Source organism: Leucopleurus acutus (genome assembly GCF_964270905.1).
Source record: "Leucopleurus acutus genome assembly, chromosome: 15".
Lineage (NCBI taxonomy): Eukaryota > Metazoa > Chordata > Mammalia > Artiodactyla > Delphinidae > Leucopleurus > Leucopleurus acutus.
Genome location: NC_139157.1, coordinates 14,825,960 through 14,970,138, shown reverse-complemented (window position 1 = coordinate 14,970,138; position 144,179 = coordinate 14,825,960). Strand labels below are relative to the sequence as shown.

The 144,179-nt window shown below is 43.6% G+C and overlaps 1 protein-coding gene across 1 annotated transcript; it reads left to right on the top strand.

Annotated features, from left to right (window-relative positions):
- The first annotated feature begins 28,328 nt into the window (after positions 1-28,328).
- Positions 28,329-129,695, top strand: AKAP12 (A-kinase anchoring protein 12). The gene is made up of 4 exons (XM_082855823.1): positions 28,329-28,850; positions 85,369-85,471; positions 122,718-127,704; positions 128,686-129,695. The coding sequence occupies exons 1-3, from the start codon at positions 28,683-28,685 to the stop codon at positions 127,694-127,696; spliced, it is 5,250 nt and encodes a 1,749-aa protein (XP_082711949.1). The 5' UTR covers positions 28,329-28,682; the 3' UTR covers positions 127,697-127,704; positions 128,686-129,695.
- The last annotated feature ends 14,484 nt before the right edge of the window (positions 129,696-144,179 follow it).

The window sequence follows — 144,179 nt, the reverse complement described above, 5'->3', positions numbered from 1 at the left end:
GTTTTTGGTTTTTTTCATCCATTCTGTCAATATTTGCCTCTTGAGTGTTTAATCCATTTATGTTTAATGTAATTACTGACAAAGTAGGATTTATGCCTGTAATTTTTGTCCTTTATTTTCTATGTCTTACGTCTTATTGTTTCTCTATTCCTCCATACTGCCATCCTGTGTGTTAAATAATAATAATTAATAAAGTTCTTTTCTAGTGTACCATTTCAATTCCCTAGTTGTTTCTTTTACTAACTTTTTTTTTAGCTGTTTTCTTAGTGGTTGCCCTGGGGATTTAAATTAACATCCTAATTGATAACAACCTAGCTTAGATGAACAACAACTTAATTTCAATCATATACACAATCATATATAGACCTGTTCCTTCCCCCTCGTTTGTGCTGTTATTGTCATACAAGTTACACTTTTATACGATGTATACACACGCCTTGTGTGCCCATCCACACAGATTTACAATTATTGGTGCATGAAGTTCTCCTTTAAATCAGATAGGAGAAGAAAATGTGACAAACAAAAAATAAATTTGTACTGCATTTTATATTTACCTATGTAGGTACCTTCACCAGTGCCCTTTATTTCTCCATGTGAATTCAAGTTACTGTCTAGTGCCTTTTCATTTCAACCTGGCTTTAGAGTTTTTTAAAGGACTCTCTTTAGGATTACCCTAGGGAGTTGAAATTGTACACTAGAACACAGACCAGTTTTCTTATTACTTTTATGGAGAAGAGAATTTTCAGAGGTCCTTTCTCTGCCATTTTGGCTGACATCCTTTTTTCTTACATTTGGAACCTGGGTGAGAGATTTGTTCCCTCTGTATTCAATGCTGTCCACACGGCCTGGGGCAATCCAGAAAACAGTGCTCAGGACAGTGCTTGTAAGGCACACAATGCAGTGCTACTATCAGCTATACAAATCCAAAAGGGTTTACCTAAAGGAAATGGGTGAAGGTTTTCCTTGGCCTTTATGCTGGAGGCAGTACCATGAGGCTTGTCCCATGTGAGGCCCTCAGCTCCTCTTTTCTCCTTTCTCTCTTCTTCCATCCAGTCTCTAAGATAAGACAGGATTGGTGCCCACCCATGTTGAATTAGTCATCACCTAGTCTGAACCAACTCAAGACCATGTTTCCTGCCAATATGGTGGCAAGAGCATCAATTTTAGGGTAAAAATAACTTGGTCTAAACCCAGCCATGCCACTCACTACATGTGTCCCAGGAAAGTCCCCTTAACATCATTGAGCTTCAGTTTACTTTTCTATAAAATGTGGGTAATAATATTTATTTTGGGAGTTCCTAAAAAGATTAAATGAAGCAATGAATGTATTTGGAGTGCCCAGTATTCTGCCATGCATATAGCTTGTGCTGGAGAATAATAATTATGCCTCAATATTATCTGGGAAAATGACCTACTTTACAGCAAAGGGAACTATACTCAATATCTTGTACTAACCTATGATGGAAAAGAATCTAAAATATAAAAATATACACACACGCATATCTGAATCACTTTGCTGTACTAACACAACATTGTAAATAAACTATATTTCAATAAAAACAAACAAAAATTATCCAGAAGCGTGACTTATATAGCTCTGTGTATAATCTTTTCCTTTATTAAAACCCATCTTACTCCTGAAAAGTTTTTATTTATATCTAACAAAATTCCAGACTAGGGCTTCCCTGGTGGCACAGTGGTTGAGAATCTGCCTGCTAATGCAGGGGACACGGGTTCGAGCCCTGGTCTGGAAGGATCCCACATGCCGTGGAGCAACTGGGCCCGTGAGCCACAACTACTGAGCCTGCGCATCTGGAGCCTGTGCTCCGCAACAAGAGAGGCCGCGATAGTGAGAGGCCCGCGCACCGCGATGAAGAGTGGCCCCTGCTTGCCACAACTAGAGAAAGCCCTCGCACAGAAATGAAGACCCAACACAGCAAAAATAAATTAATAAACTCCTACCCCCAACATCTTCTTTAAAAAAAAAAAAAAATTCCAGGCTATATTTAACTCTTTTATTTTGGCCTAGATTGGGAAAAAAAAAAAAAAAAGTAGCTGTGAGCTCTCGTTACCATGACGCTTCACAGTCTGTGTTAAAGCCATATCTTGGCCATGTTGTCATTAATCCAGATGTCTTTGGTCAGCTTGCTTGCCTTTTAGTCCCTTTATTCCTCTTTTGATGATCCTTTGCCTGCTTTTTTCCTTCTCTGTCTTCCATCTCTTCCTACGTATATTAATTGATGTGTTTTGTAGGTCAATGTGTTATTAAGGTCAAGGTCTGTGTCTCTGGGACTTGGATTCAGCTGTCAGCCCTCAGCATCGAAGACAATTCGAGACCAAGTTGAAGCTGCACCCAGAGGCTGAGAGGATGCAAGAGCAACAAAGGCTGGATTTGATGGACAATTAGGACAGCTGGAGAGAACAGAAACAGTTTCTTTAGACCTATTTTCCTGAGGTCAAAAAACCCGGGAAGTGGGGTAGGGTAAGGAGTGTTCAGGAATAACTATAATCACCAACTTTGCACACACATAAAACATGGGTCAGGACATGCTGGGCCTATTTCATTATTTTTCACAAAAGGTTCCCTCAGACTTTTCAGTCTCTTTTGTTAACAGATGCTTGTCCTAAATTCTATTCATTCGCTCTTCCTTCGTTTGTTTCGTTTTCATTATCTCCTCTACCCGATTGATTATGCACTTAATTACCATATTCCTTTTTCTTACTGGTTCCTTCAGCATTTTTCTGACTGGTTACTCTTGTCCTCATTACAGATCTTTCAAGGTCATTTATTTGTTATAACAGAAAGAAGAGATTTGGAATCTGATGGTTCAGCCCCTGGGAGATGCACAAACTTGAACGAGTAATGATGGGCCTATTTCACAATTCTCTCCCCAAGTTGTCAGAAAGATGAGAAACTTTTATGCATATGCAAAAATTGAGACATAGTAAGAACTCAAAAACGTATAGCTATTATTGCTGTTTTATAAAACTCATGCATTTAACTTGCCTATGATCTTTTATTGGGTGCCCCAGGGTTATTTGGCTATAAATAAGGACAACTAACCCCTAGTCAGTGAAGCCTGTTCTTGGAGCTGGTTTTTCAAGAACAAGGATGGGCTGGACTGAATCGTTCACACACTCTATTGCCTCATGACAAATGGCCGGCATTTGTGAGGATGGAGGTTTAGACTGTGTCTGTGGCAAAGATCAGTGTGGGTAGCTTTTAGTATCCCCGGGCTGTGCTGCCAAACTCTCCAGATACTCTAGGGTCTTAACCAACTTGACATTAAGAATCATCTGCAGAGTCATTTTCTGTTTTGGGGGTTTTTTTGTTTTGTTTTGTTTTTCTGCGGTACGCGGGCCTCTCACTGTTGTGGCCTCTCCCGTTGCGGAGCACAGGCTCCGGACGCACAGGCTCAGAGGCCACGGCTCACGGGCCCAGCCGCTACGCATGTGGGATCTTCCCAGACCGGGGCACAAACCCATGTCCCCTGCATCGGCAGGCGGACTCTCAACCACTGCGCCACCAGGGCAGCCCCATTTTCTGTTTTTTTGTTTGTTTGTTTTGTTTTTTAATACCTCATGCCCAGAGAGCCTATGATTTTAGTCTGTGACAAGGCTCAGTTACCTGAATTTTTAAAAGTTCCTGATTGGTTCTAGTTGCTTAGTCAGCTTTCCCAAATTAGGTAACTCAACAACCCCTACTCCCAAATGCTAGGTTTTCATCCCAACCTCCACTCAAACTTCTCCCGCATCCTTTGCTTTAGATGAACTGGTTATCTACTGCAGACTAGCGTGCTCCTGATGCCGAAGAGTTAAACTGTCGTCCCTCCCCGTCGATATTTGCAAAGTAAGTGGTTCCATCTGGAGGAGAGTGTTTTTCTCAAAGGAAAGATTTTGCATCAAGCTTTCAACCACTTCCTCCTCCAGGAAGCCATCCCTGATAGCCCAGGCTCAGCTCAGGGCCCTTCCTGCATACTTTGGAAATCTCCAGTACACATCTCCAGTTTAGCACTTGTCACAGTTATATTAAAATGACCCACTTACAGATCTGACTCTTTAACATCAGTGACTGTGTTATTTTCACCTTTGTGCCTGTAGCACTAGCCCAGTGCCTGGGACGTGGGAGGCTCCCAGTTATCTGCCCTTTATTGAGCCTCTGCTATGTGCCATGTGCACATATTTTCATCCTTCCACGAAGGACTTTCACAGCGAGTTCAAACCTGGGCCTCTGACATGATTTGCTTCACGCTCCTCTTTCTGAGTTCTCTAGTTTATAATCCCAATTATCTTCCAAACCGGAAAGCTGGGCTTCATCTGGGACTTGTCTTCCTCACTCCAGTTCATATCCAATTAGTCATTCATGCCCTGTCCATTCTCCCTCCCAGAAATCTCTCTACCTGTCCCCTTTTATTCTGGCTTCGTGGCCACTGTCTTAGTTTCCTGAAATTGTTCCCTCCGCCTAGTCAAGTCTTCTTCCCATCTCTCCTGAGAGCTAAAAAACTCTTCAGTGAAATGTCCTTCTCCGAGGGATGGATAAAAAAACTTCTATGTGCAGACAGTGGAACACTACCCGTGGTAAACAGGAAAAAGTACTGATACGTAGAACAGCTTGGAGGAATCTCAAATACATTGGGATGAATAAAAGAAGCCAGTCTCACAAGTTTATACACTACAAGATGCCATCTGTATGGCATTCTCAAAAAGACAGAACTATAGTGATGGAGAACAGATCGATAGTTGCAAGTGGTCGGGGTGTGGGGGAAGGGTATGACTACAAAGAGGTAACAGAAGGGATTTCGGGGTGTGTGTAATAGAACCGTTCTGCATTTTGATTGTGGTGATGATTACAAGAAACTCCACGTGCATTCAAATGCATAACACTATATGCCCCCCAAAAGGTCCATTTTGGATGTGATAATTTGAAAAAATAAAATTAAACAATTATAATGAAAATCCTATTTGTTACCCAATAAATGAATGGAATATACGCATTAATAATTTTTACAGATGCAGAAAAACACAAAACAAAAACTCTTCAATGACTCCCTAAAGGCCATCTGAAAATATCCTAACCTTTATAAGATCCTTTATGATCTGACCCTGGCTTGCCTCCGGGGCCACCCCTCTAACACCATATTCAGTCCTTACCCACAGATACCCCCAGAATGTACACTGTGTGCTCCAGTCCTGGCAATCCGCCCAAAGCTCCTGGATGCAACAAGCTTTCTCTCGTTCACCCGTGCCTCTGTCCATGCTCGTCCCTCTGTGGATGCCTTTCATAGTCTATTCCCCTTCGTGTCCATGTGGCTGTCACTGACTTACACTTCACCCCATCACCCTTCCGGATTCAGCCTGCAACCTGCCCAAGCCCGCCTTCCCTGACCCATCCTCCCCGGCCCTTCCTCAGGAGCCAGTTGGATCCCAGGCCCATCTCCATCTATTTGAATTGTAATCCTCTGCAGTCTTCCCACAGATCGTAAACTCCCAGTGGGCAGAAACTGTAGCTTATCGTGCTATTTCCAGTGTTTAACCCAAGGCCTGGGAGTAGTAGACTGTTATAGTTTGAGGAATGAATGAATGAATGAATAAATGATGTTGTAACCTCACGGATATGACCAAAACACATTAGAAGGGAACTTGAAAATGGTGTTTTCTATTATTCCGTGGCCAGTCCTTCTATCGGGCTCCAAATACAATGGCTACCTATTCCAGATGAATCTAAACAATTAGTGGGCAGAATTCCATCTAATTCTGAGTCCACGAGGGGGTCAGGGGTGGAAAGGAGGCACCAGGACCAAGTTGACCATATGCTATGTGTCAGGCACTCGTCACGTACACTATTCTATCCTTTCATTCTCACAGTCACCCCAGAAGCAGGTATTAATAGCTGCATTTTACACATGAGGAACCAAGTTTCCTCAGCCTTGCCCAACCTTCCAGAGTCAGTAAGTATTGAAGCTGGTAATGGAACAGTAACAGTAACAAATCTTTATCTATTGGGCTTAAAAGCCTTGCATCTTATCTCATGGAATCCTTTTAACAGTCTTGTATGAGTTGGGTTTTCTTTTTTTTCTTTCTTTTTTTTTTTTTTGCGGTACGCGGACCTCTCACTGTTGTGGCCTCTCCCGTTGCAGAGCACAGGCTCCGGACGCGCAGGCTCAGCGGCCATGGCTCACGGGCCCAGCTGCTCCACGGCATGTGGGATCTTCCCGGACCGGGGCACGAACCCGTGTCCCCTGCATCGGCAGGTGGACTCTCAACCACTGCGCCACCAGGGAAGCCCTGAGTTGGGTTTTATATCCCCACTTCACACAAGAGAAAACAGAAGACGATGACTAAGAGACAAGAAGCAGCTCCTCCAAGGTCGCAGCAGCAGAGCTGGGTCTGTCTGACAGCGAAGGCTGTGTTCTGGGCCCCGGTGTGACACCTCCTTCTCTCTCCACCCCCAGTCTCCACTTGTTGTGCGTACATGCTGCCCCCAAGACTCAGGTGCTGCCCCTCACACTGCAATTCCTCTCTCTGCCCTCCAACTGACTAGTGAGACGCTCCCAACCCGGGAAAATCCCAAATAATCTCACGAATTCACATTGCTGCTTTTATAACAACACAACCCAGCCAGTGTTACTCAGGGAGAAAGAATCCCTTCCGAAATAAAATCACAAACAAAGTTGTTGGAGCCATAGTTAATTTATTACCTACGGGTAAACATTCCTGTTGGTTTCCGAACATTTTGATTAAGAAATTACACTAAGGGCTTCCCTGGCGGCGCAGTGGTTGAGAGTCTACCTGCTGATGCAGGGGACATGGGTTCGTGCCCCGGTCCAGGAAGATCCCACGTGCCGCGGAGCGGCTGGGCCCGTGAGCCATGGCCGCTGAGCCTGCGCGTCCGGAGCCTGTGCTCCACAACGGGAGAGGCCACAACAGTGAGAGGCCCGCGTACAGAAAAAAAAAAAAAAAAGAAATTACACTAAATTTAAAGGAAGTATTTACAATCATTGAAACTACACAGTGAGGCCTTGTACGTATTAGTAGACGTGAGTCCCAGTTATTCTATACATTTGAAAAAAAAAAAGTTTTACCCAGTTTAAATTCAAGAGGCCTAAAAAACAAACGAACAAACCAACCCTCACAGCTACCTAGGATAATCGGTAAGAAAAGGAGTTCGGACTTTCTAAAACAAAGAAAACCAGTTTTGACCTCTATTTACCCTCAGCTAGTCATCTTATTAATGGCAATGCTTTGCTAGCTCCCCACAAGCTTTTGCTTACATGAATTATCCATATTTTATTATGTCCAGAACACACACTAATAAAGACTACAGAGCAAAGGGTAAAAATCAAGAAATAAAAGGGGAAGGGACAGCCGTTTATTACAGGTAGAGAAGTCTTTAAACTTCTACTCCAGGTGGGGCTGGGAAAAACCAGGACTAAGAAAAGCGACGCAGCGCGGGCTTGGTCAGGAGAGCCTGCAGGCGTTGCCAGATGAGGTGGCCGCCTTCTGCTTTAAGTTGCTCTCCGGTGGCTGACACTTACCTGTAACAGAGACTGAGTTCAGGCTTGGTTTTTGCTCGTTTTCTGCATCCTGCCCTGGTTCTCAATGCACTTCTCCCCTGCCTGGTATCCCCGCCACGCTCCTTTCCCAAGGAGCCCAGCTCGCCCTGCAACCTGATTACGCTCCGGCAGGGCCTCTGCTAGGTGCCTCTGTGTCACGGGCAAATCAGCTTGCAGGCCACAGGTGGTGTTTCTGGAGGATCAGGTGGGGATGCCTTGACTTGGCACGGCTGGGGGGCGCTCATCGGATTAGACCCCTCTTGTTCTCATGTGCAGCTGGACGGCAAAAAGTCCCTTGGCTTCTCATTGGAAATCAGCTTCAAACACAAGTCCCGTACGAATATTAGTACTGACTTCATCAAGATTCTATTCTTGATCTTTCTACTGTTATTAAATTAAAACCCCAAAATGTTGCTTACTCACATTTCCAGTTCTCTTTTTCTTTCTTTTAAAGGATACTCCAAACTCATGTAGATTTTGGTAAAAGTTGAGGTTGTCTTTTCTTTTAATGTTAATGTCTTACACAAATGCTTTTGAGCAATTGAAAGCTTTTTAAAAAAATTAATTTATTTTTGGCTGCGTTGGGTCTTCGTGGCTGCACGTGGGCTTTCTTTTTTTAGTTGCGGTGAGCGGGGGCTCATTGCCATGCGCGGGCCTCTCATTGCGGTGGCCTCTCTCCTCGCGGAGCACCGGCTCCAGAGCGCAGGCTGAGCAGTTGTGGCACACGGGCCTAGCTGCTCTGCAGCATGTGGGATCTTCCCAGACCAGGGCTTGAACCCATGTCCCCTGCATTGGCAGGCGGATTCCTAACCACTACGCCACCAGGGAAGCCCTCCAGTTTTATCTAAGCTCCTAAGAAGAGCCTCAGGTTGGAGTGTAAGTGAATGGAGACTCTAGAATGAAATGCTTGTCCAGAACTTACCCAAAGAGATACCATATGAACGTTAGCTTTCGTGTGTTGGTCCAGCTTAACGTGTCCCTGGCAAACAATCCTTATAGTTTACGCTCTTAACTTTCCTTTCGTTTTGAGGTTATATATGCCCCTCTTGAAGAAATTATTAACAATTTATTTGTACTTTCAAAATCCTTTTGCCCAGCTCTGGAAGGGACAGAATGTCATCCCCCTCCCCACGGCGGTTCTTCTAGTATAGGTGGGCTGGCTTCAGCCCAGGAAAGGGTGACCCTGAAGACCTGGTCGCCTGGTCAAGACGCAGCTGGTTACAAAAGAGCTTTCAGACTCACTCCCAGGACGCAAGAACAGACTGCTTAATTGCTTCTCGGGGCGGGGGGAAAGGGAGCCAGAATACCAGACCAGTTAAAGGATGAAGGTGGCTCTCTCTCTCCCCCCAGGGTCTCTCTCTCTCTCTCCAAGGCTGAGCAGTGGTCTCTGTTTCTCCCTGTTGTGCCTACTTCATTCTTTTTTTTAATAAATTTTTTTTTTTTTTTTTTTAAATTTTTGACCGTGTTGGGTCTTCGTGGCTGTGTGCAGGCTTTCTCTAGTTGCGGCAAGCAGGGGCTACTCTTCGTTGGAGTGCGCGGGCTTCTCATTGTTGTGGCTTCTCTTCTTGCAGAGCACGGGCTCTAGGCATGTGGGCTCAGTAGCTGTGGCGCACAGGCTTAGTTGCTCTGCGGCATGTGGGATCTTCCCAGACCGGGGCACGAACCCGTGTCCCCTGCATCGGCAGGCGGACTCTCAACCACTGCACCACCAGGGAAGCCCAAAGTGAGATCATTTTGAACTACAGGCATACCTTGTTTCACGGCACTTCTCAGAGATTTCGTTTTGTACAAAATGAAGGTTTGGGGCAACCCTGTGTCCAGCAAGTCTATCGGCGTCATTTTTCCAACAGCATTTGCTTACTTTGTGTCTCTGGGTCACATTTTGGTAATTCTCGAAATATTGCAAAATTTTCATTTTATCATATTTGTTACAATGATCTGTGAATGGTGATCTTAGATGTTATTATTGCAAAAAGATTATGACTCGCTCAGGTGATGGCTAGCATCTTTAGCAATAAGATATTTTTGGGTTTTGTTTTTTATTTTTTGGCTGTGCCGCACAGCACGCAGGATCTTAGTTCCCTGACCAGGGATCGAGCCCATGCCCCCTGCAGTGGAAGCACGGAGTCTTAACCACTGGACCAAAGGTATTTTTAATTAAAGTATGTACATTGTTTTTTTAAAGACATAATGCTATTGTGCACTCCATAGAGAGTATAGTATAAACATAACTTTTATAGGCACTGGGAAGCTAAAAAATTCATGTGACTCGCTTTATTGTGATGTTTGCTTAATCGCTGTCATCTGGAACCGAACCTTGGAAATCTCTGAGGTCTGCCTGTACTTGTTGATGTACCAAACACAGTTGGATAATCTGTCCTGGTTACAGAAAGGGCCTGGGCTGAGGGGCACATTTGGACATGAAGTGGCTACTGAAGCTGTGAATGGGCTGAGCCACTCAGGACAGACATGGAGTGTGAGACAAGGTGAGAAAAGAACAGGAGAGGGCCTGGGGCAAGGCGGGTGGAGCAGCCACATAGAAAGACAGTCGAAAGTACGTCTGCAGGGGATCAACATGCAGTGGCCTGAAAAAGTTAGAGCTGGGAGGCCGCCGAAGAAATTTCCCAGGAGGAGCGGTCCACAGTGTCAAGTTGCACAGTGGGAACAAAGATAGGGGCTGGGGCCTGTTCTCTGCTGCAGGCGACCAGGACAAGAGAGCACAGCCCACTGCCACGGTGCGGACAGATGCCAGATGGCAGAGAGTTGAGGAATGAAAGAGGGTAAGGTGAAGATCAATGCTGTAGAGACTGTGCTTCCAAGAAACTGGATTGTGAAAGAAAAGCAATCTCTAAGGGCATTGAGCAAAGCTCAGTGACTGTTTATTTTTAAATCTCAAATAGATTTAAGCACTTGCATAAAAGAAAATTCAACAGAGGAAGAGAATTCAGACATGCTGGGTGCGGGGGAGGGGTACTATGTGTGGAGCCCATAGAGTGGCAGTAGCCCAGTGTTTAAATAGGGGCCTCTGTCATCCATCTGCTAGGATACTAGGAGAAGTTGCTTAAACAGCTAAGTTGGAGAATTAATGGGATCTCGGTGACAAGGAAGGACAGGAGATGCTGTTTTGGGGGGGAAAAAAAATTAGAAAACTCTGATTCATTTGCAATACATTAACAGTCTCCACCTGGGGAGATGGTACTGGACACACACAGAGACACACACCTCCTATGGTAGATGGGGGACCAGGGTGGTCCACTAGCAGCACATAGAGGGCAGCAGGGACCACGGCCTCCTTATCACAGCTATCTACCGTGGAGGATGCAATAATGCAACATGGAACAAAAGTACAAGGCCTAATGTCTACAAATTAAAATAACAGTGTCACATAAGAGTTCTACTGTTTAATTTTGCTATGAGAATCCAAAAGTGGGCCACCTGTTATTAAAGATCACAGTGCCCAGGAAGGTCATATCCTAGAATCATTGTCTTTGTTAAATTAGAACTGAATATGATTGAAATCTTGCATTTAGAGAATTTCCTGGAAGTCCAGTGGTTAGGACTCTGCGCGTCCATTGCAGGGGGCAGGGGTTCCATCCCTGGTCGGGAACTGAGATCCCCCAAGCCACGCGGGGGCTGGGGTTGGGGGGGAGAAAGAAAAAAGAAATCTCACATTTAAAAGCCAGAGATGTTTAAAATCACTCCTTTCGATGAAAAGATGGGACCCTACAAATTTCCACCTAGACCTGAGAGACCTACTTGAATCATCTTCAAGCCAACCTGTCGTGTCCTTTACAAATATTGATTTCAGTTGCTGCCTTTATACTCCTTTGCAGTTTCATCCGTATGGGGTAAACGTTCGACTTGTGCTTGGCCTCATTGGCAATATCACCCCTTCCACGGTGGCCTCTTTACCTTTCCTGGTTGCTACTCCAGATACTTCCTGCCCCTCCAGGGAAACTCTCCCAGATCCTAAGCCTATTCCACATTAAAATTGGTTATTTATTTATTTTAATTTTTAAATTAAGGTATAGTTGATTTACAACATGATATTACAACATAGTGATTCGATATTTTCTATAGATTATATTCCATTTAAAGTTATTACAATTAGGAGGTTGGGATTACATATACACACCACTCTATATAAAATAGATAACCAACAAGGACCTACTGTATAGCACAGGGAACTGTACTCAATATTTTGTAATAACCTATAAGGGAAAAATACATATATATGTACCCCTAACTGAATCACTTTGCTGTGCACCTGAAACTAACACAGCATTGTAGATCAACCATACTTTAATAAAAAATTAATTAATTAAAAAAGTATTATAAAATATTGGCTATGTTCCTTGTGTTGTACACTATATCTTTGTAGCTTATTTATTTTATATGTAGTAGTTTGTACCTCTTAATCCTCTACCCCTACCTTGCCCCTTTGGTATTTAAATTTACATATATTTCCCCTCCACTATGAGGTCTGAAAATAGGTATTGTTTTAGTGTCATCATATAAAATTCTGAAGCCTCTCAAACAGCCCCCAGGTATAAGAAAAAGGCCATTATACCTACAGTCCTATATTTAAACTGGTTTGAACTGAGCACCTCCTGGGTTTTTATTTGCACATGGGATTATCACAGCCCATCCTGCCTCTGCCTCTGTGGTCATTGCACAGGCCCACTCTGTAGCAACATCTTTGTTGTGAAATTGTTCTGTGGCTCTGCCTGCCATTTAATGAGCTCATTTCCTGGTCGTACATCTGCCTCTGAGAGCTTGATCTAGATCTTGTTCGGAAAGTAAATGGTGTGGCAGCCTTGCAGGGTATGGCTGTCACCAAACTGTGACACAAAAAATACCGAGCCCTCGACTCAGATAGGTCAAGTGACCACTAGGAATAAACATTGGCTAAAAATCACAAGAATCTACCATCTGCTTCTTTTATAAGCATCTAAAAATTCTTGGGCTTGCCAATTCAAATGTAGTTTATTTGGGGACTTCCCTGGCAGTCCAGTGATTAAGACTTCGCCTTCCACTGCCGGGGGCGCCGGTTCCATCCCTGGTTAGGGAACTAAGATCCCACAGGAAGCACGATGTGGCAAAAAAAAATGTAGTTTATTTGTCCTTTAAACACAAAGCATTTTTTTTTAACACCTTAAAGCAATAGACATTTATGATTTCACACTGTCTCGGGAAGCTGGAAATGGCTTAGCTGTGTGATTCTGGCTCGGGGTCTCTCGTGAGGTTGCCTTCGGGCTGTCGGTCAGGGTTGTTGTCATCCCCAAGCTCATAGGGAGCTGAAGGATCCACTTCCAGCTCACTGTCTTGGTAACTGGTTAGCATCATCAGTTCTTAGCTGGCTGCTGGCACAAGGCTTCAGTCTCTCGTTTCATGGACCCCTCCACTGGGCTGCTCACAAGATGGCAGCCTGCCTTCCTCAAAGTGACAGATGAGAGAATGATCAAGAGAGTGGGAGCCAGTGGGCGTCCAAGGTGGAAGCAGAGGTCTCTCATATCCTAATCTCAGAAGTGATACCATCACTTCTGCCATATTCTACCAGGCATGCAGTCCAATCCTGATAAAACTTCACATAACATTTTGCCTTGTAGTACTGGTGTTCCAAGGGGTTAATTAATGGAAAGAATATATTATAGATAAGAATATTTAAATAAATAATGTAGACATATATTGAAGCTAAATGCTTTTTTTTTTTTTTCTTTTTTTTAATTGATGGAGCATATAGTCAAAAAGGCTGGAGACCACTGCCCCAGAAAACAAGAAATCCTGCTTTGGAAATATTTTCTAGGTGCCAGGCACTGTTTTTAGCCCTTTATATGCATCCTCACAATTACTCTTCATGACCTTATAAGGCAGGCATTAATATTATTCTTATTGTAGAGTTGAGCAAACCAAAGCACAGAGAGGTTAAACAACTTGCCTGAAGTCACACAGCTACCAAGTGGCTGACCAAGACTCAAATCCAAGTAAACTAACTTAAGAACAGTTCCTCTCCATTCCTCTCAACCTCCTTTCACAATCCAGTTTACCCTTCATTAACAATTCTCTTACACTCTCAAGGACGATACTAGGTCATGGGGAAATAAAAAGTTATGAAATGTGGTCCCATCCTTGGGGGGCTGTGTGATGTGTCACAGTCAGCGGCTAATACCAGTTATGAATTTCTGGTTATAAAGCACAAGTCACTTTCTATGGGCTTGATTGAAGAAGACTGATTTTCTTTGCCTTTAGCAAAGTGGTCTCCAGCCTTTTTAAGGCTTTTCATTCTCTCATCTGTCACTTTGAGGAAAGCAGGCTGCCATCTTGTGAGCAGCCCAGTGGAGGGGCCCATGAAATGAGAGACTGAAGCCTTGTGCCAGCAGCCAGCTAAGAACTGATGATGCTAACCAGTTACCAAGACAGTGAGCTGGAAGTGGATTCTTCAGCTCCCTATGAGCTCGGGGATGACGACAACCCTGACCGACAGCCCGAAGGCAACCTCATGAGAGACCCCGAGCCAGAATCACACAGCTAGGCCATTTCCAGCTTCCCGAGACAGTGTGAAATCATAAATGTCAACTTTTTTAAACTTGAGCATTCAGATCCAATATACATATTTGTACTTATTTATAAATATTATACTTATATTGCTATAGCACTAATATGTTAGGTATATCATATCATATACTCCAATTAGTAATTTAGATAGGATGAGGTTAAATACATGTAAAGAGAGGTTTTCCTGTTTTCTTGCTGTACTTCATGAGTCCTCTGAGAACTGGCCTGTTAGGGGCAGCCCCCCAAGATGCACGTTTGTGCCACTCAGAAAGGTTGCTCTTGGAAAATTCTTGGAGAATCTCAGTCTCAGAATTCTCAAGTTAGTGGGAGATTTTGACGCTAGGGTTCGCCTGGAAGAGAGAATCTGAATGAAAGTGCTGTAGGGATCATATCCAAATGATTCTTTTCAAAGTAAGCAGTGCTCCTCATTTTCTTGGCCTTAAGGACAGTTTAATTTCTATTGTTTCCGCCAATGCTCCCTCTAGAAAAAAAGTCCTCCAGGTGGTGAAGCCTGTAATATAATTTATCTCACCTCTTATTTGTGTGTTATTGCTCCACAGACAAAATCCTCACTTAACAGCTGGTCAAGATATCCTTTATGGACCCCACAGTGGTTGGTGAAATAAATCACTTTTAAGTTTTCCTATTTCATGGTCAAAAAGAAAAAAACAAAAGCAAACAAGAAAAAAAGCCAGATGTGTCAGGTTTATCAAGAGTGCCGTTTCATGCAAGTCAAAATTACAATGAGGTATCATCTCACACCGTCAGAATGGCCATCATCAAAAAGTCTACAAACAGTAAATGCTGGAGAGGGTGTGGAGAAAAGGGAACCCTCTAGCACTGTTGGTGGGAATGTAAATTGATACAGCCACTACAGAGAACAGTATGGAGGTTCCTTAAAAAACTAAAATAGAACTACCATACGACCCAGCAATCCCACTACTGGGCATATACCCTGAGAAAACCATAATTCAAAAAGAGTCATGTACCAAAATGTTCATTGCAGCACTATTTACAATAGCCAGGAGATGGAAGCAACCTAAGTGTCCATCGACAGATGAATGGATAAAGAAAGATGTGGCACATATATACAATCGAATATTACTCAGCCATAAAAAGAAACGAAATTGAGTTATTTGTAGTGAGGTGGATGGACCTAGAGTCTGTCATACAGGGTGACGTAAGTCAGAAAGAGAAAAACAAATACCGTATGCTAACACATATATATGGAATCTAAGAAAAAGAAAAAAAAAGGTCATGAAGCACTTAGGGGCGAGATGGGAATAAAGACACAGACCTACTAGAGAATGGACTTGAGGATGTGGGGAGGGGGAAGGGTAAGCTGTGACAAAGTGAGAGAGAGGCACGGACATATATACACTACCAAACGTAAGGTAGATAGCTAGTGGGAAGCAGCCGCATAGCACAGGGAGATCAGCTCCGTGCTTTGTGACCACCTAGAGGGGTGGGATAGGGAGGGTGGGAGGGAGGGAGACGCAAGAGGGAGGAGATATAGGGACATATGTGTATGTATAACTGATTCACTTTGTTATAAAGCAGAAACTAACACACCATTGTAAAGCAATCATACTCCAATAAAGATGTTAAAAAATAATTTAAAATAAATAAATGGTATGTCAGGAGGGAATACCAGAAAACAATAAATTCCATATGTTTAAAAAAAAAAAAAGAAAGAAAAGAGTGCCATTTCATTGTCCTTGGGCCCTGCCCCGGTTGGGCCCCTCCTCCTCTCTAAGCCCCCCACCTCCACCCCCTCCGAAGAGATGCACCATTACGCTTGCTCCTCCAGGAGTCTAGGGGTTCCAGGACCCTTGGCTTAGGCCGTTAGAGGTCCCAGGAAGAGCGAGGGAGTCCCAGATGAGTTTCCCCCACAGCAAAGTCCCTCCCTCATCCTTAGAGTCCCAGGGCTGGCAAAGGAATTCAGGAGAACCCAAGAGCGGGCCGCTGAAAGTGGTGGGGTCGGATGGGAACAGATAAGGGACTTCAAATCAGAACAGCAGTTTCCACAGCGAATTATGAACCAAAACCAAATAAATTTATAAAGACGGAGTGACAGGACACAAACTGGAACTTTGCAGTTTTAGGAAAGAAAAACCCAAGTGAGGGTCAAGGCCAAACATTTTTACCAGCTCCACACACTTTTCTGAATCCTGACTGTGGCTTGGGTGGGAAGGAAGAGACTCCTGTTTAGTTAGCCACTTGGCTTTGAGTTTTGGACGATAATGCATTTAAAAGGAGCTGCTCTTGCAACTTACGCTGAGAAAAATCAGTAAGAGAAAGATTATCTAATAATAAAAGCAACCATTCTTCACCTCAGCTGCTAATTTGTTCAGACCAAACCCACCTCCTGGATATCAAAGAAACCTGGGAGCCAGAGACAAACGGGAAATTAGTGCCTTGAGCAGTTTCTTTTCAGGAATGGGGAAAGTTCAGTGTCTTCCTGCCCAGACTGGCAGGCAAAAGAGCTATTTACACTGTTGAGATCTTTAAAAATCCTCTGACCTCTTCTCTCGGCCCCCAAAGTCAGGCATAGCATTATTTTGAAGAGAGGCTAAGATGGGATTTTTCTCTGCAAATCTCCAAACTATCCAGAAACCATTTTACTTGAATACAGTGAAACGTGGGAAGTAAAAACTCTCATGTGGACATTTCTGGGTAAGTCTAGCTCCACTGCCCGGGTTGGAGTCTTACTCTGCTAAAATATCAGCTTCAAATATTGGTGGCTGCTAAGTGCTGACTGAGAGCTTTACCGTTACTGGAGTTTTTAAACAACATGGTTATAGGGCTTCCCTGGTGGCGCAGTGGTTGAGAGTCCGCCTGCCGATGCGGGGGACAAGGGTTCGTGCCCCGGTCCGGGAAGATCCCACATGCCACGGAGCAGCTGGGCCCGTGAGCCATGGCCGCTGAGCCTGTGCGTCCGGAGCCTGTGCTCCGCAACGGGAGGGGCCGCAGTGGTGAGAGGCCCGCGTACCGCAAAACAAAACAACAAAAAAACATGATTATAAAGTTATAAGTTTCTTAATCTTGGGGAATGCTTTGCTGCATTACCTTGCATGTTGCAGATGTTTATTAAAAAAGCAAATATATAATAGTCGTTATTAAATATAGGCCAAAGAAGGATGTGCATTTTTTAAAATCCAGAAAATATAAGCCATATAAAATCCAATTTTGTTCCAGTTAAATTTACCCTAGAAATTAGCATTTTAAACCCTAAGTGCCCCCTCCTGTTCTTTCTTTAACTGACCTTTTTTATCTTTCTTTATCTTATAGCTGATATAATATTGCTGGATTTCTGTGTATTTTGCTAACTAAAGCCATGCTAAATGCTGGTGATGAGAGAAGCAGAAAAGGGAGGGACCTTTGCAGAAACTGTTCTTGAGTCTAAGATGTTCCTTGCTTCATTTCTTGTTTGATCTGGTTCCTTTGAGGCCCTTCACAAGCAGGAGAATTTGGAAATGATATTGGCCAGGATAATTATAGGTGGGTCCACAAGTACATTGGCAGATGGAGCTAAGGAGTTAAAAGAGTGTATTTACACAGCAGGGCAGAGTCAGGAAATCTATTGTTTCTGTATTTTATCAAGTCTGATTGTTTCAGAGTTAACAAGCTTAGAAGCAAAACAAAATACTAACACTGAGTTGACATCTAATTTGGCTTAGTTTTCATTTTAAAGGGCATTTCAAGGATGCTGGAAAGTTGAGGAGACTGTAAATTGAATAAAAACAGGTATCTTAGACCTTTATTTTAGCCCATCCAAGAATATATATTTTATTGTTCTTTTTTTAAAAAAATTGAATCTTTTTTTTTTTTTCTTTGCGGTATGCGGGCCTGTCACCGTTGTGGCCTCTCCAGGACTGGGGCACGAACCCGTGTCCCCTGCATAGGCAGGCAGACTCTCAACCACTGCGCCACCAGGGAAGCCCCAATTTTTTTTTTTTTAAGTTAATTGTAGACACAGCAGTTGTAAGAAATAGTACAGGAGAGAGCCCATATACCTTTCACCCAGTTTCCCCCATGGTAACATCTTGCAAAACTGTAGTCTATATCACTCGGGATATTGACATTGATACAGTCAAAGTACAGAACATTCCCAACCCACAAGCACCCCTCTTGTTGCAGTTTTATGGCCATACCCACTCTCTCCTCCCTCACCCCTCCCTAACCCTTGGCTACCGCCAAGCTCTTCTCCATTTCTACAGTTTTGCATTTCAAGACTGTTATGTAAATGGAGTCATACAGTATATAACTTTTGGGGATTGCTGGTTTTCTTTCAGTATAATTCTCTGGAGATTTGTCCAGATTGCTGCACATATGGGGAGTTTATTTCTTTATACTGTTGGGCAGCATTTCATGGTGTAGACATACCACAGTTTATTTAACCATTGAATGTGTTAAAGGATGTCTGGGTTGTTTTTCCTTTGGGGCTATTACAAGTAAAGCTGCTATAAACACTCGTGTACAGGTTTTGGTGTTAACATAAATCTGTAAAGGTCCAAGGTGCAGTTGCTGCACCATGTGGTAGTTGCCTATTTCTTTTTTTTTTTTTTTAATTTATTTTTGGCTGTGTTGGGTCTTTGTTGCTGCGCGCAGGCTTTCTCTATTTGTGGTGAGCGGGGGCTACTCCTCATTGCAGTGCGCAGGCTTCTCAATGCGGTGGCTTCTCTTGTTGCGGAGCACCAGCTCTAGGCACGCAGGCTTCAGTGGTTGTGGCGCGTGGGCTCAGTAGTTGTGTCTTGCAGGGTCTAGAGCGCAGGCTCAGTAGTTGTGGTGCACGGGCTTATTTGCTCCGCAACATGTGGGATCTTCACGGACCAGGGCTCCAACCCGTGTCCCCTGCACTGGCAGGCGGATTCTTAACCACTGCACCACCAGGGAAGCCTGCAAGTTGCACACTTTTTAATGTATTTATTTGCCATCTTTATATCCTCTTTGGTGAAGTCTCTTCAATTCTTTTGCCCATTTTCTAATTGGATTGTTTGTTTTTTTGTGTGTTGGGTTTTGAGAATTCCTTATACAGGTCTTCCTCAACTCACAATAAACTTATATCCCAATAAACCCATGGTAACTTGAAAATATCATTGGTCAAAAGTGCATTTAGGGCTTCCCTGGTGGCGCAATAGTTGAGAGTCCGCCTGCCGATGCAGGAGACACGGGTTCGTGCCCCGGTCTGGGAAGATCCCACATGCCGCGGAGCGGCTGGGCCCGCGAGCCATGGCCACTGAGCCCGAGCTCCCGGAGCCTGTGCTCCGCAACGGGAGAGGCCACAACAGTGAGAGGCCCGCGTACAGCAAAAAAAAAAAAAAAAAAAAAAGTGCATTTAATACACTTTACCTACAGAATATCATAGTTTACTTCTAGTCTAGTCAGTGCAGCTTCCTGCCACCACCCAGCATCACAAGAGAGGCAGGTACTACGTATTGCTAGCCTGGGAAAATATTAAAATTCAAAATTTGAAGTACAATTTCTACTGAATGCATGTCACTTTCGCACTATCATAGAGTCCAAAGATTGTAAGTCGAACCATCATAAGTTGGTGACATCTGTACATCCATATACTAGTTCTTTATTGGATATGTGGTTTGCAAATATTTTCCCCCAGTCTGTAGCTTATCTTTTCATTCTCTAACTGGGTTTTATGCAGAGCAAAATTTTTAATTTTGAAGAAGCATAAATTTATCAGTTTTTCTTCTCATGGATCATGCTTTTTGCGGAAGCCTATGTCCCTAAGATTTTCTCCTATTTTTTTTCTAAAAGTATTACAGTGTTATGTTTTACATTTAAGTCCCTGATCCATTTTGAGTTAATTTTTTTAAATAAGATATGAGCTTTAGGTCAAGGTTAATATTTTTACCTGTGAATGTCCAATTGTTCCAGCATCATTTGTTGAAAAGGGTATTTTCCCTTCACTGAATTGCTTTTGGACCTTTGTAAAAAATCGGTTGTTCATATTTGGATGGGTTTACTGAAATTGTTACAAAATTATTTTACATTTATTTTAAAAGCATATTATAGCAAGTCAACTTAAAAGAATACAAAAGAAATGTTAGATGAACTTAGCTGCCTTTCTTCAATTTATTCCTAGTTAAGATGTTTATCAGTTCACACTCTGATTATTTTCATGACTAAAGGCATGTGGGTTTTGGCTGACCAAATATTTTTCTATAGTGATTAAATTCTATATTTAAGAGAAAATATTCAACATTTCATAACCTAATGGTTTTCTCCCTAGGAATATGATAAGTAGTATATAATTGAATATAGATAATTTTATATTTATCTGTAACTATATACTGGAATAACCATCTTCTTTGGCATGATTTTAAAAAATACAGTCTCACTATAAGATATTCCCACTGTAAAACAAAATTCATTATGCCGTGAAACCCTACGTTGAACCCGTTCCAGGTGGATTGATTTTCTTGGAAGGATTAGATTGAATATATGTAATTATGATGATTCCAGAGCATAGACCTTCGCCTCCCGTAATGTCATTTAAAAACTGTGCTAAAAGGAAATTGCTTTTCTCCCACATCCTTGCTTATTACAGTTGACTATTAATTCCCATCAGGAAGCCAGGTGGCATCAAGAAAATCGGTTCAATTTCAAGGCCCTGGAGCAGTGGTTCTCAACCTCTGGCTACACATTAGCATCACCTGGGGAGATTTTTACAATCCCAATACCCATGCTGCAGCCTGGACCAATTAAATCAGAATCTCTGGGGTTAGGATGCAGGTATTAGTATTTGTTAAAGCTCCCAGGTTATTCCCGTATGCAGCCAAGTTTGAGAATACTGCTCAATTGTTAGGTCTCTTCTTTTGTTTATTTCTTTATGAAACTTTATATTACTATAATTTATCACTCAATACTGTGAATATAGTGTACTGGGTTGTCATAATATACTATGTGAACTTATATCTTTCAGGTTTCACTCTTCCTTGGATAATTTAAAAATTTCTAACATTCTTTTTATTCTGTTGGCAAGAGTAATACATATTCAATGAAGAAAATTTGGGGAAAAAACAGGCAAGCATAATGAAGGGGAAAAAAAATCATTTTAAATTCTATCATCCAGAAAGAATTATTGTAACATTCTAGTTTTTTTTATTAGGCATATACACATACATTAACATATATATATATATATATATATATATATATATATATATATACACACACATTCACCTTTTATTCTTTCAACGTTGAGATGATATTGAAAATATAGCTTTATATGTTATTTTAGAAATCTCATAAATAAATGCAAAAATTAGTATCAATAGCAGAAAGTGTGAAATCAGTATTGCTTTGCAACTGTCATAATTTTTACACTTTCACACACCTTGATCTGGGTCATGGATATAAGCAGGTAAGTCATACCCTTTAATAAGCATTTTACATTGCTACAAAACAACATTTAAGGCGTATGACTATACTTCCCATAATATTTTCCCCCTAAGTTGACAAAGTACTGCTATCATATGTAGTTTTGGAATTATGCCAAAAATGCATCATTACCAGCCAAACTGATGACTATTGTGTAAAGATAATAAAGTTAATTTTTTTTCTAAATCCTTCAACTACTCAGACTAGAATAAGAATATGAACCAGGAAAAGCATATAAAGTGAATATGTTTACTAAATGTGACTTATTAAATACAGAATGGAATTGCGTTCCTCTAACTCAGACTCAAATGCCAGTTGAATTTTTATTCTCTAGATTTCAATGGGAGGAGATATGTATGCATATATCATGAGCATATGCCTAAATCTTTGCATTACAAGGGAAAAAACTGATACATATTCACTATTAAATATTTAGGAAAGTCATAAACAACAAAAAATTTTTTTTTTCTTTTTGGCCGCACTGCATGGCATGTGGGATCTTAGTTCCTCGATCAGGGATGGAACCCGTGGAAACGAGTTCCACACTTCCCCCTGCAGTGGAAGCGCGGAGTCTTAACCACTGGACTGCCAGGGAAGTAACCCCCTCAACATTTTTTAAAAATAAAAATCGCCTGTAACTTCTGTTAGATGCAACAACTCTATATAATTATGAATGCATCTCAGTATAATTATGCTGAGTAACAGAAGTCAGACAAGGAAGAGCATATAGTAGATTATTCCATTTCTATGAATTCCTATAAAATTGTGGAAAATGCAAATTATTCTATAGTGACGGAAAGCAAGTAAACGGCTGCCTGGGAAGGCAAGATGGGGAATGGGAGGGGCTGAACAGAGGGATTACAAGGACGCACAGAGATGTTTTTGGGTGAATGGTTATACCTATTAACTTGATTGTGGTGACGATTTCAAGGATGTAAACATTTGTCCTAAAACCCATCAAATTGTACACTTTAAATGTGTGCAGTTCCTTCTATGGCAATTATACCTCCATAAAGCTGTCAAAACAATAAAGGACTGTTGGCAACTTCCAGTCATGGAATTTGTTCTGTAAAGTTTTGCTTGAAATCCTGGATATTGCAGTCACTTACTGGATATTATTTTCACTAACCCATCATTTTTACTCAGGAAAGCACCCCATAATTTCACACTCTGAAATAATGAGTGTTTCAAGTTCTCCAACAGAAAGGAAAATTCAAATATTTTACTCATGATTTCTTCCATAGAATTGTCAAAGAGCATAATAACATTCAAAACAACATATCAAGTGATTGTTTCACTTTTCAAAGTTACCATTGACTCTACTACCTCTCCTATAAATACTGCATTTGTAGGAGTGACAGAAGTCATTAAAAAACAAACAAACAAAAAGCAGCTGATAGACTTGAGATCAATCCCAATACAACTGAGATCAATTCAAATACAGAATCTCAGGACAACATCTGAGATTTGGATGGGAGCTCTATAACATGGGATAAGATAGTCAACCTCTCTTCTATACAATTTTAGTAATTCTTTAGATCAAGCATTGGTCTTTTCATTGGGTTCTTAATCACACGCAAAAAATAACTGAAGTATTTTTTAATGTCAGAGACAACATATAACAGATCTAAGATTAAAAATTCATAAAGGTATTCAAGTTAATAGGGGAACATAAAAATCTCTCAATGATTTAAAATGTATGTCTCTATAATGTCTATTTTTCCAGTAAGCAATGTTGACTTATGAAACCAGTTTCCAGCTTTGAAAACCCCCAAGCATTTTTCCTGGCACTCAACTCAATAAAAGTTTGTCGAATTAATAAGTCAAAATATTTTTTTAAATGTTGGATATTTACAGGACCCTTTGAAGAATTTGTGAAGGGATTTGAAGTTGTTGGATTATGGTAACTTGATCTGCCCTGGAGTGCAGAAACCTTCCAGATAACTTCAGGCACCCTCCATAAATGTATCCTGAGAAACTCTCCCTCCATATTGAGCACATCATTTACTGTATCTGCGTTCTAGTCACTCCATAATAGGTGGAGAGCAGCCCAACTCTAGAAAAATGAGAAGCCAAAGCTCTATGGGCTTACTGGGGACTACATTTCAATAGTATTCATTTATTTGTTTACATTTAGACACATTTTGAACAAAGTGGTGGGAGCTATGTTAAATCAGTTTTCTGTAAATAATTGCTTCTGGAAAGCCTTCCACAGTGGCTGGAGGGGGAACAAAGGTATATGTATATATAAATGACATGAATGAAAGAACTAACTGTCCCCTTCCAACACCCCACCTCCGCAACCCTCAACTCGGCTCCCTCGCTTTGTTACCTTAGAGTAATCTTAGATTTGAGTCAGGAGCCAATTTTAAACCTTGGTAAATGAAATAGATATATGAATAGCAGGCTTTATACTTAAACCCAAAGCAATACATTCCTTAAAGTTAGAAGAATAATGGACTTCCCAGGTGGCGCAGTGGTTGAGAGTCTGCTCGCTGGTGCAGGGGATGCGGGTTCGTGCCCCGGTCTGGGAGGATCCCACGTGCCGCTGAGCGGCTGGGCCGTGAGCCATGGCGGCTTGAGCCTGCGCGTCCGGAGCCTGTGCTCCGGAACAGGAGAGGCCACAGCAGTGAGAGGCCCGCGTACGACAAAAAAAAAAAAAAAAAAAAAGTTAGAAGAATAATATTTGCCTATATACATAATGTATATTTACCGGAAGATGACCTTTGAACTTAATCTGTATGTTGAACTTTTTCTGTAGTTTCTATACAAATATTGGATTATTAGCTACTCATGAATTGAATAAAGTTGTTAATTTTTCTGGTGTTCTAGTTAATAATCAGCAAATACAGGAGAGGAGAGTAAGAGTTGGGCTCTTAGATAACTTGATGTAAGTAATTGCTTCAGAAAAAAAGTAGACTTTTTATTTAGGGAAAACAAGTGATAAGTGGTAGTTTCAAGGGTGAAGAGTTGCCAGTTTTTTTTTGTTTTTTTTGTTTTTTTTTTTTTCTGCGGTACGCGGGCCTCTCACTGTTGTGGCCTCTCCCGTTGCGGAGCACAGGCTCCGGACACGCAGGCTCAGCAGCCATGGCTCATGGGCCCAGCCACTCCGTGGCATGTGGGATCTTCCCGGACCGGGGCACGAACCCGCGTCCCCTGCATCTGCAGGCGGACCCTCAACCACTGCGCCACCAGGGAAGCCCAAGAGTTGCCAGTTTTAAGTGAAATTGTCTGAAGGCAATCGGGAGAATGAATCCATGGGAGAGTGTTGGTTTTAGATTCTGTTTTAATCACTATAGTTATTATTGTGCTTTCAAGGGGTTGTATTAACATACGTGAATTATTTTCAAACATATTTGAAAATGCTTTGTATGCACAAGATGCCCAGCTATGATTCTAAATTTTATTGGCAAATCTCACGTGACCTGCCTTTCTGGAGAAGTAAGCATTAGACATACAAGTTCAGCCTGCTATATGGGCAACGTGTATGTGTTTCTGAGAAATCTCTGTTTTTATGGGAGCATTAACGCTCTCAGGGAAACGACTCTACCACCAACTGCCCCATGGGAGAAGATGTGCGGGGATACCTGCGTCCTGCTATTTGGAAGAGAAAGGGCTGCTGGTGAGAAATCGGGATAACTGACAGCCTTGGACTGAGAAGTGGAAAACAGAGAACAGCTGCCTTCCTCTCCATCGCTGACACTGATGCAAGCAATTCTGAGGGTGTCTCCAAAACTCTGGAAAAGAAAACCTTGATCAGGCTTCCCTGGTGGCACAGTGGTTAAGAATCCACCTACCAAACCAGGGGACATGGGTTCGAGCCCTGGTCTGGGAAGATCTCACATGCTGCGGAGCAACTAAGCCCGTGTGCCACAACTACTGAGCTCGTGAGCCACAACTACTGAAGCCTGTGTTCCATAACAAGAGAAGCCACCACAATGAGGAGCCTGCACACAGCAACGAAGACCCAAGGCAGCCAAAAATAAATAAATGAATTTTTTTTTTAAAAATCTTGTAATAACTTATAATGGAAAAGAATCTAAAAAAGTATATATATACATATCTGAATCACTTTGCTGTACACCTGAAACTAACATATCACAACATTGTAAATCAACTATATTTCAATAAAAATTAAAAAACAGCAAAGCTGAATGCATGATCTGATGAAGAAATATTTTTAAGAAAGAATGAAGCATCTTAAAAAAAATAAAGAGTAATTCCACAGTCTCTGAGTAAGATGGAAAGGATTCTTTGGTCAGTCTAAAAATCAAAGATACTTAATGTGTGTGTTTGTGTGAATCTACAAAGCAGCCTGTTATCCTTAATACCTCCTTATCATGGTGCTGTTTCAGGAAGAATAGGGAGTACTAGAATATGCACATTTCTTTTTTTTTTAATTTAGTTTTAATTTATTTTATTTTTGGCTGCATTGGGTCTTCGTTGCTGCGCGGAGGCTTTCTCTAGTTGCAGCGAGCAGGGGTTACTCTTTGTTGCAGTGCGCAGGCTTCTCATTTCCGTGGCTTCTCCTGTTGCCGAGCAGGACTCTAGGTGCACGGGTTTCAGTAGCTGTGGCATGCGGGCTCAGTAGTTGTGGCTCACAGGCTCTAGAGCTCAGGCTCAGTAGTTGTGGTGCACGGGCTTAGTTGCTCCACGGCACGTGGGATCTTCCCGGACCAGGGCTCGAACCCGTGTCCCCTGCATTGGCAGGCAGATTCTTAACCATTGTGCCACCAGGGAAGCCCACATGCACATTTCTTAAAGTAAGACTTTGCAATTACAAAATAAGTATCTGAGCATTTCACACTGAAAAATAAACACAAAGCAAGCAATTGCTAATCTAATCAGACATTGGCACTGTCTTCTTCAGCATGCGAGTGTACACTGCCAGCTTGAAATCTTTGACCTTGCAATCTCTTCTGAAAATTCAAAGGCTAGTGTGATGTGAAAAGCTTTAAGAATTTCCCAAGAACTGAATAAATATAATCTCACAGAATGGGGAATTTTGAAAGTATTTGTACTACTTAATGGTACATTTTCATATGTGCTGAGGTTAGTCATTCTCAAATAGGTTTTTTTTTGTTTTTATTTTGTTTTTTTTTTTTAGCGCTACGCGGGCCTCTCACTGTTGCGGCCTCTCCCGTTGCGGGGCACAGGCTCCGGACGCGCAGGCTCAGCGGTCATGGCTCACACGCCCAGCCGCTCCGCGGCATGTGGGATCTTCCCGGACCGGGGCACGAACCCGTGTCCCCTGCATCGGCAGGTGGACTCTCAACCACTGCGCCACCAGGGAAGCCCCTCAAATAGGTTTTAACAGCGTTGTTTTGCTCTTAACATCCCAGGTGAGGTCTAAACGCCACTTTTCACTGACATCCCTGAGAAGAAGAGAGAACATATTCCAAGCTTCCCACAGAAGGGGAGTGAAATGTTGGCCAGTGGTTGGCCAGGGAGGAATCTGTCTTCCATGCGCCGGCTCTGAAGCCTTGAAGGCCTGATTTAACCTCTCCGGGCCTACTGTCCCCCACTCCATTGGTACAATGAGAACAATAGGATCAGCATGGCAGTATTGCTGTAAGGATGAAATGGGATTGTACACACAAAGTGCATTCACAATGTCTGGTGCTGAGTAAGTACTCAAATGTTTCCTAAATATTTAAGTCAAAATGGGGGAAATGCTTAAAACTTCGGAAAACCAACCATTTTCCAAATATACTGCTTCTTAAGGGATAGATTCCAGAGAAGGTGGCCGTTCTGTACTCCTTTCAAATAAAAATGATAAATTCAGAAAAATTTTATGCTGGATAACTAACCTATGGTTCCCAAGGAGCCCTTTTACTACATGCAATTAGCTGGGCACAAATATCCTGGTGCTGAACTATTGTTTACATCAATTCTCTACTAGATTGTCCTCAATCTGGGTATGGGATATTTATCTGGCATCTAGTGGCAATATTCCAAAAGTTTCTTCATTTTTAATGAGCTTCTGTTTGTGAAAACTAAGGCGCTTAGTTGTCGGTTAAAACTGGGATAATTTTTCTTTCAGCCCCACTACCTTCATGCTTACGTCCAGATAATTCAGCTAACATTTTAATTTAGTTCAAATATATAGTGACTGCCTGCTATGTTCATATGACAAGTATTATATTCAAGAGTATGAAGGGACAGAATGCAAGCCACTTAGGCAGTTATTATTGAAAGCCCTTATCTATGGAGAAATACTGACAGCAAACGACTAGCAGATCCATGTCATCCTGTTTCAGCGGTGGCGTGAGGGAGAGGTGGCCTGGACCTCCAGCATCAGGCCCTTAAGGACAGGCACATTTCCAGTAACAGGCTCCATTCCCCAGATTCCCCGGGGAATGAGGGCAGCCGGTGTTGCCCACGGCATCGCCTGATATCACTTGTTCCGGGTGATAGGAGAGCGTGGGGCTGCCTGGGCCACCTCATCCGTGGTCTGACTGCATTAACCTCTCGGTTCCCGGCTCCTGCCACGTGAGGTGTCCTAATATGGTCAGACTCCGCAGGAGCCCAGGAGCGCTTGCCTTTCTCCTGCTAATGGGGAGGAAGCAAACACTCTGAAGGTAAGCAAACGGGGATCTGGGCTCGCCTCTGGGCCAGCTGAAAGTGGGCTGCAGCAGAAGCCCTGCCTCGGGTCATCAATCATTTAATAAACCCCCAGCGAATCCGATCTCCTCGGGGGGCTTTCTGCCCTGCCCTCTTTCTCGCCCTCCCCTCCCCTTCGTGGAGGCAGCCCTGGGTGGTGGTCCCCCAGCTCCTGTCCCCGTACAGGAACGGGAGGCGTCCTGGGGGTCGGGGTGGGCGGCTCGCCTGGCCCTTGGCTCGAGGCTCTGGCCGCTCCTCGGGTCCTAGCAGCCTAGCAGGAGATGCTGCTGCAAGGCGTGTCTGGGGCTGTGCTCATGTGATGAAGCGAGGGAAAAACAAGGGGGAGGAGGAGGAGGCAAAGAGGTGGCTTTTTTTTTTTTTTTCTTTTAAGGAGTTTGCAGCGAGCGCGTCTCCTTCATTCGCTGTCTGGGCGGGTTCGGAGGAGGACGACGGGAGAGGAAGGCGCTCCTGAGACCTCGCGGGCGCACGGCTCCTGGCTCTTCTCCCCGTCCCTGCTATTTGGGGAAGGCGTAACCCGGCTGCTGGGCGCGGGAGAACCGCAGACAAGCCATGGGCGCCGGGAGCTCCACCGAACAGAGGAGCCCGGAGCAGCCGGAGGCGGGGAGCGCGACGCCGGCCGAGCCCGAGCCCGAGCCCAGCGGCGGAGGCTCTGCGGCGGAGGCGGCGCCCGGATCGTCGGCGGACGCGACCATCGCCGCTGCGGACCCCGCCACCAAGGTACCGGCGCGCGGAGCCACCTGCCCCGGGGTGGCGGAGGGTGGGGTGTGTGTGTGGGGGTGTGTGTGTGGGGGTCCCTTGATCTCCGCCTGCGATAACTTCCCGGCCGGTCCAGCCCATCTGCAAACTCGGGAGCATGAATCCCTCTTTCTAGGCTTTTCAGGGTCTTTAGCGCCGGGGCGGGACCACAGCAGCGGCGAGCGCGGCGAGGGGCTTGCATCTTTGTAGTGGGTCTCCAGGGGTGGCGACTGCGCCATCCGCAGTAATAAAACCCGCCGGCTGCCCGCCGCTAACTGAGCCTTTCTCAACGCTCTTCCGGTGGGAGCGACCCAGCCCGATACCGGCGAGCTGCTTGGGGGAGTCCGCGGAGAACTGACCCCCGAGCCGAGCGTGTCGAGCCCCCGCCCCGCTATCTCCCCAAGCGGAAAGTCCGCTGTTGGGCCCTGACGCGTGTTGCAGCCTGGCGAGCCCTCCACCCATGGGTTCCCCGCAGCGCACTGTCCGTGATATCGGCTGTGTCTGGAGCGACCCGGGTTTGGTACCCAGTCCTCCTGCGGCAGCGGCTCGAGCAGACACCGCCTTCCTGATGCAGAGAAAGCCTGGGGTGTAGCTCGCTCGGAGCCAAAGAAAATCTGAGCCGACGCTGCATTTCCAAAAGGAATGACAGGTTTCGCAAACACGGCGGCGTCCTCCTTTTTGCTCAGTTCATTGCACTCAGTTGGATAAACAAATACTGGAGGAGTAGTTAGAAGTTCTCAAATGCGGTCAGAGGCGTAAGCCAGCATTCCCTCTACTCTGGTCTCTGGAGGCAGTGCTGAACCTCCTAGACATTTTGCATTTTATAGTCGTAGTCTTCAAGGCTGAAATATTTCTTCTTGGCGACTACAGTCGCCAAGATTGTGACTTGTTCAGATCGTTGTCTTTTAGATCTATTTTCCAGCATCTATGTTCCTTAGCCAGGCTTCACCCAACCCTTTTTGTGATATTTTTATAGAAGATGTGGATAACCACATTTAATACTTAAAAGGAAAAAAGAAAACCCGTTGTGTCAAATTTGAGGGTATACGGAGTACATGAGGACCTTTAGGAGTTATCTCAGGAAGTATAGATGTTTACAGTGCGGGGGGGGGGGAACAACCCTGAAATCTAGGTAAAAATCACAGAATTATATGACCTAATCGCCTTGACCGTTTAGCTGTCTTAGTTTAGTTTGGGCTGAGAGACCGCTCTTAACTAGATTACCTCTAGTCATTAACATAACTACTTGTACTAGAGCTGTAGGTGCTCACAGGTACCAACTGTGCCTGGAATGCCTAGATTTTCTGAGATGCCTAAGAAATGTACTATACTTTTGAGATCTCAGTTAGGTTTTAATATTTACTGTACATCACTTTTTGATGCCAACTACTGTCAAAATGGCTGCATAACCAGTATTTAGCGTCCAGTAATGAACGTAATTTTAAGGTGTCGTTGCTAAAAGCTTGCAGTTGGGGAACATTTTTTCCCCTGGCTTCTACCAGTCCTTCAGGTCTTATCAACAGTTCACCCTGAGATACGGTACTGATTCCCTTCCCAATAACTTCAGTGTGTTCATTTAAAATATTCCCTCCTTTCTGTTCTCCTTATCTTTCTTCCATAACCTTATCCTCCCTTTTTCTTAGTCACCACCATCTTGAAACAGCCAGATGACCTCCTTTAAAAAATTACCTAAATGACATCCGGAATATCATTGAACTTTTTGGCCTACGGCCCAGTTATCAATTTGGAGACAAATCAATAAACTTACATGTATCCTTAGAAAGTATGTAGTTTTCATTTCAACTAGCAACATTTATTTCTCGGGTTTTGAAGACCTAAGTCTTTCCACAAGGATGGTCTAATTAAGAGCGATTCCGCACATAGCTTTTGCCCCCCGTCCTTGCCCTGTTCAGCCCCAGTTCTTGACCTCTGAGTAATCTCATCTGCCATTCTAGGTTCCCACAGCACCACGGCCCCTTCTTTCCAGCAGTTTCCATATTTGTGGGTTTAGTGACTTGTGTTCTTCTGGCTGTTCTGAATGCTCCACAAGGGCAGGGACCATATCTGGTTTGGCTCATAACACGTGTTGCCCCATGTGTGACATGTGTGGCTGGCCGGGAGGATGAGGCTGGCTCCCTGATTTTGATCGCAGACGGTCAAGTTGGGGAACGCCTTGGCCCATCTACTTGTTCTTTGACTTTCTCATCATCATGATCTGTGTCACTTATCAGATAGTGACTAAGTCAAAGTGAGTCTGGTTATTCACAGACCAGGTGAATATCTAGCAAGAAACTAAGATTTGGGGACTCTGATTTCTGTTTCTTTAGAAGGACTTTTTACCGTTGCAATTTCAAATTGCCTTTAATCTCAGATAGACAAATGCATTATAAATGCAGGTTACTCAGAGGAGACCACTTCATACATTGGATTAGTGATGAATTACATCTTGAGCTTTTTTGATTGGGTCTGTGGACATTTGGGGAGGTTTAGACTAATGCTTCCCTCCTCCCCCCAGTAGAATGCTGATCATTAATTAAAGGCTGTTAGATTTTTTTTCCCCATTGGTAAATCTTGATTACTGAAGCCTCACAGTTTAGATGCACAGAGACAAGTGCTGGTTTTATCTGTGATGTATTTCAATGGAAATGGAAGGAGTCTTATCTTCCAGTCAATCTTTTACAATCTTTGTATGTTAATTCTGAAGGGAACTGGCTTGATCAGTTATTTTCCAGGTTTAATTTTGAGAGTTTGCCATTTTGGCCACTGCAGGGTGCAGGAAGATTAGAGCACCTGAACACAGGTGGTAAGCAAAGCCTCGTGGTATTCCTCAGTCATCTGCTTTTAAACATTTGAAGTCATCTGCTTTTAAAAGCTGAAAAGCCTGCTTTCACTCAGGTAGCAGTGTAGGGTGGGGTGGCCAGTGACAAACTTCCCTATCCCTGGCAAATCTTGATTTCTGGAGCCAAGCTTCAGGCTAAATCTGGACAATCCCAATCCTCTAAATTAGCCTTTCTGTCTTTTCTGTTCAGTGACTCAGAGCTAGAAATGCAACAGTTCTCAGCTGCAGCAGTGTGAGGCCTAGGTCCCCGGCAGGTGGGGAGACTGGGACCCTTGTCAGTCTTTCAAGCTGTGATTCCATTTGGTTATAAGAGCTGTGACTCAAACAGATGTGTTCATATAGAAGAGTCCACCGTCCCGATGAATAAAGTTGAGGACGCCCTTACCTTTTGTGTTAAAACAGACAATTGATTCGGCCAGCTGCATTTCATAATTCCTCTCCCAACACAAGGTATGTGCTGTTTCTCATTTACCCTGTGTTTACAAAATAGGAATGGAGATGGCTGTAATGTGATTGCCACCAGTTTTACACTAGAAGGGCCAGAATTTAAGATATGTTAACAGAGTGGGTTTTTTTGTGTGTGACTACCTGTATTCATATGGCTTTCCCTCAGATTATAAGAGGTACTACTTTCTGATTAGAACACAGTCTAGAAATTGGAGCTGTGGGTGTGAAGATGGTCGTTTAGGGTACCGATAGCCTGTGGGGACTGCAGTGCCTTCCCTTTAATCCATTATAGCCTTTTAAGCTCTTAGATTTGTGAGATCAGTGAAGATTTCTACTTAAAATACTTCCCTTGGTGAGGAAAAGGCCCCAAACATGCGTCCTCTTTGAATTTGCTGTGCGTTGACTAATCTCTGTGCCGGGATAGCTTTAAACTACATTAAAAGGATGATTCCAGCTTGGTATCTTACAGGATAATTAATAAAATGGAAATAAAATGTTTTGTTTTAAAAGGTACAAAGGGGACTTCCCTGGTGGTCCAGTGGTCAAGAATCCACCTTCCAATGCAGGGGACGCGAGTTCGATCCCTGGTTGGAGAGCTAAGATCCCACATGCCGCAGGGCAACTAAGCCCACACACTTCAACTAAGACCCTACACAGCCAAATAAATAAATAAATTTTTTTTTAAATGAAAGAAAAATAAAATAAAAGGCACTAAGAAATGGTTTCTTTTTCTTTACCAGTTTTAACACCTGTTCAGTGTTACAGGAATACCAATGAAAAGAAAATCCAGCTAAATGGTGCTCGTCCTTGGCCTCTATAATTTTTACTGCTGTAGTCATTCATGAAGTGAGAAATTAGAATTTACAGCACTTAGCGTTGTGAGAAAAATATATCAGTAGTTTTATCACATGAAAAATATAAAACTAAGGGCTTCCCTGGTGGCTCAGTGGTTGAGAGTCCACCTGCCGATGCAGGGGACACGGGTTTGTGTCCCGGTCCGGGAAGATACCACATGCTGCGGAGTGGCTGGGCCCGTGAGCCATGGCCGCTGAGCCTGTGCTCCGCAACGGGAGAGGCTACAACAGTGAGAGGCCGGCATACTGCCAAAAAAAAAAAAAATATATATATATATATATATATATATATATATATATAAAAAACTAAAAATTCTTGAAGCCAATTCTTCGTTCTCTTATAACCTAAAAAATTATAATTTAGAAGAAGTTTCATTTTAAAATAATACAATAGAAAAATATGGAAAAAACTGGGTTTGGGAGGGAGATGCATTATATCTTGTAAATAGGCAAGCTTACTTTCTTTTTTAAAAAATTTATTCTATTTACATTTATTTTTGTCTGCATTGGGTCTTCGTCGCTGCACGCGGGCGGGTGCACGGGGGCTACTCTTCGTTGTGGTGCGCGGGCTTCTCATTGCAGTGGCTTCTCTTGTTGCGGAGCACGGGCTCTAGGCGCGCGGGCTTCAGTAGTTGTGCCATGCGGGCTCAGTAGTTGTGGCTCGCGGGCTCTAGAGCGCAGGCTCCGTAGTTGTGGCGCACAGGCTTAGTTGCTCCGCAGTGTGTGTGATCTTGCCGGACCAGGGCTCGAACCCCTGTCCCTTGCATTGACAGGTGGGTTCTTAACCACTGCGCCACCAGGGAAGCCCAGCAAGCCTATTTTCAATAAATTCTTTAAAAATCTATAATTATAATTATTTGTCTTGTCTGTTTCGATTTGGGGCTATTTTCCTGTAAGTTAGCACCTTATTAGAGAATGGGTATGGGTTTTATACCTATGTTCCTACTTGTTAGTACATCTAATAAAAGGATTAAGGTGAAGATATTAATCTGTAATAATTTTGATTATATATACATTTTTATTTCTTATCGTGAATAATTAAGTTTACTTATTTAAACCTGACTGTAGACCTGAGATCATCATTCTTGAATAATAAAGGCTTTATAAAAGGATGATCAAAAGCACTTGCTTACTCTTATTAAAATGATTTTTATTTAAAGTCATAGCAAACAGGATTCATTTAATGTTTATTTTTCTAAAAATGTTAATGGTTGAGAACCTTAATTTGTAGAGTATGGTAAAAAGGGAAAGCCTCGTGTTCCTCCCCACCCCTTAAAGTACTCACTGTTAACAATAGTTTGAAATCAATGTTGGTTGTTTCTAGCATATTCTTTTAAAACCTTTATTCATGTGCAAGTATATAGATAAGAATAGCTCTATCTTTTGCTTTCAACAAATAAGATCAAAACATATATTCTGAAACTTTAGAGTTTGGATATCTTTTCATATCAGGACATAAAGGTCTACCCTCATTCTTATTGGCTACATAAATTTCTCATTTATGGATTGAAGTACCATAATGATTTAAGCAATCCCCCTGTGTTTATATTTAGGTTTTCCTAGTCTTTTGTTATATTAAATTGGCACAGGGAATATCCTAGTTCAGAAATCTTTGTATGTGTGCGAATGTATCTCTAGGATATATTTCTGGAAGTGGACTTGCTGGATCACAGGATTTACATGCATTTAAAATTTTGATAGTCCTTGCTAAATTTACTTTCCAAAGAGATTCATCCGCTTTGTATCCCTACTCTGTGGAGAGCAGCGCTCACTTTCCCTTGCCCTTGCCTCAGTGGATAGAAGATTTTTCTAGTATTTGCCAATCTGTACCTCAGTTGGCACCTCAGTTTCCTCGATGCATTTTTAATTATGAAGTTGGGTGCCCTGTCAGGTATATTGACCATATGCTTTTTTTCTGTGCACCACTCCATCAGGAACTGGACTGGCTTTTAGAGCATTAAAGGGTATAGTTTATTTTATTGTTAGTTAACTTTAAAAGACTTTTTCCCTCCAGAAATTAATCAAAATTGGGAAAAAGCAAGTTTAGAGTAAAAAGGGGGCTGAGGTATTTTTCCCTTTCCTTCCCAAATTAGCAAACTGTCTTTAATTCTATTTGCTTGGATTGACTTTGCAATGACCTACTTCTTTAGCTATCAGTTTAAAAATTTCTCCTCTGGGAACAATCTAAAATCATCCAGTTGCCAGAAATTTCTTCATACATCTGATCCATGAAATGTTGGAATCAGGGATTGTGGGCAGAAATCCACCTCCTGGGAAAACAGTAGTCCCCTCCCCTGGGTGCTGTTCTCAGTTCTCATAACAAATGACAGCCTGGCTCTGTTAACTGGAATAAATGTGTTTTCCCAGGAAAACGTAGGTGTTCAAAGCACTGGAAACTACAGGGTCTTTCCCAGACACTGTTAGGCTTCTCTTAATACAAGTATTCATTCAAGTTCAAAGGTTTTCATCTTCCCTACAGTTTCTTCATGATGTTATGTAAATGAGATAAGCCAACTTTTAAGAAGGGGAGATAACTATAAATCATTAGCAGATCTTCTGTCCGTCATATGCAGACATTGCAAATTGTGGAGTTTGGAGAGATTAAATTTTCTGTGGTTCCCAAACCTGGTTGTGCAGTTGAGTCACCTGGGGAGCTTTTTAAAGACACCACTGGGCCCCCTTCTAGATTATTCAGTCAGAATCCCAGGCCACCCCAGCGTCTGAGATTCTGTAGCCTTAATGCTCATCAGGGATCCTAATTTGCCTAGTTAGGCCACTATTGCCTGGAGGAAGCGGTTTGGGGTGTAGACTTGGGCGAGACGTTCAGAGGTAACAGCAGCACAGACTGATTGACATTGGTGCTTGTGTGGGTGGGAGGGAGGGTTTCAGATGATGCTAGAAGAATTAGGTATTTCCCCTCCTCACAACAGAGGAGAAAATAAACGGAAACATTTCCTACATAATTTCCCTCCTTTATTCTACTGCCTTTTATTTTTTTTTGGTTGCACTGGCTCTTCATTGCTGCACGTGGGCTTTCTCTAGTTGCAGCGAGCAGGGGCTACTCTTCATTGCGGTGCGCGGGCTTCTCATTGCGATGGCTTCTCTTGTTGCGGAGCACGGGCTCTAGGTGCGAGGGCTTCAGTAGCTATGGCTCACGGGCTCAGTAGTTGTGGCGCATGGGTGTAGTTGCTCCGCGGCATGTGGGATCTTCCCGGACCAGGACTCGAACCCATGTCCCCTGCATTGGCAGGCGGATTCTTAACCACTGCGCCACCAGAGAAGTCCCTATTCTACTGTCTTGAAACCAAGTGTGCTGCTAGTAGAGGCTTTTTCTTAATGGAATGTGCTCTTCAGGGTAAATAGGTGTGGAATCAAATGCTCTCATCGTTTCTGAGCCAGGAGCTACTTGTCAAAGTTCACTTTTCGTTCCCACCTGATTGCCTCTTAATCCTCAACCCTCATTTATCAATTTAAAACGTCACTTGTGTTGGGTAAGTAGACAGTAGCTGATGGCTTAGTTTATGGCCTTTGGCTGGTCCGAAAATCCGTGAAGAAATCTTAACACCTAACCAAGTTTCTGAAGATCAGAAGAGGGGGCTGTCTAAAAAAATTTTTTTTAAATTAAAAAAAAAAAGAGGAAGAGTGCTGTGTGGCTTTCCCCACCACTTGATTTCATTAACATTTCTCTACTGGCTCCTGTACTCCAGGAACTGGGGATTGAAGAAGAGAGAAATCCAAGAGCTCGGTGCTAAAAAGAAGGTTAAAGTGTTCCCAGTGCACTAAAATGTATTATTTTCTGTCTAGAGGGAGAAATTTAATTCATTTTCCATACTGGTTACCTGTTCCAGTACCATTGACTAAATAGTCCCTCCGGTTAAAACTCGAGTTTCCGTATGCATATATGTTTATTGATTTCTTTTTACTTAAAAAATTTTTCCTACTCTTTATTTGTACACATAGTTAAAAGCATTAAGAGAGTGGCTAAAAATGTAATTGATTCTAATGGCAGACCCTTGGTTTAAAATACTTTTATATTCTATATCTCTGGGCTCACCTCTGTCTTGTGGCTATCGTAAGTTTATACACACATAAATATAAAAAAGTGGGGAGCCTGTGTTGTCTTCAGAAGTGAATTTATTTTCTTGGCATGTGATAACATTGTGCATTAAAAATAGTCACTCAAGTATTTCCTAACCACTTAGCCTATGAAAGGCCCTGGTCTAGATGCTTCCTGAGGTAAATTACACACAGCATTATCCTTGAGCACCTCAGGATCTAGGTGAAGTATAGGATCCCTCTAGAGGAAAAGATTCAATAAGAAAGATTCAAATAAGTTGAGTAGACAATAGAAGAATTGCCATTAGTTGGTACATGTCTATTCAGTGAATTGTCCAGATAACTGATGAACAAAGAAAAGAAGATCTTGGCAAGTGTTGCAGGCAGATAAAGACCGTTAGTCGGGAGGCCAGGAGGTACAGGGCATATGAAAGAGCTGAATGTTGTAAGAGGATAATGGGAAGATGCCGATAGAATTGCAGCCAATCATGGTAAGAGCTGCACAGGCAGCAGAGAGCCAGTGAAGTGAAGACTTCCGATAAAAAACAAAGCAAAGAGGCAGACCCTCTCACACTCGGCAGAGAGGACACCCCTAGGAGCTTGGGGGGCAGATATTAGCCCATGCGGTGGGATGGGTGTAGGGTGTAGGCTCGGCACGGGGGCAGCCAAAAACAATTGAGGTTTCAAGACTTGGAATACGGAGTGCCTCAGTTTCTCCAGTAGACAAGGACGTTCCCCTCAGGATGTCGGTTTCAGTTGTCTATTGCTGTGTAACCAACTGTGCCAAACAACTGCTCAAACCAATAGTATCTTTAGAAGAGAGAACATCACTTGATAGTAACAGCTTGGGATTTTTTTTTTTTAATGTAAAGAAGAGGTTTGCAGCAGAGTCTAGGGAATGACAGAGGGCATCCATGAGATCAATAGGGTTTCTCTAAGTAGTGATCTGCTCAGAGCCCAGATCACTGGCACTGCGAGCAATCCAGGCTTGCAGAGTCGGGGACACAGGGAAAGATTAAATATCACAGGATAAGAGATGATGACACCGAAGGGGCTGAGAGTGGTGGCTGGGGAGAAGGTGGAACCAACAGTGAATATTAATAGAGGAGAAGACAGATGGCACCGGCTCCACCAGCCATTGGGTCACTGCTTCATCAGGCAACAGTGACTGGTTTACCCCAGCACATCTGGGTCCACCTAAAAATGAAAGAGACTGATGGTTGACTAGCATTTCTTCCATTTGTAGGCAAAGAATCTAGGTGGCTTGGGGAAGGTTTATCTTCACTTTCAAAGCAGATACTTCTTTGCAATTTTTTCCATCTCCAGTGTATGCCCTTTGGTGTGTCGTTCGGAGGACGATTTATGGTTTGCTATTTTTCTTCATGTCTGAGCGTATGATTTCTTACTGAATTGAGCCATTACATAAGGCTCTGGGTTTTGTCTGCTTCATGATCAATTTTCTGTCCTTGCTCAGATATTGACCACCCTTATTGAAGCCATGCTCCATCATGTCCTTGATGGTTTTCCTTACTCTTTGAAATACATATTGTTGTGATGCATAAAACAAGATTGTTGATGTATGTTATGGTTGTTAGCTTTTTTTTACATTTTCAGTTCTGGGTGTTAATTTTTCACTAAGGTAACAAACTGCTTGCATAATGCTTTTTAAGAAACTTTTGTTTGAAATTATCCTTCACTTGGGTATGTATGTAAAACAGTCTATTCCACACCAGTAACGTTGAATGCTATGCAAACTTCAACCTTAGATGTGGTTGAATTTACAATTGATATACACTGCAGTACCAACTGGGGTGGGATGGGGGAGGTGGAGAAGGGATTGAAATCTACAGGAAATTGCTAAAAATTAGACAGTCTCTCTATGACGAATTTTTCTTAATTATTTCAGAAATGACACGTTTAACCAATATTTAGACATGAGTTCCTGACTCCTATAACGTTAATCTAAATATTTGAGTGGAAATTTTTGTTCTTGTTCTGCTCTGTTTTATATGAAGTAAGTTACTGAAAAGCAGTGGAAAATGCACCACTAAAGTTTACTAAATCAGTCCTGATTATTAAGATCCTTTCTCCAATCCTGACAAAAGTGTATACAATTTAAACAAAACATTCTTGACAGTACCGGGAGCAAAACTCAAATTGATTTGATTTTATATCTGATTTTTGTTTAAACCTTCAGGAGTTTAAGTTTCCTTTAAATTCAGTGTGATGGCAGTGTTAGATCTGTCCGTTTTGTTTGCAATATAGGAAATTTGTTTTACTTCAATTAAAATGCTGATTGGTTGTTCTTTTGTTGTTAATTAAAGGCACACTAAGGTCTTTTGAATGCTGAAAGGATTTTTGTCCTAAATGGAGCTAAGAGAACCTACAATGTTATCTAGAATTGCAACAGTGACAGAGATTTCAAGTCACTTCTGGAACTATGCCTGATAAACAGTCCTCCAGGACAGGGAGGAATGCGAAGAATGCATTCTACTCCAGGGAAGTAGGTCATGGTTTAAAGCCTTACATTTGTCAGAGAACTTTTCTCAAGCAGTCCTTATGATTGCTGGGTCCCCGCTAACTCCGTACTCAGGGTTCTTTAGTCTTAGGCAAATTAGGTGGCTAAATTAACTTGTTAGTTTCTAGGAGGGCTGGACTAAAAGTAACAGATTCACCACATGCGCCTGTACTCCCAACACCAAAAAGAGTTAGGGCTATAGACTAGTGACTGGAAAACCATAGATGTGGGCTTCCCTTGTGGCACAGTGGTTAAGAATCTGCCTGCCAATGCAGGGAACACGGGTTCGAGCCCTGGTCCGGGAAGATCCCACATGCCGCGGAGCGGCTATGCCCGTGAGCCATGGCTGCTGAGGCTGCGCGTCCGGAGCCTGTGCTCTGCAATGGGAGAGGCCACAACAGTGAGAGGCCCGCGTACCGCAAAAAAAAGAAAAAAATTTTTTTAAATAGTAAATAGGCAGATGATGTGTAAGTTTACGTAGGAAAATTAGAGAGTACCTTTTAAGTGAACTGGGGGTATTTCTTTGCTGCCAAGATTAAGCACTGCAGGAACCAGCTGAGTCCGCTCTACCTAAGTGTGACCATAGTGCCCACAGTTTATTGTGGACTTAAGCCTGTGGAAACCATATCTTGCCCTGAATTGTAGCTGAGTGCTGGACAAAGAGGCACTAACATGACAGGGTTCAAAGGCAAGAGAGAGAGCACATACTGGGGTAGTAGGAAAGGTGGCATGGAGGATGGTATGGACTGAGTGTTTGTGTCCCTCAAAATTCATATGTTGAAACTCTAATCCCCAGTGTGATGATATTAGGAGATGGAGTCTTTGGGAGGTAATTAAGTCATGAGGGTGGAACCCTCATTAAGGAATTAGTGCCCTTATAAGAGGAGACACCAGAGAGCTTGCTGCCCTCCCCACCCGCCAAAAGATACCCTCTCCAAAGCAGGAGGAGAACTCTCACTAAGAACCAAATCAGCTTGCACCTTCATCTTGGACTTTCAGTCTCCAGGACTGTGAGAAATAAATGTTAGTTGTCTTGGCTGTCCAGTCTATGGTAATTTGTCATAGCAGTCTGAACTAAGACAGAGGAAATGGAATTTATGGTGAATTGCTGAAGACTGGAGATGCTTGAGAGAAGGAGGCAAGAAAATAATTAAGTAATTTTTTTAAATAATAAAAATAAATAATGAAATAAGGAGGCAAGGGAGAACCTCATCATGTTGGGACAAATACTGAGTGAAAAATAGTCTAGGAAAAATTGGGTTAAAGATTTTGGTTTTTAACTGCAGGACTTTTGCAGAACGTTTATTTATTTTATTTATTTATTTATTTATTATTTTATTTTTTGTGGTATGCGGGCCTCTCACCGCTGTGACCTCTCCCGTTGCGGAGCAACAGGCTCCGAACGCGCAGGCTCAGTGGCCATGGCTCATGGGCCCAGCCGCTCCGCGGCACGTGGGATCCTCCCGGACCGGGGCACGACTCCGTGTCCCCTGCATCGGCAGGCGGACTCTCAACCCCTGCGCCACCAGGGAAGCCCCCAGAACCTTTATTATATTTAATTTTATTTTCGTACAGTTTTTTTTGATGTGGACCACTTTTAAAGTCTTTATTGAATTTGTTACAATATTGCTTCTGTTTTATGTTTTAGTTTTTTGGCTGTGATGCACATGGGATCTTAGCTCCCTGACCAGGGATCGAACCCACACCCCCTGCATTGGAAGGCAAAACCTTAACCACTGGACCACCAGGGAAGTCCCAGAACCTTTAATACGTTATTATTGATTATGCTTCTCCCAAAGGAGACATATAGTATGCATCTTTACCCAAATACAACTGAGGAATGCCAGGCTAGTGAAGAGAGCACAATTAGGGAGTGGTGACTGAGAAGCCAGGAGAGGTATCTTGTGGCTCTGCCACGGAGAATTTGAATACCAGAATGTGACTTCTACATTTAGTGTAATTGGCAATGTGAAGCCAATAATTAATTGGGATCTACATCTGTTAGGGTGGAGGTGGGGACTTAACTTTCTGTTTTGAATCTGAGACAAAGAATAATTCTGAGATATTAAGGAAATTTGTTCTCTTTTGGAGAAGGGGAGCAAGGAGGATGGATTTTCATTTCTTTCATATAAAAATGATAGCATTTTTATATCTAATTTTTAAATGAACCATATGTAGAGAGATTCTTACTCTCAGATTAAAATGGAAAAATATGGAATATAGCCCAGCTTTTAAATGTACATTATTGGGAAATGCCTCAGATTATCCTGAGATGAAATATTTCATATTTTTACATCCTCATTAAGTTATGTTTAGAGTTTCTGATGTATTTTGGGGGGTTGTGTGGAGCAACAATAAGGATGATTAAAAATTTGGAAATTGAATATACTTTGGATTTATTTCATTGTTCAGATAATCCAGATAATTGCATATCAGGTTTAGTTTTCATTTTCGCTGTGCAGTGAGTCCAATAACTTTATTGACTCAGTTTCTATGGCACTTAATTAATTGCACGTAGAGCTGAGCATCCTGGGACAAGCCACATTATGTCCTGAAACTTTCCCTTAACCAGATTTTCTGGGGCCAAAGACAATCGGACTACTGTGGAGTTAAATGCTGTAAATTATTGTGTTCCTCAAACCCTTTCCAGCTCCTGCAGTGAATACTGGAGGTATTGTAACTGTATGTGAACTTGAACGAAGATCAGGGGAAGGTCAAAGCAGAGCCTTCTTGAATGGAGTTGCAAATTCTTCCTCTGGCAAATAAGAGTAAAGGGAAATGTCACCCATTTGTTGCTTTTTATGGTCATGAAGAAGGAAAAAATCCCCAAAGCTTCTGATTCCTTTGCTATGAGCTGACCAGCTGGCTTATTTTGGCTTTGGATAAGAAGCTGGGACGCACACTGATTTCTTTTTTCCTTGAGTCTCATCAAAGCAAATCAAAGCAAATAACTGTTTTCTGGGATTGTTAACGAACCTAATTTTTAAGTAAGTCGCTCCTTTGGAAAACCTAAAAATCAATGTAGGGCTGTTCTTGTAAGATTGCTTTAGGCCATTTTTAAGTGGGAGTGACTCAATCTAGGCATAAAGTAATGATTCCTGCTTCTTAGTAAACATTTAGTAAGACTGCATTTACTTTAAAAATTAGCTCATATAGAAACATGTTTAATATACCCACGCATTGACCCTTTTCTTCAGTGTAACTTTCTGTGCTTATTCTCAAACAAAGCATGAACTTTCTGTGAGTGGAAGAGGAGCCTGACTGTGCCAGTTTTGTGTGCTCTGCCCATGTCCGAGGCTCCTCACACAGTTATTTTACTGTGTGTTTCTGGGTTGATTACAAGGGTGAAAGCTGTAGGGGATGAACTAATGCCAAAGCCTTAAGGGTCAGGTACATGTAGAAATATTAAAAAATATAGTCCCTTCTCTCACTGACTGTCAGCTCATTTGTCGGGTTGAGTATCTACCAGGTACCAGACAGTTTTGGGGGCACTTGTATATGCTTTTTCCTATCTTACCAGTCAGTTATAACTTCTATGAGCTAAGTGGTGGCATCCCCATTTAAAAAAGGAGCCAACTGGGCTTCCCTGGTGGTGCAGTGGTTGAGAGTCCGCCTGCCGATGCAGGGGACGCGGGTTCGTGCCCCGATCCGGGAAGATCCCACATGCCGCGGAGCGGCTGGGCCCGTGAGCCATGGACGCTGAGCCTGTGCGTCCGGAGCCTGTGCTCCGCAACGGGTGAGGCCACAACAGTGAGAGGCCCGCATACCGCAAACAAACAAACAATAAAATCTGACCTACTCTAGCAGATCAGGGAAAACTTTCCAATGTGATGACTGGTTAGTTATAATAGTTGAGCTAAGCTATAAAATAGAAATATAACTTAATGAGTCTAAGGGGTGGATAACTAACAGCATAGGCAGAAACAGAAGCATGTGTAAATCCACATGGCAGGAAGCAACATGGTAAACTCAAGGAACCAGGAACCAAATGAAAGCCAGTGTAAGAGGAGCAAGGTAGGAGGTGGGGGTATGAGACAGGTAGAAGCCAGCTCTATGAAGGGCACTCTAGGCTTCATTAAAAATAGGGGGTCTTTGGGCTTCCCTGGTGGCGCAGTGGTTGAAAGACCGCCTGCCGATGCAGGGGACGTGGGTTCGTGCCCCGGTCCGGGAAGATCCCACATGCCGCGGAGCGGCTGGGCCCGTGAGCCGTGGCCGCTGAGCCTGCGCGTCCGGAGCCTGCGCTACGCAACGGGAGAGGCCACAACAGTGAGAGGCCCGCGTACCGCAAAAAAAAAAAAAAAGGAGCCAACAAAGTGAATACTTATGGAGCTTTTGATTCATTAGCTCTTTTTTTGTTGTTTTGTTTTGAATTTTATTTATTTATTTATTTATACAGCAGGTTCTTTTTTTTAACATCTTTATTGGAGTATAATTGCTTTACAATGGTACGTTAGTTTCTGCTGTATAGCAAAGTGAATCAGCTATGTGTACACATATATCCCCATATCCCCTCCCTCTTGCTTCTCCCTCCCACCCTCCCTATCCCACCCCTCTAGGTGGTCACAAAGCACGGAGCTGATCTCCATGTGCTATGCGGCTGCTTCCCACTAGCTATCTAGTTTACATTTGGGAGGATTCACTAGCTCTTGAGGGTACCCCCCTCCCTGCACTCCCCCGGTTTGGTCAGCTCCCGGGCTGGGACTGCTGGGTATGAGACCACTGCAATGTGAAATGGGCGTTGGCTGTGATGCTGAGAAGACGGCTCCTAATAACTTCTGACACACGAGACCCTCCTCAGATCCCAGGACTGTCTGCCTCTCTAGGTATTTTAGGATGTATCACTCCATCTGCTGTCAAGTAAATGGCAAACGATTCATCTTTGTGGGCCAGCCGGTTATTTCAGACCCTGTCCGCACTCTTCCCATCCCATCTGAGAGGGGAGATAGCTGATGCCAGGCTGTAAGAGCTTCTTGGGCTTGGAGGCAAGTCATATGACCTAAAGAATCGATACCACTCATTCCTCTCTTTCATTTGGGTTTAACTGAATGCCAGGCACTTACAATCACCGTTTTCTCCCTTCCCATTTTGCTCTGCCAACCAGACCTCCCAGGGCATCATCCATCCTGCTGTACCCGTGTAAACCCCATTCTATTTCCTCTCTAAGGATTTGCCAGCCCAGATCAAGGCTTTGTCCTTCGGGGATACTGTGCTCTCCCAGGGTTTTTTTGTTTTGTTTTGTTTTTTAAATTATTAATTTAATTTTGATACTTTTCTCTCTCTCTTTTTAAAAAAAATTTATTTATTTATTTTTGGCTGCATTGGGTCTTCGTTGCTGCACGCGGGCTTTCTCTAGTTGCAGCGAGCGGGGGCTAGTCTTCGTTGTGGTGCACAGGCTTACGGTGCTGTGCACCATTACGGTGGCTTCTCTTGTTGCGGTGCACAGGCTTCAGTAGTTGTGGCACGTGGGCTTCAGTAGTTGTAGTTGTGGTGCGCGGGCTCAGTAGTTGTGGCGCATGGGCTTAGTTGCTCCGCAGCATGTGGGATCTTCCCGGACCAGGGCTCGAACCCGTGTCCCCTGCATTGGCAGGCGGATTCTTAACCACTGCGCCACCGGGGAAGCCCTCTCCCAGGGTTTTAATACTCAATTATATCCACCAAGTTTCAGTCCCACATACGCATTTATGTACTGGACAAGTTTACCTCAAGAACAGTGTTCTCTTCTGTCCCCTTTGCCTGCCTCCTCTTCTCATAAAACAGTGGTCTCCAACCTTTTTGGTCCCAGGGACCAGTTTCATGGAAGACAGTTTTTGCATGGACCCAGCGGAGGGGGATGGTTTTGGGATGATTCAAGCATATTACATTTATTGTGCACTTTATATCTATTATTATTACACTGTAATGTATAATGAAATAATTATACAACTCACCATAATGCAGAATCAGTGGGAGCCCTGAGCTTGTTTTCACTTGCCACTCACTGATAGGGTTGTTTTTTCTTTTTTTAAAAAAAATTAATGTATTTATTTTTGGCTGCGTTGGGTCTTTGTTGTTGCACGTGGGCTTTCTCTAGTTGCGGCGAGCGGGGGCTACTCTTTTTTGCAGTGCGCGGGCTTCTCATTGCGGTGGCTTCTCTTGTTGCGGAGCACAGGCTCTAGGCACTCGGGCTTCAGTAGTTGTGACGCACAGGCTTAGTTGCTCCATGGCACTTGGGATCTTCCCAGACCAGGAATCGAACTGGTGTCCCTTGCATTGGCAGGTGGATTCTTAACCACTGTGCCACCAGGGAAGTCCACTGATAGGGTTTTGATATGAGTCCGCAAGCAATCGATTTATTATGATCTCTGTGCAGTCAAACCTCTCGGCTAATGATAATCTGTATTTGCAGCTGCTCCCCAGCGCTAGCATCACCTCAGCTCCACCGCAGATCATCAGGCATTAGATTCTCATAAGGAGCGCGCAACCTAGATCCCTCGCATGCTCACTTCACAGTGGGGTTCGAGCTCCTGTGAGAGTCTAATGCCGCCACTGATCTGACAGGAGGTGGAGCTCAGGCGGTAATGTGAGCGATGGGGAGCGGCTGTAAATACAGGTGAAGTTTTGCTCGATCACCCGCCACTCACCTCCAGGACTGGTACCAGTCCGTGGCCCAGGGGTTGGGGACCCCTGCCATAAGAGAACTCTCTTCTGGTGCCTTTAGCATCTTATAGAATGGTTTTGTCTTACTGACTTTTCCTTTCACTTGCTTCCTCAGATGTTTTTCTCATTCCCAAATTTTAATTGTCTCATGCAATATACTGCAACATTAGTCTTCAAACTAGTCTTCCTGCTTCTAGCCATTTTTCTCTGTGTATCACTGCTTTATAGACGTAGATAGTTAGGTAGTAGAAGTACCTGGAACCCTGTGATCTGAGAGCGTTCTCCAGACTTTTCCTCTTTGCCTCCAGTCACGCACTTATGTATTTGTTATCCTTCATTCCCCAGGTTGCACCTTGAGGGTTGGGAGAGAAGATAAAAACCGGTGGTTGGTTAGGTGCTTTCTTTTGCTCTTCTATATATTTTTTTCCCATTCAGTCAGTGAATGTAGCAATAAATGGAAGCTCTTTTCATTGCCTTTGTTTGATTTTAAATACTCTTCCATGTACTGCAGTAACATGGCCTCCGAGAAATGTCTACATAACTGAAGTCAATTTTCTACCACCACGGGCATCTTAAGATAAATTAAAACTATGGTATCTTCATCATATTTGTATAGAAACATAGTTTGGGCTATAAATTTATTCCATTCTTGGGTTGGTTTTTATTTTTGGAATTCTATCTGAAGCAGAAACGTGGCCAATTGACTTAAAATGTTCCAGCATTTGATTTATTGGCATTTTCATTTTCAACGAGCAGGTATCTGGTATGAATTAAATAAAGTTTAGAAATTCTTTGTTTTCCTTCTCCTCTTCCCACCTCCAAAAAAGAGAAAATTCCTAAAGCTTTTTATCATTTTTTATCATAAAACAGTTGAAGCCATTCTTTATCAGGACTATTTCCCAGGAGGACACTATGAACAGTTCTTTTTTTTTAAGCTAAAGAGACATTTCACAACTTCAAGTCTAAGGCTTTAACAAGTTTTTTGGGTCTTAATTTCCTTTTTCTTCAGAGCTTAAGCCCATTTTTTTTGCCTGGATATAAAAGATAGTTTATTAATTGAAGTTGTTAGCCTTTAGATTTCTTCCTTACAGGTGAAAAATGTGTTCATGTGACTTTTTCAGAGTCTTCTCTTAAATTTTCTCTTTGACTCACATGGTGATTCGCTGAGAGTCTGGATAACTTAATGGCAGAAGAATTATCATTACTTCCTGAACTAGAATCACCACTTACTTAATGGGCTTTCTCTAACTCAGTTCTTTTTTAGCTGTATCCATGCAAAACTGGTCACTGGGGCATCCATTCAACACATACTAAACTCCTGTTGCTATTTCTTCAGTTGTTTTTGCTCCACAAGCTCTTGGGAGATATCTTGTGCACCATCTTGGCTTTTGATACAACTACATGCTGTCGAATCCGAATCCTGAAACTATCCATCTCTCTGCCAAGAACACCTCTAGTTTGTTGTCTTTTGCCCCTTCAAGCTGAGCCCACCTACTCCAAGTCTGTAGCTTCCCTGCTCTCTTCCCTGATGGTCCATGCAGTCTCCAGCTTGGGGCGGGTGGAGAGGAGACTTCTGGGAGAAAAGCCAGCGGTACGCAGAAGGGATTGAGTGACAGAGAGGAAGGGAACAGAGAACATCAGCTTGGCAGATGGCCCAACAGTCTAAGTGCACCAAGAAGAAAGCTCAAGCAAAGTGTGGTCCTGCAAGGAGGCTTGAATGCCTTAAGGACAATAGTCAAGAGCCTATTAGCTCTAAAATACGTGTTGAAAGCAATTTACTAGTTTTGCTTGCTAACATCATAAAAGAATAAGATCTATATTGAATGCAAAATTCTAGGTGGTTCTTTTGCCAACAAATTCTACATCAAGATAGTAGGAATCACAAATGCCTGTTAAAGATAGATTTTTATATAATATAAATATGTATGTAATATTTCTGGTAGAAAAAAGTAAATTCAGACTCAAAAATCTCATTTATTTGGATGATACAGACCGAATTTGTCTGTAGTAAATAGAATTTGTGGTAAAAACTTACGTTTTTAAGGACAAAGTTAAATTTATACATGTAAATGAAAGCATTTTTTTCTTTCTGCAACAGTTTTATTAATATATAATTCACCTAACATACATTTCACCCATTTAAAGTGTTACAGGTCAGGGGAATTCCCTGGTGGTCCAGTGGTTAGGCTCGGCCAAAAAAAAAAAGTGTACAATTCAATGGTTTTTAGTAATCAAAACATTCTTTACTGAAAAAATGTTATTGCTGAATGACGAAAAGGAAGTGATATTTGTTAACTGATCTGACTTAGGTTCTTACGACTGTTTAGTACTTTCCCTCATAGGAATCCAGTTGGCCCCTGCTAAAAAATATTTCAAAAATCGAAGTAGAGGAAGGGAACTCCCATTTACTGTCTGAACTTTAGTCACTGTAGGGATTTCATGACCCATTAAATCAGTTAGCTAAAACAACTTCAACCCAGTAGCTTTCAAGTTCATTTTCTTCTGCTGTATTTTAAATCTAGTAGAGGACTATAGCAGAAGACAAACATTTGAATATATTACCTTTCTGGAGAAAGGCCCACTTAAATTCATGTTTTTAAAATTCAAGAATAATAGTGCTTTCAAAAATCTGATAGTACATACATAACTATATAAAAGCCCTTCTTTCTCCTTACCCATCCATCCCCCTCATCAGTCAGTCTTCCTTATCAGAAGGAACCACAGATAATAGCGAGTATAACATCCTTCCCAGCCTAGAATGGATTGCTCAACAGTTGTGTGAGAAAAAGTTGGTGATCATTAGGGGTCAGCTTGGGTTCACTTAATTAAGAATAAACCTAATAATCAAATTAATTTAATTTTTTTCCTTCCTTTCTTGGTCTTTTATTGTTGTTCAGGTTCCTGAACTATAATAGGGGAATGGACTGATGGTGATTCTGGATTTCACGAGAGAGGTCTGACAAAACTGAGTGGTTATAAATGTGGTCTAGTCACACATACAGTTGAATAAACATAATCGATTGATCATCCTGGTAAGAGTTGCCTGCTATTTCATCACCTTGCAGCAGAACTGAAGGCAGATGTCTCAAATTGACAAAAGATTTTTTTTTAAGTTAGGATAGAAAGCAAACGCTGGATGACGTCTTTTTTCAAACGTAGGTATGGTGACAGTGTTATGGGATCAAGAAGAGAGCCAGTTTAGCTCAGTGCCCTGGAGCAGGCAGACCCAGGACATCCAGTAGAGACAGAGGAGGGCACTGGATCTGTGGAAGAATGGGGAGCAAGGAGGGCCTCTAATACGACAGAAGGAAAACATCTTTGAAACATCCATGAAATGCATCCATTCCCGTGCTTAAAAAGAAAATTATAGAGCAATTTGGCAATGCATTGAACCATGTAAGTGTTCACATCCTTTTTTCCAGTGCACCTGGTTCTGGAAATTCAGCAAATAAATAATATAAAGGAAGGTAAACTATGTTACGTAAAATGTGTTACAAATGTTTATCGGTTTTGAAAGACCTGTTAAGTGAATTATGTGTGGTACATACACCTGATCCTTTGTCGTTAAAGGATACGTGAAGAGAATTGGTAGCAACTTGGGAAAACGGTTATGGTTTCAAATTGGGGAAAATATGCGGAACCGTATATAATCCAAGTGTATGTATGTGGCTAAAAATTGAAGGGAGCACATGAAAATGAAGAGGTGTTAGGACGACAGTGTTTTAGGTCAACTTTTAAAAACTTTCTTTAATATTTTCCCTTTTTAAGCTTATTGAATAACCAGCAGATAGATCAACATGGGACGGAATTTAGGATGAAAGAGGATCTAGTTTAAAAACAGAAGGAGGGACTTCCCTGGCGTCGCAGTGGTTAAGAATCCGCCTGCCAATGCAGGGGACACGGGTTCAATTCCTGGTCCAGGAAGATCCCACATGCCACGGAGCAGCTAAGCCCGTGCACCACAACTACTGAGCCAGCACTCTAAAGCCCATGAGCCACAACTACTGAGCCCATGTGCTGCAACTACTGAAGCCCACGTGCCTAGAGCACGTGCTCCGCAAAAAGAAAAGCCACTGCAATGAGAAGCCCACACACTGCAATGAAGAGTAGGCCCCGCTCACTGTAACTAGAGAAAGCCTGCGTGCAGCAACGAAGACCCAATGCAGCCAAAAATTCTTTTTAAAAACCCCCAAAACAGAAGGGAAGTAAAACACTGGGGGTTTAATTGATTTTCTGTTAACTATAGTATTAAATGAGAGCGGGTGGCTAATACATACCAAATATACTCTTATGCTATATATATATATATAGTAATTAATTAATTAACTTATTTATTTATTTTTGGCTGCATTGGTTCTTCGTTGCTGGGTGTGGGCTTTCTGTAGTTGTGGCCAGAGGGGGCTACTCTTCGTTGCGGTGCGCGGGCTTCTCATTGAGGTAGCTTCTCTTGTTGCCGAGCACAGGCTCTAGGTGTGCCGGCTTCAGTTGTTGTGGCGCATGGGCTACAGAGAATAGGTTCGGTAGTTGTGGTGCGTGGGCCCAGCCACTCCGCGGCATGTGGAATCTTCCTGGACCAGGGATTGAACCCACATCCCCTGCACTGGCAGGCGGATTCTTAACCACTGCACCACCAGGGAAGTCCCTCTTATGCTATATAAATAGAAATATTGTACCGTGGTTTGCACTGGTCAGTGTCTACTTGGAGTATAGTACTTAGTCCTCAGAGTCACATTTTAGTGCCAGATATTGCTACATTAAAGCCAGAAGTGTAGATTTTGGTCTTAAAAGACTCATGAATATTTTCAGGGCCTTGAGAGACAGTTGTCGCAGCAGAATCCACAAAACCCTGGTGAACAGAGAGAATGTAGGGTTTGGGGTAGGGATATTTTGAAAAGAGTGTTCTTCAGAGTGCCAGCTTTGTTTCCTGTGATAAGTTTTGCAAGTAAGTTATAGATTTGTAGAACAAGGGACCTGCTTTTGCATCTGTAGTCATTGTATACCATTTTTGATTCCTGTTATCAGGGCCTATTAAATGTCTAGAATGCAACCATGGAAAGACGCCATAACTGTTCTCACAGGTTGGCAAGGTAACGTATCACTGTTAATTTAATAAGGCTTTTTCACAGGCAAACATAACAGGGATCATGGCAGGAACAGAGTGTGACAAGTTCCAGGAAGGTGTGGGATGTGGTTTCTTTTTAGTGGCAGCTGAGATAGTTCAAAGGCAAGGTCTCCAGGCTACCAGTTTTTTCCATTGCCAACAGGGAGACATCCATTCTTTGGGCTCTCTGAAACTTTCTCTTCAGGTATTGCTGATGGAGAGAGCTAAGTGATCATCCTTTAGGCCTCCCCAGGTACTCTGATTCCTACCCACACTCACTGGGCATCACCTTTCTGCCTGACTGATGCCACCCACTCCTATCCCCCTGCAAGACCCCCACTTTATCTTTTTCTTTTCTACTAAGTGAGATCCAGGAATCTTCATATGGGGCCAAGCAAGTAGCCATTATTAAAACAATGGGGCATGTTCTCAAATATGTGTATTTAAAACAAAACTAAAACTTTGGCAGCTATACATGTATCTAACTAAATTTAATGTGAATCTGTCAATATTGTTCTTTTTGCTTTACAAGAGAGGGTGTGACATCTAATCAAATACCTACATTATATGGAAACTTTCAATTTTGGAACAGACCCATGTTTATAATTTGCAGGGTATTTGACCAGCTTTCAAACCCTTGTTTAAATATTACAGAAAGAAAATTAGAACTTGGGGCATATCGAAGCTTAGTGTAATATGAGTTCTGTGTTAAGAATGCTGGAAGGAAGCTGTCCCCAATACTAGGTGTGGAAAATATTTAATGTCTAATAACTAAATCTCATGGTCAGGATGAAGGATGTTCGATCTTAAGTGAAAAGATTTCCGGAGACGTACGAATATAGACGCTACAGATGGCTTTCTTTAGATTTCACTGTCGTTTTAAAGACACCTATGGTCTGTCAGACAGCCCACTCAAAGATGGATGATAATCCCAAAATGTCACCAGAGTTTTAAGGGTTTTTTTTTGTTTTGTTTTATATATCCTTCCTAAATTTTTAAAATTTAGTGCAGAATATCTTTCAATAGCACTTTAGACTCATTTGTCATCCTATTCAGTCTTCCCCTCCAAATTTAGTGGAAAAGGAGCTTATTTCTACCATAAGAACTGGCCAAAACATCTGGGGAGGCTTACGTAATTAAAAGGATGTATTTTATTTCCTTCAGGAATCAACACCACTTAACTCTGATTTGTCATGACATTTTACTGTTGCTCAAGAAACGTTGTAGATCTTGGCTTGTGATTAATAGGAAATGAACAGATATATTTACCCCAGGAAGACATCCATGGGTAACTTTCCCTCTGAAATATTTCCTAGTCTCAATTGCTGGAAGAATTTATTAAGATGTAATTCACATACCCTACAATTTACCATTTATTTGTTTATTTATTATTATTTTTGACTGCGTTGGGTCTTCGTTGCTGCGCGCGGGCTTTCTCTAGTTGTGGCGAGCGGGGGCTACTCTTCATTGCGGTGCACGGGCTTCTCATTGTCGTGGCTTCTCTTGTTGCGGAGCACGGGCTCTAGGCGCACGGGCCTCAGTAGTTGCGGCATGTGGGCTTCAGTAGTTGTGGCTTGCGGGCTCTAGAACGCAGGCTCAATAGTTGTGGCACACGGATTTAGTTGCTCCGCAGCATGTGGGATCTTCCTGGATCTCACAGATCAAACCCATGTCCCCTGCGCTGGCAGGTGGATTCTTAGCCACGACGCCTCCAAGGAAGTCCCCAGTTTACCATTTAAAGTGTACCATTCAGTGGTTTTTAGTACATTCACTGTGTTGTGTACACTTACCATCACAGCAGTCCATTTTAGAACATTTTGACCCCCAGAATGAACCTCATAGCCATTAGCAATCATTCCCCATTTCCTTTCCCTCCAGTCCCTGGTAACCACTAACCTCCTTTCTATCTGTAAAGATTTTCTTATTCTGGACATTTCTTATAAATGGAATCACATAGTATGTGGCCTTTTGTTTCGGACTTTTTTCACTTAGTTTAATGTTTGCCAGGTTCATCCGTGTTGCAGCGTGTATCAGTACTTCATTTCTTTTTATTGCCCAATAATCTTGTATTGTGTGGCTCTACCCCACATTTTATTTATCCATGCATCCATCCATGTTGATGGACATTGGGTTGTTTCCACTTTTTTGCTAAGAACATTAGTGTACAAGTTTTTGCTTAGACGTATGCGTTCATTTCTCTTGGGTGTTTATCTAGTAGAGTCGCTGGGTTATATGTTAACTAGCAGACTGCTTTCCAAGGCAGTGTTTACCTTCCCCCTGGAAATATAAGAGGGTTCCAGTTTCTCCACATCCTCTCCAGTACTTGTAATCTGTGAAGTGGTATCTCACTGTGGCTTTGATTTGCATTTCCCTGATGGCCAATCATGTCGATCCCATTTGTTTTTAGTGAAATAAATATCTGGTATTCTTTTTTTTTTTTTTTTTTTTTGCGGTACGCGGGCCTCTCACTGTTGTGGCCTCTCCCGTTGCGGAGCACAGGCTCCGGACGCGCAGGCTCAGCGGCCATGGCTCACGGGCCCAGCCCCTCCGCGGCATGTGGGATCTTCCCAGACCGGGGCACGAACCCGCGTCCCCTGCATAGGCAGGCGGACTCTCAACCACTGCGCCACCAGGGAAGCCCAATATCTGGTATTCTTATACAGCCAAGTAAAGCTAAAAATTAAAGATGCCTTCTGAAATCAATGTTTGTACAGCAAACAGCACAGCGGATCCAAGGGAACAGTATGCATTGTGCATCCTTGGCAGTTAAAGCACGTTCTGGCTTCTGAAAAATGGTTCTTACGGTCCTGACTTAATAGATAAGAAATACTGTTTCTAGATTGGGGAGTTGATGGAATAATTAAATGTTTCCATGGTGAGAAGGTGGTGAGAATTTCTATTGGTTAAATGTGTTTCTCACCAAATAACGTAGTAGCAGTTACTTGTGTAAATTCACCAGTCATCAACATTTGCCAGATTTGCTTGCCCTTGTCTTGTTTGTATACTTTTGTGTGTATGTGTGGTTGCTGAACTCTCTTACACATCAAAATACTTCTAAAGAGTCTAGCCCTGCCTCCTAAGAATACATTCTTGCATTCTTCTACTTAACCACAGTAGCATGATCACACTTGAGAAATTTAACATAAAATTGATGATATCATCTAATATAGAGTCCGTATTCAAACTTCTGCTATTCCTTAAACATATTTTATACCTGCATTTCAAAAAATTGGATCCGGGATCTAATCAAAAGTCCCATATTGCATTCAGTTATGTCTCTTTTAGTCTCTTAAACTAGAATACTTCTGCTGCCTTTTTGTTTTTTGTGGGATTTTTTTTTTAATAAAGCGCCCAGGCCAGTTTATTGGATAGTGGGCTCATTGGATTTGTTTTTCTATGATTAGATTGAGGCTGAACAGTCTTAGCAAGAATACACCTAGGTGTTACTGAGTACCTACTATTACATCACCCCGGGAGTCATATAACGCCTGGCTGCCCGATTATATCAATAGGTGATGCTGAGTTTGATGATTTGATTAATGGGTCCCACCAGATCTCTTCATTAGGGAGGTATGCTTTTCCCTGTGGGATAATATGAGAGCTCGATGCTGATTATTCTGTTGCCAAACAGTGTTTTAGCATCCGTTGATGATCCTCGACTGAATCACATTGGGAGATACAAAATGGTAACGTTCTCATCCATCATTCTTTCTACATTTCTCCATCTGGCGTTCTTCTGTAGAGAAGAGCTTTTCCTTTGTATCCTCTTCTCTCCCTTCGTTTTCCTCTTAAAGGTAAAAAAGTTTTTCCCCGTAGAAACGTTATGAGCATATTTATTTAACAGAACAAGAGAATGGTTAGATAGTTATTGCTTAGACTGGTTAAAAAAATGGGATCAAGATGGTCGTTACCCTCAGTTCCTGACGATCACCTGGGTGTGAGTGGTGGTTATGGAAGACGAGGGAGGGGTAGCGTAGCAGGGAAGCAAGGCAGTTGACTAGAATAATAGGCCTTAATTTCATTAAAATGAATTAGAAATATTTTGTCAGAAGTGTTCTTTTTTTTTTTTTCCTGGAAGAAGTTGTCAATTATAAAACAAAACAAAAAATTTCTGTCCCGGGCCTCCCTGGTGGTGCAGTGATTGAGAGTCCGCCTGCCGATGCAGGGGACACGGGTTCGTGCCCCGGTCCGGGAAGATCCCACATGCCGCGGAGCGGCTGGGCCCGTGAGCCATGGCCGCTGAGCCTGCGCGTCCGGAGCCTGTGCTCCGCAACGGGAGAGGCCACAACAGTGAGAGGCCCGCGTACCGCCAAAAGAAAAAAGTTCTGTCCCTGACCAGGTAATGGTCTTTCCGTATTATAAATATGGAAATTAGAAACTGTAGAAAGATTAAAAAGTAGCAGAGGGGAAAAAAGTGGAAATTCCAAGTTAACACAACCGTTATCTCTTTTGCATATTCGTAGAAAAAAGGAATATTTGTGACTGGGTGCCATTTCACAATTTTATAGTTTCTAACTTCAAAAGCCTTAAAAATACACACACACACAAACTCAGGTTCATAGAGACAATGTACGAAAGCAGAGGTTAGAATTCCAAGCCAGTTCTCCCAAACCTGTTTGACCCAAACGTGGTCCAGCAGTGTTGCGGATGGATCACCCTGACGGCCATTTTGAGCTTCGCAGCAAGGGTGCCTAAACCGTCATCTTCCTAGCTCCTTAGCGTGCTGTGTTTGGAAGGCGTTGGAAAGGGCAGAGGTTTTGCATCTGAGAGAACCTAGAACTGAGTAGTGTCCCTTGTGTCAAGTTTGAGATCTCCTATGTTATTTGCATTTTGGATGTTGAACCCTCAGAGTAATCCTTGAAGAATGCGTGTACATTTTACATCTAGAAAAGGGGAAACCCTGTTGAAGACTAGATGTTTGCAAAATGAATCTACCCTCCAACAAGGTGATCCAAAAAACTGCCTGACTGAGACCTTCCCTTAGAAACTCCATTATAGGAGATGCCACATTTCCTAGGCTCGCATTTTTGTTGTAGGAGACATTTGAATGAATCAGTAACAGTCTTTTTTAAAAAATCAGAACATTTATACATTTATACGTTTTATATTGATTTAGTACTTTGAATGTTAAAAACAAGAAATCTTATACTATGACTATCGCTGGAAGGAGTAAGATTTTAAATAATTATTTTCCTGGCATCTGTCTCAAAAAACCACCTGCATTTCATTGTCTGCCTGCAAGTTGTGCATTTGTATTTTTCACTCCACTGTGGGGATTGCAGGACTGTTCCTAGTCTTATTTTTGTTGAATGACTTTATGCAGGTTAAACCATCAGAATGCCTCACTGACTTGGAAAACTGTTCTATTTATCTAGACATCTAGACTGGTTTTAAGTGTTTATTAGCATTCATCTTTGCAGGAAGAAAATAGCTACTAAAGGATAAAAATTAGATTGACCATAATATTAATCGATGACACCCCTGGCAATTTTTCTTGGTCTAACAATTGTTGGGTAACAAATTGATCAGACTGAAATTTTGTGTATAAACGTCATTAGGGTAGTGGTGAGCTTAAAGAGACCTTGAAATACAATTTTCAGTGTAGAACAATGAATCTCCTATTTTTTTTATCTTTCCATGTTCCTGGAACACTTTTTTGGGGGGAGGGGAGTGTAATTGCTTTACATTGTTGTGTTAGTTTCTGCTGTACAACGAAGTGAATCAGCTATATGTACACGTATATCCCCTCCCTCTTGGACCTCCCGAACACTTTTAAAATCTTGCACAGAATTTAAATGTAGCAAAGCTATAGCTGTAAAAGTTCAGTTTAATAGCATGGTGTTCTGCTGGTTAGTCATTGTTGCAAAGTCTTGCTAGCAGAGCCAGGAAGGAATTGAAAATGTAGATTTCTTCCTCCAAATGTTCGCTACACATTGCAAAGTGATGAAGACATTTTCATAGGTGCCAATGCCTTGGATTGCTGTTTCTGTTTTTGCTCAGGGCGTTAGTGGAACTGAGAAAGGATGGCTAATGAAACCAAGTTAGCTTTTTTTTTTTTTTTTTTTAACATCTTTATTGGAGTATAATTGCTTTACAATGGTGTGTTAGTTTCTGCTTTATAACAAAGTGAATCAGTTATACATACACATATGTTCCCATATCTCTTCCCTCTTGCGTCTCCCTCCCCCCCACCCCTCTAGGTGGTCACAGAGCACTGAGCTGATCTCCCTGTGCTATGTGGCTGCTTCCCACTAGCTATCTCTTTTACATTTGGTAGTGTATATATGTCCATGCCACTCTCTCGCTTTGTCACAGCTTACCCTTCCCCCTCCCCATATCCTCAAGTCCGTTCTCTAGTAGGTCTGTGTCTTTATTCCTGTCTTACCCCTAGGTTCTTCATGACATTTTTTTTTTCTTAAATTCCATATATATGTGTTAGCATACGGTATTTGTCTTTCTCTTTCTGACTTACTTCACTTTGTATGACAGACTCTGTGTCCATCCACCTCATTACAAATAGCTCAATTTCGTTTCTTTTCATGGCTGAGTAATGTTCCATTGTATATATGTGCCACATCTTCTTTATCCATTCATCCGATGATGAACACTTAGGTTGCTTCCATGTCCTGGCTATTGTAAATAGAGCTGCAATGAACATTGTGGTACATGACTCCTTTTGAATTATGGTTTTCTCAGGGTATATGCCCAGTAGTGGGATTGCTGGGTCATATGGTGGTTCTATTTGTAGTTTTTAAAGGAACCTCCATACTGTTCTCCACAGTGGCTGTACCAATTCACATTCCCACCAACAGTGCAAGAGGGTTCCCTTTTCTCCACACCCTCTCCAGCATTTATTGCTTATAGATTTTTTGATGATGGCCATTCTGACTGGTGTGAGATGATATCTCATTGTAGTTTTGATTTGCATTTCTCTAATGATTAATGATGTTGAGCATTCTTTCAATTTAACTTTGTCAGAGGTCCGGGCAGCTGAAGGGATACGGTTCCCTCCCAGCGCTGAACCTGCCTCACACTCACTGCGTCGCCTCTCCCTGTGGACAGAGCTTCCCGGTGGCTCACACAAAGGGAAGCCAGCGGGGCTGGGAGTGGTTCCAGGAGCACAGTACACCGGGAGATCCGAAGATTTGGAGGAACTGATTTTATTTACTTATCGTTTATTTTACCTTTTCCTCCTAGGAAGTCTCTGATTGTGTTTGATCACAATCCTATCTTTTTGTGAAAGATTTAGATAGCCCTTTCTGTTGATTTATCCAATTAGTAAGAATACAAGGGGACCTGCTGTTTAAAAGACTATCCTTCGTGGATTGATATGGAAGGATTGCCTTTTTCTTGGCGGTTTTGAGGTGGAATTCCTTGTGTGTGCATTTCTACAGGCACATACTCAGTTTAAGCCATTTTAAACAAATCTTGCTTGTGGTCATTTAGTGAACACGAAAACAAACCTAAAAACAAATACAGCGACTTATAAAATCTCGAAGATACAGAAGAAAATGCATCCGTCCTTTCCTAGGGGTAATTGCTTCTGCAGCTCTTTCAAGGTGGGTTCTGTACGCTGGGGCTCCCGATTTCCGTTGGAGCAGATGGGGATCACTTATTAATCCACGGGGCTACGAGAATCATTTGTCAATTGTAAATGTTACATAGACTGGAGTGCTTTCCTCAGCAATGTGTATGTTCCTAAGTTAAGGGAAAGCCTTGAGTTTTTCTTTGGGGGTGGAATCCTCCTAAGATAACCACACCCAGACAGATAAAACTCATTTTCTGGATCTACTCCTTGAGGAAGGAGAGTTTTTAAAATGCAAAATGGGTGGAAAGAGGACACATATAGTTTCTAAGCATCTAGAGTTTTACAACGAGAGAACTTTGGAGAACTGAAATACTTTGAAAATATTCCCGTTACATTTCTTTAACTGAAAATGTGATGCTTGAGAAGTAATGGACACTCAGGTATTTATTGAATGAGTTTAATTCTTAGGTCTTGAAAATAACCTGTTTCCTTAATAAAATGAGCAAGCTTGGCCTGCAGGTGGACTATTGCCCCCTATTTAACCATTTTCTTTAGTATACTGCATTTTAACAGGGCTATAAATCCTACTTTTCAACATTTCCCTTCTGTTCCTTTTGAACAGAGATAAAAGTCATTTTCAATGATAATAAGAATATACATAGGAACAGATTTTAGGAGTAATGTGTGGACTTTGTAAGAATTTATTCTTCAATTGCATTGGTTTGCCTGGTACTGGTATTTTTGGTAATGTTAAATAAAGCATTAATCCCTGGAATATATGAGACTTGTTAAGACTTCCCTTTCAGATCCTTAGGGAACAGCTAATAGGTGTGTGTGTGTGAGTGTGCGTCTGTGTGTGTGTGTGTTCCTAGTAGAGAAGAAGCATTTCTTTTTTCTTACTACTGTGAAAGGGGGATAGTAAACACTGTTCATCTTCTCTTTCAGATTTTCATATTTTACTTAACACCTACAATGATGAAAATGAAATGTATCACTTCAGATAGTATTTGAAAAGTTCATGAGTTAATTGTATGTTAATTTCTTTTTGTTGTTGTTGGCCACGCCACATGGCTTGTGGGATCTTAGTTCCCTGACCAGGGATTGAACCCGGGCCCTCAGCAGTAAAAGTTCAGAGTCCTAACCACTGGACTTCCCGGGAATTCCAATTTCATATTAATTTCTATGTGGAAGGAAATTTTTGGGTCTGTAATGTATGAATGTGGATAGACTCACAACGAGGGAGAATCCAAGAGCCATTTATTATTTTCTTTTTTTAAAAATTAATTTATTTACTTATTTATTTTAATTAATTAATTTATTTTATTTATTGATTTTTGGCTGCGTTGGGTCTTCGTTGCTGCGTGGGCTTTCTCTAGTGGTGGTGAGTGGGGCCTCCTCCTCATTGCGGTGCACGTGGCTTCTCTTGCTGCGGAGCACAGGCTCTAGGCCCGTGGGCTTCAGTAGTTGTGGCTCGCGGGCTCTAGAGTGCAGGCTCAGTAGTTGAGGCGCACAGGCTTAGTTGCTCCGTGGCATATGGGATCTTCCCGGACCAGGGCTTGAACCCGTGTCCCCTGCACTGGCAGGCGGATTCTTAACCACTGCGCCATCAGGGAAGCCCAATGTTATCTTTTTAAAAGAAAGGTAGAGATAGAGAAGGAGATGGGAACAGTGGCCTTGAAGCCGAGAGTGTTTTAGTGTGGTTTCTATTCCTCATGAGGTCTGTGACCTTGGACAAATAGCGTTCTTTCAGGGCTGGGTTCTCAGCAGTGTAATGGAGAGACTGTTCTGGATGGTCTCGAAGATGAACACGTCAAGCTCTAATGTTTCATAATCGTATTCTGTCTCCCTCCTTCTTAAAGATATTATAATATTAGATACTTTAAAAATACTCAGAACACTCCCTCCCTTCTGGCATAAGAATTTTAAATTTATATGTATTCAATATATTTAATCCATAATTTGTGATTCATAAGCATATGAATTTTTATTGCGTTGCAGTTAGCTTGAAAACACTCCCATTTTGCATTCACTTATAGAATTTCCTGTGTTTCCATGTCATTTAAAAAAATACATTACAGCTAACGAAGTCATTCTTTTTATTTGCCAGGGAACCCACTGACGGCTGATTTCCATTCTGCAGGGAGTGTCTTTGTTTCTGTGACCTTCTTCTCTTATTTCCTGAGGGTAAACTTCCCGGTTTCACGAATGGTAGAAACAGCAAATGTTTTGTCATCAAGATATGGATTTGAATCCTCGGTCTGCCACTTGCCCAAGATAAGTGGCTTACCTTGTGAGCCTTCCTCTACCAATTGGTGGTTAAGGGCGTGCTTTCACAAGTGATGCTAATTTTGATGCCGCTGGGAACAAATAAGCGTTCAGATTTTACTGCCATGTCACTGATACTGGTAGTGTTTACTTAGACAGGTGAAGGATGGCATCTTAAGTTTGCTTTGGTTTTTGCATTCTTTTACTTGATTAGAGCAGGTGAATATATTTCCATGTGTTGATTTACTGATTTAGTTTCATGTTACGAACGGTATTCTTTGCCCATTTTATCTATTGGGGTCTTATATGCTTCAAAACTCACGGTTTCTATTTTCACATCTGTGGGCAGTCCCTCGGCAAACAATTTTTTCTAATTTTTTTGGTGAGTTGAGTTGCTGGAAGTGTCTTCCCTTAGAAGTTTCCTTCACGTAAGGATTGGGTTTACAGGCCAAGCCCCCAATCCTGAACTTAACCCTTTGTTATCTAATGATACCATGGATTTTTAAGTCTTGGGTTTTGTGGTTAACGCGTTCTTTGTGAGGTTGGGACCTGATTTCCTGTGGCTCCTTTATTCCACATACGTTTTGTTTCTTTAACAAACTCTTACATAGTGCTTATTATGTCCCAGGGGTTGTTTCAGGAACTTTACAAATATTACCTCATGTAATCCTTTCAACAACCTTTTGAGATGTGGGCACTGTTAGATCCATTTTACAGAAGAGGAAACTGAGGCGCAGGCTGGCTGGTGAAGCAGCTTGGTCACCCGGCTCCAGGAAGCGGAGCCTGAGCAGAACCCTGGAGGTTGGCTCTTCACTCCTGGGCTGACTCTAACGGATGGGCTGGGCTTTTCCCTTTAGGCCTTGGGTTGCTTGTAACCCGGGTTTGGTTCTCATAGGCTCATCCCTCATGTTTGCAGGGCCCAGGACAAGAATACAAATGAAGACACATGTACTACATGTCAAAATATTTAAAAACTATTAATCAAGCTAACACATTGTTAAATGAAATGCTATTGTCTTATCTGGAAAAACATACCTTCATAATGACCTAGAAGGCCAGATCTGAGTTTAGAACTCTTAGACCCCTAGACCTTCCCTACCAGAAAGGAGGCAGGCTGGAGGGAGGGCCAGCCTCCAGCTTGCCTTCTTCCCACTCCTGGCTGCCCCTGAGAGGCCTTCAGCACATGGATGTGATTAACCAGCCCACTGTCCAAGCTTTGTGCCTACCCCCCAAACTCCATCATAACAAACAGCCTTTGGCAGGCCCCTGGCCTTGGGGTGCCCTGGGCACTCCACAGTCTTGGGTCCCCGGGCGGGTAGGATGGTAACTTCAGGTAGGTTTGCCCTCTTGCTTCCTGTAGGGGAGGGAAGGGCCGGAGGACCGCCAGAATGGACTGTCCAAAGTGAGAGGCTCTTTGGCCTGGATCTAATGGTGTTATCGCTCATAGGGATTCTTTGATGTAATTGTTTTTTCCCTTTTGCCTCTTGTCTGTTGACTAGATTTGTTCCCTGCTGTCTACCTCCAGTTTCTGTTCAAGCTAGTCACACTTGAATTCAATAACTATTTACCTAAAGCGTATCATGTGGAAGGTGCTGGGTGTGTCCCCTATCCTCACGGAGTAGATTTTTTATCTTAGCTTAGCCCTTGAAGCTTCCCACAGCATAGCCTGCATTGTATAAAAATTCAGAGGTGACTGGTGAAGAACGTTGAGAATTTCTTCCTGATTAGCTCAGGGCGGAGCCTTTAAGGAAGAGGGTAGTAGGAAATCATGGCAAGGCAGAGGCTCTTAGATAGGGAGGCTGGGCCTCTGTAGTTGATGGTGGGGAATTACGGTTAGGAACTAAAGGAGACTGGCGTGACAGATTGAGTTAGAGAACTAACCAGAGTCAGGGAGATCAGCTTTTAGGATATTGCGTTAAATCAGACATTGATTCAATGAAACGTTGAAGCCTGAGCCAGGGCAGAGATCAAGGAATGGGCGTAGACAGCACTGAAGACATAAGAAATGATGGCAGCTGGTGGAATGGCACTTGGGGATGAAAGAGAAGCAGAAAAGCCCAAGGTGATCCCCAAGTGTCTAGGCTCTTGCATCTGAGATGTTATTCCTCTCCTAGAGAGCGGTGTCGAGAAAAGACATGAATGAACTGTTGGCTAGCAAAACAGAGGGAAGGGGTGACAAAGCATGATTTGTCATTTGTGTAATACTAATAGCTATCATTAATTGAGTGTGTATTACGTGTCAGGTGTTGTCTTAAGTGCTTTGTACAAGTAAACTTGTAAATCCTCTTTCTACCAATGAGGAAACAGGCACTATGTGGAGATTAAGGAACCATGCAGCTAGGGTCTCTTGTCAGGAATAGACATTCTGGCTCAGAGAATGTGTGTGTGTGTGTAAGAGAGAAAGAGAGAGAAATTCAGTATAAAGACCAAAAGCTCAGGGTTTTAAGCAGTGAACAGGGACAAGTTTTTTTTTTCTAAACTTAGGAACTGTCACTGACATAACCCAGCCTCAAGTCTGGGAGTCCTTCTTTTTCCATTGGCAGGTCCTGCTGGCTTCATGTCCATTATTTCATGTTGATCCTTCCTGTCCCCAGGGTCTCCTCCCTGCTTCTAGCTCTGCACTGGACGCAGCAGCAGCAGTCTCCCTGCCTCTATTCTTGGCCTCCTTCTTTCCATTGTCCACTGGGCAGCCAGATTGATGGTCTGAGGGTTTTTTTTTTTTTAACATCTTTATTGAAGTATAATTGCTTTACAATGTGTGTTAGTTTCTGCTTTATAACATAGTGAATCAGCTATACGTATACATATATCCCCATATCTCTTCCCTCTTGCGTCTCCCTCCCACCCTCCCTATCCCACCCATCTAGGTGGTCACAAAGCACCGAGCTGATCTCCCTGTGCTGTGCGGCTGCATCCCACTAGCTATCTCTTTTACATTTGGTAGTGTATATATGTCCATGCCACTCTCTCGCTTTGTCCCAGCTCACCCTTCCCCCTCCCCATATCCTCAAGTCCATTCTCTATGTCGGCATCTTTATTCCTGTCCTGCGGTTTGAGGCGGTTTTAGGTTTGTTTGCTTATGGTCCACTTACATCCAGTGAAGCCTACAAACCTTAAGTGTACAGCTTGATGCCTTCTTACAAAATGAACACACGTGTGTAAAGAGCTTCCACGTCAGTTTGTAGACCATTCCCAGTGTCCCAGAAACCTCCCTGTGGCCCCTTCTAGTGATTACTTCCTGCTGTGGACAGACTGCATCCTCCTAAAATTCACGTGTTGAAGGCCTGACCCACAGTGCGACTGTATTTGGAGGTAATTAAGGCTAAATGAGGTCATAGAGTAGGGCCTGAAAGGATTTGTGTCGTTATAAGGAGAGATACCAGGGAGTGCTCTCCCTTCGCCGTGTGAGCGCATGGTGAGAAGGTGGCCATCTACAAGCTAAGAAGCAGGCCCTCACCAGAAATCAAATTGGCTAGGACCTTTATCTTAGACTTCCCAGCCTCCAAAACCATGAGAAATAAATTTCTGTTGTTTAAACCACCCAGTCTGTGGTATTCTGTTATAGCAGCTCAAGAAGACTCATACAATTGACTTTGCAGAGTGAACTTAGAAGGTCAGTCAGGAGACTGCAGTGCAAGATGTGAGTGTGTAGTGGTCTAAGTTATGAGATTCTGTGACCTTAAGAATAATTACTGTGGGACTTCCCTGGTGGCTCAATGGTTGAGAAGCCACCTACCAATGCAAGGGACATGGCTTCCAACCCTGGTCCAGGAAGATCCCACATGCTGTGGAGCAACTAAGCCCGTGCGCCACAACTACTGAGCCTGTGCTCTAGAGCCCACGAGCCACAACTACTGAGCCCACGAACCACAACTACTGAAGCCCACGTGCCTAGATCCCCTGCTCCACAACAAGAGAAGCCACCGCCATGAGAAGCCCGTGCACCACAACCAAGAGTCGCCCCCGCTCGCCCCAACTAGAGAAAGCCCGCGTGCAAAAATGAAGACCCAATACAGCTAAAAATAAATAAATAAATTTATATTAAAGAAAGAATAATTACTGTGAAGAACATAATTTATGAAGCAACAGAGTGGGGAGTCTACTGAGTTCAAGTAATACTATTCCATCGTAAAAACTTACATATTAAAGCAAAATGTCGTCCCCTGTTTCCCAGAGGCAATAACTAGAGACAGTTTTATAGGATATTTGCTAACCTAATTGATATAAAAACTTTTCAATCTCAAAAAAATTCCCCATTATTATATGAATGGATACCAAATAATTTCCCGTCCTGGCAATGATTCACATTATTGTTTGCTATTGAACTATTTTTTCCTTGCCAGGAGGTAATATCCATCAGAGAAAACTGCATTTCATTTTCTGTGTGTGTCTTTTTCAAACTACTGATTACCGGAAAGCTTCTGATCCTCAATGGAGAGTTTATGGAAAAGGTGAAAAGGGGATTTTTTTAGAAGAACAATGCACAAGTTTGAGACAAATGAGTCAATCATTTGAGGACAATCAAAAGTGTTTTTTTATACTAACTTCTCCAGTAGCAATTTACTCTTTTTTAGGGAAAAAAAAAAGTTTCATGCCAAAAGGGAGGAGTCGATTATGTAAAGAAAACAGAAAAATATTCAAAGTATTACTGTTTACTGTTTGGGTGAGTTGTAGAGGGAAAGGGAAATTGTTTGGACAGTCTATATGGTGAAGAAAGCCATATATATTTTCCAGTTTCTAGTAATTTTTTTTTTTTTTTTGCGGTACGTGGGCCTCTCATTGTTGTGGCCTCTCCCGTTGCGGAGCACAGGCTCCAGACGCGCAGGCTCAGCGGCCATGGCTCACGGGCCCAGCCGCTCCGCGGCATGTGGGATCTTCCCGGACCGGGGCACGAACCCGTGTCCCCTGCATCGGCAGGCGGACTCTCAACCACTGCGCCACCAGGGAAGCCCTCTAGTAATTTTTGCATGCTGTGAATTTAAAGCAAATTGTTTCATTTAAGTCAGCATTTAGTCCAAAAAGAGCAAAGGCTTTGTGATCATTGACATGTATAATACGATCATCTTTTGTAGGCTGTAATTTAGAAACAATGAAGGCAATTTTGAGAGAGGGTCGCTGATAGGACACTGTTTAGACACAGCTCTCTTCCCTGGGGAAGCAAACTTGCGGAAGAATAGCATCAAGTTGAAAGGATTTTGTTCGTATTTCAAATAAAGTCAGCAGGGAGGGCTGGCACCTGTCTGCCCAGCTCTGTGTCCTGATAGCCAGGTAGTTTCTCCCTTGCTTGCTTTCAAGATTCAAGATCAATGGCACGGTGGGCAAGGCATTTCCCAGAAGCCCTCACTGCTTCATGAGGAGTCCCCACCCTAGTTAGATAAGGTGTTGCTTGCATTCTAAAAAAGCAAAAACAAAGGAGCTTTCCCTCTCTAGTCACTCAGATGGGAGTATTGGAGACTATTTCACCAGCAGTTAAAAGTCTGTACTTCTGGAAATCATTTACTTTGCTTACACATCTTTTGCCAATTGGTAAAAGAATCAGCCATCTCCACTTAGATGCTCATTTTTATTTATTGAAGCACTTGTGGAGGAGACAAGCCCTTTCCTACTTTTTGTCTATCCAGGTCTCAAAACAGAGTAATTTGCTCCTTTTGACTGAGTCCTGAATAAGATCGGATTCAAATAAGGTTAGAGCTCAGAGCTCAAAGGAGGTCAGGGCTTATATATTTTACAGAACAAAACAATCAAACAAGAACCAGAACTGCAGCTGTTGACATGATCAAGACACCACCGTTGTTGGGATGGACAGGCTAGCTGAGTTGGGGGTAAATATATTTTCTTAGGTTAAAAGAATCAGAAGCACATTCTTCAAACTGACTTTTCAACAGTAGCTGCTGTGATAAGCTAATTGCTGTTCTGAATTTGGAAGTTATAACTCAGGATGACAGAGATCTCCTGAAATAGTTAATTCATATTTTTGTTGCGTTTGCGTTGCACCTGAATTGCCTCTCACTGTTCCCACCCCTCATTCAGAATGGAGAATAGAGTGGTTTCTCCCAAATGAATACCTTCTGCTTCCTGAATTAGGACAGATTCCTTGAGTGTGTTTATGTGCAAAATTAAGCCCACTCTGTGTTCCCCTGTATTACTGATAAAGCAAAAAAAAAAAAAAAAAAAGAAGAAGTATTAATGGCATTACTAGATGTTCTCTGTAATAACTGGCAGCTCTAAAAGCTATTTTGACAGGTATAACATGAATTATAAATTAGGTTAATGGAATATTTTTTAATGGGAAATGCACTTGTATAAGATCACTTATTCAAGTAGTATTAAGTACCTACTGCAAGTGCTTTCCCCTCTTAGGCTTGTATTATTCTGGAGGACTTTTTTTTTTTTACTAGGCATGGGGCATTTTTTTTTTTCTTCTCTTTGAGTGCAGGTTAAGAGATTCAAGCTGATCTTCTCCACCCCAAATGCTGAGAGAGAGCGTTATACAGCTTTAAGTTCCTCTGCAAATTCACCATGATGCTTGGTTAGACTGTGAATGCATTTTTCATTACGTGATGCTTTTTAGAGTTTTGTATATTCGTGAATGTGCTGACCACCTGTATGTGTCAGAAGCAGAAGCGTGAGGGAATAGATTTGGTAGCAAAAACCAGTCAAACCAATGCAAAACTCTCCAAATACCTTGTAGTTGATGTGGTATTTATAGGGCTTTGCCAGTGGAAAGGCTCTGTGCAATGCCTACTTCTTTAGAAACACCCTCCCCTTTCCCTTGGGTAGAGTTTGATCCTGATAAGAAAGGTGGTGTTCTGTGCAGTGTAAATAACATACATTTATTGAGTAATTTTTTTTTTTTTTTTGCGGTACGCGGGCCTCTCACTGTTGTGGCCTCTCCCATTGCGGAGCACAGGCTCCGGATGCGCAGGCTCAGCGGCCATGGCTCACGGGCCCAGCCACTCCGCGGCATGTGGGATCTTCCTGGACCGGGGCACGAACCCGTGTCCCCCGCATCGGCAGGCAGACTCTCAACCACTGCGCCACCAGGGAAGCCCCATATTGAGTAATTTTTAAAACCCAGGAAAATAAGAAAGAAAAGAAACCAGAGCTGCCATTTTTCAGTCTCGGCGTTGTCTCTCAGAATGACTTCCTTAGTACAGCCTTGGCCAGCCTAGGTTTTCCTGGAGAAAGGGGGCACAAGGGCTGTTGAATGTAGATGCTGCAGCCGGGCCAGTTTTGTAAGTGAGGGCAGTGGGGCTGCCCCCGTCACCTTCCCTCCCGAGGTTTTAGTAACAGGTTTGACACTTAGCTCATTCAAGGTAAAGGCTGAGGGGCTTCCCTGGTGGTTCAGTGGTTAAGAATCCACCTGCCAATGCAGGGGACACAGGGGTTCAACACCTGGTCCGGGAAGATCCCACATGCTGCCGAGCAACTAAGCCCGTGCGCCACAACTACTGAGCCTGCGCTCTAGAGTCCGCGAGCCACAACTACTGAGCCCATGTGCTGCAACTACTGGGCCCGCGTGCCTAGAGCCCGTGCTCCGCAACAAGAGAAGCCACCACAGTGAGAAGCCTGCGCACCGCAACAAAGAATAGTCCCCGCACGTTGCAACTAGAGAAAGCCTGCGCGCAGCACCGAAGACCCAACGCAGCCAAAAGTAAAAATAAATAAATAAATTTACAAAGTAAAGGCTGAGAGATGCTTAACTTGCAGAGACATTGGTTGTGACTCTTTATTCCTTAGGGAACACGATGACTAGCGTGTTTAGGGTTTGCGTCAGTTTGGGTTTGGTTTTGCTTTGTCTGGTTTGAAGATGCTTTTATTTGTCCAGGAGGCATGGCTTGGGAAGAGGCATCTGAACAAGATGGTTTGGAAGCCTACCATTGAGACCGAAGAAGTGTATGGACCAGTATCAGCCTGTTCTTAGAATAGTCACTGTTTCTTTTCTTTTTTTTTTTTTTGTATTTACTTTTTTTTTTTTTTTTTTTATGCGGTATGCGGGCCTCTCACCGCTGCGGCCCCTCCCGCTGCGGATCACAGGCTCCGGACGCGCAGGCTCAGCGGCCATGGCTCACGGGCCCAGCCGCTCCGCGGCATGTGGGATCTTCCCGGACCGGGGCACGAACCCGTGTCCCCTGCATCAGCAGGCGGACTCTCAACCACTGCGCCACCAAGGAAACCCGTGTCTTTACTTTTTAAATTGAAGTATAGTTGATTCACAATGTTGTGTTAGTTTCTGGTGTACAGCAAAGTGAATCAGTAATATATACATATTCTTTTTCATATTCTTTTCCATTATGGTCTGTAACAGGATATTGAGTATATATAGTTCCCTGTGCTATACAGCAGGACCTTGTTGTTTATCTGTTTTATATATAGTAGTGTGTATCTGCTAATTTATCCCTCACCCCTTGTTTTCCTTTTGAGAGCTGGGTTCCAGTCTCTGCCAGTGACCGAACCCGGTATCCCCATTCACCAATGATCAGTTTCCTCTGTCAATATTATACTCCCGGGTCCCATTCCCAGAGATGCTGGCCTAATTGAGTTGGGGTGTGGCCACAATGACAACTCTGCATAGTATTATCGCCATTGTATAGGTGAAGAAACAGAGGCTCAGAGGATGGCAAATGTGCTCAAAGCTCTTACAACTAATAAGCAACGGATCTGGGCACCCCTCCCCATCTGTCTGCTTGTCATGTCCGCTTTTCATTTGCTGCACTGCGCTACGTGGATCCAGAGAAGCTTTGTAGCATTTCTACCGGTTAAGGAAGGGTTCTGCCATTAACTGCCTTTATGAATCCGTGGGCCTAGACAAAGGCCTTGTTTCAGTCTGACCAGACTTACTGATAAACAGTAGCCATGCTGCAGTTGCTGCAGGACTGGATCACGTCCCTTCTTCTGGTATGCAGCAGGCCATTTGAATTCCGGGGAGTACAGGGCCAAGCACACACGTCAGAGAAACCCATTTCAATTTATCATTTTAATTCTGCTGTTAACCATCACAGACCCTAAATGGATTCCTCCAGAATGGCATCTTCAAGCCCATTATCAGAGCTAAATGTTTAATAACTCTGTGAAATAATCCATGCCACGGAGCATAGGAAACTTTCTTTAGTGTTTTTCACACAGAAGGAGGCATTTCTGGACGTCCCTGGGGATGGCTTCACATAGCTCTCACTGGCCGCTGGCTGGCCCCCTCCCCTTCCTTCCTTGCTGGGTTGCCTTCTCTCCTAAAAGCTTCAGGCAGGAGAGGTTCTAGCAGTGAAACCCCCTGCTTAGCGGGCTTCAAAAAGAAGCAGATGTGAGGCAGACATTTAATCAATCAAAAAGCAGTTTCGAATTCAGGCCAGGAAGCAATAGATGCTTTTTAGCAAACGCAGCGCAGCTCTTTGTGGAGTAGCAATTGGCAGGTTTGCTATTCTGTATCTTAGCTTTTCCAGTGATTGTGCTAGAAATATTTAGGGTAGAACATTATAGGATAGCAATTGTTGATTCTAAATCATATTATCTTAGATGGGCCATCTTTGCAAATTAAGTTCATTTTACTGAAAATAAGACAAGCAACTTTGCCTGTTTTCTTTTTCAGTCAAATGGATCACAAGCTTAGAACTGAAGTAACGAGATGATCAATATGTTCTCTCTAACTGGATTTTTTTTTTTAAATCAGCAGTCATTTTAAGCAATGTGGTTCAAAAGCAGTATGGCCACTAAATTTGCATACTGATAAAGTATGCTATTTAACTTTGACAGTGGTCTCAATTATATTCCTAATTAAATGGTATGTCGCTGGGAGTTCCCTGGTGCTTTCACTGCTGAGGGCTTGGGTTCAATTCCTGGTCGGGGAACTAAGATCCTGCAAGCCGCGCGGCGTGGCCAAAAAAAAAAAAAGTATGTTGTTTGTGTTGGGCAAAATTTGGAGTAAACATCTGTTCCATCTCTCTCTACCACAATAACATGGTGTAGAAGTACCTGCCAACGGAGGTGATGCATGCTCCCTTGGGCTACTTAAAACAAACGAGCAAATAAACATCTCAGAATAGGAGAAGAGCTTCTCTTTGCGTTACGCGGGCCTCTCACTGTTGTGGCCTCTCCGGTTGCGGAGCACAGGCTCCGGACGCGCAGGCTCAGCGGCCATGGCTCACGGACCCAGCCGCTCCGCGGCATGTGGAATCCTTGCGGACCGGGACACAAACCCGTGTCCCCTGCATCGGCAGGCGGACTCTCAACCACTGGGCCACCAGGGTAGCCCGGAGAAGAGCTTCTTTTAAGAGACTTTCTTGTGTTTCCCCTTTTCTCATCTCTGCCTTCTCTCCTATAAGCAGGTAATGATGAGCCTCTACCACTGGACCCGTACTCAATCCCAGATGTGCGTCTTGTATTGGCGATTGGAGTTTATTGTGCAAAGTTTGGGCACTGTATATTTTTGGGACTCCCACCGTGGTGAAGTTTCTGACGCTTGTGGCTTAGGGACAAGTCTTTCATCAGAAGGAGTAGTATTAGGGAATTCCCTGGCAGTTCAGTGGTTAGGACTTCTCGCTTTCACTGTGGAGGGCTTGGGTTCAACCCCTGGTCGGGGAACTAAGATCCCACAAGCCATGGGGCGTGGCCAAAAAGAAAAAAGAGAAGTAATATTAGCATCTACAATTTTTTGAACCTTAAAATCTAAACTTTACTTGAGATAACGCTGGTTTCCTCCTTTGTCAAAATCGTTTCTCTGTCAGGCTCAGAAACTATTTAGCCTTCCTATGGCATGTGGTGGATTTCAGAACATTTTGTATTATCGAATTCCTAAGCAAGGATGTGACGTCATTAGTTTACTACCGAACGCACATCCTTTGAAAGAAGCAGCCATTTAACAAGAGAGTAATTCCCGGAATATGACATGGTGTGTAGGGATTAGGTGGGAACTGGGATCGTGACTTCTAAATCTACAAGAATGAAACTCTGGTGCAAGGGCTCAAAAGGAACTAGACATGTGACAGTTGTCAGAAGAGTTTCAAAACACCGATCTTGTGTTTTTAGGCTACTCATTTTCATCGTTCTCTTCACAGTAATATTTTTCTTACTTTGCATTTGGGATTTGTGGAGGCAGGTGCTTTGCCCTGTACATCTTACAGGTGCAACAGGTCAAAAGGGAAGAAAGTAACTTGACATTCGTGCTCTGTCATAACACGAGAATATAAGCTTTCCGGGTCTGTATCCTGAGATGTCTAACTTGACAAGATCTGTAGAGCCTCATCCCACTGGGGCCACAGTCAAATAACCAACCAAACGATGGTAGGTGCTCACTTTTCTGTAGAACCGGGAACTTCAGCAGGTTTGGGAGCTTACGGAGTAACCTGAGTGGGACGTGTTCCCTGTCCTAACACAAGAATCTTTCGAGTTGGGCTGCTTGTGCTTAGTCTTTCCCCCAGTTGGACACCTCAGTTCAGCCATAGTTCACTCAAGTAAGATGGATCGTATCATTGATCCAACATAATAGAAGCAGGATTGTGTTTTCTTAGTTCAGGACAAGTTGGTGGAGGGAAAAAAAAAACAGTTCTTCAAGTTCAATGCTTAGAGTTCATTCCTGATTCTATGAGGCTGAGGACTGGCTGGTTCTTAACGAGTGTTAGCACTGCCCCCTGAGGAGAGATGGCACACGTGGGTGTGCTGTGGGGACCATCAGGGAAGCCTCATGTCCTAATTCCTCTGCATAGTTTCCACATAGAGGAGGACGCTGGTGATTCAGAGACTTGGCCTAGGATTCCCAGGTTTCTTTCTTTCTTTTTTTTTTTCTCATTGCATTTAACAACTTCACTGAGAAATAATTGACAGTGTGCAGTTTGATAAATTTCGACGTACATCTACATCTGTCTAACCACCATCACCATCAAGATAGTGAGCATATCAAACACATCCCCAAATTGCATGCCTCTTTGTAATCTCCCCCTCCTTTCTGTAACTTCTGATCTTCTTTCTGTTACTGTGATCAGTTTGGATTTTCTAGAAATGTATATAAATGGAATATACCACATGTATAATTTTCTCTTGCTTTTTTCACTCAGCATAATTATTTTAAAATTAATCTATGTTGGGACTTCCCTGATGGTCCAGTGGTTAAGACTTCGCCTTCCAGTGTAGGGGGTGCAGGTTTGATCCCTGGTTGGGGAGCTAAGATCGCACATGCCTCCGGGCCGAAAAACCAAAACATAAAACAGAGACGACATTGTAACAAATTCAGTAAAGACTTTAAAAATGGTCTACATGAAAAAAAAAAAAAACATAAGAAAAAGTAAATAAAATGAAATTAATCCATGTTGTTCAGTTTGGAAGTTTTTTGTTTTTTTTAAAATTTATTAAATTTATTTATTTTTGGCTGCGTCGGGTCTTTGATGCTGCGCGCGGGCTTTCTCTAGTTGCAGGCAAGCAAAGGTTACTCTTTGTTGCGGTGCGCAGGCTTCTCATTGTGGTGGCTTCTCTTTTTTTTTTTTTTTTTTTTGTGGTACGCGGGCCTCTCACTGTTGTGGCTTCTCCCATTGCGGAGCACAGGCTCCGGACGCGCAGGCTCAGCGGCCATGGCTCACGGGCCTAGCCGCTCCGCTGCATGTGGGATCTTCCCAGACCAGGGCACAAACCCACGTCCCCTGCATCGGCAGGTGGACTCTCAACCACTGCGCCACCAGGGAAGCCCGCGGTGGCTTCTCTTATTGGGGAGCACGGGCTCTAGGGGTGTGGGCTTCAGTAGTTGTGGTATGCGGGCTCAGTAGTTGTGGCTCGCAGGCTCTAGAGCGCAGGATCAGTAGTTGTGGCTCACGGGCTTAGTTGCTCTGTGACATGTGGGATCTTCCCTGTCCAGGGCTCGAACCCATGTCCCCTGCATTAGCAGGCGGATTCTTAACCACTGTGCCACCAGGGAAGCTCCAAGTTTGGAAGTTTTTTAACAAGTTGAACATACACCGACAATATAACCTAGGTATATAAATATATAAACACCTAGGAAATACACCTAGGTATTTATCCAGGAGGAATGAAAGCATGTATCTAAACAAAGACTTGTACATGAATGTTCACACAGCTTTATTTGCAAGTGGACATAGGATTTTCCAGGATCATTTGTTGAGAAGACTCTCCTTTCTCCATTAAGTTGCCTCCGTTGTCAAAGATTAGAATTATATCTGTGTGTGTCTATTTTGGGGCAATTTATTCTGTTCCCATGATTTGTTTGTCTGTTCTTTCACCAGTACCGTACTGTCTTTTGATTACTGTAGTTTTATATTAAGTTAGGTAGTATCAGTCCTCTCTGACTTAGCTGTCCACACAGGTGTTGTGTTTATCAAGCATCTCTCTGTCCTAAGTATGATACAGACCTCAATTGTGTGAGGACTCCAAACAATGCAGGTAGGCATTTCACGTAATGGAATTGTGGTGACCTATCTTCGCTCAGTGAATTGCTATCTTGGGTCGGTGGTGCTTTTCATTTCCTTCATCTCAAGCAGAGATCTTATAAATTCCCTTTGCTTGAAATCAGCATGGCTGATCTCCTACCTCACCAGATTTAGAGCTCTTTGTTTTCTTTTACATACTTTCCCAGAGAACCCAGGAGTTTTAATACTTTTTAAAACAACTATAACTTTTTAATGTAGGGGAATATTTGACTGAAATGTTGTGTGTTAAAACATATTGCATTTATCTTTGTGTCTTTACTTATGGCAGATGTTAATGGATGTGGTTCAAAAAGGGTTCTGTGGGCAAGTCACTTGAGAAAATGCTGTAATGATTTGTTCCTTAGAGGTTCAGAATGCACATTCAAGAGTCTCTAAATTCTAATTAAATCTGCTTAACTGTCTAGGTCAGAGTTTCGCAAGCTGATTTTGAGCCCAGAACGCTTCTGAGAGAAGCCTGGTAATGCACAGGTGTTGATATACCTGGTATACTGATATTCTTGGATAACAGTTTGAAAAATGCTGATCTTTGAGATTTACAGGCCTAAATTGTAGACACCATTCCTCATAAAATGACTTCACCTGTAGTGGCCAAGTCCCTTGGGATTTAAATAAATAATATGAGAGATATTACTTTCTAAGACACTCAACAATTTGAATATTTGAGTAGAAACATTCAATTGAATTGAAATTTAATTTCGCAGGCTAAAAGCAAACTAGGGACTTTAATGGATATCTCCTAGTTTTCATTCTTTCTCATGTCTAGGGGTGAGCCTGTGTTATTCCTCCTAAAACTATATTAAGTAATTTTCACAAATTTTACTGAAAACTACGAGAAACAGGAAAATTAGTGATTTGGAGACAATGACCAGAGACTGTCTATCTGGTATGTACACCCTTCACCAAGTGGCATTTAAGGACCCTCATGTGCTGTGCAGATAATGTTCCAGAAACTTTCCATAAATAGGGAGCAATGCAATTTCAAAAGCAAAATAAGATTAATCTTTGTATTCTGAACATCAGAATTTTTTCCACTTTGATTAAATTAAATTAATAAAATAAACAGCAGCACAACAAAACTGCTCTCAGCCAGTTAGGTATAAACTTGGTTAAATGTGGCTTTCTGGCCAATATTTTTACTTCTGGCTGTGGGTTGGGGGATGTTGTCTAGTTGAACAGCACTCAGTAGACTCACAGCCAGATTTCTAAGTAAAGACCAGCAGGATAAATTGGTAGTATGTGCGGGGTCAGACAGCTGGACCACTGTTTTCATTGGGTGGGGCTGGAAGGAAGGGGGCCACACTGACTCTGGGTGATGGTGATGAGATGCCGCCCCCTTTTCTGGTCCTTCGAACGAACTCACTCATATTTAAAGCAAAGTTACCAGCCAGTAAGGTGGTATTTTTGTTTGTCGGTTTTGTTTTGCTGAATATACGAGTGGAAAAAAGTAGCATGAAATTAAAAATAAACAGGTTTTCTTTAAAGATCAGAGGCTTCAGGGCACCAGGATTTTAAGAGGTGGGGCAGCTGCCACAGTGACAGGAGAGTCTGTCCTCCTTTTCAGGAGGAAAACTGGCATCAGAAAGAGATCTCTAAAGGCCAGTTTCTTGGAGACAAGGACTTCTCCGTTTTAGAGGTTGCTAGAAGCACCCCTGACCTGGGGTACATGCTCTTCTCAATTTCATGTGGTTTGAGAGAGCTTTTGGCCCGATGTTTTGACAATACCTCTGAAACTTGATAAGTAGTTCATATTCTCTCTCTCTGAAAAGCTTTGCAAGTTAAAAGTTCTCAATTTTCTTTTATAGATTGCCTAAAATCTTTTTTAAAATTCATAGACTAGAAATATATCTTTCTTAATATTTAAGAATTGCCTTAGCCCTGCTTACTGTATATCTTGAGCTAATTAGAAATTAGATGATTACCAAGGGGTGAAGCATTTTACTGTTTAAAATATAAAAATTTTGAAATTTTCTCGACTGCACTGAGGTTTTCTTGCGTCTACAGATTTTATTGGCTACACCCCAAAATTTAACTCTGTGAGAAGGTTCACGAAAGAAAATTTTATTTTTTCTTTTAATTCTGGAAGATTTCAAAATGTATACAAGAGTAGAGAATAACAAGTACCCGTCACCTAGCTTCAACTGTAATCAACATTTTGCCAGTCTTATTTTGTCTAACTTCAATTTTTAAATTTTATTTGCCTATTTTAAAACAAATACAAGATATGTCATCTATAGATCCATTATTATATATCTCTAACAGTTGAGGACTTTTTTAAAAATAAATTTATTTTATTTATTTATTTATTTTTGGCTGTGTTGGGTCGTCATTGCTGCATGCAGGCTTTCTCTAGTTGTGGTGAGCGGGGCTACTCTTCCTTGCGGTGGGCGTGCTTCTCATTGTGGTGGCTTCTCTTGTTGCAGAGCATGGGCTCTAGGTGCGTGGGCTTCAGTAGTTGTGGCTTGCAGGGTCTAGAGTGCAGGCTCAGTAGTTGTGGTGCACGGACTTAGCTGCTCTGAGGCCTGTGGGATCTTCCCGGACCAGGACTCGAACCCATGTGCCCTGCATTGGCAGGCAGATTCTTAACCACTGCGCCACCAGGGAAGTCCCCAGTTGAGGACTTTATAAAAACCTAACCACGTTATTGTCACTCTTTATAGGATTAACAATAATTTTTTAGAATCTTAAAGAAAATCTTTAAAAAATTATTTTAACCACTGATGTTTTCATACGGTTTTATTTCTGCATCTCGACGTGTCCTTGTGGTAGAGAGGTTTCATATCAAGACACAGCATCTTAAAGCTAACTTGTTGGAAAGCATGGCTGTGTAGGGGAAGGCATAGAGGGATTAAAGAATTCAATCCAGTTTGCTCACAACAGTTAGGGCTGTTGCCCCTCTAAAATTCTTATAAACACGGACTGCTGATGGAGTCATCAGTTTCTGCCTTTAGCCTCTTATTTTCAGCCTATTTCTAGAAATTTTAAAATACATTGGAAAATGCTTTGTGTGCCTGTATTTAAATAACAGGGGGAATGAAATGCTTTCACCATGGGCCTCATGTTTGCTGTTTGGACAGCGTGGCTCTAGAGTGAATATACTGTTTGGAGCTGTGGCTATTGAACATAGTGAGTCTTCAGCCAGAAGGATGGTCAGCTTTTTAGTTGGTGTTGATGGATGGGCTCCCTCACAGCTCCCACGCAGCTCTGGGTGTGGAGGTGTGGATGCGTGGTATGGCATTTACAGCCCCATTCCCACAGCAGCATAAGTTGCTTTTGCTACCTGAGGGTCAAACCAAGCAGGAATCCTAGGCAGAAAAGGCTACCTCTCTCCAGCCATTGTTTTCTCTTCTTGTGACCAAGCAAGGCTACAGCCATTTTACTGTAGGGCTGCCTGAGTCATGCGCTACAACCCTGTTCAAGTGCCCGTGAGTGGGTGTAGTGAGATGCGGTCCCTGTACACAGATGTCTCATTTTGTTGGATTTCTTATCGTCTCACATCTAATGCTGCCTCCTTCCAAACCCTCCTTGCGGCAGGGGTTGTCGGGGGGAATAAATCAGGAGTTTGGGATTAACGTACACACACTACCAACAAGGACCTACTGTATAGCACAGGGAATTCGACTCAATATTCTGTGATAACCTATATGAGAAAAGAATCTGAAAAAGCTGTATGAGAAAAGAATCTGAAAATGGAATCACTTTGCTGTACACCTGAAACTAACACAACATTGTAAATCAGCTATAATCCAATCACATTAAAAAAAAAAAGAAAGAAAGACACCTTCTTTAACACAAACATGAGGACAATTTTTAAAAGGCATCCTTAGTGTGATATAAGGGCTGGAAAAATACTGGAGTCCAAGCTTTGCCTTGATTTGATCAAGTGGACAGACATAAAATGGCTTCTGAGAGCTTTTCCATTTAGAGAGAGAACTTTCCCAAATATTTCATTTGAATCTCAACCAGCCTGAAAATAGAGATGGTATTAGTTTCAATTTATAATTGGGAAAATGAGCTCAGAGATAAGGTTCCATGGCTGACAGGAGCCTGACTGTGCTCTGTCTGCTGTTTCCCCTGTACCTTCTAGGGTTAAGAAAAGAACAAAGAAGAGAAAAAACTCAGGTGGCTCCCCTCCATTTAGACCTTTGTATAAACTGCATTGCTTCTCTTCTCCCACCCAGACCATTAGAAAATTAGAAAAAGTCTAATTAGGAGTCTTCACACCAGATGTTCTATTGGGTGCAGAGCTTGGAGGCAACAGGAAGGAAGTCTTGGAGGTTTCATTTTAGAGGGGAAATGGGCACAGGACAATTCATTCCCATTAGATCGCAGTTGTTGACCAAATGGTAGAACAATAACTGCTAAAACTTACGTTAGTAGTTGACTTATTAGCCACTTAACATGTGTGGGGTGAAGCTGCAGTTATTCATTACGGTAGGTTAAAATGAATTCTTACCCCAGCTTACAGAAAAAGAGAGGAGGCTGTGAGAAGCTAAATAATGTTCCCAAGGCCAAAGATCAAGTAGATGGCAGATCAGACCCTGCTCTCCCAGCCACCTTCTGTTTGCTGACCTGGAATTACCAAGTTTCAGCCTACGACAATGATAAAACACCAGATGTGAAGTATTTCATCTTGCCCCAGAGCACCCAGCCCTCCGCTCTGCTTCTGAGTCCACCATGTCCTCCACGGTGGAGGAGTGAGTATGGCTTAGTTCGTATGAAAAGCCTCCTGAAATATGATCTCAGTGTCAAGTTCCTGTCTTAAAGCAGTTCTCGTTTCCCATGAAAATCCATGTGACTGGCAATCGGTGAAGCAGAATTTTCTGAACTGTCTCCCAGCCATACTAACAATAAGCAAACTAAGACAGGATAATGTGTGAAGGAAAAGCTTCTCTCCCACCACCCAGTTATAAAAGTAATCAGGTGTATTAGACAAGGAACAGAACACAGAAAAGTAGAAAAACAAAGGATATGAAAAATTCATAGTTCCCTCCCCGACGATTATTTGGTATACTGTGATATTAACGATTTGGTAATATTGTTATCACCACTTATTTAGCTATTTGGGGTATGTTCTTATATATATATTTGTAATCATATTGTACCTATAACTGTTTAGTTTGCCTTTTTTTTTTTTTTTTTTCGGTACGCGGGCCTCTCACTGTTGTGGCCTCTCCCGTTGCAGAGCACAGGCTCTGGACGCGCAGACCCAGCGGCCATGGCTCACGGGCCCAGCCGCTCCGCGGCATGTGGGATCTTCCCGGACCGGGGCACGAACCTGTGTCCCCTGCATCGGCAGGCGGACTCTCAACCACTGTGCCACCAGAGAAGCCCCTAGTTTGCTTTTTAAATTTAATATTACAACATAAAATACATCTCTACACTATTACATGTGCTTTGTTGATACCATTTTTTTAAATTAATTAATTTATTTATTGGCTGCGTTGGGTCTTTGTTGCTGCGCACGGGCTTTCTCTAGTTGCAGAGAGTGGGGGCTACCCTTCGGTGCAGTGCGCAGGCTTCTCATTGCAATGGCTTCTCTTGTTGCAGAGCACGGGCTCTAGGTGCACGGACTTCAGTAGTTGTGGCATGCAGCCTCAGTAGTTGTGACTCGCAGGCTCAGTAGTTGTGGCGCACAGGCTTAGTTGCTCCGCAGCATGTGGGATCTTCCCGGACCAGGGCTTGAACCCGTGGCCCCTGTACTGGCAGGCGAATTCTTAACCACTGTGCCACCAGGGAAGTCCCTGAAGAGTCTTCTTTATAAGTTCTGTCATGGGATTTAAAATCATTTCCAGATTATCTTTTTTATTCTCATCATTTGTGCATGTGTTCTCCTTATATTGACAAGGTTCTGGTTCCTTCCTGGTTACAGCCATGTAATAGTTCTGCTTCTTGGGTTTTGCTGTTATTGTTGGGACCAGTGGCGCTGCTCAGAGCCTCATCTGCTGTGTGGACTGCAGGGCTCTGGCCGCTCCCACCCGTGCTGGTCCTGCAGTGAGATGGTGGAGCCGGGAGCATCACTCTGTGAGGAAATGGTTCGCAGGCTCACCTCCTTTTCCCCCAGCATCCTGACACATGTCAGGAGCTCACCCGTTTTGTTCATGGTTTAGCATGTTCATTAAAGAGCTTGATACCCCTACAGCTTACTCTGCAAAGGGGTTCAGAGCAAGTTGTGGGCCGTCCTGTGGAGAAGGAAAGGGGACAGAGACATCGGGTGGCTTTTCTGCCGTGCCTTAGCTACCATTTTGATGTTTTCTGTTGTTGTCCTTAGAGGAATGAGAGGACAACACTGTTGCTGGAAGCATTCAAGATTTTTTTTTTTAAAGCTTGTTTAGTTGTAATGTGGTAATGCTTTACGGGAATAAACTCTGGCTGACCCACTCAAGGGAGATAAGCTTGAAAACATTTAGGGTTTTGATTTGCTCAAAGGGGGCGTTTACCGTTTTTGAAGCAGAAATCCAGTGGGAAAATAAGTTTCCCGGTGCTAGCTGTGTTTCAGTGCAAAAAGCATGCCTTTGAAGTCTAGTTCTCATCTCAAAAGACCTAACTGTTCATAAAAGTAAGAACAAGGTGGATGGATAAAGCTATGTGACAGGGCTTCCCTGGTGGTGCAGTGGTTGGGAGTCCGCCTGCCGATGCAGGGGACACGGGTTCGTGCCCTGGTCCGGGAAGATCCCACATGCCGCAGAGCGGCTGGGCCCGTGAGCCATAGCCGCTGAGCCTGCGTGTCTGGAGCCTGTGCTCTGCAACGGGAGAGGCCACAACAGTGAGAGGCCCAAGTACCGCAAAAAAAAAAAAAGAAGAAGAAGTTATGTGAGGAAGCTTCAGCATGAACGCGTTTGGAAACTTCAATCCTATACCGATTTCCTCCCCTCGCATCTCATCTGGCTCCGGCCCTTCCCACCCCGTGTGTCACTGAGTTGTGTCTGTATGTCTTTCAGGGTCTATCTGGGCTTAACTGAAATCCTTGTCTTCTGTGGGCGTCTGAGTTACAGAAAAAAGAGAGAAAGACTGAGGACGAGCCAGATGTGTGTTTAGTGACAAAGAAATGCATCCACAGTGTACGAAGCAATCAGATTATAAAAGCATGTATTCTCCTTTTTTTTTTAAATTAATTAATTTATTTTTGGCCGCATTGGTTCTTCGTTGCTGCACGTAGGTTTTCTCTAGTTGCGGCGAGCGGGGGCTACTCTTCGTTGCGGTGCACAGGCCTCTCATTGTGGTGGCTTCTCTTGTTGTGGAGCACGGGCTCTAGGCACGCAGGTTTCGGTAGTTGTGGCTCGTGGGCTCTAGAGCGCAGGCTTAGTAGCTGTGGCGCACGGGTTCAGTGGCTCTGCAGCATGTGGGATCTTCCTGCAGGGCTCAAACCCGTGTCCCCTGCACTGGCAGGCAGATTCTTAACCACTGTGCCACCAGGGAAGTCCCCATTTTTGTTTTTTAAAAAAAGAAAGCTTGTGTGCATGTAAACACATAGAAAAGACAGGAAGAACTTAAGCGTTAAGGAACTGCAGGTTAGGTTTCTTGCCATTTGAGGTGACTTTAACGTGCTGATAACTCTCAGAAGCACCTGGACCCTTAACAATAGTATGAATTATTTAGATGGTTGGGAATGGGAGAAAAGGAAAACAAAAACACCATAGATTGGGTTGGCCAAAAAGTGAATTATCCATGTACAAGAACACGTGAGATTTTGTAAAAAGCATCTCTAAGTGAAACACAGAATGGTGGAAGTGTCTGAGTATGGCTGAATGGAATGACGTTCCATTGTTGTGTGGAGGGCTGGTGTGTCACGGGCTTTGAGTGCTCAAGACATCACTCATGGGTCAGAGCTTGGGCACACTTGCTGGACCCAAGCTACACATATAATAAAATAAGCTCAAAACTCAGTTTCAGTAATGTCGCTGTCATAAATTGTCACCAAAGTTAAGTAAGTGCCTTTCTGAGGTAAAGACAGTTGCCCTGTGGTCACGGGGAATAACTAATCCACAATTTACTTATCACGCTGACTATAAAGGGGGCTGGCAGGTGATCTCAAAGACTCATTTTATTTTATATCATCTAATGTAATACATCATTGTATACGTGTAACAATTCTAAAAGAGTAGATGAAAATTTGTGCCGTGTCCTATAGATCCCTCAAGTTTGAAAATACTCAATTTGACTCCTGCTAAAGATGTCTTGGATTTGACAATTCACGAAGAATTGTGAGAAATAGCTCAAGAATTATAGAAACTCTGTAGAACTCTAGACTCTATAATAAAGTTCAGAGTTCTGGGTCCTAAACTAGGAGCGCAGTTGACCAACGTTTTTTGACTTGAAATCGAGGTATTAGAATGGCTGTCTTTCATTCCCCTGCTTAGGTTGCCATGCCATGCTATCTGTGTTAAATTTTTTAGGTTTAAGGTTCATTGGTTGACCATGTAGCCCACAAGAATATGCATTTCCTGCTTTCCCCCACTAGCTCTTCATCACATTATTAATGAAATCTCAGTCTAACTCGTGCGTAAGACTAGTGGAATTTAGTTAAAATACTCCTAAACGTTGACATTTTTGCTGTTGAGCATTGTGGGGATATCCCCCTGCCCCATCTCCTGTGCTTTCATCTTTAGGTTTCATTTAAAACTCCCATCTTTCATATTTTGGTAAGAGAAGACTTTAAGTGGAAGTGTAATCTGAGCGTCCTTTCTAATACACTGACTCAGCATGGGCATTTTGAAGCCGGCTCTCCCATCTGTAGTGAGAGTATTAGAGTACAGTGACGGTATTTCAGAAGGCAGCTTCTGCAGTTGCAGGGCGTCTTTGCTGGGAGCAGGGAACAGCCAGGTGAAATCCATTTCAGCACCGTTCGAACCTTCTGGATTGATCGTCTTGAATTGGATCTACTCCCTTCAAGGCTCTGATGGAAGCCTATGGTTTGGCCAGCATGTTCCATTGGCCTGTAAACGGCATGGAATGATGCCAAACAGAGTGTCCAGCTTTGAGATTACTTTGGCATGATCGGGTCTGCGTACTGTGGGATACTATTTAAGGCATTTTGTCATTGTGCGTAGTAACAGGTCCTCCAACACTTTGTTGTGTTGCGGAAAAATCTCTGGGGGCTTCCCTGGTGGTCCAGTGGTTAAGACTCTGCATTCCCAATGGAGGGTGCCCAGGTTCCATCCCTGGTCAGGGAACTAGATCCCGTATGCCTCAGCTAAAGATCCCGCATGCCGCAAATAAGACCCAGTGCAGCCAAATAAATAAATACTGAAAGAAAGAAAGAAAGAAAGAAACCGTCTGTGTATTAAAAAAAAAGAGAAGAAAAAGAAAAATCTCTGGAAGTAGATGGTGGTGAGCCCTGGCCTTCAGGCCATGGCTGAGCTGTGGGGCCCGTGGCCGGCCAGCCTTCCCCTCTGTAATCACTTTGAGTCTCAGTGTCTTCATCTGTAAAATGGAAACAGTAGCACCTCGCTACGTTGGTTTTAAGGAAAATGAGAAATGTATGTGGACCATAAATCATTGTTGAAATCCTTAGGTTCCTAGCGGTTATTGTACGATTTTTTTTTTTTTTTTTGCGGTACGCGGGCCTCTCACTGTTGTGGCCTCTCCCGTTGCGGAGCACAGGCTCCGGACGCGCAGGCGCAGCGGCCATGGCTCACGGCCCAGCCGCTCTGAGGCATGTGGGATCCTCCCTGACCGGGGCACGAACCCGTGTCCCCTGCATCGGCAGGCGGACTCTCAACCACTGCGCCACCAGGGAAGCCCTATTGTACGATTTTTATTTGGTTTAAAACTTTTAACCTATATTCTCAGGATTTAAAAAATTAGGGCCTGTCTTAGGAATTCCTTGGCAGTCCAGTGGTTAGGACTCACGCTTTCACTGCCGTGGGCCCGGGTTCAATCCCTGGTTGGGGAACTAAGATCCTGCAAGCCCTGGGGCAGAAAAAAAAAAACTGGGCATGTCTATATGTCTACTATTTTTGCATCTGATGACGTCAATTGCACGGGCTACCCTATGGGGACGATTGTAAACCACCGTTTTAGTAATATTTTTAAGGAAAATACAATGAGTCATGAACACACATGTTAGGCGTCTCTTCTTTGTTCACTGGGCTCTGGATCCACTGGCCTTTGAACCACGGGGCCTTCTCACTTGCCTCACCTTTACCTTTTGCTCACATACCCCTTGCTGGCATCCTAGATCTTAGCTTTACCTTTACTTCCTCCAAGAAGCCTTCACGACACCCTGGCCTAGGTCATGGCCCTCTGTTTGTTGTCATTTGCTGTATGTATTCCTTCTTCGTGACAGTTTCCGTAGCTGCAGTTCAGTAATTATTTATTTAAATGTCTGCCCTCTTCCCCCGAGAAGGACACATTGTCGCTTAGATATATATTCCAGCCAAATATGTATATCTTGTGTCTAATCACAAGGAAACATTATTTTAAAGTAAAAAATATTTTTCAGAGGGCTGTCTGCCTTCCACAGTAGTTTGTAAGCTCAAAGTGTCTGGGACCACACCTGACTTAGTCGTTGTGAAATCTCAAACAGGCCTGGAATGATGGGTGTTGTGTGTCAGGCCTATGTCTGGTTTTTCAGAAGAGTGAACGAATGCATGAATGATGTGTACCTTTATCCAGATACAGAGTCCTATCTGCTTGTTCATAGCTCCTTGTATCTTTCGTAAGATAGCTGGATCATTCACACACACACAAAAGACTTAACTCTTCACTGTTACTAGCCCTCCAGTTCTCTGTATTTCTCCTCTAAATGATTTATATTCTCGAACTTACAGTATCGTTTCTAACTTGGTTGTGAAGATTGAAATTAAGTTTACATGGTTCTGTCTTCCCCGTAGCTACTACAGAAGAATGGTCAGCTGTCCACTGTGAACGGCTTAGCCGAGCAAGGCCTCCAGGAGGGAGCCCTGAATGGCCAGGAGGAGGAAACTGTCACAGATGGTAAGTCGCCTTGCGGGGGACTGGGCAGAACCAGGGGCTGGAGGACAAACAACACCTGCAACGGATCCCTGCAGAACAATAAAAACAGGCCTGGATAGAATGGGCACTGTCATCCTACCTGGGGGTGGGTGATGTTGACAACAAAAGCAGTCAATTGATTGCAAAAAGAAGTATTTATCTGGCCATTTGCATAGCCCCTGGGAGCTTATAGTAACGCTTGGGTATGGAAGTGAAGTTGTTTTTCCTTTTTGTTAGGCATCCTTACCTGAAACTTCATGATCTTTTTGTTGTTGTTGTTGTTGTTGCCTTATTCCAACTACTTGTCTGATGTCGAACGTGAATTCTTGTTGGAAATGCTTAAGTCTTGGTTGATTTCAGAGTCAGTATCTCTCACTCTAGAGTAGCCTACTGGCCTTGCGAAGATTTTTCTGGTAGCGTACATTTCAAGGTGCATACCTCTTTGCCCAAACTATGATATGCGCATGTGTTATAGCTCTTGAGCCCAGAGATCCTTAAGAGGTGTTTACTGGAAAGCAAATCTGTGACCACGCTATCACCGGTCAGCCCGTGGAGGGGCTGGGGACCACACTTGGGGGTCAGAATCAAGCACCTTGACAAGTAGGTCTCTTGCGAAGGCCACGTGTTGGAGAAGAACCTTCCTCTGTTCCTGTTTCTTGTCTCGTTGTTCCATTTAGTCATAAACAAATCATTTAGCCACTGCTGTTGAAGAGGCACAGAATGATCATTTTCCGTAAGTGAACTCACGCTTACATGTAACGTGAATAAGACAAATGAAGGGAAAGTCTTGTGAAAGGAGACTGGCCATTGCCTCGGTGAGATGAGATTCTTCTAACATGTGGAACCTGTTTCTCCTCGTGTTCAATGCCCCTGTGGAGCTGCTGCAAGCAGGGGGCTGCTTTTGAAGTTGGTGGGAATCCTGATCTTTCTATAGCACCACAGGCACCATATAAAGCTAGAAGTACATACAGCCTCACAGAAAGAGGATCTGCACGACCTAGTGCGAGAGTTTCAAATAATTTCTACCAAAGTAATTGGAACGGCCCCAACCCAAATTCCAGAGTCCCACGCTCTGTCCTTCCCATGATAACGTTTGAATCAAATCAAGCCACAGCCGATGTGGAGCCTTCCCTGGATGGGCAAGCCACCGTGCCCTGTGCTTTGGGGAGGGTGAAGAAAACTAAGAAACGGTCCAGCAGGGGAGACAAGCTAGTCTATGGAAGCCTCCCTAAGATGAAACTAAGGGGGACTTCCCTGGTGGTCCAGTGGTTAAGACTCCAGGCTTCCAACGCAGGGGGCACGGGTTTGATCCCCGGTCGGTTTGATCCCACATGCCGCATGGCCAAAAAAAAAAGGTTAAGACAAGGCAACGTGTTGATTATCTAATGAATTTTGCAAGAGATGAGAGCTGCTCAGAGTTCTGGAGGAGCCCTCGTTTGAGGTCAGGGTGTGGGATAAGGTCTGGGGAACTGAGGGGAGGTTAGGTTTAGATTTGTTGGGACAGGGGCTGCCAGCCGGAAGGGAGGAGAATAAGAACAGCCAACACTTCACAAGCTTTTATTGTGGGCCCTGGAACTGTGCCTTTTGTGCAGTATGGCCTCTAGCAGTAACCCTGTGAGACAGGTCCTATCTCGATTCAAACCCAGATCAGCAGATTTCCAAGCACGAGCTCTCACCCGCTGTGCGGGCCATGTCCACAGGCTCGCCCACTGGGATGGCATCTTCTGAGCAAGGGTAGAATGAAAACCCAGAAGGGAAAGTGCGCTGGGGTGGAGGGCTCTTCTCAAAGGCGAGTGGCTTCAGAAAGTATTTGGCAATGTGGGATCACTGAAATATGCCCCCAAGGGAGTGTCGGGCCAGGCCTTTTCATCTGATCTGGTGTGCAGTGTTGATAAGAGAAGGGAGGGGCTTCAGTGATGCCCTTGTTTCCATACAATCCTAGGTAGCGTGAAAATCCTGTCTAATCTGTGGCCTGTTTACTGGAGATCCGCTGGCTGTCTTCCTTTAGTCCAGATGTAATTTCTTTCACTTTTCAGCCATGTGTTTAAACACTGATTTTTATGGAAAGTGATTCTGTTCCCACCCTGTGATTATTCCCTTGTCTCCCTGAGCCTACCATGGCCTTGGGGGTCTGAGCAAATACAGATGCCTCTTGCAGGAAGAGTGGTGATTAATATACCTTGTCCTTCACAAGATCCTGAAAAGGCCTGCGGGCCTAGAAAGGACCCCCGTGTGGCCCAGGGCTGCAGAGGCCACCCCCTCCCCCCCTCCCCCCCCGGAGGCATTTCCGGAGGCTCTGCCTTTGGGATGAGCTTCTACTGTTTTAAGCAGAACTGTTACTGCTTTGGCTTGTTAGGGTGTTTCTGGGGCAGCCTGGTACACTTGTTTTTATTATGTTTTCTTTTCCTATTTTGTCTGCAATGCAAATGCAGAAAATTCTCTATGTTAAATTATTAAACAGTATTTTTTCATGCTTTTATTTTGACAGAGGTGATAACCTGTGGTTAGATTTTATGTATTTCCAGGAATCCGTGTCCTACATGGCGGCTTACTGTAATGTAAATGAAGGCATAATTTGGTATGTGATGCTTATTTGTAGGATTTGGTGGGCCTTGGTTTCTACTCTTGCCCACTTCAGTAAGGAAAGACCTGAGCCACCCTGGTCCCTGGGAGGATTGGCCAGCAGTGGAATTTGGTCCTGCCATAGGTGGATCGTTGGATGGGAGAAAACTACAAATGAGGGGCATTCCTGCGCGAGGGGTTTTAATTTAAAGTGACAGACAGGGCTTCCCTGGTGGCGCAGTGGTTGAGAGTCCGCCTGCCGATGCAGGGGACACGGGTTCGTGCCCCGGTCCGGGAAGACCCCACGTGCTGCGGAGCGGCTGGGCCCGTGAGCCATGGCCGCTGAGCCTGCGCGTCCGGAGCCTGTGCTGTGCAACGGGAGAGGCCACAACGGTGAGAGGCCCGCGGACCACAAAAGAAAAAAATAAATAAATAAAGTGACAGACAATATTTAGACAAATGTAGAATATGCAAAATGTGCTTCTACCTTGACTTACTCTCTTTCTGAAACCAGAAATCCTGGTAATTCAGAGCCAGTCCTCTTCCTATAATGAAAATGAAATCCTGTTTCCTTGTAAACTTTCTTTCAATGATAGAAAAAGGGATCTGCTTACTAAATATTTTCAAAACTATGCAGTAGGGTTCATATATACACACACACACATATATATCTATATATATGTATATATATACACACACATATATAGATATAGATGATATAGATATACACACACGTGTGTGTGTGTGTGTGTGTGTTTTGGAGGGAGCTTGAAGATTGATTATATAATTTCAGGGGCCATCTTTTAGAGAGTATACAGTCAGGCATGAAAACAAATATTTATTAAAATGAAAAAAAAAATTCACAACAAATTACTTTAGCCTTGGAGTTAGTCCCTTTTCTCTGAGCTCTTTTTAGGCGATTTAGCGTTTATCACAATGCTTATACAGAAATACAGCCTTTTCCGAACCAGAAGGTTCTATCCAGCCATGCCACGCCTAGCACTCACAGGGTGCCGTTAGTTTTGTGGAAAATCTGCTTCTGCTGATTTTAATCTCTTCTGCTGGAAAGATTAAAGGAAAAGAAGACCCCTCCCAACCCAGATTGTCATTTGTTCTATAGTCTATCGTTTATATGGTTTTCTATGAGTTTCTATGGGTGCCTGAACAAGAATGATTTTTAAAACATTATATCTCAGTCCGGGTCCAACTTTATAGATTTCAAATTTTTGCAAATTAAAACTTTTAGATTTTTCTTTTTTTGATTCAGTCTTAGTATCTGTTGGGCAGATTATTTTCTTTCCAAACAGATGGGGAAATTAAGGATTACAAAATCAAAATACTTCAGACCTCTTTTTTAAAAAAATTAATTAATTTATTTATTTTTGGCTGCGTTGGGTCTTCGTTGCTGCACACGGGCTTTCTCTAGTTGGGGCGAGCTGGGGCTACTCTTCATTGTGTTGCGTGGGCTTCTCATTGAGGTGACTTCTCTTTTTGTGGAGCATGGGCTCTAGGAGCACGGGCTTCAGTAGTTGTGGCATGCGGGCTCAGTAGTTGTGGCTCGCAGGCTCTAGAGCACAGGCTCAGTAGTTGTGGCGCACAGGCTTATTTGCTTGCGGCATGTGGGATCTTCCTGGACCAGGGCTTGAACCCCTGTCCCTTGCATTGGCAGGTGGATTCTTAACCACTGCACCACCAGGGAAGTCCCAAGACCTCTTTATTTTGATAATAACATATTTGTTAAGGTGCCTACTGAACTCATTGCCATATACGAGTTAATCATGTGACTGTGATCTTAGTACATTTGAATGTATCATTTACAAGACAGTTATTTTTGGGGTTCTTTGAGATTTGTCTTTCTGCAGAGTAGCTACAGCAAACATTGTAAAGCCATGAATGTTATGTTTTCTCCATCCGTCACAGGTCACATTTGCTTGTATGAAAGAATAAACCCACAATGGTGGTCCTCTCCTTGGTGTTTGAATTTTGGCACACATATGCCTTATACTATTTGCATACCCTGAGTGAGGGCATTTACACCAGCAGCGATGGAGCTGCAGCTGAGAGCTCTGCCCTTGGCATTTGCTACTCTGGGGTCAGCCGCAAGTATCAGCCGGCAAACCGGGGGAACAGGCTTTGCTATGCTGAGCACAATGGCGCGGAGGCTGCTTAAGGAACTATGCACGTGAATCACTGCACGTGATTTCTCTGACCTGGGAGGCGAGCCTGGAAAACATCCTCTCACCCCCAAGAAAAATACCCCCCGCGCCAAAAAAATCTTGTCACTTAAAGCAGAAGGCTTTAAGAGAGTGTGTTCCTTATCCTTCTCAAGGTTCTACTTTTCTACATCCTGATATTTTCCCTGCAGATACAGTAACAAAAATGGAGGATCCGTTGCTCAGTTATCTAGAAGCTGAGTCTGCAGCACTGTGGAGAATTTCATGTTTCTAACGGTGCTGAATGTCATTATCTTGGCCTTTATTGAATTTGCTGGTGTACAGTGCCTTTGGGATATGATCACAGCCCTCCCTGTGGATCTTGTTACCTTACAGAAAATCCATCTGGGAGTTAAAAGTTGTTCTTTGCTTTTTGATCATTTAAAAACTTTATGTGAAGAATGAGTACCCCAAGTGCTGCTCTAGGATGCTGTTAAAAGATGACCCTCCAAAACACTTGTTTCTCTGTGATACAGTTTTCCCAACTGGGAAGAAATGTTTTTATGAGTCAATCCCTTTTCTCCTTCAATTTGTGACATAATTGGTACCTTGTTAGTATTCTCATGAAGACATGTGTGTTGCACAAATACTACCCTCCATGCCTCCTTTATTTTTCTCTACATCAGTTGTCAACATCTGGCGTTCAGTCTGCCTGTCTCTTACCTCCCACCTCTGCTAAAATATAAGAACCAAGAGAGCAGAGATTTCTTGGGATGGGGGGGTCGGGGTGGGATCTATATGTTTCAGTGTTGAATCCTCTGAGCCTAGAACAGTGTCTGACACATAGTAAGTGCTCAAAAAAATTTTGAATAAGTGAAGACACAGTTTTAAATTAGAGTTCACAATATTACATTTTCACTTATATGGGAGAGGAGGATCTGTTTGCTTTTCCCTTTATATCAGTTCATTCCCTACGTAAATACCAGAGCTTTCTAGATGTATCCGAGGCTCCCTTTCCTTTGCTGCATCAGCACTGACAAAACTGGTACTTTCCGGCGCTGGGCTCTCACAGGTGCCCACCATTGGTTATCCAGGTGTTGTTGCCTGGAAACATGAAATCAGACCCTGACCTGCCTGCAATTAAATAAGAACGCCCAGTGATGCTACCAAATACGAGGGCTGGATAGACAGAGAGGGGTCTCCCTTCCAACACTTTGGTACTTCAAATACAATATTAATACATGACATTTTCTCAAGCTGTATCCTGTTTTGTAATGTTTTGAAACACTCACAAAATAGGCCTTGAACTTAGGCAGAAGTCCTACAGTCTGCACTTTCTGGGAACTGGTTTTAATTCAGTCCTCTGCTCCACAGCAATATTTTTAGCGTGCTTCTCTGAAATTAGTTATGTCATTGACAAATTTCTGGTACAAATACTCTACTGCTTTCATCTTTGAAGAAACACAGATTTATTTTTCAGTAACTAACATCCAAGCTATATAGAGCTTTTTTCCCTCTGAAGTCTATTTAAGTCTGACAGTGAAATGAACCTTTATTCTTGTTCTAACTTGAAAATTTGGGGTGGGGTGGGTGAAGGAAGAAGGAGTAAGACTTCTATCCATCCTCCCTCCCTTTTATAATCAGTTCATTCCAGGAGAGTAAAACACTGGTGAGACTGCTTTTCTCAGTGGTTTTCTGTCTGACCTTGAATACATCCCTTTATCTCACTGAGCAGCAGTTTTCATCTGTAAAATGAACATCCTTGTCCGTCTCTGAAATTCTGTGACTGAGTTACATCAGCAGTACTGGTAATATAGGCACTAAAAAAAACAATGATGGTTTAACTGTTGAAGATATGCAAGTGACTTTAGGCAGGTGGGAATCTACTTGTCAATTTCATTATGCCTTTTTATAAAAACACTTTTATGTTTTTTCGTTTTAGTTTGATCTTAAAAGCCATCTTCTAGATTTGAAGTTTTTACTTTAATGAACAAAAAATTCAAAAGGGGGGTTTCCCTGGTGGCGCAGTGGTTAAGAATCCGCCTGCCAATGCAGGGGACATGGGTTCGAGCCCTGGTCCGGGAAGATCCCACATGCCACGGAGCAACTAAGCCCGTGCGCCACAACTACTGAGCCTGCACTCTAGAGCCCGCGAGTCACAACTACTGAAGCCCACGTGCCACAACTACTGAAGCTCACGCACCTAGAGCCCGTGTTCCGCAATAAGAGAAGCCACCGCAATGAGAAGCCTGCACGCCGCAACGAAGAGTAGCCCCTGCTCGCCACAACTAGAGAAAGCTCGCGCACAGCAACGAAGACCCAACGCAGCCAAAAATAAGTACATTAAAACAAAAAAAAAAGTTCAGGAGGGGAAAACATTCAAGAATGTCTCCATATGTAATTATTTAGGTATGAAAGAAAGATAAGGAACTTCATAAATATGGCCACAAAGTAACGTTTTTCTCTGCCTACATGGGATGAGATCAGAATCATGTAATAGGGGTTGGTTCTGGCCCAGAATGAGTGCAAGATGTTGATAAGTGCCGTAAAGACTGTCAGTCAATCTTAAATTACTGCAAAGACTTACCTATAAACGGCTGTAATTTTGAGGCTACTCCAGGGCACCCATCAATAGGATGGATGGCCCCCTTGAGGAGCATAGGTAAGATGGCCTATAGCTTGTCCAAGTAACATACCAAGATTCAGACCCTTTCCCTTGGAGGGATCGAGGCAGTTAATGGTTTTCTAATGGTAACTAAGCCAAGAAAGGAAACATTAAATTTAGCATTTTATTTATTTAATAAAAATCCTTTAGGGGACTTCCCAGGCGGTCCAATGGTTAAGACTCCATGCTTCCACTGCAGGACATACGGGTTCAATCCCTGTTGGGGGAAATAAGATTCCGCGTGCTGCGCAGCGCAGCCAAAAAAAAATTTAGGTTTTTGACGTTTAGGTCTGAAGGACGTTCTTAAAACAGCTCCAGTTTCACCTAATACAGCAACCCCCAAATGGTCCTGGCAATGTATATTCTAGAGCACAATGTCCCTATATTATATGGAAGGATGCTTTGATAACATAAATCCTCTGATCGATATTTGTATATATCTCTGGAACGTGTATTCTCTGAGCTTAAGTTCTACAACTTGTTAGCCTATCAATTGAGTCTTATTCTTGAGCACCATACTTTGAATTTTTACAAACTGTTTTCGTAATTAATGTGTCAGTACAATGTGATATCAAGTAGACCCCCCCGCCCCCCAGTTAACAATGCATGCATTAGTTATTTTGGTGAAAATTGATATATGCTGGATTGAATTAATTGAATGAACTGGTTGCTTTAATGTGTCTTAAACCGGACATGCAGTATTTAGACTGACACCAAGTACCAGGCAGTTATCCTGCTGTATTAGTTTGGTCGGGCTGCCATAATAATATATCACAGAATGGGTGGCTTGAATATCAGAAATTTATTTTCTCACCAAGATCAAGGTGCCCTCAGGTTTAGTTTCTCTGAGGCCTCTTCTTGGCTTGTGGATGCCGGCTTCTCTCTGTGTCCTCACTGTGTCCTCACCACTGGACCGCCAGGGAATTCCCATGACCTTGGAGTTTATGCAATAAATTTTGGTGAGCAGGACTATGTTTTCTGGAGGGATTAGAAGTAAATTCTGTCATCCAGAATTTGGTCTTTCCTCTGTGTGTGCCCATCCCTGGTGTCTCTATGTGTCCTAATCCCCTTCTATAAGGCACCAGGCAGAGTGGATTCGGGTCCACCCTTCCAGTCTCATTTTAACTTAGTCACCTCTTTAGAAACTTTCTCTCCAAATACAGCTACGTTCTTATGTGCTGGGGCTTAAAGCTTCAACATACAAATTTGGAGAGGATGCAGTTCAGCCCGGGACACCTGCCTTTATGATTGTCAGCTGGAAAGCCAGGTTTGGGACCAGGAAGCCTCCGTGGGAAGGCAGTCTGAGGCTGTCTACGCCAGGCTCCTGCCCCCACTCAGAAGGCTCTTCTGCTTAAAAACGGGAAGGTTTGGGGAGTTTCTCCATAAAAGGAAACCAGTTATTCCACTGGAGTGAGAATATGCCTCCTCCAGCTGCTCCCTGCTTCTGGTGCTGCCTTCTGGGGCTACATAGAACAAACTCACCTCCCTTTTCCACATCGCGGCCCTCTGAGTATTTGAAAACATTTATCGTGTCTTTCCTTTAATCTTTTCTCTTCTAGGCAGAACCTCCCCAGAGAAGACAAGCTGTCTCACATTCAAAGAAAAATGCCAGGGCTGATATATATATTTCAGATACGGATGTGCTTGATGGAAGCTTGCCAAGTATAACGGGGTATTAATTTCAATATTCCCACTTTTAAAGAAGAGTTTATTTCTCAGACTCTTTAAAACACGAGAACAGCTTAGTTTGCTTTAAACCAAGGATTACATACTGGAGGAATTGATTGGAGGCCAGAAGTAAATTGATTCAGAAGTATATAAAGGAGTTCCCCTATCAAGGATGTTGCTAAAGGAGCTTACTGCCACATAGAATGAAGACAATAGAAGAAAATACCCATACACGTTGGTATTTCTAACGCTGGAATCCTTAGTCACCCTTTCGATACTTCACCCAGCATGATCATAAGCAGACAGCCTTTACATGATAACAGTAGCTAGAGATAAGAATAAGAGAAACCCCACTTTTCAAGTCATTGTTAGTTGTAAATAAAATGGAAGGTCGAAAAGGTCCCCTTAGCAGAACCATGGTTTGCCCCTAAGCAGCCTCTGGCAGAGAGCCCCCGGGATTCATCTCAAGCTCTGTGGCCTCACTTAGTAAAGCTCAGTGTATGGAAATGTGATGCCTTCCTCACGCTTGTCAAATCTTGGCCCTGACCGTTCCCCCAGTTGTGTTAATTTCTGATCAGTGTTCTAACACAGTAGGATTCTATCAGTGTCATCTTGATAAATGTATTACTATTGGCATCTGATGCTACTCTGATCTTAATCCCTTGGATAGCCCATTATCTCACGGAGTCCTTTTTGTCCTCCGTGTTCGGAAGATCTAACAATGATGGATCTTCATGTGAATCCACTTATTCAACATGCTGGGTTCGTGTGACCTCTTTCCGTCTAGAAACTCATGCACTTCATTTGTAGGAAGTTATGTCTTCCATTTCCCTCTTTTTCTTTGCTCTCTTTTTGAGATTACTATTGTTCAGATTTTAGAACTTCTAGAATGATTCTAAGTAAAACTTTTTTTTCCCTCTAGTTTGTATCTCTTTATTCTTGGAGAACGTCCTCGAGGATAGATTTCATCTTGTCACTATATTTTTAATTTCTAAGAACTGATTTTTTTGTTCTAAACATTCATTCCTTTTTTTTTTTTGGACTGTGCTGAGTGGCTTGCGGCATCTTAGTTCCCCGACCAGGGAGATTGAAACTGGGCCCTCAGCAGTGAAAGCTGGGAGTCCTAACCACTGGACCGCCAGGGAATTCCCATGACCTTGGAGTTTATGCAATAAATTTTGGTGAGCAGGACTATGTTTTCTGGAGGGATTAGAAGTAAATTCTGTCATCCAGAATTTACTCTTTGTCTAGGCAGTGAATTCCACCTTGACTTTAAAAATAGATATACTTTTAAAGATCACACTCTAGATTTGCAGAAAAGTTGTCTTTACAAGTAAATTTTAATTCATGTGACTACAGGTTAAATAAATGTATTACTCTTGCAAGTGTAAATTTTTGCTTTGCAATTATTTTTGAAGCCAGTCTAAATATACTAGCTGACCTTTTAAGTTAAAAAAAAAAGTCATTTTAAGCACTTTATTATTGTGTATGATTACAGTAAAAGTTGCTGGGAAAATAATAGATTCGAATATATTCACACAAATTAAGAGATAATGAAAGAGACAGATGTACCAATTAAATCTATCAATGGCAATTTAATTCCTTGCCGCTTAGAGACCAGCAGGAACTCATGTGTAGTCAAACCAAGTTAGGTTTATTTAGCCTCTGCTGCACCGAGGGACGATTCTAGGCATGGGTGGCTCAGTAATGGAGTAATGTGGGAGGTGGGAGGACTTTTATTATAGGATTTGGGCTTATGCTGGATGATTCTGAGAAAACAAAGGAGTCATCTCTAGATTGGATGCTGAAGTAAGGGCAATTCTGTGATTGGATAGCTTGGTTGTTTCTGTCCAGGAGGCAAGGAGATCGAAGCAGGGCTAGAATTGTCATTGCGGGGGACTTCCCTGGCGGTCCAGTAGTTAAGACTCCGCGCCTCCAGTGCAGGGGGTGCAGGTTGCACCCCTGGTCGGGGAACTAAGATCCCACATGAATTGTCATTGGGAAATGAGTTAGCATAAAGGAGGGATGTTCAGTTATTTCTGTAGTTTTAGAAGTTGTGCTCTGGCCATATGTGGCTGTTGAACCCTTGGAATGTGGCTAATCCTATTTGAGATGTGTTCTACATGTGAAATAGTACAGAAAAGGAATGTAAAATATTTCCCTAATAATTTTTCTTATTGAGTACCTATTGACGTAACCGGACATACTGGGTTTGATAAAATATATTAAAATTAACCTCAAGTGTTTATTTTTATTCTTTTTAATGTGACTACCGGAAAATTTTAAGTCGGGAATTCCCTGGCAGTCCAGTGGTTAGGACTTGGCGCTTTCACTGCCCGGGCGGCAACTAAGATCCTGCAGGTCATGCTGGGCGCCCAAAAAAAGAAAGAAAATTTAAAGCCTTGCATGTGGCTTGCTGACGGGTTCACATCACAATTCAGATGGACAACTGTGGAATGTCAGTGGGTCTTGGGTAGGTAATTATCATTATTTCTTCCCAGTGTGAACCTTCAGCTGGCCCCTCGCTCCCACTCCTTTTGAGAAAAACTTCAGGCAAACCAAAGATTGTCTCATTCTCTTCTGAAAAATCGAGAGGGAGCCTCAGGTTAATTACTTTTAGTGCAAGATGATGCTTCTCTTATTAGGATGCATTTCTGAGAAATTGATGATAAAGGGTATTCTTGCTTTTTATAGAAGTATTTGTCAAAGGACTTTTTAAAATGAGACTTAACTATATTTAAAGCAGTATTTCTCAACCTTCTTTTCGTTACCGCTGCCCTGCCCCGCTGAGTCTTTTCAGACATTTTTTTCCCTAACGGTCCCTGCCCCCCACCTAAAATTTTAATAGAAGAGATATACTTACTGTATATCAGTTTATGTAATATCTATATCTATACCTATCTAAATATGTATGTATGTATATATATACATATACACGCACATACACACACACATATATACATATATGTATATATAATCTGTGCTTCATATATAAAGAGTAAGATGAACTATGAACTAATTTTTACCCCATGGGGGAACGTATAGTTTAAAGTAAGCACAATAGCTAACATTTATTATGCTTTTAGAATACACTCAGTAGTGCTGAGGCTAACCTTTATTTGCACCTCAGAATAACATTAACATGGGTGGTGTATTTATTCCCCCGTCAGTTGAAGCCCAGAGCCCAGAGATTTAAAAGAATATTTTACCCCAGCCACATTGCTATCAGAAGAACCAGAACTACAATTAGTTTCTCAACACTTTGGAATCTTCTTTAGACTAAACCAAAGATGAGAGTTCAGAGTCCTAAGAGGAATAGAAGAGTTGAACACAAAGCACTCAGGAAAGAATTTGAAATCTATGCAGATACTTGACCAAATTTGGTAGTGAAACATCTTTTTGCTTATTTCCTAATTTTTAAAAGATCACACTTTGACTTTAATCTGCTTGCTAATTTATATATTCCATGATCGGGAGTTGATCATGGTTTAAACTGCCTTGCATTTTTAATGGAAAATCGGAGGTATTGCTCTAAGGTTCAAAGTCCAGCAGTGCTGGACCACCCCGTGCAACCCCAAGCTGGATGTCAAAGGTGCCTGCATTCTAACCGTGAAAGTAACAGAGGTTGTTGTAGAAGATGTGTAAAGTGTTGGAGAATATCAGGGCAGAAATTACCCATAATTCCACTGTGGTTGGCTTTTGTTAGTCTTCTTTCTGGGCTCTTTTCTTCCTCACCCTCACTTATGTGCAGATATATATGCATTTTAGAAAGCAAAGATTCTATTGAATATATAGTTTATATACTGAACAAAGAGGTGTGTGGCTTTCAATATCCATGTAAGCATTTCTCCTTGTCATTAACTGCTTCAAACATGTTGTTTTGCCAGATAGTCCACTGAAGAGTTAAATGTACTATTTTCCTAGTATTGGGACACTTAGGTTCTTTAAATATTATATGTCCGAAGCAGTTAAATTTTCATACATAAATCTATACTTTCATTTGGTATAGCTAATAAAAGCAGAATTGCCAAAGCAAAAAATATAAAAACATGTGAACTCAGTAAGAGGAGAAATAAACTTATTCTGCATCACTTTTATTACTTGGATTGAGTTTTTTAATAATTTTCCCCTTGACTCGTTTTTTTTCTTCTTTTTTCTTTTTTTTGGATAAATTATCTTAAGTGACTTTTAAATCCCCCTTAGCTTTTCTATTGTATTACAATAGTCCCTTTGAGGAGCTAGTCTTCAGATTATCTGTCTTGAGGATTTTGAGTCAAAATAACCATGTCTACACAAACATGTCCAACTCAACTGGACCGTAAAATCCAATTAGCTGGTATTTGTCTGTGTTCATAGCAGAGCAGCAGAGACTTGAAAATACACTGAGCCCAGGAGAACCTGCCCAATGCATTTAATTCAGTGTATATATTCATCTTCTTCATGGTTATTAGTTTGCAGCAGCTTCTAACTCAACCTGAGATGATCTCTGAAGCATTTTAAAGGGGTAACAGTGCATAGATGCTCCTTTAGATCTCACCTGCCCTTTGCAGCCAGAGGAAAAGTGACCTCACTGGGTTTGGGTTTATCTTCCTCCGAGTGTAAAGCTGGGGTGAAAAGAAAACGGCAGGATGGGGTGATGGGCGGGGGCTAGATCCGGTGTGAGTCCAAGTCAACAGTTCCCGCTGATGCTCAGTTTTGGGTTAAGTACTCACGCCTCCTTAGAAGAAGTTAATGAACATAGTGTCAGTGCTAATCCTGGTGTCTTGGTCCTTGTCTTTATTGCAGCGTTTTGTCCACTAGTCCAGCCTCCCCTGACTGCGAGGCTTCCTCAGCTCTCATCCTGAGTCACCACTTTGTGAGTTGTGTCCGAATGTTTCCACTATTTCCATCTCTTAATCCTCTCCACTCTGGGCTTCTGATGCCATTTTCTCCTTGATGGCCACTAATCTCTGTCCATTCTCAGAGTCCTTCTTCAGATTCCTCTTCCTCAGGGTTCCAGACCTTTGACTTCACCTGCCTCATACCATTCCGATGATCTCAGAGATGCACGTGGCTGCTGCTGCCTTCCTGCATCCAACAGTGGGTGATGTAACTTTTGACTCCTTCCTCTCCTTGGTCACCACGGTTTCCATCAATTTTATTTCTAGAGCAACTTCCTCCTTGTCATTACTGCCTGCTTACTTTTTCTAAATCACAGTTCAAATTTTGTGCCACCAACTCTACTCTAAAACCTCCAATGATTCCCTGCAGCCTCCAGAACTCATACAAAATTCTTTTTTTTTTTCTTAAAAAGACAGCTTTAATGAAATATTCACATACCGTGCAATTGATCCATTTAAAGTATAATGTCTGGGACTTCCCTGGTGCACAGTGGTTAAGAATCCGCCTGCCAGTGCAGGGGACACGGGTTCAAGCCCTGGTCCGGGAAGATCCCACATGCCGCGGAGCAACTAAGCCCGTGCGCCACAACTAATGAGCCTGCAAGCCACAACTATTGAGCCCACGTGTCACAACTACTGACGCCTGCGCACCTAGAGCCCGTGTTTCACGAGAAAAGAAGCCACCACAATGAGAAGCCTGCGCACCGCATCGAAGAGTAACCCCTGCTCGCTGCAACTAGAAAAAGCCTGCATGCATCAATGAAGACCCAATGCGGCCAAAAAAAAAAAAAGTATACATGTCAGTGGTTTTTAGTATATTCACAGAATTGTACCACCATCACCACAATCAATTTTAGCACATTTTCATTTCCTCGTAAAGAACCCCCTTACCTGTTAGCAGTCTTTCCAACTCTTTGGTTCTGAGTAACTGCTACTCCACTTTATGTCTTTATAGATTTGCCTGTTTCTAATGGAATTAAATAATATGACACTGTGTGCTCTTTTGTGACTAGCTTCTTTCACTTAGCAATATTTTTTCAGTGGTTCTCCATGTTATAACATGTATAAATAGTCCATTTCTTTTTGTTACTGAATAATGTTCCATTGGAAAGATAAACCAGATTTTATTCTTCCATGCATCAGTTGATGGACATTTGGGTTGCTTCTACTTTTATGCCTGCTATAAATAATGCTGCTACCAATATTCTTGTACAAGTTTTTGTGTGGACGTAGGTTTTCACTTTTCTTGGGTATATATCTAGGAGTAGAATTGCTGGGTCATACGGTAAATCTCTGTTTAACATTTTGAGGAATTGCCAGACTGTTTTCCAAAGCAGCTGCACCTTTTACCTTCCCACTACCAGTGTATGAGGGTCCAGTTTCTCCTTTCTTTGTTATATTGTCTGTCTTTCTGATTACAGCCATCCTAGTGAGTGTGAATTGGTATCTCATTGTGGGGTTTGATTTGCATTTCCCTAATGGCTCACGATGTTGAGCATCTTTTCACGTGCTCATCAGTCATTTGTGTCATCTACCTTAGAGGAACATCAGCTCAGATCCTTCATCCTTTCTTTTTTTGGCCACGCTGCACAGATTGTGGGATTTTAGTTCCCTGACCAGGGATTGAACCCGGGCCACAGCAGTGAAAGTGCTGAGTCCTAACCACTGGACCACTGAGGAATTCCTGATCCATTTTTTAATTGGGTTATTTGTTACAAAGTTCTTAAGATGTCATTCAAAGCCCTTCATAATCTGGCCTCCAATGTAATCTTTCTTGTCTCATTTCCAGTTATCACCTCTGTCCCTCCCTTCTCCTGGTGTCCCCAAGTAGACTCTGAGCCTGTAGCTATAAAGAACTCACTTATATTCCCTAAATGTTGTGTTCCGTCGTGCCTTTCCGCATGCTGTTCGTTCCCTCTGTGGGACTCCCTTCCTCTGTGCCTCAGGTAGGGCTATCCCCTCACATCCCCCATCCTTTCAGAGGCTAGCAGAGATGATACCTGAGGCGGTTTAAACTGGAGCGTGCGTGCTTCTTCCTTTGGTGTGTCTACCACCCAAGACTGAGCTCCCCGAGGTCAAGGACAGTATCCAATTGTATCCCTAGGGGCTTAGCATAATTAACATGGAGTAAGAACTTGGTAAATATTTGTTGAATGAACCATGAAGTTTTGGGAAAACACGTTTTTTGTCATCCACCTATTTATGATATTGGTAAACATTTTCCCATCATTTTTGCTTTGGGTGATGACGTCTTCCTCTAAAAATTCTGATGTAACAAAAACAAGCAAATAGGGAATGAAAGTAGTAACCAGAGAAAGTTGCCTGCATTGTACACTGACCTCACATCTGATCTTTACTCCAGCTTTTATCCTGATTGATGACCTTTCTGTGTAAATCCAAGACACACAGCGGCTTATCGGGCAGCCTGCCACATGCCCTGTCCTTGATTACTCTTCAAGGTGGATGGAGGTCAAAGGAGGACTGTCTGCTAAGAGAGGCAACAACTTGCCACGTGATCCCTTGCTCTGCTTTCTGGTTTAAACCACCACTCCAAGAATATCAAACGGGCTGTGTCACTGTCTTCACCAATGTCTTGAAAAGAAACAGAAAGTTTATGCACCAAAGCTGAATAGTGACACATTTACCTTTTTAAATGTTGTTGTTGTTTTCTAATTTTATTTTTTATTTATTTATTTTTGGCTGCGTTGGGTCTTCGTTGCTGCACATGGGCTTTCTCTAGTTGCGGCGAGCGGGGACTACTCTTCATTGTGGCGAGCGGGGGCTACTCTTCATTGCGGTGCGCGGGCTTCTCATTGCAGTGGCTTCTCTTGTTGCGGAGCATGGGCTCTAGGTGTGCGGGCTTCAGTAGTTGTGGCTCACAGGCTCTGGGCACGCAGGCTCAGTAGTTGTGGCGCACGGGCTTAGTTGCTCCGCGGCACGTGTGATCTTCCGGGACCAGGGCTCAAACCCATGTCCCCTGCATTGGCAGGCAGATTCTTAACCACTGTGCCACCAGGGAAGCCCTGGACCTTGCATTTGTAACTAGTGATGTTTCTTCCATTCAGCTCAGGCGAACAGCTGATGCCTGTCCTATTGTTAGAATTTGGACTTTTTAGAAAGGAAAGGAGCTGGTGGCACAGCCAAGCAAGGGGAGAATCAACAGATGTACCCAGAACTTGAATACGTGTATTTCAGGCGGCGCCGGATGATAGCCATCTGTGGTCCCCAACTGCTGGTGCTGAGAAATGATGCAGAACTGGGAGGTCAGATCCTGGAGGTAGCCCAGGCCAATACACACGCTTGGGAAGGCTGTAGACCACTCATTTAATGTACAGTGGTCTACATTAAATGCAGCCTTCAGGGTCGGCTTTATCCATGATTTGCACAGCTAGGACTCTCGAGGGTTGGGGGTGGGGTGGCGGAGAGAGGAATGTGGAGCTGCCCAGACCCCTTAACTCTATGGACTGCACAGGGACCATTAACACCAGCAACGTTTCAGCTAAGGAAGATAAAGGTTAGGAAACTGCTAAGTGGCTCACCCTGGGAATCAGCTCCCAGGGCTCAGGACAAGGCGCATCACTCCCTGTTCCCACTTGGACGTATGGCCAGGCTGGGCGTTCGCCAGAACATGAGGGAAATCCAATCTATGGAGGCTGAACTGATTTCTGTAACAAGGTCTGGCTGCCAGAAACGGTGCCGCCTTAACCTTGCTCGGTTTAGGCCTGATAGGGTGCGTAGCGCCCCCTGGTGGCCAGAGGGGGCAACTACGTGCCATGCCAGCCAACAAGTCTGTCCTCATTAGCATTTTCTTTTCTTTTCTTTTCTTTTCTTTTTCTTTTAATTCTTGACCGCGTTGGGTCTTCATTGCTGCACGCGGGCCTTTTCTAGTTGCAGCAAGTGGGGACTACTCTTCATTGCGGTGGCTTCTCTTGTTGCAGAGCATGGGCTCTAGGCACACGGGCTTCAGTAGTTGTGGCACGTGGGAGTAGTGTGGCTCGCGGGCTCTAGAGTGCAGGCTCAGTAGTTGTGGCGCACAGGCTTAGTTGCTCCACGGCATGTGGGATCTTCCCGGACAAGGGCTCGAACCCGTGTCCCCTGCACTGGCAGGCGGATTCCTAACCACTGCACCACCAGGGAAGCCCTTATTAGCCTTTCTTGATAATTCTGTTCCCCTCCCCCCTCCTCTTTCCTGTGCCCACTCTGGTCCACTCCAAGCCCCCCACCTTCCTCCCTGCCCCCGAGCAATGATGAACAAAATCTTCACTGCCTGAAGAAAAAAAGCAATAGTAAACCTTTCTTTTGTTTACTTAGGGGGAGAGCCTGTGCAAATGGGGTCAGACAGGCAAGGCATGAAGAGATAAAGAGAAAAAGGATGAAAAAGGAAACAAACCCAGGAGGCCCTAAATGGAAATAGTGTGTCAAAATCGTAAGAACCCCCCAATTTATCCTGTGTTTTATATAGAACAAATCTGAAGTTTCAGTGAAAAAAAGATTTTACAAATTTAGGGCTGCTTGAAAATTTCTGAACTTTAAATGTCGGCTCTGACTGATTTTCATGCTGTGTGCCTGTATGTTAGAGATGCCATAGTGTCTCTAAATTGGAATACGGCGTAGTTTGAAAGTTTAACTAACTTCTACCATGGCTTGGCGTGCGGCGGGGAACAGGCTCATGTATTTGGACTTAGAAAAAGTTGCCTGGACCAAGTGTTGAAGACACATGTTCGCCTTGTAACAGCCCTTCTCAGAGAGTTCAGGAAACAGGGCAGCTGAGGGTTGCCAACCCCGGATCAGCGCAGTGTGTGTGCCTGTGTGAGAAGCAGGTGGTGAAAATATAAAAAGCTATAGGTACTAAAAAGGAAAGAGCATTTTTGCACCTCATCAGCCTCTAAACAAACATAAGGGTACGGAACACAGTCTTTTTTTTAATGGCAGTGGGATTTAATATCTGTGTGGTTATTTCCTTTAAGTAATGTTAAGAGCTAAGAGACAAGTAAGTCGGTGCCAGGAATGAAGTAACGGTTTAGATAACATGCCGCTGACTCTGGTCTTATTCATCCCAGCAACTCGGAAACCCTCCCTGGGTCTCTGCAGAGCCTTACTGACCACGAACAGAGGCCGGCTACAGGGAGGGCTCCTCTCCTTTAAAGCGAAACACATGACTGGAGAGCGCCGAGCCCAGTCCCGGAGCGCAGGGAGGGCGGGCCAGCCCCGGGCCCCCAGCCCGCCGGCCCGGATGGGTGGGTGAGTCCTTGCATAATTAGCCAGGGAAATGCAGCCTCAGTCCGCTTCCGGCTGCAGCTCCGCAGGCACCTCTGGCTCTCCCAGATCTTCCGAAGGTGGCCTGGCGCTTCGTTCTTGGGGATCACAGCGTAGACTGCCGGGGGAGGGGGAGGGGCGCCGGCAAGACCCCGTGCGGCCCCAGCCAACCGCCCGAAGAGGCCGAGGGCGGCCGCTCTTCCCGCTCGGAGTGCGCCGTCCAAGATGCTGGGGATCATCACCATCACAGGTAAGGCGGAAGCCGGGTCAGCTGTGTCCTGCCTCCGTGGCAGGTGGAGGAACCTGCATTTGGACACGGGCGGGTCGGGGGCCGCAGGGCAGCGGCTGGACATCCTGATGGGCGTTTAACGCTTTCACTGTGCTGACTTTTTGAGCAGAAGATCATTCTCTTTTGGGCTCAGCAGGAACCAAGCAAACCCAAAGTTTTCTTTTTGCCTCTGCAGGAATCTTCCTGACCCGGGCCCAGGGGAGACCTGGAATGCATTCTGGGAGGGGTTGCACCTCTTCCCCTAGTGGAGGGGAACGACAACCCCACCCCAACAGATGCATGTTAGATTGGGGTGAATTTGAAAACAGGTTGTGAAAGCCTAATTGCTTGCTATAGTCATTTAAAAAAGGTAAATTCCTGCAGTATTTGACATTTTGACCTGCTTATTAGGAACTGGCAATGAAGGTACACTTGGCCATTTAGGGGATGAAAATGTTATCTCTGGTTTGTGTGGTGGGTGTTTTTTTTGGGGGGGGGAAGTAGAAAGGGATAGCTTTATTGCTTTGGTAGGCAAAAGGGGACACATCAGGTCTTGCCTTGAAAAACTGTGTCCCAACCCGGGACAGAATTTAATGAGGAGCTTCGTAAGGATACTTCACGAGCGGGGCTGCTGACAAGATGAGAGTGTGCGCAGGGTCTCGGGTGGCTGGTTTCCTAATCTTGAGGAGCTTCTCTGGTTCCTTCAATCTGGCCTCAGATGGTTTCTTGGCTGTGCTGATTAGCAACTGTTCGAATCCACCCTTTGGAACTCAGGGAAGGTCATGGAGGCTGGAGTCTTGCCTGGTCTCAGGACTTAATGAAGCCCAGGTTCTTGATGTCTCATCGCAGAAAGAATTCAGTGAGAGACAAAGTGATAGGTAAGCAGCGGATTTATTTAGAGGGAAACACACTCCACAGGACAGAGTGTGGGCCATCTCAGAAGGTGAGAAAGGCCTGTGTGGTGGTTCTCATAAAGCCATAGTTACTGTAAAATTGGTGACTAACAGGCAACAGTATTTGGGCAGTGAATAATAAAAATGTATGTTTCTTAAGCTTGCTTTCTAGAAATCTGGCTGTTGAGTGAGAATGATAATATTTAATACCTACCTCCAGCAAATAAGTTACAGACGTCAAACTTGGGTAACGTACTCAGAGCCCCTCTTGCTTGTCATGTGATCTTCTCATGCTGATGTACTGTAGCCTGAATCCTTAGGAACCTGCCTGTTTTCTCCTCCTTTCTGCCTTTTGCCCAGGAGGGGCAAAAAAAAAAAAAAAATTCAACTCCATTTGCTAATTTAGGTTTATAAGACCAGCTCTTCTCTAAATATTTGAGATCTTTGTTCTCCAAATACATGTTTTCTTAAAAGGGCAGTATAGAATTTCTAGGACTTAAAATTTTTCTCCGTATCTCTCACGTCCTATAGATGAGCTTGTTTTACTTTGAAATTTCCTTAAAATTCCTTCCCCAAGTTAACTCAACTTGCCTTTCTACCCTGTACGTAGCGTGAAAATTTACACGATACCTAGAAAGTATTATTAGACTACACAAAACTTAAAAATTAAAAACACAAAATTCATTTTTTCCCCAGATCATTAATTTTTCTCTGAATGAGATATATAAATGCTCAGCCCTGAGACAGCCTGCCTGGGGGTGTGGTTTGTGCGGTGTCACAGCTGGGGGTGGGGCTTCTATGATCGTGACTTTTTCCGGGTGCTTTTTGAGTACAGTATAATCTTTATTATATTCACTATTTGATGAGTTTAACACATGCTCAGTTTCTTATGGGAAAGGAAGGTGGTCCTTTTTAAGCAGAAGTTGAGTTAACAAACTTGGGATACTTGGGGGCTTTAAAAAATTGGTTCAGATAATCCTAATGGGATGCTAAATGAATGGAAACAGTTGCAAGGGCTGTCTGATTTTTAAGGCAGCTTTAAATAATTGGGTCAATTGCCTTCTGAGTTTTATTACAATGTTGGTATGAAGGATGTGGCAAAATATTGTGTTTTTTCCTGGTAAAAAGAACGTGTGCAGAAAATCTTAAACTCCAAAAGGTTTATAGCAAATAAACATTTCATAATGGAAGAAGTAAAAATTAAAAAAGAGTTTCAACCGTCTTTTTTTTTTTTCCTCTGCAAGTTATTCTGATGAGGAAGATTCACAATCAATAGTCTTTAAATAACTGGTCAGAATTTTGAAAAGCAATGAAGGCTTTTAAAATTGGCATTCAGGATTAATTGAATAGCAAAGGTTTTTGTAACTTCGGGATTGCTCATTTAAATAATGTAGGAGAGGGGCTTCCCTGACGGTTCAGTGGTTAGAACCCCTCGCTGCCAATGCAGGGGGCCTGGGTTCCATCCCTGGTAGGGGAACTAGATCCCCCCATGCTGCAACTAAGAGCCTGAATGCCACAACTAAAGATCCCGCATGCAGCAACTAAGATCCAGCGTAGCCTAAATAAATAAATAAAAATATTTTTTAAATAATATAGGAGAAAGTTATTCTCGGCTGCTTTAGTAGGACTGCCTTATGTGAGAATGTGTTTCAGTTTCACAATTAATAGAAAGGGAGCAGGATCGATGACATTTTTGTAGAACGGCTTAGGAATGAGTTTTCATTTTGTGAAGCACGGAAAGCTGTCACCTAATACTGACCATTATTCTCCCCTCCTCAGACCCTGTGCGCACAACCCCCTGAAGTGAATACAGCAGACCTTCACGTAGGAGATGATCGATTATTCACATCACATTCTGTTGCCTTTCCTGAAGGCTTTCCCTCACATCATGTTAGCAGTAGCTTAGTTTAAGAACTAGAAAGTAAGTGATTGGACACGATGATGAAAGAGGTATCCCCTCCCCACCCAGGTATCAGTGGCATGTCAGCAAAAAAAACAAAAATCACCACCTTTTTGAATTAGGAAAATATCTTTCCTGTTTTCCCTAACTCACACACAGTATTGAGACATATAGAGTTATCATGAGGAATTAGGGCAACAGTATTCTTTATCTCTAAAGTAAACTGGGAAGAAAGAATCCTCCAATATTCACAAAAGTTCTAGATGATTGATAATGCTCTTCTTTATGCAAATCACTTTACAAGATTAAAAAAATCCCCCCCACATGGCTGCTTCTCTCTGCAGGCAGACTAGTTATCAAGGGATTTGTGAAACCTGAAATTAATACCCTCACAACTCTGGCCCAGTAACTGCCGTGTACCGAGTGCCCACTCTGAGGTGGCCATTGTCATGATTTCCCACAAAAATCCTGCAAAAAGTGGTTTTTGTAACCCCCTTTTTAACATGAAAACTAAGTTTCTCTGTGTTCCACAGCTACTAAGAAGCACAGCTGTGGGCTTCCCTGGTGGCGCAGTGGTTGAGAGTCCGCCTGCCGATGCAGGGGACACGGGTTCGTGCCCCGGTCCGGGAAGATCCCACCTGCCGCGGAGCGGCTAGGCCCGTGAGCCATGGCCGCTGAGCCTGCGCGTCCGGAGCCTGTGCTCCGCAACGGGAGAGGCCACAACAGTGAGAGGCCCGCGTACCGCAAAAAAAAAAAAAAAAAAAAGCACAGCTGTAGAATAGCTTGTAAAGGACCTCTTTCTCGTTGTGTAACGGATGCTGATTTGACTTCGTGGCGCCCACAGTTTTACATGCCTGCCCAGGTGTATAAGCGACCACGGGACGTCACTGTCAAGGCCAGGGCCGATGAGGAGCATCACCTGTATGCTCCTGTGTGGGGTTTTGCTTCTCTGAGTTTCAACCCCAGTTACATGTCCCCCCTTGGAGGTTTCGTGGTTGATCAGAATGAGAATAGTTGGTTGGGTGTGTAAGATATAGAGATGGATTTAGAATGTGGAGAATTCCTGGAAAAATTTCAGGGCAATGCTGCAAATCATGGGGGAAAGTTAACCAGTTCCAGATGTCACAGCCAGCAGCCCCAATTTGCGTGGGGAACGGAGAGCATGGGTTATACTAAACCGGAAAAAAAATCAATGTTATAGCTGTTTACAATATTGCACTTTTTATCTGACAAACATATCTAAGTTTGGATAAAAACATTAACATTTTGGAATCTATAATATGACATATTCCTTAAAGGTTTTTTTTTTCTTTTAACCCTCTAAAATAAAAGAAAACAAGTCATACTTTTATCTCTTAATCTCTGAGTATTTGGAAGAGTGAGAAAAGAATGCTGATCTTGCAGCTTTTGGACCCACAAATGGTTGTTGCATTTTGTGGAGCTTGGGAGCAGGGTGTCTGCACGGGAAGCAGGGTTCAGTACAGGACCTTTAACCTCTTGTGATCATGGACCCTTTGGGACTTGGAAGGTGGAGGATTATGAAATTATTCACAGGGAAAATGTATATTCGCCCATACTCATAGATCTCCTGTGCTTGATTTTATAAATTGGCATTGACTGGACATTTATCTGCAGATAAGCATAGTTTAGTAGACGATAACACCGAAAAAGGAAAAGCTTTGACAATTCTCTTCCAAAGTGGAATTTCTGTCCACGAAATGCTTTCAAGTTTTGGTTTCTTTCGACGCTACTGAAGATATAACTATTCGTATATTTTCACAGTTATTTGTCTTCATTAATGTTCTGTAGTTTTTTTTAGCCTTGGAAGGGCTTGTTAAGCTGTTCAAAACATTAAACAACTCATAGGTTATTACTATTACAGATATGCTATAAGTTTTCCTATTATGTAGTACCTGAGGATAGTTTATACTTTTAAAAGTAAAAATATAGGGGCAGAAAGTATGTACTACCAGCTGTCATTTTTCTTCTCCGTTTCACTTTCCACACTTTTTTCTTTAAGGAGACCTTTCGGGACTTCCCTGGCGGTCCAGTGGTTAAGACTCCGCACTTCCACTGCCTGGGGCCAGGGTTCGATCCCTGGTTGGGGAACTAAGATCCCACAAGCGGCGCAGTGTGACTAAAAAAAGAAAAGGAGACCTTTCATTTGTCTTAGAAAAACATAAAGACAAACAAAAAGCTTATTCAAAGTCTTTGATAAAACTTCAGAAGCTGCACCATCGCTTCACCCGTCACTCGCCTTTATCTTTTCTGCATCTATAAAGCTGTATGTCCACCCTAAAGAGGCTCCTTCTGGGGCATATGCAGAAAATTAAGTGAGTGAAAGCACTTCCTATGTCATTTTTAAATCATCTTTTTCTTTTCCAAGTAATGTTTCCAACGTAGTAACACTCACTCACAAAGGCATATGACTAGAATCTCCTCCCAGAAAAAGGGACTAGAAATATTTGGTTTCTATGTTGATGTTTATTTACGAAGCAAGACTTATGATGTTGATGCCACTAACGGTTTTAGTGGAAAACCATGTTGACACAAATCACGTGTCCAGGTAAGACTATGTTTAGGGTGCTGCCGATGAGCGTGGGGATCCTTGCAAGAACTATAGTATTTTCTTGCCCTTTGAAGTGTCTGCGGGGTGGGGAGAGGACCAGTGATGAGCAGGACTGCATGGAGATGAAGCATTTGCTGGTTCCGCCTCCTAGAGCTTTCCCAATTGACACATCGACCGACTCCCTTTCCCAACCTTTTGGCCATCTTTGATGCCTGGCGAGAACGTGGAATTTCTAGGTAAACCGCAGCATCACTGAATATGTGAGCACTGTGTTTGGACTTTATGGGTATTTGAGAAACTTGCAGGATTAATAGCGTTCTGCAAAATGGCTGGATAATTCAAAGCCCCACATGCGGGATAATTATACATTGTATCAGAAAGGCCCACCCTAAACCAGTTATTTTGTGGAAGGTCTTTTTGGATGCCAAGAAAGTGCATCCCCAAATCAGTGATGCTTAGATGATGAAGCTTTTTGATTTTCCTCTTCCTATCCAACTGGACAAATCTAAGGCAGACAGCAATTGCATAGGGAACTGATGTGTCAGATTAGAGCAGAGGAGGTTTTAAAGTTATTTAAAAGTAAATGTATTAATGAAATGCTTGTAAGTGTGGTTGTGAGTAGATTCTGCTATGCTAAGTCTGAACAGGTGAACACTGGACTATCTTCCCCGAAAGCCGTCTCCACCATTATTATCTGCTTCCTGTCACTCACCTGCTTCTTCCACTCCCAACAGCTGAACCTGCTGGTGTGGTCCGCCCCTCCCTACCACCCCACGTTTTTTTTTTTTTTTTGCGGTACGCGGGCCTCTCACTGTTGTGAGCACAGCCCGTTGCGGAGCACAGGCTCCAGACGCGCATGCTCAGTGGCCATGGCTCACGGGCCCAGCCGCTCCGCGGCATGTGGGATCCCCCCGGACCGGGGCACGAACCCGTGTCCCCTGCATCGGCAGGCGGACTCTCAACCACTGCGCCACCAGGGAAGCCCCACCCCACATTTTTTGGCTGTTCTTCTTTTTTCTTTTTTTTTTTTTTTGATAAATTGATTATAATTTCATGGATTATAAGCTGTATTGTTACATTTTTACACTGATATTTATTTATCTGTTCTTTTATGCGTTTAACAGCCTCCTTGTTTGCTCACCAAGCTAAGATCTTTGAACTCACTTAGAACCTGCATGCAGACGGCTCATAGAAACACCTTTAAAGAGCTTTCTGCTAACCACAAACTGGAACGTGGGTGGGACGGATGATGGTCTGGGAGTCTCTGCCTTCAGCCGGAACCTGGGAAATGTGGGGTGATTTTGCTGTACTGTGTACAGTTGGGCTGGGAAAGCAGGGAAGGGGAGGAAGGGAGTTCCAGACAGAAAGTAGAGCTCATCTACGTGTGACCTTAACTTGGTCCAAAATCGGGGAAAAGGATCTAGATCTGGGTGCAAATAAAGAAGAAGAGAGCAGATAGGGAGCTAACTCAGAATGCCCATTTTCCCCCTTGAAGTGTTTATGCTGGGAGTCGAAGAGGTAAAAACAGGTGTGATATGACTTCACAGAACTTGAAAGAGCACCTAAACTTCATATATTGATGGGTTTCTGCAGCGTCTTGTGGTGCTGAAGGTCTAGGCGTGTCTCAAGGCTGCCAGGAGAGCTGAAGGCTGCTCAAGACTGCCCTCTTCTGTTCAAAAACTCCTTCCCGGGTTTGGACAATGGCTTTATACATGTGAGTGTGATAATGAAAAACTGGACCAACATAAATTGTCTAAAAACAAGGGGACATAAAAAGAAATTATGCAACCAGTATGTCATAGTTTTGAAGACTATTAGATAATTTATCCAGAAGAAAATACAGATATTAATAGCCGTTATCACTGGACATAGTCTTCATGGATGTTACTCCCAATTTTCTGTACTTTTTAATCTTCTGCAATTCATATAGATCACTGTTGGAATTGGTAAAAAGTAATTAAAAGCAAGTATTTCTGTTCTGGGGAAGACGTGAAGCAAAAAAAAAAAAAAAGCCATTCTAATGGCTTTTGTTTTATTTTTATTCTAGACTGCCAGTTGATGTTTTACCCTCCTAACTAGCCTTTGCTATAGTAGCGGAGGGGACCTATGTTACAGGTGAGAACAGAAACTTCAAGAGATGTGCCCAAGGGCCCAGTGCTAGTAGGTGGTGCAGCTGAAATTTAAACACCAGTCTGTCTCTAGAACTTCTGGTCTTTAATCTTCTTCCTTTCTACCTGAATTCTGTCTCTTCTTTGAGGGGTAGGGGAAGAGTTTTTCTGTTATTTAATTCATTGGTAAAAATTTGTTTTATGGTATATAATGTGAGGCAAAGAGCCGCTAAAATCGGGTAGGGTGAATCATTACCGTCTCCATTTTTGTTGTTCTCTATATTTTCATTAGTCATCTGCACTCGTTCATTCTTCTGATTGATTGTTTAAAACAATAACTTCAAACTTAGAGGAAGTAGCAAAAATAAAAATGGTACAGGGCACATCATGTACTCTTCACCTAGATTCACTTCTTAACATTTGCCTCATTTGCTTCATTATTTACTCTCTCGCTCTATGTTGGAAAACAAAACAAAATAAAAAACCAACATACAGGTTCCCGTTACGTCTTATGTAGGCATGAGATGTGGAGCTTTCTGAATCATCTGAGGAAAGGTTATGTACATCATGGTCCTTCACTCTTAAATGCTTCAGTGTGTGTTTCCTAAGAATAGAGATATTTCCTTTCGTAATCATAGTACCGTTATCAATGTCAGATATTTACATTATCACAATACTTATTTTATAATCTACCATTCTTTTTTCCATCTTGTCAGTTATCTAATCAGGTCCTTCTTAGCATTCTCCCCTTGCACTGCAAGAGCCGTCCTCAGGTCAGGTATTACATCATAATCTGTTTAGCCTCTTAATCTGGAACATCTGTATAACCTTTGTCTTTTAGATATTGGCATGTTCAAAGCATATAGTTCTTTTCCCATTTCTACCACATTCCTTATTTTGTGTTTGTTTTCTCCTAATTGAATTTAGGTTGTGCATTCTTAGCCGCAGGTGACATTGTTTCCTTCTCAAGGTATTGTACACAATGTCCATCTGTCCCTCGTAGGTTGATGTTGAGCTGTTCGATTTCACCACCCTTTCGACTATTAGGCATGTAAGTATCCAGCCCAACTCCCCCCCCTCCCCGATTTAGCGCCCATTGGTTCTTATTTATTTATTTATTTATTTACGGCCGAGTTGGGTCTTCGTGGCTGCATGCGGACTTTCTCTAGTTGCGGCGAGTGGGGCTACTCTTCGTTGCAGTGCAGTGGCTTCTCTTGTTGCAGACCACAGGCTCTAGGGCCCGTGGGCTTCAGGAGTTGCGGCGCGTGGGCTCAGTAGTTGTGGCGCACAGGCTTAGTTGCTCCGCGGCATGTGGGATCTTCCCGGACCAGGGATTGAACCCATGTCCCCTGCATTGGCAGGCGGATTCTTAACCACTGCACCACCAGGGAAGTCCAGCACCCATTGATTCTTGCTTTTATCCAGTCTATACCTTGACAAAGTGACAAAATGATGGTCAGGTGATCTTACAACATTTTAAAAAATTTTTTTATTGAAGTAGAGTTGATGTACAATGTTATATAAGTTACAGGTGTACTCAGGTGATCTTTTGAATCATTATCTTTGAGTGGGCGTATAGGATATATGTGTTATTTCTTTTTTTAAAGCATGACTGTAACCATGAAAAAACCGCTTTTTACACTGAAATAGAATTTGAATTGCTGTCCACATCAGACATATAGCAATTTTTCTCTTAAGTGTAGGTGTTGACATGTCTAAATAATTTTTCTTGTCATAAGTGGCATTTACAAATTGTAAAGTTACAGTGTTTGGAGAATAAGAATTTTAATGCTTTGAGAGTACATGGAGTTTATTTTTCTTTTAAAAAGACAAACTTTGTGTTTACCATTTTGTAAAACGTAGACTTTATTTCTTAGAGCAGTTTTAGGGTCACAGCAAGAAAGAGTGGAAAGTACAGTTTCTATACACTCCCTAACCCCACACATGCCTAGCCTCTCCCACTATCAGTGTCCCACACCAGAGCGGTACGTTTGTTACCATCCATGAGCCTACACTGACACCATTATCACTCAAAGTCGATAGTTTCCACTGGTGTGGGTTCGTTTACATTGGTTCACTCTTGGTGGTGTACATTCTGTGGGTTTGAGCAAATGTATAATGACATGTATCTAGAGTATCATGCAGAGTATTTCACCGTCCTAAAAAGTCCTCTCTGCTCTGCCTGTGCATCCCTCCCACCTCCCTACCCCCGTAACACTGATCTTTTTATTGTCTCCACAGTTGTGCGTTTTCCAGAATGCCGTGGAGTTGCAATCGTACAGTATGTAGCCTTTTCAGTTCGGCTTCTTTCACTTAGCCATGTGCGCTTGTTAAGGCTCCTCCATGTCTTCACGATTTGCTAGCTTGTCTTTAGTGCTGAATAATATTTTATTGCCTGGATATACCACCATAGTTTATTTATCCATTCACCTATGAAGATTGGTTGCTTCCGAGTTTTTGCAATTGTGAGTAAAGCTGCTATAAACATCCATGTGTGCGTTTTCAACTCATACCAAATGTGGGTATGAGTAAATACCAAGAATATTTAGGGAAAAACCAAGGAGCATAATTGCTGGATCAGATGGTAAGAGTGTGTTTGGTTTTGCAAGAAACTGCCCCACTGTCTTCCCAAGTGGCTATACCGTTTTGCATTTCCCACATAAAACCATGTTTGAAGTCAGTTTATTCCCCTGTAAACCAGCTGGGGGGGCCAGGTGACCTCTGCTTTCCAGCTCTAAGGCTCTATGATTGGAGATGATAGCTTCGTAATGGGAACCCAGTTCTTATTCTAATACTTAGGAAGTTAAAGTACCTACAAACAAACCCACCCAGGCACAGGTGCCTGCCATGCCCTGGGCCACTGATAGGCAATGCGGGTTTTGGATCAACTACTCGATGGAATGTTGTGCGGATAAGAGAGGCAGTACAGGAACACTGCGGCAGTGAGGTTCGGCGGCCTTTGGCCAGGGAGGTTTGGCTGGTTTCCGGCATCTAGTGTGCTTCGCCTGGAAGAGGGGCCCCTGGGGGTGATGCTCAGGGCCTCCTGGCTTTCCCTTGCAGGCTGACGAGGAGGCTGAGCCCTCTTGAGACGTGCGCGACTCTCCCAGGGGCATCTCCATGCAGCGATGGGGCAGCCGGCAGAGGAAGGCTGGGGCCTCCCGGGCCTCTGTCGGATTGCCCCTGCCGGCCAGCGGCGCGCGCCAGGCCCTGGTGGAGTATCCTCTGCTGTGAGTAGCGCGCGCCCCCCAGCAGCGGTTCGCCCCGGGGCCTGGCGTGCCGGATCGCCCGGGAGCGCCCCCTGAAGTGTCAGTTAGATGGGTGTGTGGGTTTCCATCCTTCCTCCTTTCCCTTGCTTTCATCAACCTGCCGGCACAGGAGCGCGCAGGGTGGGTGGGGGGGGTGTTAGGGAGGGACACCACAGGATACCATGCCCAGGGCTGCAGAGCCACCCTCTGGGCTCCATACGGTTCGCTGAGGCCCGTGGAGCATGTGCCCGAACGCTGCACTCTCCGAGCCAGCACCTCGCCCAGAAACTGAAAAACAGAACCGCAGCGCAAGGGAGGCCCTAGGCTGCACGTTGCTTCTTGCCAGAAAGAGGCACATCGGGAAGACAATGACCTAGAAGGAGGGGCGTGAGGATTGGGATAGAGATTGTGCGGGCTGGGGTCACCTGGGAAGGTCTTTGCCCGGCAGGCGGGCGAGGTAGAAAACGATACAGGCCTTGAAAAATCACAAGGATTTAGCCAAGACCAGAAAGTCGCCCCCCACCCCTCCCCAAGAGCCCAGAGGCAGGCGAGCAAAATGGGGGATGCAGAACAGGACGGAGCAGGCCTTGCTACTTGGGCTGCAGCATGCCGAACGCCTGGCCCAGTCATCGGAAACGAGGCTGAAAAAAAAGGATCTAAGTTTCACTACCTGCGGGTTCCCAGCTGAGTGGGTAGCCACGTGGCCGCACGTGGTTTGAGGCAGGTTACAGACCTCTAAAGTGCAAGTGTGCGTTCAAAGTTGGCTTATTTTTATTGGAGTATAGTTGATTTACAATGTTGTGTTAGTTTCAGGTATACAGCAAAGTGAATCAGTTATACATATGCATATATCCGATAAAAAAATTTTTTTTTAAGTTCGCTTATACGTTAGAATGTAATTTAGACAGCCTTGGCTGCCAGGTTAGTAGTGTAGAAGACACTCTGCTAGATGCTGGAGCCCTTAGGGATGTTCGGCAGCTAGCTTCATGGTGTGATCAAAGGGGTATTTTAGGAAACAGGGCCTCTCTGTAAGGTCTGTATAGGTCTAGCTGGTACAGAAGGCAAGTGGAAATCAGGGCTGAGTTGGGTTTGTCCAGCCTTGTGCACAAAGCACAAAGGCGCCGTCTGGGCCCGCGGGGGCCTTGCCCAGTCTGGAAGATTGTTCTGACAATAGTAGCTCCTAGGATTACTTAGGTAAAAAGAGACTGCAGACCAGTTGACCAGTGAGGATTTTAAATTTTCCTGTGATCTTAAATACTTTTCTTTTTTAATGGGTTCAGCCATATGACACTCTAAAGAGAACATCTGGATATTGCTAAGCTATAAGGAACCACCAATAGTTGTTTTGTGATACCAGTTAGCAGCTGTTCAGCTTTGTGTCCCGAGTTTTGACTGTAAACATTCCAGTCATCCCAGAGTTTTATAAAAGGTGTTTCAAATTGAAACACAGATTTAGGAGCCTGGAGGGGAAACGGGGGAAATGGTGTGTTACACCTACTTTCTCCTACTATGTTAGCAAAACGTCTCTGCATTCTCTAATGGTTTCTAGAGAGGTTAGTTAATGAGTGTTTTTACCTTCTGCTTGCTGGCAGGAAATTTAATTTTTATATGTGTGCATTACTAGTAAATTTATAGTAGAATAGAGTTTACTTTTGGGCTTTGACTTTTTCCTCTAGTGTATTTCCAATGATATCATCCATCTTTAAAAAAAAGAAGGTCACATCTCTTGTGTTGCATTAGAAGTGTTTGCAGAAAGTTCTCTGATGAGTATGCTTTTATAATTGGGAAAATTTGTAAAGTAGTTCATCGAAATGCACTTAACTTCAAGAAACCCTTAGACTTAACTGTATAAACTGGATTATAATAGGAACAAATGGAAACTTACAGCATATTTTTTTTTCACACACACTGTATTTTATTTTTACAAGAGATAAATAAACAGCATATTCTTATTTCAGAAGATTATACATACTTTTAAATAAATAATGGGGAGAGAGTGTTCCCAGAAGGAAAGGAATGTCAGGGTTGGATACTCTGAACAGTCTATCACATATGTCTGAATTTTTCTTTCTCTTGGGATATTTGCCTCAGTATTTAATGTAGGTTGTAATTTTTCCTTTATTTTTTAAAAATAAATTTATTTAGTTTTGGCTGCGTTGGGTCTTCGTTGCTGGGCACGGGCTTTCTCTTGTTGTGGCGAGCGGGGGCTACTCTTTGCAGGGCGCGGGCTTCTCATTGCAGTGGCTTTTCATGTGGCGGAGCACGGGCTCTAGCCACGCAGGTTTCAGTAGTTGTGGCACACAGGCTCAGTAGTTGTGGTGCACGGGCTTAGTTGCTCCGCGGCATGTGGGGTCTTCCCGGACCAGGGATCAAACCCATGTCCCCTGCATTGGTAGGCGGATTCTTAACCACTGCACCACCAGGGAAGTCCTCCTTTATTGTTTATAAAGTCTAAAGTTGGTCACAAATGTGTATTTCAAAGTGATTTTTTTTTTATCACCGGGGGAGCTTTTCCCCCCAAATTTATTTATTTATGAAAAATTTTAAGATATGAAAAAGTTGAAAGAAAAGTGAATATTAGACATGTATATTTATCTAGATTGTATAATTAATGTTTTACCATAATTGCCTTCTCATATATCTCTTCAACTATCCATCCTTGTATCTGTTCATGAGTCCATCTTACTTCTGTTTTATGCATTTCAAAGTAAGCTGCAGGCATCAGTATGCTTCACCGCTAAACACTTCAGCATGCATGTTATTAACTAGAGTTCAGTGTTTGGTTCTCAAATTGATTTTTTTAAAAAAGGAAAGGAAAAATTTCCCTTTAAGAAGCATACTTGAAAGTAATCAAGTTGGTTTTTCTTCAAACCTTCTTTATCTAAAATGTTCAGTTTGGGGGGCTTCCCTGGTGGCGCAGTGGTTAAGAATCTGCCTGCCAGTGTGGGAGATGTAGGTTCGAACCTTAGTCCGGGAAGAGCCCACATGCCGCGGAGCAACTAAAGCCTGTGCACCACAACTACTCAGCCTGTGCTCTAGAGTTGGCAAGCCACAACTACTGAAGCCCGTGTGCCACAACTACTGAATCCCACACTCCTAGAGCCTGTGCTCCGCAACAAGAGAAGCCACTGCAATGAGAAGCCCGTGTACTGCAACGAAGAGTAGCCCCCACTCACCGCAACTAGACAAAGGCCACGGGCAGCAACGAAGACCCAACGCAGCCAAAAATAAATAAATTAATAAATGAATTTTTAAAAAAAATGTTCAGTTTGGGGAGTTCCCTGGTTGCCTAGTGGTTAGGAGTCCGAGCTTTCACTGGCGTGGCCTGGGTTCAATCCCTGGTCGGGGAACTGAGATTCCGCAAGCCTTGTGGCGAGGCCAAAAAAATATATAAATGTTCAGTTCGGTTTTATTATTATTATTTTTTAATGCTACCTTAGATGCTGATATCAGTTAGAAAAAAATGAAAATTGGCTGAAACTCCCAAAACTCTTACAGAGACAGCTACGCACTGTCACCAAAGCCGAGGCCCCGCCCAGCCCTGTAAGTACGTGGGTAGCGTTAGAGCACCTCCTCAGTATCCTTCCTTCCTCTCTGCAGAAGAGGAGGTCCAGATGGTCACAGGTTTTATCTGTGATTATCCATAAATCTGGTAACGTTAGAAAAGAAAAAGGAAGGGGAAAAGGACTTTAGGTTGATTTCTAGCACAGTACAAGGCATGTTCAAACGGGGCTCTGCACGCGGGCTCTGGTCTTCACTTGGGTGGTACTTTGGACAGCTTTTCAGTGAACTTTCTAGGCTTCACTTTCAAAATGAAACCCAATAAATAGTAAAATGGAAATTTGTAGACATAGGTTTGTAATATTTCACATAAAGTATAAAATTATTTTCTTGGAGGAATTTATGGACTTGGATATGCACATGGTTTCTGTATTTCCGCATTGTTCTGTATTTCTGTATTTCAAATACTTATTGCCACGTTCTAAGCACTGGTATTGGAACTGGTTATAATTATTAAGCTTCATTTTGTGCAGCAGGCATTAAGTATGTTGTTCCAACATTATTGGGACCTTTTTGTGCGTCAGTTTTAATTGACCTTTTTGTTTATTACAGAAAGCAATACTAAATAGAAAATGAAAAAATTCAGATAAGCAAAACTAAACTATGTCACATTCCCATCCTCCGGAAGTCGTATGTGAGAGGTGTGTGTGTGTGTGTGTGTGTGTGAGAGAGAGAGAGAGAGAGAGAGAGAGAGAGACAGTGATGCTCTGCATTTTCAAGGCTGAACGGCTGTTTGCTGGGGCCAAGAGAGAGAGTTTTTAAACCAAAATGAGGTCATAGTACATACACTGTTTGGTAACCTGCTTTTCTTCAGTCAAAATTTCTACCCTTTCATTTTGGTAAGAATTCATCTCCTCTAATCTGACATCGAGTATCCCAAGTAGACCCAAAAATGTCATTAAGCTGGCTTGCCCTAACAAATATCCAACCCAGGAGGACCATGCCTGGTGTCTCTGGTTGTTACGTTTCTTAAATTTTTAAATTTAGCACAGAATCCCACCCTTTATTAAATAACATTGACTTGCTTCTTTAACCCCCAAGTTTTAAAATTCAAACCTAAATTATAAAACAGAAACTAACACACCATTGTAAAGCAATTATACTGCAATAAACATGTTAAAAAAAAAAATTCAAACCTGGGCTTCCCTGGTGGCGCAGTGGTTGAGAGTCCGCCTGCTGATGCAGGGGACGCGGGTTCGTGCCCCGGTCCGGGAGGATCCCACGTGCTGCGGAGCGGCTGGGCCCGTGAGCCGTGGCCGCTGAGCCTGCGCATCCAGAGCCTGTGCTCCGCAACGGGAAAGACCACGGCAGTGAGAGGCCCGCATACCGCAAAAAAAAACAAAAAAAAAAAATTCAAACCTAAAGAAAAATACAGTGAACACCCATAAACACTTGACTTTATTCACCATTCACTGATACTTTACCACATTTTCTTTCTCCTCTAGCCGTACCCCGTCATTCTCTCCCCTTAAACTTTTTGATAGTTACTTGCAGGCAATCCATTTGTATTTATGTTTGATTTTTGTCCTTTGCGACATTTATATTTCAGGCCAGGCTTCCATGTGGGCTGTTGTCTGACTGTTTCCACACGATTCAATTCTGTTAAACATTTTTTTTTTTTTTTTTTGCGGTACGCGGGCCTCTCACTGCTGTGGCCTCTCCCGTTGCGGAGCACAGGCTCCGGACGCGCAGGCTCAGCGGCCATGGCTCACGGGCCCAGCCGCTCCGTGGCATGTGGGATCTTCCCGGACCGGGGCACGAACCCGTGTCCCCTGCACTGGCAGGCGGACTCTCAACCACTGCGCCACCAGGGGAAGCCCTGTTAAACATTTTTGTCAGGAGTACTGTGTAGCTGACTTATTGGCCTTCTCAGTGCCTCACATCACGAAGCATGATGACAGTTTTGTCCCATTATTGGAGATGTTAATTCTGATCGCTTGGTTAAGGTGGTGCCTGGCAGGTTTCTGCATTATAAAGGAAGTTGTTGCTTTTGAAACGAAGTAATCTGTGTGTTGATACTCTAAAACTGTAAGTGTGCTGGAAACCTTTCACCCTAAAGTTTTAGCATCTCTTGATTCTTGACTGAATGAGTTATTAGAATGGTGTTATTAGTAAACGTGGTTTTTCTAAGTCTACTGATGAACAGCCAACTAGGCTTTACCAAATAAGGCAACCGCTTAAGCTACAGCCAATTTCCTTGCTTTGCTTCCAAGTCTCATCTATTAAAAACTTTCCCCCTAATTCCTGTCTTTTTAAAATTTGTTTCTGAATAGCTGATTTTAATAGTGATATGACTAGTTCCAAATGCCTTCAGTCAGGCCCACATTCAAAAGAGTAACCTCATTGGCCATGAAACAGTGTTGCATTTATTTTATATAATGAGAAATTATTTTTATTTTTCTAAGCAATTGAAAAAGTTCAGTTCAGTTGACCCTACAGTTGAAGCAAATTAAAACATGGCTTTCTCCTCTCCAAATTAACTGCAAGCGAAAATCCACTTATATTATTTCCTTTAAGTTAATTGTTTGATGAATGATACAAATACGTGTTTAGAGACAGTGATGCTCTGCGTTTTCAAGGCTGAACGGCTGTTTGCTGTGGCCTAGGAAGAGCCTGGACAACTGTCTATAAAAGAACCGTTTTTCTTAACTCTCGTCCTTAATAAATATGAATCTTGATGTGGTAGAATTCTAAATTCTAAAGAAATAGCCCTACGGATCAAAGTGCAAGTTATATCTAAATTTATTGATTGGCGTTTTTTCATAAGGAAGTATCCCCTACTCCTCACTTAAATTTTTGGTATCACTCTTTTATAATTGAAGTATAGTCGATTTACAATGTTGTATTTGTAGTGTCACTCTTGGTTCATAGATTCCATTTTTAGTCAATGTATTATAACTTATCATCGTTATTTTTTTATGCTTCAAAGTTTGGCCAGCAGGAGCCCTTTCAAGCTGGCTCCTGTGTCCTTTGGATATGCCCCCCCCCAAGCTTTTGAGCACCCCCTTTTGTCGCAATAAAATGTTCCTTGTACTTTCCCTGACCTAGCCCAGAATTTCCCCAAGGAGCTCTGGTCACCTTTGGGGACTTGGTGAAGAGGCCAGGTAGTTATCACATAGAATGCCCCTCCTTTAGATTTGTCTAGGTACTTATTTAGCTTAGTTTCTCTAACCCTATATTTCTTATAAAGTGGAAGTTATCTTTAAAGCTCGATGGATTCTAGATCCTAGGTGTGATGTGTGATTCCATTTTGCATACGCCGTCTGGTTGACCTACCCTTAGTGATGTTGTGGCCACTTACCTATAACTAATTTTTTGCCTAATCTATTGAGATTTACAGATACTGGTAAGACCGTTACCCGATCCTGGAACTGCCTGATGTTAAAGAAAGTATTCATTGGCCGTGTTTTTTAAATATTTGATTTTCTTGAATTCTAATCATTTTCAACCTTTTTCTTCCCCACCCCCACCCCCTCTTTTTTTTTTCTTTCTGTTAATAGTTGGACAGAGAGAGTCTGAAGATGTGACTGAAAGGGACTCAGACAAAGACATGGCTGCTAACTCAGCGGCGGTTCAAGACATCACGAAGGAGGGGCAGGAGGAAATGCCTGAGATGATGGAACAGATCCCTGCCCCAGAAAGCAGTGTAGACGAGCTGAAGCAACCCGCTGAGCCCCAGGCTAACGACGTAGGATTTAAGAAGGTGTTTAAGTTTGTCGGCTTCAAATTCACTGTGAGAAAGGATAAGACAGAGAAGTCTGACACTGTGCAGCTTCTCACCGTCAAAAAGGATGAAGGCGGAGGGCCAGAGGGGTCCGACGAGGCTGGTGACCGCCTGGAGCCCAGCCGGGAGACAGGGGACGTGACACCCACAGACACTGAACTCAAACAGTCCACAGAGAAGCCCGAAGAGACGCCCAGACACGAGCTGAGCCGCCCAGAAGTCTCCCTTCAGGCGGAGTCCGGTCCACCAGCCGAGGAAGGCAAAGATGAAGGAGAAGAAAAACAAGAGAAAGAACCCGCCAGATCTCCAGATTCTCCGACTAGTCCAGTGGCCAGCGAAACCGCATCGCCCTTCAAAAAATTCTTCACTCAAGGTTGGGCCGGCTGGCGAAAAAAGACCAGTTTCAGGAAGCCTCGGGAGGATGAGCTGGAGGCTTCAGAGAAGAAAAAGGAACAAGAGGCAGAAAAGGCAGACACAGAAGAAAACGAGAAGACGGAAGATCTCTCCGAGCAGCCGTCCTCACAGGAGGCCCGCGAGAGCACCCAGGATGCCAGGCTGTCGGCCGAGTATGAAAAGGTGGAGCTGCCCCCCGAAGACCAAGGGCAAGCACCTCCCGAAGAGAAACCCGCCCCGTTAGCAACAGAAGTGTTCGATGAAAAAGTAGAGATTGTCGCGGAGGTCCACGTGAGCACTGCAGAGAAGGGCACGGAGGCGCAGAAAGCCGAGGTAGAAGAGGCAGTAGAGCCCTCGCCACCTGAGCGATCGCTTGAAACGGACGCCGACCTTCCGGATGCCGAGGCCCCGGAGGCGCTGCTGAAGATGCAGGAAGAGGCGGGCGCCCCCAGCGCGGACCACGCCCAGCCGGCCGAGCTCTGCGCAGCCGCGAAAGCACCTCCCACGCCCCCTGAGGGCGTCGCGGGGGAGGTGGAAGTGCCGTCCTCGCTGGAGAGAACTAAGGTGCAGGGAAGCCCTTTAAAGAAACTGTTCACTAGCAGCGGCTTAAAAAAGCTCTCTGGAAAGAAACAGAAAGGGAAAAGAGGAGGAGATGAGGAGTCCGGGGAGCAGCATCCAGCCTCAGCGGATTCTCCCGACAGCCCAGACGAACCCAAGGGTGAGAGCTCGGCGTCGTCCCCCGAAGAGCCCGAGGAGATCACGTGCCTGGAGAAAGGCGTGGCCGAGGCCCCCCAGGACGGGGAGACGGAGGAAGGGACCACTTCCGACGGAGAGAAGAAGAGGGAAGGTGTTACCCCCTGGGCATCTTTCAAAAAGATGGTGACACCCAAGAAACGCGTGAGAAGGCTCTCTGAAAGTGACAAGGAGGACGAAGTGGACAAGGTTAAGAGCGCCACTCTGTCCTCCACGGAGAGCACCACCTCTGAAATGCAGGAGGAGGGGAAAGGAAACGGAGAGGAGCAGAAGCCAGAAGAGCCAAAGCGCAAGGTTGACACCTCCGTGTCCTGGGAAGCTCTGATTTGTGTGGGGTCATCCAAGAAAAGAGCAAGGAAAGCATCCTCTTCTGACGACGAAGGGGGACCAAAACCCCCGGGAGGAGACAGCCAAAAACCAGAGGAAGCAGGGAGAGACAGGGAGTCGGGCCCAGACGCGCCCCCTGCCGGCTCCCAAGACCACGACCAGCCCCCAGGAAGTTCCTCACCCGAGCAGGCCGGCAGCCCCTCCGAAGGGGAGGGGGTCTCCACCTGGGAGTCATTTAAAAGATTAGTCACCTCGAGAAAAAAACCGAAGTCAAAACTGGAAGAGAAAAACGAAGACTTGGTAGCTGGGTCCAGCCTAGAATATTCAGCCTCAGATGCTGAGCTGGGTAAAGAAGAGTCTTGGGTTTCAATCAGGAAGTTTATTCCTGGGCGAAGGAAGAAAAGGCTGGATGGGAAACAAGAACAAGCGGCGATGGAAGACACGGGGCCGACGGAGGTCAACGAGGACGATTCGGACGTCCCGGCCGTGGTGCCTCTGTCCGAGTACGATGCGGTGGAAAGGGAGAAAACAGAAGCACAGCAGGCTCCGAAGAGCGAGGAGGGCCCCGAGCAGAAGGTGGCTGTCGACGTGTCGGAGGAGCTCAGTAAGAGTCTGGTTCACACCGTGACTGTGGCTGTCATGGACGGGACAAGGGCCGTTACTAGCATTGAAGAAAGGGCACCTTCCTGGATCTCTGCTTCGGTGACAGAACCTCTTGAACAAGCAGAAGACGAAGACAAGCCACCATCTGGGGAGGTGTTTGAAAAAGAAGTCGTTGCAGAGGAAACCCCCGTCGATACCAAAACGCTGCCAGAGAGCCAGGAGGCCGCTGATGACACAGTCGCCAGCAAGGTGGAATTGACCCCTGAAGCTCTGACGGCTGCAGAAACCACAGAGGCGTTCTGTGCTGAAGAAGCCACAGAAGCCTCTGGTGCTGAAGAGACCACCGACATGGTTTCGGCTGTTTCCCAGTTAACCGACTTTCCAGATACCACCGAGGAAGCAACACCGGTTCAGGAGGTGGAGGGCAGCATGCCCGACATGGAAGCCCAGGCGAAGAGGACCCGAGAGGTGCTGCAGGCCGTTGCAGAAAAAGTTAAACAGGAATCACAGCTGCCTGACGCCAGAGGGCTAGACGACACCATCCAGACAACCCAGAAAGGACAAGCGAAAATACTGGAGCAGGTGGAGGAAGCAGAAGAGGATTCTCACGCACTCGATCAGAAGGAAGCAATGGATGGAGCACCCAGAGTATGTGTACAAGAAACGAAAACTGAGACTCTGACACAGGGGACGGCGATGGTACAGGCCACCCCGGAAAGCTTGGAAGAAATTCCTCCAGGCACAGAGAGTGCAGAGGCCAGGGAGCTTACAAGCACTTGTCCAGCTGAAACCGTGGCTGCGGTAAAACCAGAGACTGTCCCAGAAGAGGCTGTTGCTCCTGACTCAGCTGAAACCCTCACAGACAGTGAGGCCAATGGAAGCACCCCAGTAGCAGATTTTGAAGCTACAAATGTAAGCCAGCAGACCACGATCATGGAAATCGATGAAGATGGTGAAGTTCCATCCGGTACCCAATACCAGGTCACAGAAGGTGAGGCACTTCCTGAACTGAAAGAGATGCCTCCAGAACCTTCCAATTTTCAATCCCAGGAAGAAAAGCGTTCAAAAATGGAAGAGGTTCTAGAACATACAGATAAAGAGGTAACAGTGGAAACTGTACCCATCCTTTCAAAGACTGAGGTGATTCAAGAGGCTGGCCGATGTGCTGATGAGGAAGCCAAAGAGGAACCATCTGTCGAAGGACTTGTGGTGTCCGCTGACACAGAAACAACTGAGAAAAAGATAACTGAAGTTGCCCTTGAGGATGAAGTTACGAAAAAAGCTGAGTTTCAAAAGAATGATGATCTCAAACTCCAGAGACCTGCTAAGTCTCTTCCAACCCCAATGGAGAGAGAGAGGGTAGTTCAAGTGGAAAGGGACAAAACGGAATTAGAGCCAACTCAAGTAAATGAAGAGAAACTTGAGTGCAAACCAGCTGTTACCACATGTGAAGAGCTCAGTAAGCAACTGGTTCAGGCAGTGAATGTAACCGTCATAGACGGGGAAAAGGAAGTCATCAGTTTTGAAGGAAGTTCTCTGCCCGTTCACGAGGAAGAGGCATGCACAGAAATTCAAGTTCAGAGCTCTGAGGCACCATTAGCTCTAACAGCTGCAGCAGTGGGGGAGAAGGTCTTAGGAGAAGCTATCAAGATTTTAGAAACAGCGGAAACTTTGGAATCTGCAGAGGCACGTTTAGTACCGGAAGAAAAGTCCTCAGAAAAAGACGAAGGCTCTTCTGCTCAGCCAGGGGAAGACGCGGTGCCCACAGGGACTGAGTCTCAGGCCAAACCAATCCCGGTAATAGTATCTGTTACGCCTGAAAAAGGCATCAGCGCAGACCTGGAAGGAGATAAAACCACATCACAGAAATGGGAGTCAGATGGAGACGGTGAGCAGGCTGGTTGTCAGGAAGGCGGAGTAAGCAAAACAAGAGAGGAAGATTTAAAGGCTGAAGATGAGATTTTGAAACTTGAGACAGAGAGCTGCAAGCTTGTACAAAACGTAATTCAGACAGTTGTTGACCAGTTGGGGGGTACAGAAGAAACGGCCTCTGCTTTCCAGACCCAGGCTCAACTGACGGAAGCCGACAGCCAGGAAGCTGGGCAGAAAATCGAGAAAGAAGAAAGCAAACTTCCGCCCTGCATGTTGGATGAAACACAAACCATCGAAGCCAAAGAGGAGTCCCCGCTAAGTGCCGGGGAACACACACATCCAGATGTTTCCGGAGATGTGAATGAAGCTTTAGAGAAGATGGCGGCCACTAGGGTAGAAAGTTCCCTGGTAGATGGCCAGCAGCTTGAAGAGGTAGCTTCCCCATCCAAGGAGAAGAGAGAAGCCCCTGAAACAAAGTCTGTGCCAGAAGACGACGGTGGTGCCGGGTTTGGAGAAAGAACAGAGAAGTCACCGTTTGAATCCCGAGAAGATGAAAAAGGTGATGCTGCTGTTGACCCCGGGAACCAAACCTCAGCCCCGGAAGATGCTGAGGCATCAGGAGGCTCGACCAAAGAGTCTCCAGATACAATTGGACCCAAACTGAAAGAGAAGGGAGATGGCCAGGAAGTCGAATTTCAGGAAGAAAAAGTGCAGAGCGAGTCAGAAAAAGAAATCAAAACACACACACAGGAGGAGACACAGGACCAAGAGAGAGCACCGGCAAAACCCGAGCCCACAGAATCCTAAAATGTCACGTAAGTAACTTCCTTTCCTTTGAAAGTAATTTTGCCCTCTTTTCTGTCATCTGGTGGCAGATTTGTTATGAGGGAAGCAGGAATTCAAATAATTAGGATTTTATGCAGAACCTACATCTGGGGAAATAACCATCAACCAGACTAGGAGATCCAGGTTAGTTTCCCTTTTTTAAAATTTATTTATTTATTTATTGGCTGCATTGGGTTTCGTTGCTGCGTGTGGGATTTCCCTAGTTGCGGTGAACGGGGCTACTCTTCATCACGGTGCGCGGGCTTCTCACTGCAGTGGCTTCTCTTGTTGCGGAGCACAGGCTCTAGGCGTGCGGGCTTCACGCGGGCTCAGTAGTTGCGGCTCGCGGGCTACAGAGCGCAGGCTCAGTAGTCGTGGTGCACAGGCTTACTTGTTCCATGGCATGTGGGATCTTCCTGGACCAGGGCTCGAACCCATGTCTGCTGCATTGGCAGGCAGATTCTTAACCACTGCACCACCAGGGAAGCCCCCAGGGTTAGTTTCCTTTTTCTCATTGACATGCTCTTCAGTCTTACTGGTGTCCTGAAAGTAATGACTTCGTTTTACCCCCAGTGTGACTGTGTGTGTGTTTGGCTCAAAGACATAAGAAATACGTTGTGCTCACAGCTACTTTGTTGCAATTTTTTTTAATAACTAGAAGTCCAAAGTAGGTTTATAAGGTCGTGCTTGAAATTTATAGTTTATAGCTCTCTGGGAAAAAATTGGATTTCTTCCAGCAGTAGTAAGAAGCATTTAAAAAAATTTCCAGTGCATGTGAGATCCTGCCTACTGTTGTTCAAGTAGCAAAGGATGCTGTATTATGGACCTTCACCATCTTTCTTTCTCACACAGTTAAACCGTGGTTCTCACTAGGATTGGCTGCAGCTCACTTTCACAGCTCTTCTGTTGTTGAATAAATGAGGGAGGTGAAGGATATGTTATTTACTTTTGATTCTGGCTTCCTCCTACAGTTACTGTTGTGTATTTGCAAGACCAGAATGTGAAGACGAGTAGGAGAAGAAAACGAATGCTGCTGACGAGACCAATCTTACAGAACTTTGGGAACGGAAGAACAGACACATCAACTGCTCTCATTTCTAGAGAACCCCTGACAATCCTGAGGCTTCACCGGGAGCTGTAGCCAGACAACATTTCTTCCTTTCAAGACCACCCTGATATTTTCCCTCAGTACCATATAATGTTTCTGATTCAAGGTCCTTAATTCTTAGCCCGGAACTGGAGTTGGCAATACCTAGTTCTGCTTCTCAAACTGGAGTATCATTCTTTATGTATTTATATGTATGTTTTAAGTAATTCTCCTGTATCTATTGTATATTTTTTTTTCTTAATGTTTAAGGAAATTACAGTATAGTGCATTCCTTCTGTATCACACAATATACGACGGGGCATGCAACCACGGTGAAGTCTCAGGAAGCTGTCTGCCTCAGTTACAACCTTTGAAAACAGAGCTTCCTAGAAATAACATTCCTGATCAGAAGCTACACTTCTTGTTTTAAAATTCACTAAGGATTAGGTCCTTTCAGAGTGTTTAGTATCACTCTGAAATTGGTCACTTTCCTATTATGCACAGTGCACTAAAAATAGAAAGTGTTTTTTGGAGGGAAGCATACAGAATGTTCCATTGTTACTGGGAAATGTTTCTTTCTATCCCCCAGTGGAGGTTGGAAGGAAGTTTTCTTCAGTAGCAGATTAATTTAAAGTCTTCTCCGCTAATTGTTATACGGTTGTTACGGACAGATGAGTGTGCTTAATTTTGAGGCAAAGTAGTGAAATGTTTTTCATGTTATCAAGAAACAAATCGATTGGTTTTGAGGCAGAGTAGTGAAATGTTTTTCATGTTACCAAGAAAAAAATCGACTGGTTTTGAGTCTACCTTCTATGCTGGACCACATCCACACACAGCACGAAATAAGCCAGGTTCTTTACAGATGGTATTTTGATAGAGGCTGGATTGTGTCTGTGCCATCTTGTGCCCACTCTTTTAAGAACAATGTAGCATTGTCATTTGGATAAATTGTGATCTGACAACTGATTTCAATAAAACATTTGCTTCACTTAGGTTTCTTGGATTTATTAGATAATAGGAAGCCTGGGACATATGTTTACTGCATTCTAAAAGCAGAGAAGCTAGAAGTTTCTAACGTAGTCACTACACGCTGTCACCACTTTACACCAGTTTGAGTTGGGGATCAAAGGAAGTCAAAGGCAGAGGGGGATCCGCTGAAATAAACCAGGAGCGTTTTAGATTGACGGTACTGAAACAATGCTACCATCTGGTGGTGCCTTCCTGAAAAAGTCAGTTTTCTTTGTTAATATCTGTTCATGACAAATGTCTCTAGAATGACATTTTAAGAAGGCTTAGTGGTAAAAATGCCTTACCTAACAGGTGATCTTGGAAAAAAAATTTTAAGTGTCAAAATGATTTCTGATTCACGCTAATACCTAAAGGATTCTGTCAGACAGGTGCCACACAAAGGACAGTCCCCCATCTACCTGAAAGTCCCACTTTTTCATGGGTAGCACTGGCCTGGTGTGCACACTTCTTAAATTGTACTCACACTCAGTACTCCAGTTTGAGAACTTAAATTTCAACTGCCAATTAAATTATTTTGAAGTATAACATTCTAGCAAAACTAGAACAGTCTTTTAGCAGAAAGACAGTTTGCTGTCAAAACTGGAAAGTAGTTTCTCATAAACCAACAAACCTGACTACGATAAAAAATTGGCCATTATTAGAAAGACCCCCTCATGGTAAGAGCATATGGTAGTTGGAAAACATTTAGTATCTTGTAGTTGGAAAACATTTAGTATCTTTTTGGGAGTTTTTCACACATAAAATAGCCACTTACTTGTGCTTAATTACTAAACTTTAAAATCCCCAAATTAAAAAAACACCCTCTGATCTAAAGATATTTCTTTCGCCAACTTGATACTTTAAAAAAATCCGAATGCTGGTGTCAATTTTTGAAGATCAACTGAAATTTGGAGATGGTAGCAGTTTTTAAGAAGTTCATTTACACTTCTAAATATCAACTAACTTCCTTTCTACGGCAGCAAGAAACTTCGTGCTATTTTGAACAGATTAAAGATTTGTGTAGTTTGTGGTAATCATTTTTGGGGGGTTTAAATTCCATCCTGCCACTTCATCCCATTTGTATTTGGTCTTGTCTCAATACACGTGGCCAGGTCATTCTGGCCATCACGATTGGTTTTCCAGTAGTGGTTGCTTCATAATTGTGCCCTTGATGTGCCCTGGATTACTTCCGTACAAGCTCTGGACCTATGTCCATTAAGCATCATTGTTTTATTAACAGGAGGAATGCTATTAACAGTAGCATGAAATACAATTCTGTATTATAACTCTAAAGCTGCTGTTAATTTGTGAAGTACATAATAATCAAATGCAAACTGCAGAAGTTGGAGCAAGTGCCTAAACTTTGCTATTTTTGGCATTACTGTGGAGCCATGTTCAATAGAAAGCAATGCAAGACTTGTAAACTCTCGCCATTTCTTGTAATCGAAGAATATAAAATGTTCCCCCTCAGGTTCTTTTGCTAATGGTACACCCGAGTTGCCTCTCTCTGTCACACAGATACTTTTTTCTGGTATTTTCCTTTGATGTTTGGAACTACAGGTAGTGAAGGGCTGGAAATTTTAGCTCTTCAGTGTAAGCTTCAAGCTTAGCAGTTTCCTTTTAAATCTGAGACAGTATTTGATTCCTAGTTCTGTTTGGGGGGTAAATTTTCATTTATCTAAATAAAATGCAACCTAATTAAATGCCATGGATTTTCTTTCTATAATTGCACCACAATTCAGTTTTGAGTGCTCTTAACTGTTATGAGATTCATCACACATTTCACTTCTACTTTTAACTACGTAATCATCCTTTGAGACACTGGCCACAAAGCTTCGTGGGAGTTTGGAATGTATCTGGGATTCTGTGAGTGCACAGAAGTCTCTATCAGTGATTCTTCACCTTTTTGGGTCAGGGCCCCTTTAATTAGACTCTCATTAAAGCTCTGGCTCACCTCCAACTCCCTAAAATGAACACAGTTTCAGGTCGTTTTTGGATAGCCACACTCTGAAATCCCAACGGTAACCAGAACCAGAGTTAGAAACCCCTCATCCAACTGCACGAAAGGAAATGGACACAGTCCAAGGATTCCCAGGAAGAAGTTGGCACCTGAACGTGACCAATGTCACATGACTTCATTTGTAATGTGATGCTGGAGATGAATCTGATGGATAGCCTGGCACAATTTTTGTGCAAATGCAAGTTTTCTCCTCACCACCAAATTCCTTACCATCTCTTACAATTAGGAAAATGACCTGGCTCTCCTTTTATAAATAAGGAAGTTGAGATATAGATCACCAGCCCTTATGTGAAAGCACAGGTTTTAGCTAAGGTGACCAGGACGTGGGGGTGGCATGGTGGTGAAGATAAAGATAATCATGACTTTTTTTTTTTTAGTGCTGTCACAGCTTAGAAATCAACCCCCTCTTTTGATATTTAAATATAACAGGCCATCTGTACAGTATCCTACACTTAGGACTGAGGTAATCTCATGACTTTGCGTATTCTCCCATTTCTTGTTGACATGAAAAATTTTAACACGAGAAGTATAACATGTAACTTAAGAGAAGCTTCCTTATAGATAGTACTCATATTTGGAGACCAGAGGTAGAGTAACATTTCATAAATGATGAAATTAGGACCCAAAGTGTTATTTTCCCACAACAGGATATTGAGTGCTAAGTCCTAGCTCTAACTCACCAGAGGTAGAGTAACATTTCATAAATGATGAAATTAGGACCCAAGGTGTTATTTTCCCACAACAGGATATTGAGTGCTAAGTCCTAGCTCTAACTCACCCCTGTGCGTTTTCTTGTTTGTTCTAATAATCCCAAATAACTTGGTATAATTGTGAGCACAACGACAATCCTTTAAATTAGGCCAATTTAAAAACCACATTGTGGGGCTTCCCTGGTGGCGCAGTGGTTGAGAGTCCGCCTGCCGATGCAGGGGACACAGGTTCGTGCCCCGGGCCGGGAAGATCCCACATGCCGCGGAGCGGCTGGGCCCGTGAGCCATGGCCGCTGAGCCTGCGCGTCCGGAGCCTGTGCTCCGCAAACGGAGAGGCCACAGCAGTGAGAGGCCCGTGTACCCAATCCTCCGAAAAAAACAACAAAAAAACCCCACATTGTGCTTGATGCTACTTAACCACTGTCAGCCTCAGGAGCTCACCTGATTCCTGGAAAAGCAGGTGGGGTTGCCTCTAGGACTTGAGACCTGGATACAATTAGGGTTCTTTGTAAAGGCCTTTTGGAAAGGGTACTTACAGTGTTGGCCAGCGGGCCATTTTAAGGAGTGGGATTTATCCTAAGATATCATTACTTTAGCAGAGAAATGATGCTATCCTTCTGCCATTCCCAAGGCAGTGTTAGCGGTTGTGATTCTGCCCCACTCCCCCGTAGAGTTTTTGGTTATCGCAATGGCTAGGGTATTACTGAATTTTAATGAGTTGGGACCAAACGCTTGTGATGCTGCAAGGTCCAGAACAGCCCTTCTTAAAAAGAGAGTTTCTACCTAAAATGCCAAGCATTCTAGAGAATTGCTTCTAGAGGATGAAAGACCAGAGGTTGGGAGGAGACTAGCTAACATGTTACTATGATAACCTAGCAAGAGCTGAAAATGGCCTCTATTAAAGTAGCGACACTTTGGCTGGAGGGGTGTGAGGGGGTCGACAGATGTTAGGAGGTGGCCTCAGGGCAGGATACCTGATTATTTGTCATAGGAACAGCTTGGCCTGAAGAATGAAGTTTCCGGGGAATTGCCTGGTGGTCCAGTGGTTAAGACTCAGCGCTTTCACTGCAGGAGTCTGGGTTCAATCCCTGGTTGGGGAACTAAGATCCTGCAAGCCACGAGGTGCAGCCAAAAACCCCAAATAAACAACCAACCCCCACCCCTCGCCCCAACACACACACCGCCGCCCCCCAAGCAATAAAATGACAAGACTTTTTCTTTTTTTTAAATGAAGTTTCAAAAAATAAAATAAAATGAAGTTTCTATGTTGACAGCCTGGATGTGGAGCCATGTACCGACATGGGTAGAGGTAGGTGATGATATTTGTTTGGGTAATGTTCAATTTGAGAGGCCCGTGAGATCCCCAAGGGAAAATGCAGGACCAGTAGCTGGCTACATGGGTCTTATAAACAGAAAAGGGTTCAGGACAGAGACATCAATGGCTCTTCTGTCCTCTCTACGTCCTTGGAGACACAGAGGGGGAGATAACCTACACTGATCCCTACGACATTTCCTAAAAGCTCATGCACCAACATTGGTGACTAAGAAAGGTGAGGCTGTCGCGTTCACTTATGCTGTCACAGCCGTTTCCTCATTTCAGAATCCATGACAAGGCGCTTCGCAAGATTTTCCTCTTGTGAAGGTGCTTGACAAAGCAAAAAGCAAAATCCACCGTAGTACATTAATATTAGTAATTAGAGGAGAAGTTTTAGTAAAACCACCCATTAGAAGCAACCTGATGACTGTCGTGCCCTTGAGTATTTTGGAAGATTCAGAATAATGATACTGATCTTTCTAAAAATATCATAAACACCTTTTTCAGACATGCTCTCTTCGTATGTCATCTGCATTTCTTACCTTTCCTCCTCTCCTTGTTGCCTTTACAGCTTTTGTGGCCTGCTGGCACATCTCCCCAGGGAGACTGGGGTGGGGGGCATGCAACATGGGGTGGGGGGCATGCAATGTGGGGTAGGGGACTCTGGCTGGGAGGGGACCAAACCTGCAGTCTCTTCCCGGTCACTCCCGGGACTCCCTAGACCATGCATCCTCCTGGCGCCCAGTTCTCTCTGGCTGGCTACCTTGTGACCTTTGTCTGCTTCTGGGCATCTTAATCTAAATAGAAAGATAAAAGGACTCTTTAGTCTTTTTTCTTTTGCTAATCAAAAAAATTATAGAAATGAATTTAAATGACTAACGGCAAGGAAGGGTTACCTAGGCAGAGTAACGATAGCAGAAAGAGCCCTGGATTGGGAGACGTGGACTCTGTAATTACCACCATTTTGTTTCCTCATCCAGATCCTTGCCTCTCTTAGAGTAAGGAGGATGGTCTAGGTGACCTCCTCAAAAGCTAGTTAGGGTATTTGGTTACTATGGCTATGAGCTTTTCTGTGCTCAGAGATTACAAAGGCATTTAGAATGAGAACAGGGAGGTTTAAAATAAATTCTAGGGCCTCTCAAACATGCATTTTTAAGGGTTCATGCACCAATCTGTACGTTGCACACATCTCATTAAGGAGCACTTTGCTTCAAAGAGAGAAGCATGCTAGAAATGGCACAGACCCCTTTCTGGCCCTTTATTAGCTCCCCTGGTTACTTATTTATTTATTTTGGCTGCGCCGGGTCTTAGTTGCAGCATGCAGGATCTTTAGTTGTGGCACGCAGACTTCTTAGTTGCGGCATGTGAACTCTTAGTCGCAGCACGCATGCGGGATCTAGTTCCTTGACCAGGGATCGAACCTGGACCCCCTGTATTGGGAGCGTGGAGTCTTACCCACTGGCCCACCAGGGAAGTCCCTCCCCTGGTTATTTCAATTCTGAGAAGAAAGTAGAACCAAGAAAAGGCAGTAATACTACAACACAAATTGTATAGCGATGCTGTTGTTCTCAAAATGTTGCTTCTGGCATCATCATCTCCATCATCATCTTTTGGGAACCTGTTTAAAGCGCAAATTCTTCAGCCCCACCCTGGACTGACTGAATCAGATACTCTGCAGTCTGTTTTATCGAGCCCTCCAGAAGATTCTGATGTGCTGAAGTTTTAGGACTACTGTAGTAAAGGCAATAAAACAGAATTAAGTTAATCGCCTCAATAGCAGAATGAATAGGTTAACAGGTGGAAAAGGTTTCCCCTTCCAGATTCCCACACCTCTCCTGACATACCTTCCCCCCAGTTGCTTCTAGCCCACAGAAATATTTGCACATTGGGGAATATAGCATCTGAGCCACATGGGAGTTTGAATCCTGTCTGGGTGACCTCAGAAAAGTTCGTTAACTTCTTTGGGCCTCAATTCCCTCAACTGTAAACATGGGACACATGTCTGACAGTATTGTTGGGAGGAGCACACAGACACCCTATAAAGGATCTTGCTTCCCCATCAGCTCGGTGCTTTGTGACCAGCTAGAGGGGTGGGATAGGGAGGGTGGAAGGGAGGGAGAGCCAAGAGGGAAGAGATACCGGGATATATGTATAACTGATTCACTTTGTTATAAAGCAGAAACTAACACACCATTGTAAAGCAATTATACTCCAATAAAGATGTTAAAAAAATAAAAATAAGGATCTTGCTTCCCCAGGTTCAGCCCTTCAGTTTGTAATGCCTTCTTCATAAGGATCGATCTTCACAACAACCAGGGAATTTAGGTAGGGTAGGTTTTGAATATTTTCCAGAGAATAGCACAAGCTTTGTTAGACCTGCGCGGTCTCCTAGGAGTTTCGACTCGCCCAGGAAACAAGAGTCGGAAGTCGATGCAAAACGCAAGAGGTTTATTGAAGGCCGGTGCACCGGGGTTCCTTGGTCCTCACGCAGGAGGTCGAAGAAGGAACCCTTTTGGGCGCGAATATGTCAGTTTTATAGGTTCCCACTTCCCCGTATGTAAATTATAGATTTGGTTGTGTTCTCCTGCTGATTGGTCCCGGCTTAGGCTCGGACCAGAGAGGGAACTTGTCCCCAGCTGCCTGATTGGTCTTTGACAGACACCTTTTTTACATTTTGTTATCTCCCTCCTTCTCGGAAGGGGGCCGGACATCCTGGAAATTCACCCATTGTCTAAGAAGCCCCTATTGTCTGGAGAGTTCTTAATCGTTAGCTGGAACAATGTCCCTCGAGTCCCACATTTCCCCCCTTTTTCTTGTGACTATTGATTTCAATCATGGAATCTCAACCTTCTGTTCGTAAACTTTGGTACTGTTGTCTTAACATTAGAACTTGTACAGTACTGATACGTTCTCTAATAAATGCTATCAAGCGATTTAGAACACATGGTCCAAAAGTTAAAATCATCAATAAAACAATAAGAGGTCCCAACAGAGTAGAGATTAAGGTGGTAAACCAGGGGGACTTATCAAACCATGATTGAAACCATCCTTTTTCGTTTTCTCTCTCCCTTTGCCTTTTATCTAAGCGTTCCCTTAGTTTATCCATGGTTTTGGTAATGGTTCCTGAATGATCAATATAAAAGCAACATTCTTCTTTTAGAGCGGCGCATAATCCCCCTTCTTTAAGAAACAGCAAATCTAGGCCTCTTCTATTCTGCAACACCATTTCTGAAAGTGAGGTGAGTGATTCCTTTAGTTGAGTTATGGAACTTTCTAATGCTCGAAGGTCGATGTCTACAGCCTGTCTTAAACTTGCATACTACTGGGGTTGTTGTATGAGGGCTGTGGTTCCTGTTCTTATCCCGGCAGATATTCCTAGTCCTAGAAGGACAGCCAATGTGAGGGTTACAGGTTCTCTCTTCCTTCTTGTTTTTCCTCGTATTCATCTAAGAAGGACGAATCTGAATGATAGATAAGTCTAGGAACTAATTGCACTAGCACACAAAAATCAGCTGAATTGTTGAGAACCTCTAGAGAGACACAAGGGGTTAGCCCCGTGTTACATGCCCACCATCCATCTTGGGGAGGTACAAGATATCCCGAGCCTGAAGGGAGGCTGAAATCATGACAAAGGTGTCGATGGGACTGGGGAGGTGTTCCTATACAAGTACCATTTCCAGAAACCGAAGACAGAGTTAATTTACTGTTCCCTTTCTGTTTCCATCGACAATGGTCCGGGGAGCTGACATTAGTATAATTAGAACTATATCCTATAGCATCATAATAAGGGGGAGGGGCAGCATAACAGAGCCAACATGATTTTGTAGCCTCCGGGTTTGTAGCATTAAGGACTGTAAAGGCTGCCTGCACCAAAGAAAGCATCCTATCCTGAGGAGTCCCAGGCTTAACTGTGGGTTCTTTGGATCCAGAGGTTTCATTAGTCTCATTCTTTGTCGACGTAGTTGAAGGGGCCGGGGGAAGCAAAGGGGGGCCAAGTACGGGATTTGGGCCTATTGATATAGGAGCAGGAGTCTCAATCTTTAGCTTAAGGGTCATTAATATTCCCAAATCATATCCATTCTTGTAAAATCTAATGCCCCATGAGTGGCCATTTACCCATTTTTTATCTCTTTTTCCAGGATTACTAAAGGAAATTTTGAGGGGGTGGCACCATCCTGAACATTCGGGGGCGACGGGTCGGGGACCCCTATAAGAAGTATGAGTGTAGTTGGCTGTTACTGTAATAAAATCCCAAGTTGAGGTGGGTCTCCAATAAGTATCTCCTGTGGTTTCACATCCCCAGTTTTGGCAATATAAATTTTCAGTTCCCCCACATTTATAATTCAGGGATTGGGGTCGATGGAACCCGGGGCATACATAGAAGGAGAGGGTTCTGAGCCAACTTCTTCGGACCTGGTTTTTACAACCCTCCCCAGAGTAATCAGCTTTAGTTAGAAGTTGGGACGGAGCATTATGCTGATCATAACTCTCTAGATCCCAATAGGGAGCTCCTATGGCCAGTTTACAGACATCAGGAAAAAGGTCTGGCCACCAGGTCCAGGGAGGGGCAGTATGGCTAATGGACCAGGTTATATCTCCAGTTTGAGAAATTACCTGCCAAGTTAGACGTTGGGGCAGGTGAGGGCTAAAATCACTTACAGTCAGTAAAGGCAGTAAAACCAAAATTATAAGTCTTAGGTTCGTAGAAGCTTGAGTTTGAGCGGGTTGTTGGTTCTTTGGGCCTGCCATCCTGATGATGCCGCCGCTGGTGCAGCTTTCACGTGTGAAGCATGGATCCAGGCAGCGATGCCGTCCACTTTTATGGCCGTTGGGGTGGTTAGGAGGACGGTGTATGGTCCTTTCCATCGAGGTTCCAACGTCTGGGTTCGATGCCGATGGACGTATACGGAGTCTCCGACTTGGAAAGGATGAGTTTCTCCCGGTGTTCCCGGTGTTCCCGGTTGGTAGGCCTCGGCGAGTTGGGACCATATCTCCTTTTGGACCAGTTGGAGTCCCAATAGCCTAGCATACAAGTCAGTGTTATTTTGACAGTCTGGTTTTATTTCTTCTCCTAAGGTGAGAAGGGGAGGTGGGGCCCCGTATAGCACCTCAAAAGGAGTAAGATGGTACCGGGAAGGTGTATTCCTAACCCGGAACAGGGCTAAAGGAAGGAGCACCGTCCAATCTGTACCGCCAGTCTCCAAGGACAATTTGGTTAGGGTCTCTTTTAGAGTTCTATTCATTCTTTCTACCTGACCTGAACTCTGGGGTCTATATGCACAATGTAATTTCCAATCAGTCCCCAAATATCTGGCCACATCCTGACTTACCTGGGCGACGAAGGCTGGACCATTATCAGACCCTATTACCTTTGGTGCTCCAAATCGAGGAAAAATTTCTTCTAAAATCTTCTTGGCTACTACAGCAGCTATTTCTTTCTTTGTTGGGAAAGCCTCTATCCATCCTGAAAAAGTGTCTACAAAAACTAAAAGGTATTTATTACCGTACCTTCCAGGACGCACTTCGGTAAAGTCCACCTCCCAGTAAGTTCCTGGGCGGTCCCCCCTGAGTCTCTTTCCAGTTTCAAGTTTCCCTTTGTGAGCATTTACCTGTTGACATGGGACGCATTCCTGCACAATTTGTTCAGCTAATTTTGTCATTCCAGGGGTTTCGTACCCGGCTTTTTGTAACAAGGCTACCATCTTTTTAGTCCCCAAATGTGTCCATCTGTGCATCTGTTGTAACATGGATTCTGCTTGCTGAGGGGACAAAGTTCCTTTTGTTGCGGCCTGGTTTTTCAGGAACTTTATCTGACAGTCCTAGAATGACTTCTCCCGATGCTATTTCTCGGGCCACTTGGTCAGCCATATTATTTCCCCTAATTATTGGGGTATTTCCTTTTCGATGTCCAGGGCAGTGGATGATACTGACTTTAGTAGGAAGCATGAGTGCAGTCAACAAAGCCATGATTTTGTCTTTGTTTTTAATTTCTTTGCCACCTGAAGTTAGTAGCCCTCTCTGTTGGTAAATGGCACCGTGGATATGAGCGGTAGCAAATGCATATCTACTGTCTGTGTAGATGTTTACTTTTTTATTCTCTGCCATCTCTAATGCCCTCGTCAGGGCAATTAATTCAGCTCGTTGGGCTGAGGTCCCTTGTGGTAGCGCCGCTGCCCATATGACTTGTTTTCCGTCTACCACGGCTGCCCCAGTTCGACGCTTACCTTCCTCCAGGAAACTGCTCCCATCCGTGAACCAGGTGAAATCAGCATCAGGGAGGGGCAGGTCCATCAGATCTGGCCTACTGCCGTGTGCTGCGGCCAGTACTTCCTGACAATCATGTATGATGGTGGAGCCTTCCAAGTCAGGATCAGGTAGCAAGGTGGCTGGATTGAGTCCTGTGGCTGGAGCAAACTTGATGCGATCTGAGTTTAGCAACAGGGTTTGGTAATGGGTCATTCTGGCATTAGTTAGCCACCTATCCGGTGGTTGACGGACTACATTTTCCAGGGCATGAGGAGCTGTTATCGTTAGATTTTGTCCTAAAGTTAGTTTGTCAGCATCTTTGACTAGAACGGCCACTGCAGCGATTATCTTTAAACAGGTGGGCCATCCTGATGCCACAGGGTCCAATTTTTTTGACAAATAAGCAACTGGGCGATTCCAGGGACCCAATTTCTGAGTCAATACTCCTTTTGCAATGCCCTTATTTTCGGCCACATATAAATGAAAAGGTTTGGTTACATCTGGCAGTCCTAGGGCTGGAGCTGAAAGTAAAGCTCGTTTGATTTGGTCAAAAGCCCGTTGTTCCTTATCGCCCCAAACGAAAGGAGTGCTGTTTTTGGTTAGGGGGTACAATGGGGCTGCCAGCTCAGCAAACCCTGGAATCCATAGTCTACAGAATCCGGCCGTCCCCAAAAATTCTCTAACCTGCCTGGCGTTTTTGGGAGCCGGAATTTGGGCCACCGTATCCTTTCTGCTCTCCGTGAGCCATCTTTGCCCCCCTTTTAATAGATACCCCAGGTAACTGACCTGTTGTTGGCATATTTGTGCTTTCTTGGCTGAGGCTCTATATCCCAGGGTTCCAAGTTCCGTTAACAGTTTTTCAGTACCCTTGATACAATCTTCTTGGGTCTCAGCAGCTAATAAAATATCATCAACGTATTGGAGTAATGTTACCTGGGGATTTGATTCTCTATATAATGCCAAATCCTGATGGAGGGCTTCATCAAAGATGGTCGGGGAGTTCTTAAATCCCTGAGGTAGCCGTGTCCATGTCAGCTGACCAGACATTCCCGATGTTGGATCTTTCCATTCGAAGGCAAAGTAGGGTTGGCTCAGGGGAGAGAGTCTTAAACAGAAAAAAGCATCTTTAAGGTCCAAAACAGTATACCACGTATGTTGAGGTGGAAGAGTGCTCAGGAGGTTGTAAGGGTTTGGAACTGTGGGGTGGAGGTCTGCCACCCGTTTGTTTACCTCTCGTAGATCCTGCACCGGCCGATAATCATTTGTTCCTGGTTTCTTTACCGGCAGGAGAGGGGTGTTCCATGCTGATTGACATCTTATTAAGATGCCCAAGTCTAGTAGCCTCTGTATATGGGGACGGATACCATCTTTGGCTTCTCTACTCATGGGGTATTGACGGACCGTTATTGGGGTGGCAGTTGCCTTGAGTTCCACTAGCACCGGGGGCCGATTTTTGGCCATCCCCATTCTGGCAGTTTCTGCCCAGGATTGAGGGAACCGAGTTACCCAATCTGTAACATTAACTCGTGAAGATGAAGGCTGCTCGTATAATTTATATTCATCTTCTAATTTCATAGTCAATATTTGAAGTAACCTTCCTTTATTATCAGTTATGGTGGGACCTTCTGGCTGAAAGTGGATTTGAGCCCCTACTTTGGAGAGTAAATCTCTTCCCAGCAAAGGATAGGGGCATTCCGGAATAATCAAAAATGAATGGGTTACTCGTCCAATCCCAAGATCTACTGTCCTTCGTGTGGTCCATGAATATTGTTTATTCCCAGTGGCTCCTTGTACCCATGACCTTTTAGCTGAGATAGGACCTTTTGAGTGGAGAAGGACGGAGTGCTGGGCTCCGGTATCTACCAAAAATTGAACAGGTTCCCCCTCCACTTTAAGAGTTACCCGGGGCTCGGGGAGAGAGTTCGAGCCCTGACTTTCCTAGTCTTCTTTTTCCAATGTTAAGATTTTGTTTCTGGTTGGCCTTCCTCCATTCTTTTTCTTAGGGCATTCTCTCGCCCAATGTTCTTTTTCTTTACAGTAGGCACATTGGTCCTTGTCTAATGGTCGCCTTCTGTCTGCCGTTCGCCCTTCCTGCCCATTTCTATCCCCTATATTTCTTCCTCCAACCACAGTGGCCAGTATCTTACTTAAATTCCTCTCTTGTCTCTTTATCTCGTCTTCTTTCACGGGCTGCCTGCTCTTTCTGCTTTCTTTCTTCCTTCTCTTCCTCTGTTTCTCTTTTGTTATATACTTTATCTGCCTCTTTTACTAACTCCTGAAGCGAAAATCCCTGCAAGCCATCTAGCCTCTGTAATTTCTTCCTAATATCAGGGGCCGCTTGATCAATGAAAGCCATTGCTACAGTAGCCCTATGTTCCTCCGAAGTTGGATCATAAGGGGTAAAGCGTCTAAAGGCTTCCATTAAACGTTCCAGGAACACAGTTGGCGATTCCTGGGGCCCCTGAGTTACTTCCCTTACCTTAGCCAAATTAGTGGGCCGTCTGGCCGCTCCATGGAGACCCGCCACCAGAGCCTGGCGATACATTTTCAGGCGCTCCCTACCTTCCGGGGCATTGAAATCCCAGTTTGGCCTGACGAGTGGGAAACCAACATCAATCTCGTTAGGCAGCTGGGTAGGTTGCCCATTGGCGCCTAATACATTTTTTCTGGCTTCTAAAAGAACCCGTTGCCTCTCCTCAGTCGTTAGGAGAGTCTGAAGCAGCTGCTGACAATCATCCCATGTGGGCTGGTGGGAGAAAACAAGAGATTCTATTAAAGCGGTAAGGGCCTGTGGATTTTCGGAAAAAGTTGGGTTATGCATTTTCCAATTATAAAGATCTGCAGAGGAAAAGGGCCAATATTGGAGAGGTCTATTCCCTTGGCCGTCGGGGGGGCCATACTCTCTAAGAGGTAGGGCAGTGGAGTCCGGGGAGATAGCCCTCCGGCTCCTAGTGCCCGCTAAGGGACCCCTTTCTTCTTCCATCATGGATGGTTCCCTTGGTGCCGAGGGCAGTGGAGCTGGGGGTCCTCTAGGTGGTAGGGGATTTGGGGCCGGAGGATAAGGGGGTGGGGAATCCAAAAGAAGCAAATCGGACTGCGGGTCAGGATAAATCGCCTTCGGTGGATCCGGGGCGTCAGGTAGCTTTTCCGTGTTGGGGTTTTTCTTTAAGGCTAATATCTCCGACGCTGCTGATGTGTGCGCGGACGTACCTGTTGAGGAAACAAAGGGCCGGACCCACGGAGGTGGGGAGAGAATTAAATCTTCCCAGACCAAGACATATGGTACTTGGTCTGGATGTCCGTGGGGATCTATATTAAATATCTTAGACTTCAGCAGCTTAATCTTGTCTAATAAAAAGGATCCTTCGGGGGGCCATCCTATCTGAAATGTTGGCCATTCAGAGGCACACAAAGTCTGCCACTTTCCTTTCTTCACCTCTACCGAAAAATTATGGGCTCTGGCCCGAACTTCGGTCCAATGGCTTAGGGTAAGGGAAAGAGGAGTCGTCACAGTTTGTCCCATTGTCGTCCGTCAGAGAAGAAGAATAGACCACAATACAGAAACAGTTAAAACTCCTTGAAACACATATACGCATGGGCCACCGCGAGCTCGCTTCAAAACCGAAACTTCTTCAGATGGCAGTTATCACCAAGGGAACTGCCGAAACCGAGTGAAGGGGAGACAGAGTTTGCCTCTCCTTCCAGATGAGCCACCAGGGCGTCCCCTAGGGCTCATGGACGCCGGCTATTAGCACGTCTGCCTAGCCAGAGGTCCGATACAGATTCCATAATAAGCCGATTCTTACGGCTTTCCTCCGATAATGGCCCACAAAGAACAAGGGACAAACAGACAATCAAGCTCGAGCTTACCTGGTACCTCCAACTCCCGATGTTCTTGTGGTCCGGGGCGAGTGGAATCCCGGACGAGCCCCCAAATGTTAGACCTGCGCGGTCTCCTAGGAGTTTCGACTCGCCCAGGAAACAACAAGAGTCGGAAGTCGATGCAAAACGCAAGAGGTTTATTGAAGGCCGGTGCACCGGGGTTCCTTGGTCCTCACGCAGGAGGTCGAAGAAGGAAC

Coding starts and splice junctions, on each gene's coding strand:
- AKAP12 (XM_082855823.1), top strand. CDS start 28,683: ATGGGCGCCGGGAGCTCCACCGAACAGAGGAGCCCGGAGCAGCCGGAG. Junction 28,851..85,368: donor CTGCGGACCCCGCCACCAAG/GTACCGGCGCGC, acceptor TCTTCCCCGTAG/CTACTACAGAAGAATGGTCA. Junction 85,472..122,717: donor GGAGGAAACTGTCACAGATG/GTAAGTCGCCTT, acceptor TTCTGTTAATAG/TTGGACAGAGAGAGTCTGAA.